Below are 144,179 nucleotides of genomic sequence, written 5' to 3' on the forward strand. Positions count from 1 at the left end.
CTAAACTTATGAAGCTGATACTGTAATTTAGTCCTTCAATTTTCTCCCAAGAATGCGTTTGAAGTTAGGAAGAAATTTGCACAGGAGGCAGCGTGTGGAGCAGAGAAAAGCGCAAGGTCTCTCGTAGAAAAGTATCTGTGTCATTCTGGCGCGAAGGAACAGGGGCGGTAACTGAAAGGGATTGTCCCTCTGTCTGGCTTACCCTCTGGGGACCGGGCCCTGTTAGCAGCGGAGCGGAGGGCACTGTCCGCTGGCGACTTGTACTTGCTCCAACGAGTTTGGGACACAACAGCTTGATCCTCTCCCTAGGGACGGCAGCGGCACCGAAAAACAGCCGCTTGTCAGCTTACTGCGCGATTTCCGTGGCGCGCGACTGCGAAGAAACAGCCTGCAGCACTCAGATTCCGCACCACAGTATCGAATCGACTGAGCAACTCTTCACTTAGTGACTGATAAAGGCTTTGGACTTTTTCATTTACCACTTTGAGACGCCCTGCTAAACCCGCAAGACAGGACGAGTAGTTTAAATTGCGGAAAGGGGCCAAAATAAGCGGCTGTCAGTTACACTCGAACATACAGCTTTATTTATTTGACCATATTTATTTAGCGTATGGCGCTACACACATGGTTTACACTTATTACATTATGAAATTAGATGATAAAATACACTACAAAATACATAAGTGAAGGATACATATTCAGATAAAATATAATACATAAACACAATAAAAAGTAACATCACAGTAGATATTTTGCGTTACACAAGTCTTCAAACTCTGACGTCCAAATTGGCGATCCATTCGAGGCAGGGCGGTGTGGCGTTGAAGAAGTCAGCCCGACTACTCTGGTAGGCTCTTAATTCACAGTTGGGCTTTTCCACAGCTGTCGTGGAAGTTCAAATCTCTTAGGTTTCTCTGATGGACAGATAAGTTCACGGTTGTCAGGGGAGGCACTATCACTCCAGCTCTCGTGCCATTTAGTATCCATGCTGAAGTTGGCAGCTGACAGTTGTTGGGCCAGTCTTAAAGGGGTATTTCTGGAGCGGAGTCGTATTCTTTCCAAAGTTGGGACATCTTCACGGATAGGAAGTAGGGGTTATTCATTACTTTTGTGTATTCCTTCATCATAGCTTCCTGTCTTAGCAGGGAGGGTGGAGCTATATGACTGGAAGCCAATATACTGGGGTAGTCCTTATGCATCCAGTTATGGTTCTCATAGCAGCATTGTGCTGGGTGTCCATATATTTGATCATATGTTACAAGCGATAAGAAATTAAAAAAAAACACACAGCATTAATTTTTGGAAATTAATAATCGGCTGAAAACATCATACAATCTCATGCCTTGAGGGCAAGATCACTTGAATTTAAAATCGGCTGAAAGCCAATAACGTAAGACTCAAATCAAAATAAGAAATTTAAAAGGCAGAACGCCTTATCTTAAATCAGTTCTTTCAATTAGGCTGCAGGCCCAAGCAATCTGACACCTTAAGAACAAAACAACCTTAATTTAAAAATCGGCCAGAAGCCATACAAATACGAGGGGCGTTTGAAAATTCCGTGCAAAAATAAAAACTGCTTACGTGTTTCGGGTAAAGCTCTTTTATTTTTCGACATATTCTCGTTTCAGACTTATACACTTCGTCCAACGCTGTTCTAATTTTTTGACCCTTTCCGAATAATAGGAATTGTCCAAGTCTGCAAAATAGCTATTTTTTGCTGCAATCACCTCCTCATTTGAATAAAATCTTGGTCCTGCCAGCCATTTCTTCAAATTGGGAAACAAATAATAGTCCGAGGGAGCCAAGTCTGGAGAATAGGGGGGGATGTGAAACGAGTTGGAATCCTGTTTCCATTAATTTTGCGACCACAACAGCTGAGGTGCGGGCTGGTGCATTACGTGATGGAAAAGGACTATTATGCGGTCCAGCTCGGTTTTCAAACGGTCCAATATCGATGAATAATATGCACCTGTAATAGTTTTACGCTTTTCCAGATAGTCGATGAGGATTATCCCTTGCGAATCCCAAAAGACAGTCGCCATAACCTTTCCGGCCGAAGGAACTGTCTTCGCCTTTTTTGATGCAAATTCTCCCATGGTAACCCATTGTTTAGAACGTTGTTTGGTCTCCGGAGTATAGTATTGTATCCATGTTTCATCCAAAGTGACGAAACGACGCTTAATGTCCTGTGGATTCTTCCTGAACAGCTGTAAACCATCCATGCAACACTTCACAACATTCCGTTTTTGGTCGTGAGCACTCGCGGAACCCATCTTGCGGATAGCTTTCTCGTGTCCAAATGTTTATGCAAAATATTATGTACCCGTTCATACGAGATGCCCACAGCACTAGAAATCTCACGCACCTTAACTCTTCTGTCATCCGTCACCGTATTACGGATTTTACCAATGATTTCTGGAATCGTAACCTCCACAGAGCGCCCAGAATGTTCAGCATCACCTGTGCCCATAGGGACACCCGAAAATTTTGAAACTACTTATAAACTGTTATAGTCGAAGGTGCAGAATCACCGTAATGTTTATCAAGCTTCTCTTTAGTCCCCTGAGGCGTTTTGCCTTTCCTGAAGTAATGTTTAATCACCATACGAAATTCGTTTTCTTCCGTTTTTTGACAATCACTCGACTTCCTTGATTCACAGGAATGCCAAACACAAAGAAATAGACGAATATGGCTGAAACTTGGTGTGCGTTCTTTCCAAAGATGCTACCAACTAAACATGACCTCAATACGCGCAGGTGGTTCCATCTCTCGAACTTTGCATGGGCTTTTCAAACTCCCGTCGTACAAACAGGAAGAACAAATGAGAAAAGGCAGTACACCCAACGGCGCTCAGAAGTTTCCGAACGTCGGCCCGGAATTCAAACACTAACGCTCGCTTAGGTGAGACAGGCAGTCGGCCCAACAATTCTCGATCTGATGACAACGCAACGGACAGACAGTCAACAGACCCACCGACCAGATAACTTCTGCTCCACCCGGCCAGCACCAACAGGGAGTTCAATGGAACAGCATAGAAGGTATTGGCACCCACAACCAAATATTATACATAGAGCTGTCAAACTACACACCATGTTGGACAGCGACAACACGATGAGAAAAATACACTTCCTGAGTTTATGTCAACGGCCAGGGCAGGTAACCGGAACGTTAACAGCCACAAGGCAGAAGATTCCGATGGTGCACTTCAATTCAAAATAACCAAGTACAGTTAAACTCCACTGGATGGTGGCTAAAATTTGCCAACTTGAAAACACACGTTGTTGCTCGCAGGAATGTCCCAACAGCCGACAACGAAATCCAAACGACACAATGTGTACAATCGTGACTTGCTGGTAGATTAATCCAAAACTTCGTGTCCATGATCGGTGAGCCATGGACCTCGTAGCAATGTGAACAGCACCACATACTCCGACCGCGCATGGACGCCACCATCGGCCGCGGCCGAACTACGCGCCATGGAGATTTCCTCGCTGCTCCACGTCAACTGACCAACTGCCCAGGCCTGGGAACGGTGGAAGGACCAAATATATGTCGGCCGATGAGACGACCAGCCGAACGACCAATAAACGGTCGTCCCGCTCCAACCTCCCTCCATTGGGCAGTTCATGTGGCGGTCGGCGAGCACTGGTTGTCCGCACCTCACGAGCGCTCCGTCCCCGACTTCACTGCTGATGTGTGCCGACTGCACTGCTGGTCCATCTCCAACTGACTGCCAGACACATGACGACCTGAAATACTATCGGTCACTCCAGAGATGGTGCGACAGTGCACTTATCGTTATGCGCTGCTGCTACTTCTCCTGCTCACAGACAAGTAAGGCAGGAAGTTAGTGACCCCAGTAAATGGAATAAGAAAACGAGGCAGCGGCACCATAATAGATGACAAACAATAAACGGCATGAACATGAGCCATGCATGGCTCACACTTCTGCTACAGTACCTAGTGACAGCTTGCTCGTTTTCTGCGTGCCTCTGATCCCAGATCCCATAGACGTAAGCTGCAAAATTTGTGCCGACTTGTGCGCCTGATCTTCGTTTATCTGACCTCGCAAGTAGTAAAGGTCACCTGTTCACCACGTCATACACTCGCTCATTAACCCAATCGAGCCCATTAATTAAATTTTAAGTCTCAACGTTTTCCAGCGTCTTTAGTAGCAACATTCTGTCCAAGGGCCGGCCATGGGCTTCTAGCTTCTCGTCTAAAATATTAATTAGTGAACTAATTATTTGAATGTGTATTTCTACTCTCTGTGAATCTAATTTCTAGGACCTCTTTTCAATGGAGCTAGCCAACTGAGCGACATCATCTCCAAGGGATCGAGGCTGCCGCTAGGAGGCTGCCTGTAAAGCGCAACTTGCCCGTGTCAGAGATACAGCGACAGGCGGCATCGCGCTTGTGGGCGGCGTTAGCGGGGAATACGTCCAGGCGTCTCGGAGCGAACCATAGCCATATTGTTCGGACATGGAGTAGACATAGAGAGACAGGAACTGTCGATGACATGCCTCGCTCATGCTGCCCAAGGGCTACTACTGCAGAGGATGACCGCTAACTGTCGATTATGGCTCTGAGCAACCCTGACAGCAGCGCCACCATGTTGAATAATGCTTTTCCTGCAGCCACAGCACTCGTGTTACGACTCAAACTGTGCGCAATATACTGCATGATGAGCAACTTCAGTACCGACGTCCATGGCGAGGTTCATCTTTGCAAACCACGACACCATGCAGTGCGGTACAGGTGGGCCCAACAACATGCCGAATGGATCGCTCACTATTGGAATCACGTTCTTTTAAAAGATGAATGTCACATGTGCCTTCAACCAGACAATAGTCGGAGACATGTTTGGAGGCAACCCGGTCAGGCTGAACGCCTTAGACACACTGTCAAACGAGTGCAGCAAGGTGGAGGTTTCCTCCTGTTTTGGGTAGCATTATGTGGGGCCGACATACGCCTCTGGCAGTCATGGAAAGTGCCGTAAAGGCTGTACGATACATGAATTCCATCCTCCGACCGATAGTACAACCACGTCATCAGCATATTGGCGAGGCATTCGTCTTCATGGACGACAATTCGCGCCCCCATTGTGCAGAGCTTGTGAATGCCTTTCTTCAGGATAACGACAGCGCTCTACTAGAGTGGCCAGCATGTTCTCCAGACATGAACCATATCGAACTTGCATGGGATGGATTGCAGAGGGCTGTTTATAGACGACGGGACCCACCTACCATGGACGACGTGACCCACCAACCACTCTGAGGAATCTACGCCGAATCGCCGTTGGCGAGTAGGACAATCTGGACCAACAGTGCCTTGATGAACTTCTGGATAGTATGCCACGACGAATACAGACACGCATCAATGCAAGAGGACGTGCTATTGGGTATTAGAGGTACCAGTGTGTACAGCAATCTGGACCACCACCTTTGAAGGTCTCGTTGTATGGTGGTACAACATGCAGTGTGTGGTTTTCACGTGCAATAAAAAGGGCGGAAACGTAATTTATGGTGATCTCTATTCCAATTTTCTGTACAGCTTCCGGAACTCTCGGAAACGAGGAGATGCAAAACATTTTTTTATGTGTGTATTATTATAAAATTTCTTTCATGTCTGTAATTATTTAGGTGATTTAATTGGCAGTTGAATTATTTGATATTTCGAAATAAAATTGGTATGAAAATTGTGGATAGAACAGCTGTCTGTTCGTTATCAAAAGGCCCCGAATTTGTCACCTGATTTCATATTCTTTAATGACTACTCGACTGATCCTTGTTTCAGGCCTGGCACTGCTGTCCACGCATTCTTAACTGCATGTGGCGTTCTTCGCATATATATAGCTCGTGCAGAAACCAGATCGTAGTTGTAAGGGTTGAGGGGTATGAACAGGAAGTAGCGTCTGAGAAACGATTGAGATAGGGTTGTAGCCCATCGTCGACGTATTCAGTCTGTACACTCCTCAAGCGTTAAACGAAACCAAAGAAAAATTGGAGCAGGAATTATAGTTTAGAGAAAGCAAATAAAATCCTTAAAGTTTGACATCATTTTGTACTTCTGTGAGACACAGTAGAGGACTTAGGAGACTTGTTGAACTGAGTGGGCAGGGTCTCGAAAGGAGGATATAAGATGAACATTAGCAAAAGTAAGACAAGGGTAATGAGATGTGGCCCAAATATGTCGGGCTATGCTGTGGGTATTAGATTAGGGTAGGAGACACCAAAGGTAGTAGATGTGTTCCGCTATTTGGCAGTAAAATAAGTAACGATGGCCGAACAGACGGGGTATAAAGTATAGACTGTCACAGGCAAGAAAAGCGTTTCCGAAGAAGACAAATTTGTTATTACCGAAAGCAGATTTATGTGTTAGGAAGTTCTTTCTGAAGGTAGTTCTCTGGAGCGTATATAAGTAAAACGTGAACGATAAACAGTTTAGACAAGAAGAGAATAGAAACTTTTGAAATGTGATGCTACAGAAGAAGGTTGGATATTAGATGCGTAGATGATTTAACTAATGACGAGGTCCTGAACAGAAATGGATCTACAGAAAGGAAATTTGTGGCACTACTTGACTAAAAGAAGGCATCGATTTACAGGATACATTCTGAGGCATCAACGGATCACCCGTTTATTTCTGGTGGAAGTGTGGAGGGATAAAAGATCCAGAGGGAGATAAAGAGAGGAATACAATTAACAGCTTCAAAAGGATGCAGTTTGCCGTTGTTGTTTGGAGATGAAGAGGCTTGCACATGATAGAGTAGCGTGGAGAGCTGCATCGAACAAGTCTTCGGCCTCAAGACGTCAAGAACAACAACAACAACAACAACAACACATACGATATTGTGACAGTAACTGCTTCGGTACGCACTACCAAATACAGTCAGATAGCTAATAGTGTATAATAACAAACTGGCCCACTCAATTACATAACTAATTAGCGCCTCACTCTTTATTAACCTGACTAGAAGTTGTAATAGTTTAGTTATGTGTGTGTTTTCTATTCCCCGTAAAGTATTACAGTAAATCGAAAAAGGGTGGCATGAAAAATTAACCCGTTGTTGACTGGTAGAAAACTGGAACAAGTGAGGAAATTTCTATAATTAATGAGTGTGTTTAAAAGTGTTTCATACTGCTGACTGACAAAGTAACTTTGAGCCACCTCATACCAGGGAACTGACTATCTGGAAAACTGGTGAAAAGTAAATGGAGGTCACGAAGAATGGTCACAATATATTACGGAGCAATATACACACTCAGGGGGCATCCTATACACCCAGAAGGTGTTATTTTGGAAACGGGCACATTTCATTGTTTTCGAGTCAGTCAGTTATTATATACATCTGGACTGATGACATTTTTGCACCAGTCTAGTGCAATATATGATTTATTTGTTCATATTTCGGAGCTTGACAACAGATAAGATTTCGACATACTGTGTCTGTAGGTGTGTACTAGAGCAGATCATATAAAATGATTAACTTTCTTCCTTTTATTATGTATTTCATGGAAAGTGTTAAGAGATGGGAAATATTTTTCTAGTGGATTTTTAACAAGGTGTCTTCAAATCGGTGGCTCAACCAAGCGTAATTATACAGACAGAACTAAATTTTATTCTGAACATTAGCATTTGGAATCAAGATACCTATTCTATTGGAAGAGACTTTGGGAGACACCATTAAGTTAATTCTTTGACTGCTACGTAGGTGCTCCCTTTATTCTATGCTCATAGTAACCGATGCCACCGCGCTGTTCAACTAATGATGCTACCTGTGCTGATGAGGGACGGTTGGGTTGATTTGGTGGTAGAGACCAGACAGTAAGGTCATCGGTCTCATTGGATTAGGGAAGGATGGGGAAGGAAGTTGGCCGTGCCTTTTCAAAGGAACCATCCTGGTATTTGCCTGAAGGGATTTAGGGAAATCATGGAAAAGCTACACTACTGGCCATTAAAATTGCTACATCACGAAGATGACGTGCTACAGACGCGAAATTTAACCGACAGGAAGAAGATGCTGTGATATGCAAATGATTAGCTTTTCAGAGCATTCACACAAGATTGGCACCGGTGGCGACACATACAACGTGCTGACATGAGGAAAGTTTCCAACCGATTTCTCATACACAAACTGAAGTTGACCGGCGTTGCCTGGTGAAACGTTGTTGTGATGCCTCGTGTAAGGAGGATAAATGCGTACCATCACGTTTCCGACTTCGATACAGGTCGGATTGCAGCCTCTCGCGATTGCGGTTTATCGTATCGCGACATTGCTGCTCGCGTTGGTCGACTGTTAGCAGAATATGGAATGCGTGGGTTGAGGAGGGTAATACGGAACGCCGTGCTGGATCCCAACGGCCGCTTATCACTAGCAGTCGAGATGACAGGCATCTTATCCGCATGGCTGTAACGGATCGTGCAGCCATGTCTCGATCCCTGAGTCAACAGATGGGGACGTTTGCAAGACAACAACCATCTGCACGAACAGTTCGACAACGTTTGCAGCAGCATGGACTATCAGCTCGGAGACCATGGCTGCGGCTACCCTTGACGCTGCGATGGTGTACTCAATGACGAGCCTGGGTGCACGAATGGCAAAACGTCATTTTATCGGATGAATCAAGGTTCTGTTTACAGCATCATGATGGTCGCGTCCGTGTTTGGCGCGGTGAACGCACATTGGAAGCGTGTATTCGTCACCCGGCGTGATGGTATGGGGTGCCATTTGTTACACGTCTCGGTCACCTCTTGTTCACATTGACGGCACTTTGAACAGTGGACGTTACATTTCAGATGTGTTACGACCCGTAGCTCTACCCTTCATTCAATCCCTGCGAAACCGTACATTTCAGCAGGATAATGCACGACCGCATGTTTCAGGACCTGTATGGGCCTTTCTGGATACAGAAAATGTTCGACTGCTGCCCTGGCCAGCACATTCTCCAGATCTCTCACCAACTGAAAACGTCTGGTCACAATACGCCAGTCACCACACTTGATGAACTGTAGTATCGTGTAGAAGCTGCACGGGCAGCTGTACCTGTACACGTCATCCAAGCTCTGTTTGACTCAATGCCCAGGCGTATCAAGGACGTTATTACGGCCAGAGGTGGTGGTTGTGGGTACTGATTTCTCAGGATATATGCACCCAAACTGCGTGAAAATGTAATCACATGTCAGTTCTAGTATAATATATTTGTCCAATGAATACCCGTTTATCATCTGCACTTCGTTTTGGTGTAGCAATTTTAATGGCCAGTAGTGTATATCAGAATGGCCGGACACAGGATTGAACCGTCGTCCTCCCAAATGCGAGTCCAGTGTGCTAACTACTGCGCCACCTCGCTCGGTGATGTTGGACGGTGTTCTGGCCAATACTAAGTACTTATCATCTGATTTTAGGGAAGCTGTTAGACGAAAAAAAATTAATTTTTTTACATCTTACAGTTTGATATCTTCACTCAGTAAAGAATGGAATTTATTTCCTTTATTCATCGTAGTTACTATACTGTGTCAAAATTAACTTAATCATTGCACGAAATTTTAAAGATTTTTCGGACGCAAAAGCTCTTTGCATAGACGTTGCATACGACTTATTTCAGCTCATATATCACTGTGTATGAAATGTGGGTGACACGTCGAAATTTTATTTAAAGTTGAGACAAGACTGATATCTCATTTCCTGTAGAATCCAGCTCGTACGTGGAAAACGGTCAGCTGTATTCCTTATTATTTGTGGAACTGAAGCATCAACTGCCCCTTTCAGCAATCGTGCTGTGTCCTGACTGGCAATGGTGGTAACACTGAAAAAATATTCCGCCATTGGCTGGGCAGTATTGCAGGTATGTTTGTAGACTTCGATTTTGCTTTATAATAAACCTCTCGAACCTCTCTCAGAAATCTTCCTGATGATCTCCCATACCACCGTATTTTTCGTGGAACGGTTTATGGTGTTCAGGAGCTGTTGTCACGATCCCTTCTTCCTATTTTCAATAATACGGCGACATTTCGGCTTCCGTACCCGAAAGGCTGCGAGTTTTTCGGCACCTGGACGTCCCTAAATCGGCGCAGAGCCGCACATCTGATCCTGACTGGAGAGCATCCTTCCTTTCTCCACCAAGCGACAGTCTGCCTTTTTAGGTGGCCTGAGGATTGTGGAACAGGTGACTCAGCGGAGTGGGGGGCCGTTATCGTAATATGATCCACCCATTCCTTGACGCTATCGCGGTGTTCGTTGACAATAAGTTGGCTGTAAAGCGTACAGTTTCCGTTGCTGAGCATCCAGTGTGGCACTGATCATTCTGACTGGTAAATCCAAATGGGAAAATAACTAGCTGACTGCGTTTGACCACCTCCCACTGTGCAGTGTGTGCATGGGCTGTAAATCAACAACAGTGAACGATCCTGTTACAGTGCTTAAGTGCCTACTGTGCTCTCTATTTAACAGATACGTTTACGATGACATTATGACCTCAGTGGAAAACTATTTGTCTAGAACCACGGGCAGTTAAAGGGCAAATATTGTCAATTTATGAAGCGCACGCACTCATATACACTCCTGGAAATGGAAAAAAGAACACATTGACACCGGTGTGTCAGATCCACCATACTTGCTCCGGACACTGCGAGAGGGCTGTACAAGCAATGATCACACGCACGGCACAGCGGACACACCAGGAACCGCGGTGTTGGCCGTCGAATGGCGCTAGCTGCGCAGCATTTGTGCACCGCCGCCGTCAGTGTCAGCCAGTTTGCCGTGGCATACGGAGCTCCATCGCAGTCTTTAACACTGGTAGCATGCCGCGACAGCGTGGACGTGAACCGTATGTGCAGTTGACGGACTTTGAGCGAGGGCGTATAGTGGGCATGCGGGAGGCCGGGTGGACGTACCGCCGAATTGCTCAACACGTGGGGCGTGAGGTCTCCACAGTACATCGATGTTGTCACCAGTGGTCGGCGGAAGGTGCACGTGCCCGTCGACCTGGGACCGGACCGCAGCGACGCACGGATGCACGCCAAGACCGTAGGATCCTACGCAGTGCCGTAGGGGACCGCACCGCCACTTCCCAGCAAATTAGGGACACTGTTGCTCCTGGGGTATCGGCGAGGACCATTCGCAACCGTCTTCATGAAGCTGGGCTACGGTCCCGAACACCGTTAGGCCGTCTTCCGCTCACGCCCCAACATCGTGCAGCCCGCCTCCAGTGGTGTCGCGACATGCGTGAATGGAGGGACGAATGGAGACGTGTCGTCTTCAGCGATGAGAGTCGCTTCTGCCTTGGTGCCAATGATGGTCGTTTGCGTGTTTGGCGCCCTGCAGGTGAGCGCCACAATCAGGACTGCATACGACCGACGCACACAGGGCCAACACCCGGCATCATGGTGTGGGGAGCGATCTCCTACACTGGCCGTACACCACTGGTGATCGTCGAGGGGACACTGAATAGTGCACGGTACATCCAAACCGTCATCGAACCCATCGTTCTACCATTCCTAGACCGGCAAGGGAACTTGCTGTTCCAACAGGACAATGCACGTCCGCATGTATCCCGTGCCACCCAACGTGATCTAGAAGGTGTAAGTCAACTACCCTGGCCAGCAAGATCTCCGGATCTGTCCCCCATTGAGCATGTTTGGGACTGGATGAAGCGTCGTCTCACGCGGTCTGCACGTCCAGCACGAACGCTGGTCCAACTGAGGCGCCAGGTGGAAATGGCATGGCAAGCCGTTCCACAGGACTACATCCAGCATCTCTACGATCGTCTCCATTGGAGAATAGCAGCCTGCATTGCTGCGAAAGGTGGATATACACTGTACTAGTGCCGACATTGTGCATGCTCTGTTGTCTGTGTCTATGTGCCTGTGGTTCTGTCAGTGTGATCATGTGATGTATCTGACCCCAGGAATGTGTCAATAAAGTTTCCCCTTCCTGGGACAATGAATTCACGGTGTTCTTATTTCAATTTCCAGGAGTGTAGCTACTGCTTGTAGGGTGTCAGTGACCGAGAGATGTCAGAAATGGAATAGAAACCCTTACTTTAACTATCTCTTTAAAGATCATCCTTTTTGTGAATGATGTATTCGCATACACTAGTGGTATCAGGTCGCTTAAAATGTATTTCTGGGAGACGTACACACATGTGTCCTGAACTCATTATTCCACCATAATACGGAAGCTATCCTAATAGTAAGCCTTTCCTCCGTCTTTTCCTCCGTCGTTGCTCGGAAATGGGGAGTTTCCAGCGCAGATGGAGGTGGTGGGCTAGTTTGAGAGTCTTACCCTCAGGCAAACATCAACCTCCATAACGACAGTATCACCGTGTCAGAGCCGTCAGACAGAACCAATGTCGCAAGGTGTAATTGTTCTGGACATAATGTATTTTGGTGAGTTTTTTTCGTCCATCGCTTGGATTTTGGGAATGGTGCTAAGACTGTTTTAACAACACTTTTTCTTGATTCCGCTGTTTGTGTGCCATGAAGGGTATTACGCTTCCCGACAGTAGATTCTGCTGCCATAATTATGTTATAAGCAAACTATCTGCTGTCCCAAGTACTTCCCCTTATCCAGGCAATGCTGGTGGTAGTGTCGCCAAGGCACAGATGCCAAGATGGGGAACCACATAAAGTGTGCCCCACAGCATACAGGGTGACAATTATTGAACTACATGAAAAATAAATGTAATTTAGTTGCAAACTACGGCGTTCACACACTTTATTCACCATGTAAATGTGGCTACAAGTATTCGGATTTAGGTTATGACATGTTCGATCGGAAGATCGTAGCCGTCGATGACTTCCTGAATGGATGTTTTCAGTTCAGCAATGGTTTTGGGGTTATTGCTGTACACCTTGTCTTTAATATCAGTCTCGGCCGGGAGAGCGGTGTGCTGACCACATGCCCCTCCATATTTGTATCCAGTGACCCTAAGGACTGAGGGTGACACGGCGGCCGGTCTGTACCGTTGGGCCTTCATGGCCTGTTCGGGAAGAGTATAGTTTTGTCCTTAATATAGCCCCACAAAAAGAAGTCGCATGCGTTCAGTTCCGGAGAATATGGCGGCCCATCGAGGCCCATGTCAGTGGCCTATGTGTACGCCAGAGCCAGAATTGGGTCCACAAAGTGGTTCTCCAGGACATCAAACATCTCCTGGTTCGATGGAGTCGAGTTCCGTCGTGTATGAACCACATATTGTCGAAATCAGGGTCACTGTGAGTAATAGGGATGAAATCATCTTCCAAAACCTTCATGTACCTTCCTGTAGCCACCGTGCCACCAAGAGATATCGCACCGATCATTCCGTGACTGGACATTGCACACCACACTGTCACCCGTTGAGGATGAAGAGACTTCTTAACATTGTTCAGCCACAGCGATCAGAAGAAAAGCGGATCTTCTTCACACCATTCAAATCGATCTTCCTTTGCAGACAGTCACGGACAGGTGATTCTGCTTGGTTGCACTCCTCTTGATTTGATTTTCGGCTCAAGTGTAGCAAATAACATTTTGTGGACCTAACTTCCCTAGTAAAATTCAATTAAAGATGAAGTCATATTTTTCTGACCTGATCAGGATCTTCTGGCAAGATATGGTTTTTCTGGCACTCATTTATTAACGTTTTTGATTCACGTTAAGAAGTTTTATTTCTTCATAGAAAACCTCTCACGGGTTTGGAGAACCTTCAGTTCACTTTCCTCACTTCTCTTGCACTTGCACCGTTGCTAGACTTGCTTTCATTTTTTTAGGTTAACACAAATGGAACATGGACCGGTAGATGGTGTATCAAACCCTGTCTTGAGATTTCTATTGAAGATATGCCTAAAATTGTTTGTTTCACCTTATTAGCAGATGATGCCTTCTCCTGGTATTATATTCAGACGCAATGAGAAATACTGACATTTGCTACCAGTGCAGCAATAAAGTATCACTGCAATTGACAAATTATTAAAGAAGTCAATGACACTGTTCTGTGCTTCTGCATATTTAACTGATCTCCTCCTCAACTCTCAAAACGAAGTTGGAAACAAACACCAACAACAATGTTTAGTTCCCTCTTAATATCGACATTTTAAGAGAAGTCAAATAATTTTTATACTGAGCCATAATGGCACTGGAATAAAAGAAGTATAATTATTTTGCTACTTTATATTGAAGTTGATTATAACCGTGCATGTTTCATGAAAGTTCCTCAAAATTCTTTCCACCCTCACGCGTTTCAACCCCAGTGCTCTGAGAAATGTGCTTTGGCATACTGGGACGATCCTATGTTGTTGTCACCAGGTGAAACTACTTTCGTTCAGCCACAACAATGGGTTATATGATTGCTCTGGGAGAAGACTCATCAAACTAGAACCCATGAAATATTAGTTCAGGGAATAAAAGATTTACTTATCTTTGACACACAAGTACTGCATATTTTACAACTGCCACTGACTAGCAACGCATAGCTTCATGCAACTTTTGCCGAAGTCCATTTCATCAGAAACTTTAACTACTCGTTGGTCCTAGACGATGATGTTGACTGCCGTAGCTGAGGTTTCGAACTGGAACAGAGCTGTTGCTAGCTCGACGATATGTTGACCTCAGCATGAGTGCGATACTATGCTCAGAAGGGCGACGTGGTCTTCAGGAGCACCTCCCATATGTCGTTATGCATTGCAGGAGTACGAGCTAATGTCATGGGCATCAATGCTCGTCACCACCTTTGGTGTGACAATGCGATCTCTGTACGATACCACAAGTAGTGTTTCGTTTCTGTTTTTCGATGCTTTCATCTGGCTGCCAACAAGTGCACATGTTGATACTTGAATATTTTACGATAAACCTTTTTGTCCTTGCTTATGTCTTCATAGATGGTTTTGCTGAACACACGAACATCGGTTTCCATCAAACATTAGAATTCAAAAGCTTTTGGTTTAGATTTCTGATAGCATTCTGGTGTTGAAAGTTGTTTCTTGCCGTACATGAAAACAAATCAAATTACACGAATCATATTATAGAACAAGAGAAAGATGATTACTAGGATTGTCAAGTGTATTGGTTATTATCCTACCTCTTTCTGAATGGCCCGTTTCATTTCATGTGGATGTCGAGGGTTTCTCGTCGCTTCGCCTGGACTACGTTGATTAACAGTTCCTGAACTCTCAACTTGGCTTTCAACACAATCAGTAGTCACTACTACAGCTCACAAAAGATTGACTGATGCTTGCTCCAAAAATATAGACGCAAGAACGCTAGAGTGATGTGACCTGGAGTGAAGTACTACGATTAGTTGCAGGTTTTGAAAGGAAAAAATGAAAAGTGTTCACTTCGCAGATTGGACATTCACCCCAGTATTCGAAGCCCTATATTACAGCACATGGTTGACTTACGCAAGGTTACTTTCCAGCATGTAGTAGAGCATTATGACGATAAGCGGATGGCATGCATAACTGAGTATGACCGAAGTGGTCACGTGGCAGGTTTTGAGACACACCATCTAATGTAATACACACACATACACACACAATATTCGTGATAAGTGCTATGCCATGTTAGCAGTATACCAAAATGACCTGATTATAAACACTAAATTAATAGGTATGTTTCTAACAATCTTAACAGCTGCATATTGTTATCATCTACGGTTTCTCGCATTGCTATGACATGATCAGGAAGCAGTCGTTTGAATGGGCTATGATCCTCTAGCTCAAATCAGTAAGCATAGACTTTCCGAATAACACAAACAGTGAAATTTTTTATGCTTTCTCAATAATTTTAGCAATGCTTTATTTTCAGGATAATCTGTTATGTGAGTTATCCGACTGTAACTACATCATTATCAGTTTTCTCCACCCAAATAATGTTATACTTTATACTGCACGTTTTAAAATCATTCTTCCTGTTTACGACGTCTCCCAAGCCGCTTCTTTTACGTAATCTTCATCCATGTTACTGGCATTTACCATTATTTCGTTACTATTTCCCCCTGCATAATAACCAACTTCATTTTGCAGTACTTATGGAAATTATTACTCTGTTTACCTTTTAAGCACATTTTTCCACAAGTTTCACATCTGTTTCTCCTTTATTGCCGTTTTTTTCATTCATGACATTTACATGTAACCTTACTCCACAATTATGAATTTCATTCCCTCCCAATTTATCGTCATATTGTGTGTGTGAATTCTTAAGGGACCAACCCGCTGAGGTTATCGGTCCCTGTATTGTCATATTCCTGTTGTTCAGATTGATTACCATTAATCTTTCCTAACGTTTCCTGTTCCGTATTTAATTCGTCATTTTCAATATCTATTTTCCAAGAAGTTAACAAATTTTTCATTCTATCAGTTCAAAGTTTATTTTGCCCATTTCAGTTTTAATTTCCTTTCCTAGTTTACCGCAAGATTGCTTCAAATGGTTCTGAGCACTATGGGACTTAACTTCTTGAGGTCATCAGTCCCCTAGAACTTAGAACTGCTTAAACCTAACTAACCTAAGGACATCACACACATCCATGCTCGAGGCAGGATTCGAACCTGCGACCGTAGCGGTCTCGTGGTTTCAGACTGTAGCGCCTAGAACCGCACCGCCACCCCGGCCGGCTCATCTGATCAGTTCGCTCATAAATTTTGTTTCCTAGATCTTCCCTAGTCGATCGTATGGTGAAAACTAGTGTGCCTGTATGATGATCTCTGGCTATCGTTTCACTTATGCTTATGTCAGTAGCTGCATAAACACATTGTTCAAATTTTAAACCTGTGATTTGATCATCAATTTTCCCACAATCACATGAACCGAGCCTTCATGATTGCTAGTAAATTATCATATTACACAACTTTTCTCTCATTTATTGGTTTTTATAACCGAAGATACATGTTATGACGATGACTTTAGGCGGCCATTTTTGAAAGATTACTTGGGTTCTACTCATGTCTAAGGATTTGTACTACTTGTAACGATAATGGCCTAAGGACAAAATCTAGTTTGTGAAGTAAAACCTGTTGTACAGTCAAATGGCGGTTATATCTTTCAGAAATGGAGAAGCATTAGTTAGATTCACTGGAAAATATGTTGTGATGCTTCGTGAACTTTAATTCATTGCGAATAGGAAATGTCGTACTTAAACATAGAGAGATACAAAAAATTACCAGAGGGTCCCGTGGAAATAAATCAAGTTTAATTATTTAACAGCAAATGAAAAGATCGTAAAGTTATTCCAGTACATGAAAGTGATGAGAGGAATGGATATAAACTCTGATCGTTACCAAGGAAGAGGGAAAGCATAAGGAGTGACAAAAAATTTCAGTTCGATTTCCGTATATTCCAAAATAGGTATGCCAAACAGGCAACATCGCCTTGGGTATGAAGACAATGCTCTCACCGACGCACTACGTGGAAGATGCCTCTCTTGTAAAATGCGTGACGCACTCTGGTAACTGACTACCGCACATCATCGTCCGAAAGGAAACATCAACTATTCCAGGCCTCTCTTAAGAGAGCTAAGGCGTGATGATCACATGGGGAGAAATCAAGAGAATAGGGTTGGCGCTCGAGTATCTTCTATTTGACCTGGGGTAAATTCTGCCTTATGTCTGTGATACAGGGACGAGCGTTATCATCAAGAAGTTCGCGCACCATTCCAGAACGGTGGTATCCGACAGACATGCTGCCCTATACACATTCTTCTTTCGCTGATGGATTCTACTGTGTCTGTCCATCGGCAGCCAAGAAGTAAATAACAACACATTGGTCCTCTTTGGACGTATTTGGTAATAACGTCATCATAGTTGACGTTTCCGCATTTGAAACACGCACATCGAAAGACACAAATGCCACACTAATCCCTCGCCTGCGCGTCGGTTCTTATAGTGTATTGACATCGGAGTCGCGCTACGTTGCGTATACACTATAGCATAGCCCCCAAACGGAAGCTTTTTTTATTTCCCTAGTCGGAACCCGGAAGTAACCAATGATGTGTGCAATATTCACCGCGTGCAAGTGCAGCGGACGTTAGAATGTTAAGTTTTTATTGTTTGACTTGCGTTTTCTTTAGTATTCTCAGCTGCAAAAATAAAACATCCTACGTAACTTTATAAGTGGACTTAATTTGTTGCCTACAGAATTGGTGACCGCAGAAAAAAAAAGAACAGCTCTCGCAACCATAACACTGCGCGACGGATACGCCATATGTGGAAGATGCTAACAAACTTCTATAAGCTAGAAACGAAGAGATACAATTGCTAAAGCAAGTGATTAAAATTTGGAGCTTGCAACGCCGACAGATGACAGAAAACGGATTCCATGAATTTACGAGTTCCGCTATAAGGGTTACAGTAAACGGGCAGCGGTGCATTAGTTACAAGCTACTGAACTCCCAGGATAAATTCCATGCGGTGACCGTAGCCACGCCATTATCGTACGTGTACACAAGCAGGATGACTCTGACAATGTCCGCATTATTCATGCAGTAGTCCAGCACCAGTCTAACGGCAGCATTAGCCTCATAGGGGGAAGTCGGCAGGGAGCCTGTAGTATGCAATAGTGATGGAATTTCTTTGTCGAATCGTCAATGTGAGGGTGGGAAGGTTACAGTAAATGCGCAATGGTGCATCGGATACAAGCTATTGGACTCCCAGAACTGGTTCCAAGCATTGATCGTTGCAACGCCAGGATAATATATGTGCACTAGCAGAATGACTCAAACACTGTCCTCGAGGCTCATGCAACAGCCGAGCACCCACCTAATGGCGAGACAACAACTAAGGCTATCATTAGTCGCTTGGAGGGATGTCAGCATGGAGCCTGCAGTATGTAATAACGAAGCAATTTCTGTATCGCATCGTCAGTGCGAGGGTTACAGTAAAGCGGTAGTGCCGCATCAATATAAGCTACGGACTCCCAGAATAGGTTCCATGCAGTGACCATTGCCGTGCCAAGATAATAGATGTACACTAGCTGAATGACTCCGATAATGTGCACTTCAATTTTATAGTAGCCAAGCACCAGCCTAATGGCGAGACAAGTCCTCAGTCTCTTGGAGGTAAGTCGGCAGGAAGCCTGTTTTATGCAATCGCGAAGCAATTTCTGTGTCATATCGTCAATGTGAGTTTGCGAGGGTTACGGTGAACGGGCAGCGCTGCATCAGTTACGAACTACTGGACACCCAGGAGAGGTTATAGGCGGTGACCGTACCCAAGTCGGTATCATACAAGTAGGCTGTGACAGTGACTCCGACAATTATCTCGATATTTATGCAATAGCCCAGCACCCACCTAACTGCGAGAAAAAACGAGAGGGCGGCATTAGCCTCTTGGAGAGAACTGAGCATGAATGTTGTAATATGCAGTCAGGAATCAATATCTGTGTCGCATCGTCAATGTGATGGTGCGAGTGTTACAGTAAACAGGCAGTGGTGCATCGCATACGAGCTGCTCGACTTTCAGGATAGGTTCCATGCAGTTACCGTAACTACGCCAGGATCATAGATGTATACATTCAGAATTACCTCGAGAATGTCCTTGAGGCTTATGCAGTAGCCCAGCATCTGTCTAATGGCGAGAAAAAACCTGAGAGCAGCATCTGTCCCTCGACATGCAGCCCGTAGTGCGTAATCGCGAAGCAATTTCTGTCATGCACCGTCAATGTGATGGTGCAAGGGGTAGAGTAAATAGGCAGCAGTTCATTGGATACAACCTGCTGGACTTCCAGGATAGGTTCCATACGGTGACCAAAGCCGTGCCTCTATCACAGAGGTACCCTAGCAGAATGACTCCGTCAGTGTCTTCGAGGCTTATGCAATAGCCCAGCACCCGCCTAGCGGCGAGAAAATTCTTAAAGGCAACATTAGTCTCTTGGAGGGACGTCTACATGGAGAATGTAGTATTCAATCGCGAAGCCATTTCTATGTCGCATCATCAATGTGGGGGTGCGAGGGTTACAGTAAATGGGCATCGATGCACCCGTTACAAGCTATTGGACTAACAGGAGAGATTTCTTGTGATGACCGTCTCCGCGCCAGGATCATAGATGTACACTACCAGAATGACTCCGACAATGTCTTCACGGCTTACGGAATAGCACAGCATCCTCGTGAGGACGGCATTATTCTCTTGGAGAATTTTCGGCAGGGAGCCTGTACTATACAATCGCGAAGCAATTTCTGTGTAGCATCGCCAATGTGATGGTTCGAAGGTCACAGTAAACGGGCAGCGGTGGATCTGTTACAAGTTCCTGGACTCCGAGGACAGTTTCCTTGTGGTGACCATAGCAGTGCCAGTAACATAGATGAACACTAGCAGAATAACTCCAACAACGTTCTCATGTGTTATGCAATAGCCCAGCACCCATGTAAAGGCGAGACAACTCCTGAGGGTGGCATTAGTCTAGTCGACACAGGTCGGCAGGAGTTCTGTTGTATGCAATCTCGCAGCAGTTTCTGTTTTGCATCGTCAATTTGTTGGTGCGACGGGTACAGTAAACGGGCAGCATTGCATCAAATAATAGCTACTACACTCCTAAGATAGGTTACATGCGTCAACTGTAGCTGTGCCTGTAACATAGACGCTTACTAGCAGAATAACTCTGGCAATGTCCACGAGCCTTATGCAGTAGCCCAGCACTCGCCTAACAGCGACGCAACTCTTGAGACTGGCCTTAGCCTCTTGGAGAGAATATACTAGCTACTGGAACGTTGTCGCGCTAGGATCAAAAATGTACTCCAGCAGGAAGTCTCAATATCGTCACAATATCCTCAAGGCTTATGAAATGGTCCAGCTCCCGCCATATGGAGAGACAAATCGTGAGAGTGGCATTAGTCTCTTGGAGAGAAGTCCGCATGGGGCTTGTAGTATGCAATCGCAATCAGTTTCTGTGTCGCATCGTCAATGGGATTGTGCGAGGGGGTACAGAAAATGTCAGCGGTGCAACGGATACAAGCTACTGGACTCCCAGGACACTTTCTTTGTGGGGACCATAGCAGTGCCAGTGTCATAGATGAACACTAGCAGAATGACTCCAACAATGTTCTAGAGGCTTATGCAATAGTCCCGCAGCCGTCAAATGGCGAAAAAACTCCTCAGGACGGCGTAAGTCTGTTCTACATCTACGTCTACGTGGATACTCTGCAAATCACATTTAAGTGCCTGTCAGAGGGTTCATCGAACCACTTTCACAATTCTCTACTATTCCAGTCTCGTATAGCGCACGAAAAGAATGAACACAGATATCTTTCCGTACGAGCTCTAATTTCCCTTATTTTATCGTGGTGATCGTTCCTCCCCATGTAAGTCGGTGTCAACAAAATATTTTCGCTTTCGGAGGAGAAAGTTGTTGATTGGAATTTCGTGAGAAGATTCCGTCGCAACGAAAAACGCCTTTGTTTTAATGATGTCCGGCCCAAATCCTGTATCATATCTGTGACACCCTCTCAAATATTTCGCGATAATACAAAACGTGTTGCCTTTCATTTAACATTACAATATACTCCGTCAGTCCTATCTTGTAAGGATCCCACACCTTGCAGCAGTATTCTAAACGAGAAGGACAAGCGTAGTGTAGGCACTCTCCTTAGTAGGTCTGTTACATTTTCTAAGTGTCCTGGCAATAAAACGCACCCTTCGGTTAGCCTTCCCTACAACATTTTCTATGTGGTCCTTCCAATTTAAGTTGTTCGTAATTGTAATACCCAGGTATTTAGTTGAATTTACGGATTTTCGTTTAGACTGATTTATCGTGTAAACGAAGTTTAACGAGTTCCTTTTAGAAACATGTGGATGACCTCACACTTTTCGTTATTGAGAGTCAACTGTCACTTTTCGCACCATTCAGATATCCTTTCTAAATCGTTTTCAGTATGTTTTCATCTTCAGATGACTTAATTAGTCGATAAACGTCAGCATCATCTGCAAACAGCTGAAGACGGCTGCCCAGGTTGTCTCCCAAATCGTTTGTATAGATAAGGAACAGCAAAGGGCCTATAGCACTACCCTGGGGAACGCCAGGAATCAGTTCTTATTTACTCGATGACTTCCCATCTATTACTAAGAACTGCGACCTCTCTGACAGAAAATCACAAATCCAGTCACATAACAGAGACGATATTCCAAAAGCACGCAGTTTCACTACGAGCCGCTTGTTTGGTACAGTGTCAAAAGCCTTCCGGAAATCTAGAAATACGGAATCAATCTGAAATCCCTTGCCAATAGCACTCATCACTTCAAGTGAATAAATAGCTAGTTGTGTTTCACAGGAACGATGCCTTCTTAACCAATTTGACTGTGTGTCAATAGACCGTTTTTTCGAGGTAATTCATAATGTGCGAACACGATATATGTTCCAAAATCCTGCTGCATATCGACGTTAACGATATGGGCCTGTAATTTAGTGGATTACTTCTATTACCTTTCTTGAATATTTGTGTGAGCTGTGCAACTTTCCAGTCTTTGGGTACGGATCTTTCGTGGAGCGAACGGTTGTATATGATTGTGAAATATAGAGCTAATGCATCAGCCTACTCAGAAAGCAACCTACTTGATATACAGTCTGGACCATAAGACTTGCTTTTATTAAGTGATTTAAGTTGCTTCGCTACTCCTAGGATATTCTACGTTGCTCATGTTGGCAGCTGTTCTCGATTCGAATTCTGGACCATTTACTTCGTCTCCTTTTGTGAAGCTATTTCAGAAAGTTATATTTAGTAAATCTGCTTTGGCAGCACTGTCTTCGATAGTATCTCCATTGCTATCGCGCAGAGAAGGCATTGATTGTTTCTTGATGCTAACATACTTCACATACGACCAGAATCTCTTTCGATTTTCTGCCAGGTTTCGAGGCAAAGTTTATTTGTGGAAACTGTTATAAGCATCTCGCATTGAAGTCCACGCTAAATTTCGAGCTTCTGTAAAAGATCGCCAATCTTGTGGATTTTGCGTCTATTTAAAATTGCCATGTTTGTTTCGTTGTTTCTGCAACAGTGTTCTAACACGTTTTGTGTACCTAGGAGGATCAGCTCCGTTATTTGTTAATTTATTTGGTATAAATCTCTCAATTGCTGCCAATACTATTTCTTTGAATTTAGGCCACATCTGGTCTACACTTATATTATTAATTTGGAATGAGTGGAGATTGTCTCTCAGGAAGGCATCAAGTGAATTTTTATCTGCTTTTTTGAATAGGTATACTTTTCGTTTATTTTTTGAGGATTTGGGGATTACAATATTCAATCTCGCTACGATAACCCTGTGTTCACTAATCCCTGAATAGGTTTTGATGCTCGTTATTAACTGAGGATTATTTGTTGCTAAGAGGTCAAGGTTGTTTTCACAAACACTTACTATTCGCGTGGGCTCATGAACTAACAGCTCGAAGTAATTTTCAGACAATGCCTTTAGCACAATTTCGGATGATATTTTATGCGTACCTCCGGAATTAAACATGTATTTCCACCAACATATCGAGGGTAAATTTAAGTCACCACCAACTATTATCGTATCAGTCGGGTATTTGTTTTAAATCAAACTCAAGTTTTCTTTGAACGTTTCAGTAACTGTATCATCTGTATTGGGAGACCACTAAAAGGATCCAATTATTATTTTAATCCGGATGCCAACAATGACCTCTGCCCATACTAACTCACAGGAAGTACCTAGTTCAATTTCGCGACAAGTTAAACTACTTCTAACGGCAACAAACACGCCGCCGCCAACGGTGTTTAGCCTATTCTTTCGGAACACCGTTAGGTTCTTAGCAAAAATTTCGGATGAGCTTATATACGACTTTATCCAGCGTTCAGTGCCTATAGCATTTTGAGCATCAGAGCTACCTATAAGCGTTTGGAGCTCTGGTACTTTCATGACACAGCTACCACAGTTTACAATTGTTATACCAATGGTTGTTGTATCTACGTTCTTCCTGTGTTCAGCCTGCACCCTTTGTGACTGAAGCCCTTCTTGTGATCTCCCGAGATCCTCTAACCTAAAAAACCGCCCAGTCCACGCCACACAGCCCCTGCTACCCGTGTAGCCGCCTCCTGCGTATTGTGGACACCTGACCTTTTCAGCGGAACCCGAAAACCACCCTTTGGCGCACGTCGAGGAATTTGCAGCTTACACGGTCCTTGAACCGTCTGAGCCTCTGATTCAGACCGTCCACTCGGCTCTTTACAGGAGGTCCGCAATCGGTCCTGTCGACTATGCTGCAAATGGTCAGCTCTGCTTTCGTCTTGCAAGCAAGGCTGGCAGCCTTTTCCACTTCTGTTAGCCGCTCGAAACCAGAGAGAATCTCTTCTGACAAAAAGTGACACACATCATTGGTACCGACGTGAGAAACCACCTGCCGTTGGCTGCACCCTGTGATCTTCATGGCATCTGGGAGGACTCTTTCCACATCTGGAATGACTGCACCCGGAATGCACACGGAGTGCACATTGGTTTTCTTACCCTTCTTGTCAACCAAGTGTCTAAGGGGCCCCATTAAGCGCCTAACGTTGTAGCTCCCAACTACCAATAATCCCACCCTCTGAGATTGCCCAGATCTTGCAGGCTGAGTGGTTTCCTCTGAAACAGGACAGGTGACAGCATCTGGCTCAGCGACAGTGTCAGCCACAGACAGAACCTGGAAACTAATTGTCAGACAAACCGGGGAGGCCTTACGTGCTGCCGCCTGGAAAGTCTTTCGCCCCACTCGACCACAGGTGAGTGGTCAGCCTCAGTGCGAGCAGTAACTTGGTTGGCCACCGGTGAGGACCGATCGGAGGACTTGGACGTGCTGGACGTCCGTTGGATCCACACGCCGGCCCACAACAGTGGTGCCCATGCACTGCAGCCTCACGCTGTGTAAACGAAGCCATCACAGCCTGAAGCTGAGAGCGAAGTGTCACCAACTCGGCTCGCATACGCACAGAACAATCGCAGTCCCTGTGCATACTAAAGACTGTGGAAAACTAAACTATGCAGATAAACGGACTATCGATTCGGGCTACGGAAATCTACTGTAGACCCTGACGAAAACGCACGAACAGTGTCTAGTAAATCACATATATTAAAAACCCTAACTACCGGAGCACTCAGGTGAAATGAAATAATTCGCCCCTGATTAGGAACTCGTACTATTTCACAAAATCGGTTTACTTTCCGATGCAAACGAAAACGCGAGAACAGTGGCTATTAGATATTAAATTTACACGCAGAAACTCAAGAAACTAAACTATTAAAGCACACAGATGATATAAAAAATTCGCTCCGGGTTAGAAACTCTGAAATGTCACAAAAGCGGTTACTTCCCTGTTGCTGTGTCTGTCGCGGTCGGTTACTACTGCCTGACAGTTGGAGATCAGTCAGCATGGGGCAATCGCGACGCAATTTCTGTGTCGCATCATCAGTGTCAGGATGTGAGGGTTACAGTAAATAGGCAATGGTGCATCAGACACAAAGTACTGGACTTCCAGGAGTGGTCTCCTGAGGTGACCGTAGCTTAAGGCTCGAGGACACTTCAGAACCTTATGCAATATCCCAGCTCCTGCCTAATGGCGAGATATCTCCTGAATTTGGCATTATTCTCTTGGAAAACAGTTGACCTGGAGCCTGCAGTATGCAAACAGGAAGCGATGTCTGTGTCGCATCCTCATTGTGAGAGTGCGAGGGTTATAGTAAACGGGCAGCAGTGCGTCGGTTACTAGCAACCGGACTCATAGGAGAAGTTAGATGTGGTGAACGTAGCCATGCCAGGATCATAGATGGACATGTCCTTGACGCTTATGCAGTAGCCCAGCAATCGCATAATATCGTGACAACTCCTGCCGGTGGCATTAGTCTCTTGGAGAGAAGTCGGCATGGAGCCTGTACTATGTAATAGTGAAGCAATTTCTGTGCCGCATCGTCAGTGTGATGGTTCGAGGGGTACAGTAAAAGTGTAGCCGAGCATCGAATACAAAGTACTGGACTACAGTGTTAGGTTCCATGCGGCAACGGTAGCCGAGCTGGTAATATACTCGTTCATTAATCGAATGATTCTGATAACGTCCTCATGCCTCATGAAATGGCCCTGCACCCGTCCAGTAGAGAGACAACTCTTGAGGGCGGCATTAGCCTCTTAGAGGTAAGACGGCATGAAGACTGTAGTATAAGTTCGCGATGCAACACCTGTGTCGCATCGTCAATGTGAGGGAGTGTGGATTACAGTCAATGGGCAGTGGTGCATCGGATACAAGCTAATGGATTCCCAGATGAGGTTCTATGTGGTGAATGAAGCCGCGCCAGTATCATAGATGTACGCAAGCGGAATGACTCCCACAATGTTTTCGAAGCTTTTGCAATAGCACAGCAACTGCCTAATGGTAAAACTTTTTATGGCGGCATTTGTCTTTCCGAGAGAAGTCGGCATGGAGCCTGTAGTATTCAATTCTGATGCAATTTCTGTCCGCATGGTCATTGTGAGGGTGCTGGGCTTACAGAAAATGGGCCGTGATGCGGCGGATTCAAGCTTCTCGACACTCAGGAGGGGTTCCATGCGATGGATGAATACGCGCCAGTACCATTAATGTTCATTAGCAGAATGACTACAAAGTTCTAGAGGCTTATGCAATGCCAAATATCGAGACAACTCCTGAGGGTGGCATTACTCTCTTCGAGAGATGTCGCCAGGTGCCGGTATTATGCAATCGTGAAGCTATTTCTGTGTCGCGTCCTCAACTGGAGAGTGCGAGGGCTGCTGTAAATGGGCAGCGCTGCACCACTTACAAGCTATTACACTCCCAGGCGAAGTTCCTTTCGATGACCGCAACCGCGCCAGGATCATAGACGTACACTACCAGACTGTGCCCGACAATGTCCTCGAGGCTTATGCAGTAGCCCAGGACTCACCAAATATCGAGACAGCTTCTGAGAGCGGCTTTAGTCCCTTGAAGATAAGTCGGGATGCAGCCAGTAGTATGCAGTCGCGTAGCAATTTCTGTGTCTCACTGTCAACGTGATAGTGCGAGGGTTAAAGTAAACAGGCAGCGGTCTGTCGGTTACTAGTTATTGGACAGATAGTAGAGATTCCATGCAGTGACCTAGCCAAGCCAGTATCATAAGTGTGCATTGGTAGAATGACGCCGACATTGTCCTCGAGGCTTATGCAGTAGCCCAGCACCTTCCTAATGGCGAGACAACTCCTGAGGGTAGCATTACTCTCTCGGATTGAGGTCGGCAGGAAGTCTGTTGTATGCAATCACGAAGCAGTTTCTCTTTCACATCGTCAGTGTGATGGTGCGAGGGTTACAGTAACCGAGCAGTGGTGCATTGGATATAAGCTACTGCACCTGCAGGATAGGTTCCATGTTGTAACCATAGCAGAGCTGGTAATGTAGATGTTCACTAGCCGAATGACTCCGACAATGTCCTCGAGTGATACGCTATAGCCCAGCACCCGCCTAATAGCGAGACAATACTTGAGAACGGCGTTAGCCTCTTGGAGGGAAGTTGGCATGGAGCCTGTAGTATTCAGTCGCAATGCAACTTCTGTGTCGCATCATCATGAGGGGGAGCGAGGATTACAGGAAACGTTCCATGGTACATCGGACACAGTCTACTGGACTCGCAGGAGAGGTTCCATACTGTGACTGTAGAAGCGCCAGTACCATAGATGTACCCTAGCAGAATTGATGGAGTCATTCTCCTAGTGTCCATCTATGGTACTGGCGCGTATTCATCCACTATATGGAACCACTAGTGAGAGTCGAGTAGCCTGTATCTGACGCATAACTGCCCATTTACTGTAACCCTCGTACTGTCACACTGACGATTGACACAGAAATTGCTTTACTATTGCATATTATAAGCTCCTTGTCGACTTCTCTGGAAGAAAGTAATGCTGACCTCAGGAATTGTCTCCCAATTAGGTGGGTGCTGGGCTATTGCATAAGCTTCGAAAACATTGTCAGAGTCATTCTTCTTATCTACATCTATGACACAGGCGCGGCTTCGTTCACCACAAGGAACCTCTCCTGGGAGTCCAGTAGCTTGTATCCGATGCACCACTGCCCATTGCTGTAACCCTCGCTCCCTGACATTGACGATGCGACACAGAAGTTGCATCGCGACTGAATACTACAATTCCATGTCGACTTTTATCCAAGAGGTCAATGCCTCTCTCAAGAGTTTTCTCGCTACTAGGCGACTGCTGGGCCATTCCATAATGCGTGAGGATATTGTCAGATGCATTCGCCTTGTGTGCATCTAAGATACTGGCGCGATTATGGTCATCGCAAGGAAACTCTCCTGGGAGTCCAGTAGCTTGTAACCGGTCCACCGCTGCTCGTTTACTGTAATCCTCGCACCATTTCATTGGTATTGAATAACACACTCTCCATGCTGACATCTCTCGAAGAGAGTAATGTCGAGAAAACTCTTATGAGCGGCATTAGTTCTTGGGGAGAAGTCGGCATGGAGCCTGTAGTATGGAGTCGAGAAGCAATTTCTGTCTCTCTTCGTCAATGTGATGTTGTGAGGGGTACAACAAACGGGCAGTAGCCCGTCGGATATGTTGTGGATTGGCAGGAGAGCCAACCCACGGAGTTTTGAGGAAGCCGAAAGGCACGCGTTTAAGGTCACGCAGGCTGGCGTGAGGTCTGGAACAGGACAAGGGATTTAGACTTCAGAAAAAAGGAGGTAACTGGTTGAATGCTTAACTTTAATCCATTAATGTTGAATGTAGCTCTTGTCTGTACATTATTTACAATATCAATAGTAACTGATAATGGCGCCTTGCTAGGTCGTAGCAAATGACGTAGCTTAAGGCTATGCTAACTATCGTCTCGGCAAATGAGAGCGTATTTTGTCAGTGAACCATCGCTAGCAAAGTCGGCTGTACAACTGGGGTGAGTGCTAGGAAGTCTCTCTAGACCTGCCGTGTGGCGGCGCTCGGTCTGCAATCACTGACAGTGGCGACACGCGGGTCCGACGTATACTAACGGACCGCGGCCGATTTAAAGACTACCACCTAGCAAGTGTGGTGTCTGGCGGTGACACCACAGGATACATGCTACTAGAGTCCCATGCGGTGATAGTAGCCGTGTCAGTATCATAGATGTTCACTGGGACAATGACTCCGACAATGTCCTCTACTCGTGTGGAACAGCCCAGCACCCACCTAAAGGCGAGACGTAAGTGGTATTAGTCTCTTTCATGGAAGTTGGCAGGGAGCCTGTAGTATGCAATCACGAAGCAATTTCTGTGTCGCATCGTCAGTGTGAGGATGCAGGCGTTACAGCAAATGGCCAGTTGGCCTCGGATACAAGCTACTGGTCTCCGAGGAGAGGTGAATGAAGGCGCACGAGTGTTACAGATATACACTAGTAGAATGGCCGCGACAATGATCTCGAGGCTCATTCAATAGCCCACCACCCGCCTAACTGAAAGACTACTCCTGATGGTGGCATTACTCTCTTTGAGAGAAGTCGGCAGGGAACCTGTAGTATGCAATCGCGAAGTAGTACCTATGTCGGATCGTCAATGTGTGGTTGCGAGGGTTAGAGAAAAAGATCATCGATTACCAGACATATGGTTTACTGTAGTGTAGAGTACCTCCGAGCAACAACGCAAAACCGAAGACCGAGAAAATTTCAGTCTCAGAATTAGGATCCTGGATTGAAGGGAAACAGTGATAGTGTCCGACGTGGTCCTACATGCGCCCCTCCGACAAATGTACATCACACTTAAAACGTCGTTAATCGCCCGCTGCATGAAATTACTTGCGCAGTTACTTTGCCAGGTGACGTACCAGGAGGAACGTTGAGACCGATGTCCATCTGAGTTTTGGAGGCATTTATGCGCTATAATCGACGCAAGCGTAATATCAGATGAACTATTAGTACACGTCTGGCGCCAACAGCTCCCACATCAAGCTCAGCTGACGTTGATAATGTACGAAGGACTGTATGTTGACAAGCTACTGAAACTAGCTGACAGAGCTTTTGCTACCTGCAGTCGGCGGTTGTAACGTCCGTAGCAACATAGTAAGTCACCTCTGCTACCGAAGCCGATGGTAATTCAAAGGAGAGGTTAGAAGAATCGAAATTAACTCGTGCAGCCACAAGTTGCAGGAAAGAACCAGGTGTCGCTGGGAGGATCAGACAGCTGTAAGCCATGATGGAAAAGATGGGTACATAGCTACATAACTCTGAATCGCGAACTTCCACCAGTAGCGATACGCAGTCACACTCCAAACAGGATCAGGGTCACATTGCCGAGTTTTTCTGATACCTCAGGCGATTCGGTGTACGAATTGCGAGATGCACAAAATCTTGTGGACTCGCAAGTGGCGAGGGCAGCCCGGTATAGGTTCCTACCGCGAACTGTGGTACTCAGGAACGGCAAATTAAACGAATCTACATCTACATCTACGTGATTACTCCCCTATTCACAATAAAGTACCTGGCAGAGGGTTCAATGAACTACCTTCAAACTTCCTCTCAACTGTTCCACTCTCGACCGGCACGCGGGAAAATCGAGAACTTTAATTTTTCTGAACAATGATTTCTCTCATTTTATCGTAATGAACATTTTCCCTACGTAGGTGGATTCCAACAGAATGTTTTCGCAATCGTAGGAGAAAACATGATCGGAATTTCACGAAAAGATCCCGTCGCATCAAAAAACGCCTTTGTTTTAATGATTGCCACTGCAATTCATGTATCATGTTTGTTGCACTATCTCCCCTATTTCGCGATAATACAAAACGACCTGACCTTCTTTGAACTTTTTCGATGTCATCCGTCAGTTCCATCTGATGTGGATCCAACACCACACAGCAATACTCCAGAAGAGGGCGGGCAAACGTGGTGTAAGAAGTCTCTTTAATAGACCTGTTGCATCTTCCAAGCGTTCTACCAATGAATCGCAGTCTTTGGTTTGGTCTACCCTTAACACTATCTATGTGATCGTTCCAATTTAGGTTATTTGCAATTGTAATCCCTAGGTATTTATTTCAATTTACTGCTTTCTGGCTTGAGTGACTTATCGAGTAATCGAAATTTAACGAATTTCTTTTAGTACTCATGTGAATAACTTCACACTATTCTTTATTCAGGTTCAACTGGCACTGTTCGCATCATACAGATATCGTATCTAAATCGTTTTGCAAATCGGTTTGGTCATCTGATGACTTAACAAGATGGTAAATGACAGCATCATCTGCAAACAAACTAAGAGGGCAACTCTTTTTGTCGTTAATATAGATCAGGAACAATAGAGGGTCTATGACACTTCCTTGGCGAACCCCGGATGTTACTTCTGTTTTACTCAATGACTTTCCGTCTTTATCTACGAACTGTGGCCTTTCTGACAGGAAATCATGAAACCATCGCACAAGTGAGGCGATTTTCCATAGGCACGCAGATGGTTAGAAGACGCTTGTGAGAAACGGTGTCGAAAGCCTACTGGAAATCTAAAAATACGTACTAAATTTGACGTCCTCTGTCGCTAGCACACATTACTTTATGAGTATAAAGAGTGAGTTGTGTTTCACAAGAATAACCAACCAGGTGACTGTCATAGGCAGCAACACGCACAAGGTCAAGCCCACGGAAGCATGTTTCACACTATTCCTTCATGCCATTCTGTGTCATATTGGATGAATAAGCTAACATCGTACAGCACCAACTTCCTGATAGACACAGGTTTGGAAGTGAATACCCCGTCGGGCTCTAACTTGTCTACGAACGACTCGAACGAGCCTTTGAAATACACTCCTGGAAATTGAAATAAGAACACCGTGAATTCATTGTCCCAGGAAGGGGAAACTTTATTGACACATTCCTGGGGTCAGATACATCACATGATCACACTGACAGAACCACAGGCACATAGACACAGGCAACAGAGCATGTACAATGTCGGCACTAGTACAGTGTATATCCACCTTTCGCAGCAATACAGGCTGCTATTCTCCCATGGAGACGATCGTAGAGATGCTGGATGTAGTCCTGTGGAACGGCTTGCCATGCCATTTCCACCTGGCGCCTCAGTTGGACCAGCGTTCGTGCTGGACGTGCAGACCGCGTGAGACGACGCTTCATCCAGTCCCAAACATGCTCAATGGGGACAGATCCGAAGATCTTGCTGGCCAGGGTAGTTGACTTACACCTTCTAGAGCACGTTGGGTGGCACGGGATACATGCGGACGTGCATTGTCCTGTTGGAACAGCAAGTTCCCTTGCCGGTCTAGGAATGGTAGAACGATGGGTTCGATGACGGTTTGGATGTACCGTGCTCTATTCAGTGTCCCCTCGACGATCACCAGTGGTGTACGGCCAGTGTAGGAGATCGCTCCCCACACCATGATGCCGGGTGTTGGCCCTGTGTGCCTCGGTCGTATGCAGTCCTGATTGTGGCGCTCACCTGCACGGCGCCAAACATGCATACGACCATCATTGGCACCAAGGCAGAAGCGACTCTCATCGCTGAAGACGACACGTCTCCATTCGTCCCTCCATTCACGCCTGTCGCGACACCACTGGAGGCGAGCTGCACGATGTTGGGGCGTGAGCGGAAGACGGCCTAACGGTGTGCGGGACCGTAGCCCAGCTTCATGGAGACGGTTGCGAATGGTCCTCGCCGATACCCCAGGAGCAACAGTGTCCCTAATTTGCTGGGAAGTGGCGGTGCGGTCCCCTACGGCACTGCGTAGGATCCTACGGTCTTGGCGTGCATCCGTGCGTCGCTGCGGTCCGGTCCCAGGTCGACGGGCACGTGCACCTTCCGCCGACCACTGGCGACAACATCGATGTACTGTGGAGACCTCACGCCCCACGTGTTGAGCAATTCGGCGGTACGTCCACCCGGCCTCCCGCATGCCCACTATACGCCCTCGCTCAAAGTCCGTCAACTGCACATACGGTTCACGTCCACGCTGTCGCGGCATGCTACTAGTGTTAAAGACTGCGATGGAGCTCAGTATGCCACGGCAAACTGGCTGACACTGACGGCGGCGGTGCACAAATGCTGCGCAGCTAGCGCCATTCGACGGCCAACACCGCGGGTCCTGGTGTGTCCGCTGTGCCGTGCGTGTGATCATTGCTTGTACAGCCCTCTCGCAGTGTCCGGAGCAAGTATGGTGGGTCTGACACACCGGTGTCAATGTGTTCTTTTTTCCATTTCCAGGAGTGTAGCTAGTATTTAACAATTCAAGCACGAATACGTACGTTTATGAAGACTTCATGATTGATATCGGTTTGTCTACCCCTTACAAGTGGAACTTTCTAGTGGCAGACATTTGACAGCCTATGTTAGGCGTAGATTTCTTGTCTCATTTTCGCTCACCATGGACGTGGAAAATAACTGCCTCACTACCGTATCACCTAGGGATATGGTAAAACGTCCATGGTGCTGTGGAGCAGACGTAATAGCAATAATCAGTAGCTGAGGTATACAGATTCCGCAGCAAGAAGCCATCAAGTCTCCAGTAGTGAAGCACAATACAGTGCACTATATACGCACCACACCAGGCCCTCCAGTATCAAGACGTGTCCACAGATTAGCTCCAGAGCGACTAGCGGAGGCGGAACCGATTTTTGAGGAGATACTGGAGTAATTAGATCAGATAGCCCTTGGACATCCCTTCTTCATCTAGAACGTAATAAAGATGTCGCATGACGTCCCTCTGGCGACAACCGCCGATTGAAAATGAGAACTATCCCCTATAAGTATCCCATACTAAACATTCATGTGTTAACCTTCACTCTATCCAGTGTCAAAATGTTCTCAGTACTGGATTGTCGTAAAGCATACAGCCAGCTACCGGTGGCTCTCCAGATAAGGTGACAAAGACAGCGATGTTCCAGAGGTTACTTTTCTGTTACACATACCTGGGTGAGCATTTATATTATCAGAGGATCCGCAGTCACATGATAAACATGTTCAAGAGGTGCGACAGATGCAGGATACCTACGGAGTAGTTTTAAATGAACACACGTACACCTTGTGCAAAAGTAAAGTATCTTTTCTAGGCTATACAGTCTGAGCAGACGGTATACAGCCATTACCGGAGAAGACTGACCACGCTGAGCAACCCGCCCAAACCTAGGTATGGTAAACTTTTACCGTCTTCATTTGACAATTACACTGCAACACAGGCACCGCTTACGAACACGTTGGCTGGCGAGAATGCCAAAGGAAAGCGAAAGTTGCCATGGACACCAGAAATGAGTGAGTCTTTTAGCGACTTACAAAGGAGCTTCGAGGCGGCAGTGTCACTTGTACATCCCATATCTGTAGCACGGTTGAGTATTGGCGCCAGCCAGGGCTCAACTGGAGCAGCCTTGTTGGCGATATACGAAAGTGTCAGACATTTTCTCTCGCATGTTGAAGATGGCCAGTAACTATTTTAATCTAACTATAGCATCATCTTTCAGCAACATCAGCGATAAGTTGCTTACAACCCATATAATACTTAACCCTAAATTGACAAGAACAGCACATGAAAAGCAAACTGAAACCGCAACAATATGGAAAATAAAGTTATTAGAGTTACAAGATCCTAACATCGGAAATTTATACATATCAATGACGTATAAGATTGTATATAATGAAGAAACGTATGACTACAAATATCGAGTTAGAATTGCAGAAACCAACTCATCTTACTGTGGAAAGAAGTACCAGGCGATTATAATTATACTTTCGTTATTTGAGAGGAACCCCATGCTACACGAGAGGGCCTCAGTGAGAAACTAGTTATCGCAGAACAGTGAAACTTTGTGGAAACGTTAGCAAGGACACGTGAAAGAGAAATAACTAATAACAACTGAAAGAAATACATCTTAATTTCCACATGAGAGGGGTAACGTTTATTAATTACGTACCATACTTACGTTTCCAATTACAAACGTTGCTCAATGTGATGACCACCTGTATCCAAGAGAGCAGCGCTTCAGACTGCTCTTCTGCTGCCTGAAACATCTCAGTTAGGATTTTCCCTCCCTCGATATGCTCATCTTTACCCTCCAATACATGTTAGTGTCCCGTTGATAAACGCTGTCGCCGGCCGGGGTGGCCAAGCGGTTAAAGGCGCTACAGTCTGGAACCGCGCGGCCGCTACGGTCGCAGGTTCGAATCCTGCCTCGGGCATGGATGTGTGTGATGTCCTTAGGTTAGTTAGGTTTAAGTAGTTCTAAGTTCTAGGGGACTGATGACCTTAGAAATTAAGTCCCATAGTGCTCAGAGCCATTTGAACCATTTGATTTTAAACGCTGTTCTTCAGGTAACCCCACAGCCAGAAATCACCAGAGTTCAAATTTAGTGATCTAGGACGTCACACAGATGGGAACGATCGGTCAGTGATTCGGTTTTCTCCAAACGTGTAACGAGCCTACGATGCGTCGTTAATCGCGAAGCGCTGTAGCACTATTTCTGCTGCTTTGATAAAACAACTTTACGGCTAAATCCACACTCACCTTGTCCAGACCCATGTTGACGGTCTGCAGTTGTAATCCAGACTGATGCTTGTTTTTCGACCCTACGTCGCTGTCCCAGCAGCAGCGCTTAACGGTAAATCACGAGACTAACGCTACTGACAAAGCAAATCCTGCAGCACACAGTCAGAACATTATTCCTATAAAGTTGGCTACCCATGCGACAAATAGTTTTCCGTCTACACTAGCTGAAGCAGGGAAAGATTAACTATAGCCACGCCGTAAATACAAAGCAAAAAGTGGACATCAGTGAATTTTAAAATTTCCCCGCCGAATGGAATGTTCACATTTCGCGCTAGCAGCCGGTCGTTGTTTAATACATTCCACAATATTTCATCTAGGCACCTGCCAGTCATCTTCATGTAACACATCGAAGACTGAAGCAGACCTTCTCTGTTTCGCAATATGTGGCACACTGTGACTATTCCGCGAATGCGTCAGAACCAAGTTGACGGATTGATCACACTTATCGGAGGCAGCGCCTTCACCGGTGGAACTGTGGAACTCAGTTGTCGTTGGCGCACTCTGCTGTCTTTGATTAGAGCAAATTATAGATATGACGCGGTTTCATGCACTGCACTGTAAGCCGCTATCAGGGCTCATCTGCTATTCCACGAGGCGCATTCACATGGATTCTTTGATAGTGGACTCCCGAAAAGATGTTGCTGTGGACAGAATCATGTCCGAAGACTGCTACTCTATCCTGTGCGAGGCTTTTCATGTTTGAGCAACTACTGCAGCCTCCATCATTCTGAATCTGCTTGCTGTATTCATCCCTTTGTCTCCCTCTACGATTTTTACCCTCCACATTTCCCTCTAGTACTAAATTGGTGATCCCTTGATGTCTCAGAATGTATCAACCGATCTCTTCTTTTGGTCCAATTGTGCCACTAATTCCATGACTCCCCATTTCTACTCAGTACTTCCTTATTAATTGCGTGGTGGATCTATCCTGTCTTCACTGTTCTCATATAGCAGCACGTTCCGAAAGTTTCTGTTCTTTTTTCATCTAAAATTTTTATCGTCCATGTTTCACTTCCACTCGTGGCTACACTCCAGAATAATATCTTCAGAACGGACTTCCTGACACTTAATTCTGCCTTCGATGTTAACAAATTTTTCTTCTTCAGGAATGCATTTCTCACCATTACCAGAATATATTTTGTATCCTCTCTACTTCAGCAACCATCAATTATTTTGCTGTTCAAACAGCAAAACTCATCTACCACGTCAAGTGTCTCGTTTCCTTATCTAATTCCCTTAGCATCACCTGATTTAAGTCGACTGTATTCCATTGTGATTGTTTTGCTTTTGTTGACGTTCATGCTATATCCTCCTTTCAAGAGACTGTTCATTCCGTTCAACTGCTCTTCCAAGCCCTTTGCTTTTTCTGACAGAATTACAATGTCATTGATAAACTTCCTAGTTTTTATTTCTTCTCCCTGAACTTTAATTCCTACTCCAAGTTTTTCTTCGTTTCCTACACTGCTTGTTCAAGTACATATGGAATTACATCGGGGATAGGCTACAACAGTCTTACTCCCTTTTAACAACTGCCTCGCTTTCATGCCTATCGACTCTTATAACTGCCATCTGGTTTCTCTACAAGTTGTAAATAGACTTTCGCTTCTTGAGTTTTACCCCTGCTACCTTCAGAATTTCAAAGAGAGTATACCAGTCAACATTTTGAAAAGCTTTCTCTAAGTACACAAATGCTATAAATGGAGGGATGCCTATCCTTGACCTATAGTCTAAGTCGTAAGGTAAGTATTGCCTCACGTGTTCCTACATTTGTCCGAAATCCAAACTAATCTTCCCGAGGCCTGCTTCTGCCAGTTTTTCCATTCTTCTGTAAAAAATTAGTGTTAGTATCTTGTAACCGTGACTTATTAAACATATAGTTCAGCAATTTTCACACCTGTCAGCACCTGACTTCTTTGGACTTGGACTAGTTATATTGCTATTGAATTACGAAGCTATTTCGCCTGCCTCATACATGTTGCACACCGGATAGAAGAGTTTTGACGTGGGCAGCTCTCCCAATTCTATCAGTAGTTCTGACGGTACAGCGTCTACCCCTGGGGCCTTTTTTCGGGTTAGATCTTTCAGAGCTCTGTCAAATTCTTCTCGCAGTATCGTATCTCTCATCTCATCTTGATCTGTTCCAACTTCCTTTTCTGTAATAGTACTTTCATTTTCATTTTCCTCGTATAGACCCTCTACATACACCTTCCACCTTTCAGCATTCCCTTCCTTGCTTAGGACTGGTGTACATCTGAGCTCTTGATATTCATACAGCTGCTTTTGTTTCCCCCAAAGGAACATTTTAACTTTCCTGTAGGCGCTAGATATCTTTTCCCTAGCGAAATATGCTTCTAAATCTTTACATTTGTCCTCAAGCCAGTCCAGCTTAGCAGTTTTGCGCTTCCTGACAATCACATTTTTTAAAGGTGTGTATTCCTTTTCTCCTGCTTCATTTGTTGCATTTTTGAATTTTCTGCTTTCTTCAGTCAAATTCAACATCTCTTGTGTTATCCAAGAATTTCCACTGGACCTTGTCTGATCCTCTGCTACCTGATCCTCTGCTACCTTCAATATTTCATCTCTTAAAGTCTCCTGCATCTCCTACGGAATTCCTTTCCCCCGTTGTAGTCAACCGCTGTATAATGCTCCCTCTGGAGCTCTCAGCAACCTCTTGTTCTTTCAACTTATCAAGATCTCATTCTCTTTATGTCTTAACTTTTTCAATTTTTTTTCATTTTTAATTTACAGTTCACGATCAGTGAATTGTGGTCAGAGTAAATATCTGCCCTGGGAAATGTCGTACAATTTAAAATCTGATTTCTGAATCTCTGTCTAACCATTGTAAAGGGATACTGAATCCAATATCTTCCTGTGTTTCCAGGTCTCTTCTATGTACACAGCGTTCTTATATGATTCTTAAACCAAGACGATTAAATTATGCTCTGTGCTAAATTCTACCAAGTGGATTCCACTTTCATTCCTTTACCCCAGTCTGTATCCACCTACTATTCTTCCTTTCCTTCGTTTTTTCACAGTCGAGTTACGACCGTGCATCACTATTAAATTTTCGTCTCCTTTAATTACCTAAGTAATTTCTTTTATCTCATCACAGATTTCTTCATCTCTTCATCATCTTCAGAGCTACTTGGCATGTTAACTTGTAGGTGTGGGCTTCATGACTACCTTGACTATGATAATGTGTTCACTATGTTGTTCGTAGTAGCTTACCCGCATTCTTATTTTCTTATATGTTATTAAACCCACTCGTGCAATGACCCTATTTGATAGTGAATTTATAACATTTACTCATCTGAGCAGAAGTCCTGTTCGTCCTGCCACCATTCTTCACTAATTCCTACTATATCTAACTTCAACTTATCCATTTCCATTTATATATTTTCTAATCTACCTGCCCGATTAACGGATCATTATTTTATCATATTTCATTGAATGCCTAGTGGAAAAATAGTGCTCGTCAATAGAGGACTTGCTTGGTTGCGAAAGGAGATTTCAACGTTGATGTTCAAAGTACGTGTGGTCCGTCTTGTGTAAACCATACCATATTGACAAAGTATTTTAATGTACAGAAAATTTTGGTTGAGAATTACGAATTGTTAAATAGTAAAGGAGACGACTCACCGGAAGGCAGAAGCTAAACATTTTGCCAGCGTGTTCTCCTCTCTATCCGCTTCCTGACTCATGGTTTTAACTGACAGTGGCCTGCTAATCAGCCAGGCGGAATACCTATTTTTTCTTAACACAGTCTTTGAGGTGAATTACGTAGATCTGAGACAGTGGCTGGTTGTCTGTGGGCACGCATTGGCGTCTGATAGCTTCCAAGATGTGTTCCATTAGAGTCACATCAGGTGACATAGTGGCAAAGATATCAACTTGATGCTCACCCTCATGGTTCTCAAACTACTGTGACACGCTTGTAGCCATGTAACACTGACTGTTGTCTTGCTGGCAGAAGCTGTCGCCGTAGAGAAGACACCAAGCATAAAGGAACGCAGGTGATCTACAATGATCTTCACGCAGTTCGCAGCTGTCGCGGTGCCTTTGAGTACTTCCATAGCTGCCACAGAAGCACATGTGACTGTCGTTCATAGCGTTATACTGCCCCCACCGTCCTTTCTCCGTGGTGCGGAGCATATTTCGCGCAGCCGACACAAGGATGCCGGCTTACCTGGACGCTACCATCGACTTTGTGTAAGAATAAACGTGACTGATCCGACCAGATGACACATTTCCACTAATCTTTGATCCAATCTCGATTGTCGTGTATTCGCGCAGTTATAATTGGCAGTGTCGTTGGGTAGGCACAGGGACACGTAGGGGTCATCTAGTCGGGGGGCTATGTTCAAAAATGGGCGCTGTCCCGCGTTCTCCAAAAGATTTGTGCCTGCCCGAACAGGCATCTACGGAAGATGGTCGCCTATCGTACTTCACAGAGCAGACTGCCTGCGACGGCACGTTCCGTGATGAGTGATGTCGCTTACCCGTGGTCTCGCCGTCCTTCAACTACGTTCTATGTATGCTGATGTCGGTAGAATGTGAACCGCAAATCGATTACGCCGTTTCCTAGATGTCGAACCATAACAATGTGGCGAATCGTCTCTGCTGCAGTTATACGAGTATGCTTCCTTACCGCCACCCCCCCCTGCTCCCTCCCTGTGATAAGCAGTGGTCATACTGCTTTGGCTTATATGGTTTCCAGAGGAATACGAAACCATAAATGACAGATAAAAATCTTTGCACTAGTATTGAAAACGGGAATTCTGCATTTGTAGGCACCAAACTGTTGCTTGATTTTATTTCTATCACAAAATAAATTTAGATTTTCACGTTAAAATATGTATCAAATACGTCTCCAAGCCGCTGCCCTATGTGCTATTTCTCTCGTTGGATGGGATAGAAAAATATTTTGTTACAAATTTCGTTAAACCGCAGATTCCTTGTTTTTCTGTCGGTGACTAGAGAAGAACTACATACTAGATTAAAAATTTTGTACTTAATACTTTTTAATTAAATTTATGTCCTCCACGATAGCTGAGTGGCAGTCGGCTTTTGGCGGCCGTGGTGTGCGGATCTCCGGCGTGTGCTGTGCGCTGCGGTCTGCTGCGCTCCGCTCGTCTAGTCAAGCGCCTGTTGCAGTAGTTAGCTGCGTTATTTGAGACTCTTGATGGATTCATATTCGAACGAGAGATGGATCAGCCTAATAGAAGAGACACATTGAAATTTGTTTTTGACCAGCTAGGGCAGAGACCGAATTCGTTCGAAATTGAGACATGGCTAGAGGAAGTTGTGAAAATTTTGTTTGAGGATATTATAGGTATTCACCTATCAATTGTGAGTAGCATTGTGTATGTCAAACTTAATAACACGGAATTGTGTGACAAAATTGTTGAATCTAGTGGCGGAACTTTTAAGTTCAAACATCACGATGGCAATGATAGTGAAGTTCGTGTTACGCATGGTCGCATTGGATTAAGGACTGTCCGTATCTATGAGCTACCATTTGAAATCACCGCTGAGCAGATCAATTCGGTGATAGCTCCTAATGGGAGAATAATTAGCAATTTTGCAGAAAAGTGGTCTCCTGCTCACAAGTTCCCCGTCTTGAATGGTATCAGGCAACTGTGTGTTGATTTACCCAAGCACATACCCTCGTATATAAATGTCTGTGGTTATCGGGCTACAGTAATATATGATGGGCAGCCAAGAACCTGCGCGTCTTGCGGCGGTACAGGCCATGTCCGCTCGCAGTGTACGCAACGCCGAGTGGCCCAGCTACCTGCGGGCGAAGCAGTGAGACCCCCAGCCATGTCAACGTTGCCTTTAACTTACGCAGAGGCAGCCGCTGGACAGCTCCACACGCGTCACGCTCCTGACGCTACTCAGGATGATGCTGCTCGCGAGAATGAAGTGATAATGGAAGTAAGTGACTCGACGGTGACAACACAAGCAAAGAGTCAAGAAAAAGAACCAAATATCTCTGTTCAAAGAGAGCAAACTCCTGAACCGGTTACAGTCCTTCAGAATGAGCAGTCTCCAGAAAACCACAAGGAAACCAACCCTGGACCGAGCGCAAGAAACCCAAGAGGTAATGGAAAACGATGAAAGCTCCCCAAGAGTCAGTCCTCCAAGGAAACATAAAAAGAGGAGACTAGCTCATAAGGGCGCTGAACAACTGGCACCGCCTTTGCGAGAAAAAGCAAAGCAGATTAGCAACAAACCGCATGAAGAACAACATAGTAATCCGGTTCTGCTTATGCAGGCACCTGACCCGTTGCAAGCCAAATCAAATACACCATGCCCCATGTCAACGGACCATTCGTCACATGAGAGATTGAAGCTGCTAGCAAATTTCGATACAGACAAGGTTTTCCCTGAGACCAGAAATGCAGAAAAAGAGACATCGAAAACTAATCAACAGAAAAACTGGCTTGATGAATCGGAGGAAATGAACCAAGGTGAGGAATTGAACGAAACTGGAGGAACGTGACAGACTCCTGTCCCACGAGATCAACTGAACACGATGGATACATCATTGCCGGAACATATATGTGAGAAAGGATTTTCGTCCGAGAGCACTTCGTATGACGAATATTGACTTCGGTAATGAATAGGACAATATGAACGCAGCACAAGCCTACAAAATCGCCACGTTGAACATTAATAAGCTACGCTCCTCCCTGCATTTACAACATCTGCAAGACTTTCTATACGCAGCTGACGTTGATGTACTACTCTTTCAGGAAGTAACAGATATTAAATTACAAAAGATACGTGGGTACAACGCCATAATGAACCCCGGTATCGACGCAGAGCTGGGAACGGCCATTCTCACGAAAGAAGGCATCCGTGTCACACAAATAGCAAAACTTGAAAACAGTAGAGGAATTGCAGTGACTGTTAATAACGTCCGCATCCACCGTCAGCCAACAATAACAGGCGTGCTAGAGCGGATTTTTTAAAAAGGGGAAATGTTGATCTATTCGATACACGTCAAGATTATATAATCCCAGTCGGCGATTTTAATTATGTACTTAGCCCGAAAGACCAGACACGGAATTTCAACAAGTCCTTAGAACTGGAAAGAATAGTCCACCAATTGCAGTTAACCGATACCTGGGAACATACCCATGGCGCACGGCCCGGTTTCACATATTTTGCCAGTCACTCAGCAAGCACGCTAGACAGAATTTACGTCTCGTCCAACCTTAAGAACCATGTACTACAGTCTGAGGTCTGGCTCACTATGTTTTGTGACCACGCCGCGTACATCACCACAGTAAATTTGGAAAAACAAGAGGCTTACCGAACGAGGGGCATATGGAAACTCAACATTACACATCTACAAGATGAAGATTGTCGCGTGGCGTTTACTAATGTCTGGAAAGAATGCGAGAAACGATTCCCGCTATACAATTCTGCCATAGCTTGGTGGTTACAATGTGCTAATCCTAATATAAGAAGAATGCTGATCGATTACTCACGACAGAAAAGCTTCTGGATTAAAAAGACGACTGAGTATTATTTTAGCTGCCTTAGAGACCTGTATACCCTGGACACACGCTTAATGGAGAACTTTAGCCGGATTCAGAAAATTAAAGCAAAACTTTTAGCACTGAATCGGCGACAGTCAGAAGGTTTTAAAGTCAGAGCGAGAATACAAAACATTGTAGAAGGGGAAGAAACAGCTATGTACCATCTAACACGTGAGAATAAGAGAGGAAACAGAAAAATACTGACAGAAGTTAAGTTACCTGATGGGACCAGTCACACAAAACAGAAAGAAATTCAAAACGCTGTTCATAAATATATCTCAGATATGATGTCCAACAAACCTACCGTCGACGAGGCGCGGCGAGATCTTGTGAGAAAGGTATCAGGACGAATTAACACAGAGCAAGTAGAAAATCTCACCCCTGAAATAGAAGAGAACGAATTGAAAGACGCAATAGCACAGAGTCCTAAAAATAAGTCTCCAGGACCTGATGGTATCCCCGTGGAATTCTACCAAGTGTTCTGGCCACAAATGAAAAGCAGGTTGCTATGCATGTACAACGAACTCATGAATGGAAATGTTGACGTTCCCAAAGAATTTCCTGAAGGGATCATAGTTCTAATTCCTAAAAACTCACTTAGCAAAACAATTGAAAACCTTCTCCCAGTAACATTACTCAATAGTGATTACAAAATTATGGCCCGCGTATTAGCAAGAAGAATAAAAATGGTTATTAACTCTGTAACTGGCACGTACCAAACATGTGTAGGCAAAGACAGAAACATCTATCAGAATATATGAGAATATAGGGATATAATATCAACCGCAAATGTATGCCGAATAAAATGTGCGTTAGTGTCATTACACTTCGAGAAGGCGTTTGACAGAGTAGATCATAAGTATCTCCTTGCAATGATGGAAGTAATGGGATTCCCACCACGATTCGTGAGGATTATTCACCAATTTTTGAAAAACAGTGTAGCACGAATAATGATAAACGGCCAACTAAGTAAAGACATTGAGTTGATTGGATCCGTACGACAAGGTTGCCCAATGTCAATGGCCCTTTTCGCAATAGCAATAGAACCTCTCCTCGCGACACTCACGAATCACCTGCAAGGATTACGTATAAACAGCAAGAAAATAGTGTGCAACGCCTACGCAGATGATGTGGGCGTCCTGGTTATAAATAAAAAGCAAATGGCGAAAGCTCTTCAGATTGTATATACATATGAACTTGCTTCTGGCGCCAAACTAAATAAAAGAAAGTCAGGCATCATGAACGTAGGCAGAGGAATACGCATGCAAAATCGGGGAAGACTGACGGAAGTATCCACATTGAAATGTTTGGGTATTGAATTTAAGAGCAACATCCAACACACCATTGCCATCAAATATAAAAAAAAAAACTACTTGCAAGCATACGTGCGTCTGTACAAGGAAACAGTATGAGGAAACTGGACGAGATACAGAAAACCACTCTAGTAAATGTGTATATAACATCCAAACTTAACTATGTTGTACAAGCTTTCCCGATGCATTAGAAACAGCCAGAAGAATTTTCTCCGTGATAGGAAGCTTTGTAAGCCAAGGCAACATTTTCAAAGTGAAGTTCAGTACACTAACACTCCCAACAAGGAAAGGAGGTTTAACCACGTTGATGTCAGTTACAGGTCACAAGCGTTATATGTGGGTCGAATGTACAAGCAATGGAAACAGTTGTCGAGCAGCTTAACGGCCCACTTGTTGAATGAAATTGCTCATGCAAGCGTGCAGCCGCCAATAGATGTGCGGCATATACCAGTTGGTCTCTGTCACCTAAAAACTTTTCCCGTTGAGTACAGTTATATCTCATCGAGGCTCTCAGAAAAGCAGTTGACGAAAGTAAAGGACATCTATACATATTTGATGGAAGCTAAGGAAGAAAATATTATTGAAAGAAAATTTCCCAACAGCGACTGGTCTGTAGTTTGGAAAAATATGCACGATCGGAACTTACCTTCTAAGGTAAAAGCTACTTGGTACAATGCAGTCAACAGGAAAATATCAACTAATTCCAAATTGCATGCTATACATCTCACAAATTCGCCCTTGTGCGCGTCATGCAATCTCCTTGACACTGAAGAACACCGATTCGTGTGTGAAAGAGTAAGAGACATATGTAATACAGTTAAGCAGAAATTAGCGACCGTTAACAGAACATCTCCAACCGTCTTCACCGCCGCAGATTTTCTGACTCCAGACGCAGTGCCATATCCTGATATGAAAAGAAATGCTGTTAACTGGCTAAAAGGGCACACGCTGCACTGTATCTTGAAAGCAGAAAATAAAAGCAAAGAAGATTACTGGGTGTATCTAACGACTCAGCACCATCATCTCACGCGGACGAAAGACTACAAAAAAAAAAAAATACGCATGCTTCCTAAATAGAATCATGGAATAAAATTATACAGAGAACAATAACAGATTAAGATCGGTACGGAATTCAGAGATGTCAGCCTTGCACGATTACAGATAACTGGAACCGGAACGTCTTCGATCCTTTCACGAGACACTACAGAGAAAGAAATCAAGTCCGTGACAAGACGCACCGGACTACATCCTCATGAAGAATTAGGCATCAAATTTTGTGTATTTTTTTTTAATCATCTTATGCCATACGCAGAGAAGTTCTAAAAAACGTTTTTCAAGAGGGTACAAGTTTTTCATGTTTTCCGTATGGAGATGAGAGACTTCCCGTTTCAGTATATTTTAATATATTTGTATTTCCATTGTAAAGAGGAAGATTCTTTTCCTTTAATTAATATTAAGAAGAAATATTATTCTCGTTGATGTTAGCAAAGGTAATTTAGGCATCCGGCTTACAGAAAAAAATTGGAAGCCGAGAAAAAAGTGGCCGAGCACTCGCAAAAAAGCAAGAAAAATTTGAATTTGGCCTAAAAAACATAAAAGAAGTACATAAAATAAAAAAGTAAAGAAAGTTGGTAGAAGAATGGACTCATAATAATAATAACAACAAAAACGACGAAAGGCTAGAAGCTAGCCGAAGAAGGCAAAAGAAGGTGAGCGTTTGGAAGGGCTGTGAGGGGAGAAGGGAGGCCCTAAAAAAAAAAAAAAAGTGGTCAGCGTGATGGATTGCTGTTCTGTGGGACCGGGTTCGATTCCCGGCTGGGTCGGGGATTTTTTCCCCTCAGGGACGAGGTGTTGTGCTGTCTTCATCACCATTTCGTACCCATCCGGCGCCCAATGTGGCGTCGAAGTAATAAGACCTGCATAAAGGAGGCTGGACCTGCCCCGTAAGGGGCCTCTCAGCTTATGACGCCAAATGCTCATTTCCATTTTTCAGTTATAATACACGTGATATTATCTTGGAGCGCCAGAGTACATTAACAAATATATAATCGCACGCACACGTGAGGGGCGTTCAGTAAATAATGCAATAGATTTTTTTGTAAAAGCAGGTTGGTTTTATTCAGAATAACAATTCATCATATTATTCCCCACTCTTCTGACTAGAACAACCTATTTTTCAACATAATTTCCGCTGAATGCTGCGGCTTTATGGCCAGCTTACTGGAAGGGCCTTTATGCCCGCATATTTCCACTCTACTGGTCGACGTCGGAGCCAAGGCCTTGGTGCATCAAAAAATGACTTTGAGCACTATGGGACTTAACATCTGAGGTCATCAGTCCCCTAGAACTTAGAACTACTTAAACCTAACCAACCTAAGGACATCACACACATCCATGCCCGAGGCAGGATTCGAACCTGCGACCGCAGCGGTAGCGCGGTTCCAGACTGTAGCGCTTAGAACCGCTCGGCCACCTAGGCCGGCCAGCTCTATAAATAACCTCCTGAACACCTATATACAGCTTCCAGTGGAGTGCATCCTTCACTGGGTCAAGAAGATGGAAATTTGTTGCTGTTTATGGTCTTACGTTAGGTGGCGAGGAACCCAGCGGGCACACACCTTTGAGTACCCCAATTGGTGGACGTGCGTGTCAGCACTACCAACAGAGACGTCCAGTTGTGCAGGGAGGTGTTTGATTGTGATCCGCCAATCAGCTAGAATGAGAGTGTTCGCAAGTTCCAATACTGCAGGAGATACAACTGTGTGCGGCAGGTGGGCATGCGCGAGGGACAGGTTCGCGCGGCATTATTGTGGTGATGACAGTCCCCTCGCCCAATGACTCACGGTGCTTCTGTTCACAACCACGTTTCCGTAGATATCCTGCAAGCGCCTGTACATATCTGCGATGCTCTGGCCTTCCGCCAAAAGAAACCGAATGACAGCTCTCAGCCTGGAACGCACCTCCAACACAAACGCCATTTTGAAGACTACATATAGCGCCGCCACCTGTCGTGACGTAATGGAGGGTATAGGGGCTGAAGGGGGAATATTCCAGGATGTCGCACAACAAAATCCGCATTTTGTTAGACGAAATTTGACGAGAGAAAACGTGTAGCGTTACTTATTTAATGACCCTTGCGTAAATGCAACACAAATTTGGAAAAGGGACCTCTGTAGGTATCTATATCCTTCCAGTGGACCCAAAGACTGACTTGGTTTCATCTCGTAGAGAAACAGAAAAAAAAGTCTTGATGCTTCACCGGTGCTGACGAATGGTTTGTGGTCCAATGGCCATCGATAGTGACAGCGAATTTGCAGATACGGTCGTTGCTGGGATATTCCTGTGCTTGTCATCGTAACGGCAGCCGAACCAGTGTGGTTTTCCAATGAGAGAAGGATCCACCTTTGAATGGAGTATCCGGAGCTCTTTTCATTTGTCCCATTGAATGAGAAATCCTACCACTATCAACGTCACCGCTTTATCGCTCATACTGACTGTGCTTCGCTCTGCGCCTGACGAAATATCATTTTTGACCGTCAGAGCCGACCCGTGGAATTACACATGGATATTTCGACCACATTTTACGCAGATGGATTACTTAATGTTCGTGTGCAATGGTCATTCACGGCTTCTGCATCAACTGCGGGTTTTCTTGACGCTGAAAACTGTCTGTGAAGCCAACAGATACTGATTGGGATTTATGAAATGTTGTCCACTTGTGACGCAAAATGCAGTCAAAAAAATATGAAAGAGCTTTTACATGTCGACTGACACAAGGATAGTAAGTGTAAAATTCGGAAGTTAATCCTTTCACATAATGCGCCAAATCGTTTACCATACACGAATGTTCCACAGACTGTGTAAGGTGTCAGGCAAATGCAACACCTTTCATGAAAACCCTGAAATGATAAGCAAATCCAGTAGTATGTCACATAGCTCCGAATAAATCGTGACATTAAACTAACCAAAGTAATACGACTAACACAAGAATGCCTAATTGCATGACATACCTTCCCACCGTGAGCCAGACGCAGTTCAGAGGGGGGAAACGAGAACAGAAGCCGAGAGCAGAACCGTGTTAAGCTGGATGGCCCTACGATAAGGGACGGACACCCACGTTGCCAGCTAACCGCTAGGACCACCCCAGCCGCAAGTTTTAACATGAGACTTTTCACGTCTCTGTTACGTCAGGACCACCCCCCAGCCCTTGTTAAAAGATAGAGCCCTCCAGAAGAACAGTATAGATCTTACGATAACACTAAAAGGACCACACCAGCTGCAAGTTCTAGCGTGAGACTTTTTCACATCTCTGTTACGTTGCAAACTTTAAAAACATTGCCCCACCACGAAAAGTATAACTTTCTCATTGGACAGACAGAATTTTTGTAGGCAGACCTTAAGGTCAACATTGAGCCCCTGATTGGTCAGATGAAAACACAGCCAGATAGTTTTTTTAATCCAACTTCGGTAAATTGTAGTAAGGAGATGTTAGGAGAGAGTTGCTTCCGAGACAGCGAGGTGAGCGGAGCTGTGCTGCCCGCCGCCCCCTGACGAACACCGACAAGGTAATGAACGCATGCGATGCCGCATAACAGCGCATAAAGCTTCACTCAGAACTGCAGAAGTCTCATCTGTTACACCCCCTTGTTGCGTAATACTAGTGTCGATCGTCAATTAAAGCTCATGGTGTTCACATTTGCCACTTGAAGTAAAAATCTGAAACGCGATGATTTTTCTGTTATATAGTTATTGAGAAGCCACATCAGCCACTGTAATTTACGACAAGTTAGATAAGTAATTAAAGATAATGGAGGGTCACTGTAGACCATTTCGACAGTTTTCTCTTTTGTGGAACTTAATTTAAACCTAGATTATAGATGTGATATGGCATAGGTCATCCTTCGATCCATTGTAGAACTTGGAAACCCATTCAGGGAATATTCGTTCACATTTTTGTTGAACGCAGTTGGTTTCTACCATCCTGTATTAAAACATTTCCTTTTATCAATAGTGCAATTTATAAACAATGTTTTGTGAGTAGAATAAAATTTCCAATGGTAAACTTAACTGCTTTTTCAACGTTATTTTACCAGCTAACTAAAAATAGGAAAGCCTTGAATCCCTTCCACTAAATTTAGTTAGTATTAAGATTCTTTTACAGGGAGTGCAGTGGAGCTGACGCTGAAATTATTAAGTATTTGGTTATATCATCGCTAGTCTCACTGAACTCTTCTGAACTCTACATGTCATGTGTGGTCTGACGTCTCCTTACCAGCAACAGGTCCCAGGTTCAAACTAGTCAATTCCCTAAAAAACACACTCAGAGCGTCGTTGCGCGAAAGTGGTAGGGAGACACGATATAGAACAACAGACACCATGCAGAATGATAGAAAATGGCGACCCTGCCAGGATGGTAAAATACCATGATCGAAGGTCGACCACATGCCTAACTAGGTCAGAAAAATATCCTGTTAAAAAATTTTCGTAATAAAAAACATTTTTTTTTGAAAGGCATAAATAGTTGAAAACAGTAGCTGCAGCGATAGATAGTGAGACATTCTAGCAGAGACAATAGCATAATTAAGTTATGAATTTTAAAAAATTGTTAGAATTAAGTTTTCTCCTCAATGCAAGCGCACAGGTGGCGTATACATCGTTGACAAGTTGGTTCTGACCCAACAAGTAAGTGAATGGATTGTCAGTCTTGGGTATAATAAGTGTCCAGTCGTGTGAACAAAAAGTTTATGAAACGTGTGAGATCGTATGAGCGCATGTTGACTCGAAGTAGGGCACGTGAATTGCTTTTAAAACAGAAAATAAGGGATTCGGAAAGATTAGCAATGGCAAATCGAGACCTTGACCGAATTGAGGTAGAGACCCAGCATGAAAATGGACAGAGAATAGAGGACAGTACAACAGACGATGCAGTGACACGAGAAATAGGACATATAACGCACCATAACGAGGATAATGTACGTCAAGGCATAGAAAACGTAAGTCAGCATACGACAGAGGAGCAGGAAAGTAGACAGACAGTCGATGAGGATTCTAACTTGCGTCTTGAATACGTAGAACCCATAGTACAAGTAATCAGAGCTCCCTCACCACAGAGTACAAGGAATACGAGCAGAAACGTGTCACAGCACAGTTCAATGCAATCGGTTGCAAACCAACGCTTGGGCGAAAACACAGTACGTAGGACGTCGGAAGAAAACGCAATAGCACCCACCAATCTGGCAGAATTATTACAACAAATTACGGAAACCATGACAAGGCAAAATAAAGACATAGCGAACCAAATTCAAATTCAGAATGCAGAAACCACGAGACAAATGCGTGCGATTAAAGAACAAAACAAAATAATTCAGTTACACCTAAGTCATATTGAAGACGAGGCAAAAGAATCTCGAGAAGTGATAGGAAATTTAATAACAGGTCACAATCAATTGAGAACAGACATTGACAAGATACAAGCGGACGTACAAACATTGCGTAATGACATTCAGGACGAGATCAAAACATTTCGTAACAACACCCAGGAAGAAGTCAAGAAACTAGAGAAACAGATAAACGAAATTACTAGACAAGCAGCAGGTACAGCGCGTGAAATTGTTGAAAACAGTGTGTTACACAAACGTATCACAAAAGCATTGCTGAAAAGATATGATAACCGCATAGTCAAAATAGAAGCGCAAACGAAGCGACAATTTCAGAAATTGCGAACAGAGTTGTTGCAAACCATTGAAGAGCGTAGTGATCAGGATCGAACAAGCACAGAGTCTGCAACCACATCCGTATCTGTAACAGCACCGGAAAAACAAGCAATTAACGAAGATATTACGCATTTGCGATTCCAATCACAGGCGGAAAGTAACATACGTGAAATCAGACAGCCTGCACAGCAACAAACACGTTTCGAAATTCTTGATGAACAAACGTCATCACAAACACATGCGGAGCCACAAATGTATGTTTCAAGACCGTTTGAATCGTGCAATGAAGCAGCAAGGTTAGCCAGACAAGATACCGAACCAATACCTGACAATGGAAAGCCAGGTCGCGAAGAGTACAGTGCAATGCATTCAGTTACACGTTCACAACCGATGGAAGAAAATTATTGCGTACCACTCCAACGATACTACGCAAGGGTTGGCAAAAGTTACAGTGGACAATATCCAATGGATCTACCACAACCGGAAAGAACGACGGGAGAAATGATCAGAAATAAAAGTGGCGAAGAGTCGCGAATTTCATATGGAACTATGACGAAGTACGACAACGATCATTTCCTCACAGTCAGAAAATTTCAACGCTTTCGAGATGGAAACTCATTACATCCACGAACTTTTATTGATCAATTCCGAAGTCAGGAACAGTCGTAGAAACCATGCAGAATGTTGCAGCGACATGCCGATCGTACGAAGATTTCAGAGAGAAGTTTCTCTCAAGATATTGGTCCAGCGAAGCACAGAACAGAGTGTAGTACGAAATATTACACAACCCATATTTTGAAAATTCAGGAGAGAAGAGTCCCGTGAAATGTTTCGAATTAATGGCAAAGAAAAATCAATGCTTAGATGTACCATACAGTGACTGAGAGTTGATTAAATTATGCGCGATGAAGCTACCATTGAAATACCAGCAATCATTACTAGGTCGCGGAGGCAATGACGTCGAAGCATTTAAAGGTATTCTAAGGGAACTAGAATTCATATTTTCGGAAGATGATGCAAGAAAAAGACGATGCACACGTGAAAACGAAAGCAAAAAGCAGTGGAATCCACAAGACACAGTACGAAGAAACAATAATTACGAACCACATGATAACCTCGCAACAAGAAACGACAATAGATTTCAACAAAGAACCGGTTATGGATTTAGAAGAGAATATGGCAATAACTATAATTCACCCAGGAACGGCAACAATTATTACAGAGGGAATAACGACAACCGGAACGGGTACTAGGAGAACCAATAGACCGTCAAATTATCAACAAAGAAACCACTATCGATAAGCTGAACAAGAAAAGAGAATACAGATAGAAGAGGTGGAGGTAAGACCACCAAACCCCGATAAACGTTCGAATTGACAGCTAAGCGCCCATGCCAAAGAGAATGACGCACCGACCCAGGACAATTGCAGCACCTTGAACAGAGAAGTAAAAATCTTATCACGAGAAGAGAAGAAGGAAGAAACAAATCCGCAGGGACCAGATGAAAACGAAGACAAGAAAATAGCAATATCGTGTTGGGACGAAATTAATTGGGAGAATACTGACGAGGAAGATGAATTACCAGAGGCATGCACAACGAATGTAGGAGGAACGGACGAAGTAATGAGTATTGCAGAGCTATTTGAGATGGAAACCAGGTAAAGCGAATTCATTGAGGATAATGCGCAGTCGACAGAAGTTGAAAATAAGTTACGAGTGGGCACACAACCCAACGTATATAATGAAGGAAGTTATGAAGCGATAATTAGAGCATTTAGATGCGATTATGTCGAAGTAGCGACGAAGAAGGAGAAGATAGACGAGGATGAGGAAAAAGTAGAGGATGTTGAAGAAAGCGTAAATGAAGGAAGAAATAGAGAAGAGGAAATAAAAGAGAGAGAAGTAGCAGTCGAAGCTTATCCTACAGAAAGTTCGAATTCACAAGGGAAATTCCTAAAAAGACTCATGTATGATTCAGTGGAGGATTCGTTGATGCAAGAAGAAGAAGAACAGAACCAACCCTTTCAAATTCAACCAATTGTGAAGGCCATGGTAAAGCATATCACAGTCAATATTGTAAATGATAGCGGAAGTGAACTGACTGTGATCTCAGAAAATTTATTGATACAGTGTAATGCCAATGAGGAATTGCCAGTTCTGAAAACATGTAAGAGTAAAGTAAGAGGTCCTATTAGAAACAATGCTGTGGAAGTTACGAGACAAAAAAGGTTAACTCTTTCGTGTCAAGGTCAAAAGATCGAAGCCAACTTCGTGATTATACCTAAACTAACTGTAGATTTGATTATAGGTGCAGGTTTTTTAAATGAGAGACGAGCGATAATAGATATGGGGAAAGGTAGCGTAACATTCGGGAATGTCCCACTTCACTTTGAGCAGAAGCTAAAATTAGAAGAAATACCAGTTATAAACAAACAATTAAGAATGACGCGGGATAAAGAGGATGAAGAATTAGAATGGTATGCACAAAAGGGGGATTCGCCTCAACTCATGTTAGAAGTCCATAAAGAAATCGACGAAAAATTGCAAGAAGTTCAAGGTATTTCGGAACACAGTAAAAGAGAATTAGAGGGTATTTTACGAGATAAGGCAGAGGTATTTTTACCTAAGACTGGCAGTGTTAAACACTTTCAGTACAAGTTTGAAGTTAAACAGCTCAAACCATTTAGAGTGCCCCCCTATACAATCCCATTAAGCTACAGGAATAAAATATTCCAGGAGATATCTAAAATGTTAGATGACGATATTATTGAACCAGCTACATCCACATATAACAGTCCGCTCCATATTGTACAAAAACGAGGTGGGAGCATCAGGTTAGTGCTTGATTCCATACAGATCAACACAATCATAATCACCGAGACAGATCGCCCAGAAAAATTAGAGGAATTGATACAAAACTTCCACAGTGCGAAGATATTTTCATCAATTGATTTACGGAGTAGTTTCGGGCAAATAGAATTGGCCCCAGAATGTAGAATATTTACAGCATTTATCGTATTCGATAGATGTTTCCAGTTGAAACGATTGCCATTTGGTTTAAACATATCATCATCAGCGTTTATTAGGGGATTTAATACTATACTCAGTCCGGAAATTTTACAAAAATTACTTGTTATGTTGAGGATGTGATTATAGCAGAACCCTCTTGGGAACATCACAACGACACATTAAACCAGTTTTTACAGATCATGAAAGAGCATGGGGTCACAGTAAATATAACAAAATCCAAATTTGGAAGGCGAGAGGTCAAATATCTAGGACACATAATTTCCGAGAAAGGGGTAATGCCCGACCCAGAAAAACTAACGGCAATCAAAGAATTCTGTACTCCATATAATAAGAAAACTCTCAGAGGATTTCTAGGTCTCACCGGATTCTATAAACAATTTATTTGGATCGACTCTCTCGCAACACCACGCCTATGTGCATTGTCTGGAAAAAACACGCCATGGGTATGGGATCAACAAGCCAATGAAGAATTTTTAAAAGTGAAAAACGCACTAACAACAGCACTGATTTTAGCACATCCTGATCTAACACAAAATTTTTTTATGGCCACTGATAGCGCGAAAACAGGTTTAGGAGTTGTTTTATTCCAAGAATACGAACAGGCAGGGCTAAGATCATATAGAGCAATTGCAATTTGCCAGTCGGGTACTCACAAAAAGCGAGAAAATCTATTCAGTCACAGAGCTGGAAGCATTGGCCATTGTATGGGGCTTCCAACGTTTTCAATATTTCCTATTCGGAAGAAAAACAAAAGTATACACTGACCACAAAGCATTAGAATTTCTGTTATCTGCCAAACTAACTCATGGGAGGTTAGCCAGATGGATGTTAATACTACAAGAATTTAACTTCACTATTACACACATACCAGGACCAGCGAATGTATTAGCAGATGCTTTATCACGATGTCCACAGGGTGCATCCAATAACGTAGGTTTGGAAGCAGCAGAAGGCCAGTTTACAATGTGCTATATGAAACAAGTACCTTTCGAAAACTACATTACGACAGCATTGAAAAACATAGGCAAAGAACAGGACAAGGATCCCGAAATACTAGGAATCAAACACAAGTGGAGAAGTAAGGGTTTTCCAGACATTCGACAGCACTAACTCGTAAAAAAACAATGTTTTATTTTTTAGACGAAATGTTGCAACGAATGAACGGTTAATTTATATCCCAGATGAACTAATTAATTAGTACATATGGTATACACATTTAAGTAATGGCCACTTTGGACCAAAGAAATGCTTTTTAAAAATAAAACAAACAAGCCATTTTCCTAATATGGAAAGACAAATTAGAACAGTATTAGTCAAATGCAAAAAATGTATGAGGGCTAAACACGTCACTTTCCATACCAAACCACCTATGTTTCCAATAATCCCTAAAAGATTAAAACAAATAGCTGCAACAGATTTGATGCCCCCCCCCCCCCCCACGCACAAAAAATGGATATATTTTCATATTTGTCGTTTTGGAACTTACTTCTAAATATGTTACCTTGACACCATTACAATGGGCAACAGGTCTTACTATAAGTAAAGCATTTAGACAAGATTTTCTCAGACAAGTGGGTCGAATGGAACGAATAATTTCGGATAATGACCCACAATACAAATGTAAGTACAAACCTAGCGTAAATCCAGCAGAACGATCTATGAAGGACATAGGCATTTTATGCCGATTATATGCAGGCAAAAGACACAACACTTGGGATATATACCTTAAAGATTTTTAAGAAATAATAAATGAAATGCCACATAGCACTACACTACTACCTCCAGTTACTGTACTTAAAAATATTGAACCCCCAAACATAACTAGAGAAAATGTTAGATTTCCTGTTGTACCACGTAGACAGCACAAACAAGTCATAGCAACAGCACTCTCCAACATCAGAAAGAAAAGAAAGAGGAGATAGAACAGCAATTAAAAGAACATTCTCAGTAGGCCAGAAAGTATTTGTGGAAACACACCATCTCTCCAGCAAACAGAAAGACAAAATACATAAGTTTTACGCTGCATACAAAGGACCTGTCATAATTAGCCGAATTGCTCATGATAATGCTGTGGAACTAATGAACCCAAAAACAGGCAAAACCTTAGGACTTCACCATGTGAGCCATATCAAAAAGTTTGAAGATTAATTTTATTACTGGTAAATAATCAGCACAATATTTCAAGATTATGTTGCAGATAAGATCGTCAGGAGAAAGAAGAACGCAGAGAGAGGAAGGTGGGAAAAAGAAAGTAGTTTCAATAAAAACAAAAACAAAAATAACACCAATAGTACCATAGATTAAGGTGAAGGGATAAAGCATAGATAGTCTAACAGCATGAAATACTAAAATGCTATACACCACGACACTACACAAAAATAAAAAACGAATTTGAGGATTCTTGTACACGTTAAGACTCAAAATATCTTAGAATTGTAACATGGAAAGGGCGCCGAAATTTGTAAAGCTTTTAAGAAGGCATAGAACAATGTAGGTCCTAGACATATGTTAGATGATTATAAGTAAAACTTTTTGTAAGAACCATTGTAAAATCTCCAGCAAGGACGTGACGCAATGACCCACAAGTTGAAACGCGAGAAGTATCAAGAAAGGAAAGGACGTAATTAGCAAGACACGATTCCTACAAGGCAGAAGCATCGAGAGAAGGGAAAGGACAGCGAGACCGACAGAAGGCCCTTGTAGCTTAAGTGGGCAGTAAATAAATCTGCTGCCAAGCTGAACCACAGGGTGGCGGAACCCTGCTGGGACAGAACACGGAACCACACAGTGGCGGAATCCTGCAGAGACACAACAGGACACTGAACGCCAGAAGGGTCTCCGAATGCCCCAACTCAGTGGAGCGAGCAAAAAACGGCCCGACGAGAAGACCGCTTGGGCAAGCCACCACTGGCAAAAAAAAATAAAAAAATGTGTAAAAGTCACACTACTGCTATTAAACAGCACGCTGGTGCACGAAACTGAAGAAAACTTCCACAAAGTTAAAATGACATGCCCAAACAATTTAGCAAACTGTTACTAAGAGGAGAACTTCAAAGCGACTACTTATCAATAAATATTTCCATATGCTGCCCAGAGAAGAACCAAGAAGCAAGTAAGAAGCAGAGAAAAAGCAGGAAGAACAGAAGTTGAAGATTTGCATGATTGAGACCAAGAAAGAAGATGGGTGAAGAATAGACGACATACCTTCGCAAATCCCTATCCTATTGTAAACTAGTCGTCTGTGAGGTATTACAACGAAAAACGAACGCTTTCAGCGACACATAACGATGGCTTTCACGCATACAAAGCCAGTAAACCACGAGATTCAGCACTCACAGCTCCATTACATTATGGGACCTCCACAACAGCAACGCACACTTGCAAAGCCAACAAGGAACGACGAACAAAGCTGTATATCAAATACTTGCCCACATCCATCTCGCTCAAGTCCATCACCTTCGTGCAAAAAGCATTCGCCAACCTCATGCTTAAACATTCATAGGATTGTGTGAATGTGTGAAATCAAATTATGTGATGTAGGAATTGTGCAAAAGAAACGTGTGAAAAACTAAATAAGTTAAGCACACCAGACAGCTAATGAACTGCAAAATAACAGTCATTGACTATGGACTTAAGTAAAAAATAGACTATCGATAAAAATAAGTCATTAGTTCTGAAATGGACAGTATATAAAGAATGAAAGTAAGGCATAATAAACACTAAAACTATATGCCACTTATTTTCTCCTCATAAAAATAAAAGAATAACTATATTTTTCTTATTTTCTCCTTATAAAAACAAAGAATAAAAAATTATCTTGTTGAATGTTTTCCCTTCTTTTTTAACATTTATACCATTTGTTAGGATATCTCAATACTTATGTATGTATATTTCTTTGTCAAAGCAATTCTTGGAAATAATGCTTATTTGTTAGTGTAACAATGTTGAAATGAGTGTCTAGAAACAAAAACATTTTACTTGTACATGATATTTAGAAAATGTGTTAGGAATAGATTTTATTTAATTACTACATTTATAAAAACGATATTTCTAAGAAAATCGATGTGAAAGACTCATTGCTTTCATTAACACACTTCTTGAAAAACAGACTTCACAATTAAATAAAGAAAGAAAATAATTAAAAAATAATAATTACAATAGAATAAAAATATTCTTCCTTAGTCAATATAAACATATTTTTGATAATAATGTGGAAGAATATAAAAATATAAATTAGTAATACAAACTATCATAGAACAGAATAACGTGGCTGAACAGTAGGCAACAAAATTTAGATAACGGAATAATTTTTGACTGGCTTAGACAACGATTCAATCATTGCCTAACTTCATGCAAAAATTAAGTTCGAAGGGTGGTGATATGTAAGGTGTCAGGCAAATCCAACACCTTCCATGAAAACCCTGACATGATAAGCAAATCCAGTAGTATGTCACATAGCTCCGAATAAATCGTGACATTAAATTAACCAAAGTAATACGTGTAACGAGTGAGCAAATGGAATACCACAGACTAACACAAGAATGCCTAAATGCATGTCATACCTTCCCACCGTGAGACAGACGCAGTTCTGAGGGGAGAAATGACAACAAAAGCCGAGAGCAGAACCGTGTTAAGCTGGAAGGCCCTACGATAAGGGACGGACACCCACGTCGCCAGCTAACTGCTAGGACCACCCCAGCCGCAAGTTTTAGCGTGAGTCTTTTTCGCGTCTCTGTTACGTCAAGACCACCCCCCAGCCCATGTTAAAAGCTAGAGCCCTCCAGAAGAACAGTATAGATCTTATGATAACACAAAAAGGGCTACCCCAGCCGCAAGTTTTAGCGTGAGACTGTTTCACGTCCTTGTTACATCAGGACCACCGCCCCTCCCCCCCCCCCCCCCAGCCCATGTTAAAAGATAGAGCCCTCCAGAAGAACAGTATAGATCTTACGATAACACTAAAAGGACCACACCAGCTGCAAGTTTTAGCATGAGACTTTTTCGCGTCTCTGTTACGTTGCAAACTTTAAAAACATTGCCCCACCACGAAAAGTATAACGTTTCTCATTGGATAGACAGAATTTTTGTAGGCGGACCTTAAGGTCAACATTGAGACCCTGATTGGTCAGATGAAAACACAGCCGGATAGTTTTTTTAAACCAACTTTGGTAAATTGCCACAGACTGAAAGGAAGACTGAATGAATTTATACGAGAGGAACGTAGCCAATGAGACGCACGAATATTTATCAACGTTAGTGGTGTACTGAAACTGGCCTTTGATATGAAACATACAAGCTGCACATTATTCTGAGCAAGCAGTAAAGGACACCAAAGAGAAATTTGGAATGGGAATTAAAATTCAGGAAGAATAAATACAAACTTTAAGGTTTACGGTAACATTGCAGTGTATCAAAGACGGAAAAGTGTAACTTCCATCCCGCTGTATTTCATTGATTCGTAGTTAAACGGTGTTTTTATTCATTAAAGAATTCTCATGTACTTGTAGAAGTAATTTTCGTGATTCCGCAAAACCTCTCGTTTAGCCAACTGTAGCATTATCTGACTGATCACCGTGAGGTAACACCGTGGCAATTACCATCTTCTCTTTACAAAATGTAACACCAGACATTCAGATAATGGAGCGCTGGCTACATCTGGTTTGTAATTCGCTCTGCCTCCAATAACAATGAGCACGCTGCTGCAACGTACATCAAAGGAAGGCGGGAAGAAGCCGCTCTTGTGTACCGTGCCAACTCCCTTTATTGCCTTCTTCGAAGTATTATTGGCAGTTCAGCTACGAGGCGTTTCTCAGCTATTGTGTAATGGAATCGCCCGTCACAGTCCTCTTAAAACGTAATCAACAATACCTAAACGCAGCGCTTTCTGGAGCATTGTTTGATTTCGGCTAATTCTACATGCCGTACCATGTGAACTCCGCTAGGTCTCAACATAAACGATGTATCTGCACACTTTTAACTGTGTATATGAATGGTTTTAGGGGTGTTTTATTTAAATATAATACGCTTAACATACAAATACAGCAAGGTATTTTTGGCAATTGTTTGTAAATAGCTCCAAAATCTCTCTGATAGCAGCCAACTTGTTATTCTCTCTGCGAACACCCCTGTCAAGAATACTGTCAAACGTCAGACATCTCAAGCGCAACCTGAACCGGTTTTCATTTAAGCATAAGTAGTATATTTCAAGTCCTTTGTCCTTTGAGCTATCCCACAAGTTTGCTAAACTCTTTCTAGAACGTCTCAGAGATCCGCACAGATGTTATAAACAGTGAAAGCTCTGAGCTGTGTAACACCTATTTCTCCAGCAGTCCTTTCTCTAGAAAAGTTACCACGAACTTCATTGATGTAAATATTAGTACATATTGCAGTAATAGGTATTATATTTGTAACCAAAAATAGGTTCGTAATATCTATTTCTGTCTTTGTTACACGACTTTTATTGTTCCGTCCAGGTAAATGCTTAATAATCTAACAAGATTTTCTTCTAAATTTCGTAGGACATTTACTTTTCATCCACTTAGCTATTCCATATTTTCTTAAAAGAAATATTTCTCCAATTACTTCTTCCTGTGAGTCATATTCATCTTTTTCTAACAGTTCTTATTCTGTTCCTCAATCATGACCATTTTCACGTACACGAATTCGTCCTCAGCAATATCACTGTCACGATCTTCATAACTCAGCTCATGGAACCACTTCAGCCAAACATCAGGATCCCTATTAAGCGCTGTCCTAAGTTCTTTACCTTTCACATTTATTCCAGAAACTAAAACAATAGAGAATATTTACTTTTCGTTGGTAAGTATTCTAGGTGAAAACCAAATTAACTGTAATTAGTTTCGTTGCACCTGAAATTACACACGTGAAACTTGGATTGCACCTAGGAAAGCAGTAAAGTAACATATACTTACTTTAGCAGTAGTGCTGGCTCGGATGACCGGTGTCCAAGAGGCTACAATGCAACCCTGAGTAACTGAAAGCCAATGACGGCTGAAGTTAACATTGGAGAGTTAACAGAAAAGTACCGAAACTGCCGCGAACTCAGTGCAGCCCAGTGAGACAAAATAGAGCAGGATAATCATATGTATGACGAGTGTCATCGGCGCGAGAGACGGAGAGTTGAAATTTGTTCTCTGCTTTATGACATTCAAGCAAGATTAGCCAAAGGCTTTTAATGACTGGTAATTATTGTCTGTAACCAACAGTAGTCGCTTTTCTGATTATTTTCTACTTCAGACTCTTCAGATTCAGTATCACTTTAATATCATTGGCATATGGATGAAAACATACTTTCTAAACATTTTACTGCTCTATTTCCTAACTTGCTCATCATTTTGTTGGGAACAAATCAAATTTAATCGTCAAAGGATACAATTTAAGAACGCCAACTTAAAAAAAAATGTTTCACATTTATGACCATTTTAGTAATACAATACGATTTACTTTAAAGATAATTGTGACTCATGTGTTCCATTGACGTATAAAAGTACCCTAAAAACTGAACCGTACTCCGTCAGAACAGGCCCCGGAAGACCTTAACGGTACTGACCGACCACCTTGTCTCCTCAGCCTATAGACGTCACTGGATGCGGATGGGGAGGGGCATGTGGTCAGCAAACGGCTCTCCCGGCCGTTGTTAGTTTTCGTGACCGCAGAGGCTACTTCTCACTCAAGTAGCTTCCCAATTTGCCTCACAAGGGCTGAGCACACCCCACTTGCCAATAGCGCTCGGCAGACAGGACAGTCACCCATGCAAGTGCCAGCCAAGCCCGACAACGCTTAACTTTGGTCGTATGACGGGAAGGCCGTTGGCATAATAGTTATCCGCCTATTAGAAACATATATATTGAGTGGATAACCATCAGTATTCCGGGGTATGACAATTTTTTTTTTTTTTGTGTTGCCTAAAACATTTAGTTCTTTTGGCATGACACGTCTCAAAACTGACCAAGTAATTGATGCCAAAAATGATAATTTTACAGTCTTGCCACCGTCCCCCCCCCTCCCCATGACAAAGTTTCTACAGACGCCCATTCTACATCATACTATCAGCGATAGTGGTTACCTTTACAGAACGACTTTTAGGACTTTCAAGATCTGTTGAAACGAAAAGAAGTTATAATATGAGCATCGCCAAAATTAAATCAACGGCGATCGAGTCTAGTGAAGTTAAAACACGTGAAGCTGAGGGATTTAGATTCGGAAACGGGACACTAAAAGCGGTAGATGAGTTTGCTTTTTAGACAGCAAGTTAACAGTTCATTGCCGAATTAGTGACGATTTGAAAGGTCTGTTTGCATCAGAAAGTGAGTTACGTCTGAAAATGGGAGATATTTTATCGTTTAATAGGAATTAAAGAGATTAAACGTATGTTTTGAAAATATTTGCTGCGTTATAGGATTACACTGAGGCGTCTCTAGTCATGGGATACCTCCTAATATTGTCTCGGACCCCCTTGTGCCAAATGTAGGGCAGCAACTCGACATGGCATGGACTCAAAAGGTCCTTGAATGTACCCTGCAGAAATATTGAGCCATTATGCCTCTATAGCAGTCAATAATTGCGAAAGTATCGCCGCTTCAGGATGTTGTGCACGGACTGCCTTCTCGATTATCTCCCACAAATGTTACGTGGGATTCATGTTGGGCGATCTGGGTGGCTTAGTCACCCACTCGAATTGTTCAGTATGTTGTACAAACCAGGCATGATCAATTGTGATCCAGTGACATGACATCGTTATTTGGGAACATGGAGTACATGCAGTGGCGGATTTAAATATTTTGTCCCGTAGTCACACCATTTGTATGTCCCCCCCCCCCCCTCCCCCCAAAATACATGTTTTAAATAATAACTGTTACGCGATCACTTCAAAATTGCCGTTTTGCGTGGGAGCGCTGTGAGCTGTTGCCGTATTCTGCTATTCGTTGTTCTGAAGGACGCTTCAGCGCTGGGGTCTTACTGAATTATAATGTGATACGGTTCCTGAACTGCTCTTAGTGTACGGCAGCAGAGAAAACAAACTTAAAACTATGTTGTGTTAAAATATTCTTCTGTCGAAGGACAACAGAAACGAACAGAAGGAAAGTATCTTTTATGGCCTAAAAATTCAGCAAAACGTGCAGGAGACAACGGATTTTTGTTATACATTCACTTTTAATATGTTCTTTTATACGAAACTGTGGTTGAAAATGAAAATAAAAAAGTTGTGTTACGATCTAAAAATTGAAGCGAACGTGCCATACATTAGAAATTAATATGTACTTTTACAGAGATGCGTTGACACAAAGGAAGTAGGTTACAGTACCCATGTTCGCCTAGCTTGAATACTGCTCAGCAGTGTGGGATCCGTACGAGATAGGGTTGATAGAAGAGATAGAGAAAATCCAACGGAGAGCAGCGCGCTTCACTACAGGATCATTTAGTAATCGCGAAAGCGTTACGGAGATGATAGATAAACTACAATGGAAGACTCTGCGGGAGAGACGCTCAGTAGCTCGGTACGGGCTTTTGTTGAAGTTTCGAGAACATTCCTTCACCGAGGAGTCACGCAGTATATTGCACCCTCCTACGTATATCTCGCGAAGAGACCGTGAGGATAAAATCAGAGAGATTAGAGCCCACACAGAGGCATACCGACAATCCTTCTTTCCACGAACAATACAAGACTGGAATAGAAGGGAGAACCGATAGAGGTACTCAAGGTACCCTCCGCCACACACCGTCAGGTGGCTTGCGGAGTATGGATGTAGATGTAGATGTAAAATTAAAATTAAACTGTCGTTTTACGATCTAATAATTTCAGTGTGGAGCAGATAAAAAAAACACATTCGGCATTAATACGTGAATCTATAGAAAGCGTAAGAAATGAAAATGAAATAGAGATTTCGGTGCGCGAACTAATAACTGAATACAGATGAACAAACACAGAACTGGATTTGCTATTACATAATTTTACAGACTACTGTGGAAAAATCAAATTCGTTTTATAATCTAATAGTTACGAGTAAAGCATTAGGGTCTGTGTAGCTAGATGTTGTATAATAAGTGTACACAGTACCTTGAATTCACATAAGTGCTGAACAGTTTTGTACTGCAGCTACTACTCTCACCATAGCTCTTTCTACCGGTATTAGCAAAGCTTTTACGTTTTTATCGACAGCACTGAACTACGTTATTTGTTAACAATTTTTCATCTGAGATTACTCTCCGATAACTATACTTCCGCGATAACTATACATTTCAGCCGGCCTCTGTGGCCGAGCTGTTCTAGGCGCTTCAGTCTGGAACAGCACTGCTGCTACGGTCGCAGGTTCGAATCCTGCCTCGGGCATGGATGTGTGTGATGTCTAGGGGACTTATGACCTCAGATGTTAAGTCCCATAGCGCGTAGAGCCATTTCTTTTATACGTTTCAGCAGACGCCAAGAATACGCATCAGTTGTAATGTACTACAGTTTCAGTATGACTTGACTGTACAGCGCCGAACGGCCTGTGTCATTTGGGTGCCTTCGGTCACGTTTGCACGTAAACGAGATTAGTTACATGTTCTGCCATCGGCAATTGTAAAATAAACAGGTAATACGTACTTTGTAAATCCAATGACTGTGCTCTAGTTATAATAAAAAGCACATTACAATCTTAAATTTTTAAAACTAATATAAATAAAGAAACAAACTCACCCGTCAGCAATGTTTGCGTTTCGCTATGACGGCGTTCCGCGACATGTACACATTCACTAGGAAAGAAAGGCTCTAAATCTTTGTCAGCTGACGCTTGAAGTTTTGCTGCATGTTCAGCAATATCATCAGGTGAACTGTGCTTATGGTTACTGAAAACTGTGAAGGACTCCAATGGCGTTCTATAGCTTTCCTCGCTCCTCACTAATTCAGCATACAAGTTTAGAGTACTGGGAGAGAGGATTCGAATCTAAATTTTTCCGTTCCAGTCAGAAAACTTTCTTCAGAGTCCGATTCTTCGTCATCATGAAGTTTGAGTTTTCGTGATCTTGTATAGGTGCATTCAGACTCTATATCAGTCACAATCTCCATGGATTTATTTTCATAATAATCGAACATACCACGAATAGATTCAATAAGTCATACAAGTAATTCATATAATTCATGCACTATTTTAGTATCAATATTTACATTTTGCAGTTTCAAATTTACACAGTTAAATCTCCGGAGGTGTCCTTCCAAACCGTCATCATGAATAATGTTTCTAGTCTCCTGAGTTGATTCAATAAACGTGAAGCCTCATTTCGGACAAGTGATTTTTCAAACGTATTGTTGGCTATATGTGTCACGGCACTGATAACGCCCTCCCAGTTTTCATACAGACTTACACACGCTTCCTCTCTTGCTGACCAAAATGGTTTTGTTAAACTTTTTACGCTTTTGCTTCCTGGTTTCATGAAAGAAAGAAGTTTACTCCAGCACTGTGTAGAAGGAGTTGCATGCCCTGCCCATTTTCTGCACATACTAGATCAAACGCTGCCAGAGTCTTCACTGTCGACATTGAAATAATCGTCAAGAAAATATTTAATTACATTTCGATGTACACGGTACCGATAGAGAAGCTGAAAGAGTTGATGTCAATCGTCAGATTCTTCTATCTCAGTATCTCACTCTGTAAGAGGACGGTTGTTAATGCCCACAGCTGAGAGAATTCTTAAGCTTTGGATTCCATTAAAATAATCTTTTGACCCCGAGGACACCCCACCTACACTAATTCAGATTTTGTCAGTAGTCCAATTAGTGAAATTTACATCACGTTTCTGCAGTCGGAAATAAATATATTAATCGACACTCAAAGATGTCTGAATGGAAGGAAGACTGCCAGTTTTATTGGAATGCAAACAAAGATGAATTTCAGCAAATTAAGGAATGAGAACCCTAACTAAGACACAATTAACTTGATTTCGCAGTTTGAGGAACAGACAATGGCTTTCTGTCCCTTAGCATTTTATTAATTGGAGAAATGGGCTATTTCTTTTAATGAATATCAAGTATTTGATTGGATGACGCTATCTGAAATCGCAGATTGGGTGATGACTAAAAACATTATATGTACCCGACTAAAAATGGTGTGAAGATTTCAGGTGATAATTGTTTTCAGGAATTTATATTTATCTGAAGAGCGTTTTGAAACTAAACGTGATTCGGAAGAATGGACGTCTAAACACATCGTGGAAGAAAATTGGATTTACTTTCTTCAGGGAACCGAATATACTGAAAGCAAATGCCAGCTGCTAAAATTATGTGAGTTTTTGTTTCCTATTCCCGCACACAAGGCCATTGTGGAAACAACATTGCCGCTGATGTTGGCCCAGTGTACTGATGAAAGAAATCGACTACTGCCAGGGACCGTGAAATTAATCTTGTAGTATCAGTTTAACAACAAGCTGATTTGCATGGAGATTCATAGATACGTAAAAGAGAAAAAAGACGTGTTGAAAAAGGTGAAACCTTCCGAAAAATATCGTGTATTAACTATTTTACGGCAAAAAATTCCATACAATTGTGTTCTAAATAAAAAGTTCTTATATTAAATTAACTTTTTTATTCGTTTCTATACTTCCATCTAAGAGTGTCCCGACGAGGACCCAGCTGGATATGGTACCCCTAATCGAGAAGGTCGATGAGATTTATATAAAAATTTACTTTGTTTTCACGGCAACCGCTCTGAGTAAAACTACCCTCATTTCTCTGCTGATATGGTAACAAGTACTTTCTCTACTGATAGTGTAGCAAGTACTGCGATATTACTAAGAGGAACATTTGACTATCAATTTAGTATCGTATTTGAAAATCGCTTTTGTCGTCTAGAAATTGCCAACAAAGTTTATTTATTCATCCAGGGACCATTTCAGAATTGTACTTGCCTTATCTTCATAATACGACAAGAAATAGCTCAAAACCTACATAAACACAATATATATAGGTTGTTTCACAAATACACTGACCAACTTCGGGGGGGGGGGGGGTAGTAGAAAGTGTCTTGAGGACAGGAACGTGTGTCCGGAAACGTCATCGAGTGACACTACAGAGATCCGAAGTTGCAAGAGCCAGCATATATATGCATATGCAAGATGATCCCGTAATGATGTTAGAAACTTTCAGGGATGTCGCAGAAGGATAACTACACCAATTTGAGTTAAATCATTCTGATACCTCTCACAGTGGAATAAATGTACCGGTACTATTGCTTGCTAAGACTGTATGGTAGACAACTTTCAGAGATAGTAGTATGGACCAAGAAAAGAAAAAAATGTCCACTAACATTGCCTCTAAAATGCATACCTGAGGAACTATCAGCGTTTCTTCAATAGAGGAGATGTGTTCCACAATAGTGAAGCATTTCAGAGCTCACGTTTACTAGACTTTTTCTTATTTTGGTGCATACTATCACGTCTGAAAGCTGTCTGCCCTAAGATCTTACAAACAACGGTCCCGGTACATGTATTCTACTGTCAGAGGTATCAGAACGCCTTTCCTTATAACTTCCGACTAGTTCGTTTCCGGACCACGGACCCTTGACTCAAGCTGATACATTTATCTTTCTTTATCATCCCTCAAAGTTTATACCATCATGAGGGAATCACGCTGTATATGTATACAGATACAGGCGCCGGTTCCTATGACTTCGATGCTGTGTAGCGTCATTGTATGACGTTTCCGGACTCGAGTTCCTATTCTCAATTCGTTCCTCAATTTGCCTTCTTAGTCCCTTCGAAATTTGTAGGTGTGGTTCTGAAACACACTGCATAACCATATTGTATGAAGACGTGAATGGTAATTGGCCAGGACTTGATGAACAAACCATTACGGCAGTTGTCCGAAATGATTTCGGAAAACCACGAAAAACCTAAATCAGGAAGGCTGGGCAGAGCCAACTCCACCCTCCCGAATATGAGGTCTCTCTGATAACAACTGCACTGATTGGTCCCTACTGTAAATTGATTTTTGACATAAGCACAGTTCCGCAGTTCTGCTGTGTCATCGCTGCATGTATCAGGACACCAGATACATGGTGGCTCCAGAAACATGGGCTTTCTGCTGTGCCCCTTGTACTAACTCCAATCCGTTCGGAAACCTGGCTCCAGGACCTCGAACATATTACTATTACCCATACAGGCCTTCATATTCCCACCTCAATCCACCAGAAAAACTAAGTCAGTATCACTCCGTGAACTCAGGAAATGACAAGATATTACTATTATGCAGTACACTTCTTGGCAAATGTCTTGCAAGGACAGTACAGTGCTGTAATTGTGACAAGGTATTGTACTTATTCCCTTCACGTATTAACTACTAGTTTGCATCCTTAAAGTAAACTTTGGCTGGTGATGTGCATTATTTACGAAGAACATACCTGCCTTCTTAAACGAGTACATTTTACCAATCGTCTTCATCTCCTTGGAAATTTATTACACAATTTTATTCCTGATTTTGTCCATTATAAATGTATTTTTAAGGCCTACGATTGTTAAAACATTGGATTTGCTTACAAACAACATTTCTGCTTCCAGTCACGACTTTTTTTATTCATATTTTACACGAAGTGTTTCGGGAAATGATTCCCAACGCCAAGTGTGTTTCCTTTTTGTACTATGTCATTTTACGGTATGTTTTCGATGTGTGAGGTTCTCTTTGTTTTGTTAATTTTAGAGTAATACATAAAAAGCGCAATTTTTAGCTAGTTATCGATTTTTATATGTAGTTAGTGGCGAAATTTGGAAGAAATTGTACTTACAGTTTTCTTATGGCCCATTTGTGCAGAGTATCACACATGTTAAACATCACACACAAGGTTGAGTGCACAGTATATATCGAGAACAACTTACACAAACGAACAGTTACAAAGATGTCTTTAGATGTAGTTGACGGAGACAATGTTACAGGTCTTCTCTACAGACGGTACACATCTTAAGAATATAGATTATAATTTTTTCTTGTATCTGTTGGACAATGTTGTTAATTTCTATGAGTTACTATTTTTATTTAAGAATATTGTCGAAGTATCATAAGAACTTCAGCGATTCACTTTCAAGTCTTTCCTTTAACATTTTTTCTTCATATTTTCTATGACTTCCCCCATGAACCATGGACCTTGCCGTTGGTGGGGAGGCTTGCGTGCCTCAGCGATACAGATGGCCGTACCGTAGGTGCAACCACAACGGAGGGGTATCTGTTGAGAGGCCAGACAAACATGTGGTTCCTGAAGAGGGGCAGCAGCCTTTTCAGTAGTTGCAGGGGCAACAGTCTGGATGATTGACTGATCTGGCCTTGTAACATTAACCAAAACGGCCTTGCTGTGCTGGTACTGCGAACGGCCGTAATTTTTCCCGAGGACATGCAGCTTTACTGTATGATTAAATGATGATGGCGTCCTCTTGGGTAAAATATTCCGGTGGTAAAATAGTCCCCCATTCGGATCTCCTGGTGGGGACTACTCAAGGACGTCGTTATCAGGAGAAAGAAAACTGGCATTCTACGGATCGGAGCGTGGAATGTCTGATTCCTTAATCGGGCAGGTAAGTTAGAAAATTTATAAAGGGAAATGGATAGGTTAAAGTTAGATATAGTGGGAATTAGTGAAGTTCGGTGGCAGGAGGAACAAGACTTTTGGTCAGGTGATTACAGGGTTATAAATACAAAATCAAATAGGGGTAATGCAGGAGTAGGTTTAATAATGAATAAAAAAATAGGAGTGCGGGTTAGCTACTACAAACAGCATAGTGAACGCATTATTGTGGCCAAGATAGACACAAAGCCCATGCGTACTACAGTAGTACAAGTTTATATGCCAATAGCTCTGCAGATGATGAAGAAATTGATGAAATGTATGACGAGATAAAATAAATTATTCAGATAGTGAAGGGAGACGAAAATTTAATAGTCATGGGTGACTGGAATTCGTCAGTAGGAAAAGGAGAGAAGGAAACATAGTAGGTGAATATGGATTGGGGGGAAGAAATGAAAGAGGAAGCCGCCTTGTAGAATTTTGCACAGAGCATAACTTAATCATAGCTAGCACTTGGTTCAAGAATCATAAAAGAAGGTTGTATACCTGGAAGAATCCTGGAGATACTAATAGGTATCAGATAGATTATATAATCGTAAGACAGAGATTTAGGAACCAGGTTTTAAATTGTAAGACATTTCCAGGGGCAGATGTGGATTCTGTCCACAATCTATTGGTTATCAACTGCAGATTGAAACTGAAGAAACTGCAAAAAGGTGGGAATTTAAGGAGATGGGACCTGGATAAACTGAAAGAACCAGAGGTTGTAGAGAGTTTCAGGGAGAGCATAAGGGAACAATGGTCAGGAATGGGGGAAAGAAATACAGTAGAAGAAGAATGGGTAGCTCTGAGGGATGAAGTAGTGAAGGCAGCAGAGGATCAAGTAGGTAAAAAGTTAATAGAAATCCTTGGGTAACAGAAGAAATATTGAATTTAATTGATGAAAGGAGAAAATATAAAAATGCAGTAAATGAAGGAGGCAAAAGGGAATACAAACGTCTCAAAAATGAGATCGACAGAAAGTGCAAAATGGCTAAGCAGGGATGGCTAGAGGACAAATGTAAGGATGTAGAGGCTTGTCTCACTAGGGGTAAGATAGATACTGCCTACAGGAAAATTAAAGAGACCTTTGGAGAGAAGAGAACCACTTGTATGAATATCAAGAGCTCAGATGGCAACCCAATTCTAAGCAAAGAAGGGAAGGCAGAAAGGTGGAAGGAGTATATAGATGGTTTATACAAGGGCGATGTACTTGAGGACAATATTATGGAAATGGAAGAGGATGTAGATGAAGATGAAATGGGAGATAAGATACTGCGTGAAGAGTTTGACAGAGCACTGAAAGACCTGAGTCGAAACAAGGCTCCGGGAGTAGACAACATTCCATTAGAAATACTGATGGCTTTGGGAGAGCCAGTCATGACAAAACTCTACCATCTGGTGAGCAAATAATTCCGATACCAAAGAAAGCAGGTGTTGACAGATGTGAAAATTACCGAACTATCAGTTTAATTTGTCACAGCTGCAGAATACTAACGCGAATTCTTTACAGACGAATGGAAAAACTGGTAGAAGCGGACCTCGGGGAAGTTCAGTTTGGATTCCGTAGAAATGTTGGAACACGTAAGGCAATACTAACCTTACGACTTATCTTAGAAGAAAGATTAAGAAAAGGCAAACCTACGTTTCTAGCATTTGTAGACTTAGAGAAAGCTTTTGACAACGTTAACTGGAATACTCTCTTTCAAATTCTGAAGGTGGCAGGGGTAAAATACAGGGAGCGAAAGGCTATTTACAATTTGTACAGAAACCAGATGGCAGTTATAAGAGTCGAGGGACATGAAAGGGAAGCAGTGGTTGGGAAAGGAGTGAAACAGGGTTGTAGCCTCTCCCCGATGTTATTCAATCTGTATATTGAGCAAGCAGTAAAGGAAACAAAAGAAAAATTCGGAGTAGGTATTAAAATTCATGGAGAAGAAGTAAAAACTTTGAGGTTCGCCGATGACATTGTAATTCTGTCAGAGACAGCAAAGGACTTGGAAGAGCAGTTGAACGGAATGGACAGTGTCTTGAAAGGAGGATATAAGATGAACATCAACAAAAGCAAAACGAGGATAATGCAATGTAGTCAAATTAAATCGGGTGATGCTGAGGGGATTAGATTAGGAAATGAGACACTTAAAGTAGTAAAGGAGTTTTGCTATTTAGGGAGTAAAATAACTGATGATGGTCGAAGTAGAGACGATATAAAATGTAGACTGGCAATGGCAAGGAAAGCGTTTCTGAAGAAGAGAAATTTGTTAACATCGAGTATAGATTTAAGTGTCAGGAAGTCGTGTCTGAAAGTATTTGTATGGAGTGTAGCCATGTATGGAAGTGAAACATGGACGATAACCAGTTTGGACAAGAAGAGAATAGAAGCTTTCGACATGTGGTGCTACAGAAGAATGCTGAAGATAAGGTGGGTAGATCACGTAACTAATGAGGAGGTATTGAATAGGATTGGGGAGAAGAGAAGTTTGTGGCACAACTTGACTAGAAGAAGGGATCGGTTGGTAGGACATGTTTTGAGGCATCAAGGGATCACAAATTTAGCATTGGAGGGCAGCGTGGAGGGTAAAAATCGTAGAGGTAGACCAAGAGATGAATACACTAAGCAGATTCAGAAGGATGTAGGTTGCAGTAGGTACTGGGAGATGAAGAAGCTTGCACAGGATAGAGTAGCATGGAGAGCTGCATCAAACCAGTCTCAGGACTGAAGACCACAACAACAACACATTTTCTATTACGTGAATATATCTCCAGTTGTTCTAACAAGTCCATTTTATGCCACCTATTTAGTCAAAGGATTATTTCTACATTTTCAAATGGGTGATCTGTATTATGTATATGTGTAACTGTTGTCAATTTGTGTCTTTTGTGTGTGTAGGCTTTGTCCTCTGTGTACGTGGTGCTCGTTAAAGCCTACATACGCAATTAAGTAAAAATTGTACGTTTTTTATGTACTACCGTGTAGTCAACAAAGCAAAGCAGAGCCTCACACTTCAAAAACGTTATGCAAAAATGGCATAGTACAAAGAGAAAACCCACTTGCAAATTGGAATCATTTCAAGGAACACGTCGTGTAACAAATGAATAAAGAATTGTGACTGGTAGCCGAAACGTTATCCATAAACAAACCCATTAGTTCAATTCCCTGACAGAAAAAGCTGTTTTCAGGTTTTTGTTTGTTTTTTTCTTGGTAAATGTAAGTCCAAACTTGCTCTGGTTACCTGATTACGTATAGAACTATTAGTGCGATCCCTGACGTGCACAGTAGATCGGTAGAGGGACTCACTTGGTGGAGGATATCTAGTTTTTTAAAAAGTTCTTTGCGATATGCCCGACTACTACTTCTAGTTATTTTATTACTGTCCTTTACTGTAGTTTAAATATTGTGTCCATGTTTTTTGTGTTCGATCCCCAGAAAACAATTCCATAGGTAAGAACTGAGTGTATTTGCATAAGTATAGTAGGTCACCGCAAGCTATTGGCTGTTACAGATTGATGACTGAACTCAAAACGTGCTGATGACATTCTTTTTGCCGGTATCTATGAGTGCTCATTTCTTTTAACTGACGCTTAAAATTCGTCCGTGAGCCCAGTGTCTAAGGATAATGCGATAGAATTGTGTTTCCTATTTATTCTGAAGTACAAACTGTTTGTTTTCTTTACGTTCAGAGTTAATTCATTGCACACTGCACAATCATAAACACCCTCGTCTGTTCCATTTGTTCCCTCTAACGAGTGCTTGTGTTCTGTCGGTAACTATAATGTTCCTTTCATGAAAAAAGAGAACTTATACTATGTGGAAAAATATTGTTATCCATGAAGAACGAAACTGGACCCAATGCACTGCACTGAGTAACATGATTTTTTATATGTTCCTTGAATGCCATTTGTCTTACTAAAAATATGTCATTAGCAGATACACTGAAGAGCCAAAGAAATTGGTACACCTGCCTAATATCGTGTAGGGCCCCGCGAGCACGCAGAGATGCCGCAATACGACGTGACATGGACTCGACTAATGTCTGAAACGTGCTGGAGGGAACTGACACCATGATTGCTGCATGGCTGACCATGAATCCATTAGAGGAGGAACAGGCGGAGAACTCTTCTGCACAGCACGTTGCAAGGAATCTCAGATATACTGAATAATGTTAATGTCTGGGGAGTTTGATGGACAGCGGAAATGTTTAAAATCAGAAAGGTGTTCCTGTAGCCACTCTGTAGCAATTATGGAAGTGTTAAGTGTCGTATTGTCCTGCTATCGGAATGCAAAATGGACATGAATGGATGCAAGTGATCAGACAGGATTCTTAAGGGCACCACACCCTGCGTATCCAACCCATGTTAATTTAAGCAAGTATTTGACCCATTTCTGAAAAAACTATTTGATGCAGGACCTTAATATTTTTACTGTATGTTACATGATACTAACAGAATCAAATGCGCTAAAATCTACTTTATCCATTTTATAGTTTTTAAGAAATATTTTTTTAAATTTATTAACAAAAAATATTAAGTTTTTTCCGCAGAAAATATATTTTGTGAACTTCCTAATGCGGGAATATTAATGAATATTAATGAATGTAGTACGAGAGGTGGTTTTTTATGTTATGCAGAGTCTCTGAAAATTTCATTCCTTTATGTACGATAGTTTTTTTTGTAATGAGGCACATGTACTGAAAATTTTAGTTTGCGGGAATTTGACTTTAAAGAAAAAACTTTTGAAATTTGTTACTTACAGTTAATTAAAACTGTCCTGCTGCATTTGATGGCCCTTCTTTGGCCTCTAGCAGGTCTTCAAGCTTCTTTTTCACCTTCCTACATGTTTGTCTTGCTTTGTTGGCTATACTAGATGCAGACCTGTTTGCACCAGTTATCATCATTTTATCGTAATATTGCAGCCCAGTGATCATATTTTCACCAGGATTAATTCCCAGCTTTTTCAGTACCCAACACTTTCCGATATTACCAAAACTGAATGTAATAACAGCAACATGAACTCCTAGTTTCATTGTATGCATGCCCACAAATACAGTTTTAGGGAGGCGGTTCGAAAATAGACCGTTGAAACATTCATTTGGGTTCTGTGTCTGCCCATGCAGACATTTCCATAGAAGGTGTTATATCCTAGCCAGTAATGCCAACCGAGCCCGCTGCCAAAAAGGTTGGCAGCATCAAAGTCCGGACGCCGTCCGCATAAGCAGCGCCAGCGATACAGGAAATCGCCGCAAGTCTGCGCGCGCCACCGCTGGCTTCTGGCTTCTTAAGCGCTGGAGTCGCGAGCGCTAGGACAGTTCTGGATTCGCCGCTCAGTTGTAGACTCGCCACCGAATTGTGTACCTGCTAGTCAGTTGTGTGTTCATCGCAGCAGAGTTGTTGTTTGTCGTCAGCCGACGCTGACCAAGCCGCTCCGACTCGAACTAGACAGATTTCTGTAGACCATGTTCACCACTGTGTTCTGTATCGTCGTTAATAAAGATAAGTACCGACTTTCATTTAATCCGAGTGTTTGGGTTTTCATCTTTCTGTTCACTGTTCCAGCGGACCGGTCGGCCCGCTATTAAAAGTGTGGCGGTGACTTCGTAGGCCGTTTCTACAGCGAAGTGTTGTCGCTACGAAGGCCGTCACAAAACTGGCGACGAGGACTTCTGAACTCGTGTGCAGGGCTGGTTCAACTTGTTTCTTGAGATAGAATTTTGGGGGCTGGTTTAATTTGTGTTCACTATGTCTGCCGACTTACAACAGTTGATCTTGTTACAGAGTCAGCAAATACAAAGTCTGGTGGAAGCAATCGCCAAACAAGCGGCTAATCGACCACCACACAAGGAACAAGCACAGGCAGCACCGCCTTTTCGTGCTTTTGAGGCATCACGAGAAGAATGGCAAGAATATTTCGCGCAGTTGCAGGCGCACATGTCAGTCTACAAAATCACAGGTAATGAGGGGCAGCTTTATTTAATTTCCACTGCAGGCGTGGAAGTCTATAGACTACTTTGTAAGTTGTTCCCGGAATCCAAGCCAGAAGCTTTAGACTATGACGTTGTTGTTAACAAGCTTGCTGAGTATTTCGAGTCGCGAGTTCATGTGGCAGCAGCCAGATTCAAGTTCTTCAGATTAAAGAAACTGCCACATCAATCTAATAAACAGTGGTTAACAGATTTACGGGGCCTCACCCGTCAGTGCCGATTTAATTGTGTGTGTGGAGCTTCCTACAGTGATGTCATGTTACGAGACGCTATTACTCAAAACATAGCAGATTCTCGTATTCGTGCTGCTATCTTAAAGTTGCCTGACCCGTCATTAGAGACTGTGATGAACATTATTGAAGCCCAAGATACTTTTGACTATGCTGAGTGTGAGTTAGATCAGCCGTGTATTTCTCAAATTGCCTGTGCTAAGCAAGTTATGTCACGCCCGCGGCCCCACCGGCAGAGTCAGACTGTAAACACTAGCCGGCCGCGTCATGTTAAACACATTCGTCAGCCGCGTGTGCAAAATGATAGAGTTAAGTCTTGCCCTAAGTGTGTTCTTGCTCATCCTCGTGAACGTTGCCCGTTAAGAAACGCGGTTTGTCACTTTTGTCAAAGGAAAGGACACATCCAGACTGTTTGTTTGCGTAAACGCAAGAACAATTCTAGTGCTGCCCAGCCTATGGATATTCATGTTCTTCAAAGCCAGCCCGCCCAGAAGGTCGCGTTTAAAGACTCTTCCACGGTTCGTGTGGGTAATAAACTTGTTCGCAATAAGCCACCCACCCAGCCCTCTGCTATGCGACCCGAGCGTAATTCAAACGCTGTAAAAAGTAATGTACAGACTGCAAGTGAAGCGGGAGTTGTTGTTCCACCCGCCCAACCCCCGAGTTGTCGTAAGCAGCGAACACGCGCTAAACGCGCTGATTTTGTGTCTTCCGCCTCCGCTGCACCGATCCAGAGACGGCCGGCCGAAGTGGCCGTGCGGTTCTAGGCGCTGCAGTCTGGAACCGCGGGACCGCTACGGTCGCGGGTTCGAATCCTGCCTCGGGCATGGATGTGTGTGATGTCCTTAGGTTAGTTAGGTTTAACTAGTTCTAAGTTCTAGGGGACTAATGACCTGAGAAGTTGAGTCCCATAGTGCTCAGAGCCATTTGAACCATTTGATCCAGAGACAGTGTAATAAACTATTTGTGAAGCTACGCATCCAGGATAAGACCTTCAATTTTCAATTAGACACTGGTGCGTCTATGACTCTCATAAATAGTGCTACGTATGCGGCTATCGGCCGCCCTAAACTTTCAGCGGCAAAACATTCTTTGGCTACTTATAGTGGCGAACACATTCCTGTGTTAGGTGTATGTAGCGTGCCAGCCACATTCCGGGGCAACACAAAAACAGTTTCATTCACAGTGCTCCGCGCTACAGACAGTGTAAACATTTTCGGATTAGACTGTTTTGACTTGTTTGGCCTGTCTATCCAAGACAATGTGTTGCAACTTAATTCTGTTGTTGTTCCTCAAGACAGCATAACCGATTTGTGTAACCGATACAGTGACATATTTAAAGACGAACTCGGTTGTGCTGCGAACTTTGCCGCTCATATTACGTTAAAAGATAATGCTCAGCCTCGATTTTTTGTGCTCGTCCAGTGCCTCACGCCCTCTGGGCACCTGTAGAAGATGAACTTCGTCGTTGGCAAAACGACGGTGTTATTCAACCCGTTTCAGCGAGCCAGTGGGCTTCTCCCTTAGTTATTATAAAGAAACCGTCTGGCAAGTTACGTTTGTGTGCTGATTTTAAGTCGACAGTTAATCCTCAGACTGTCATTGATTCTTTTCCTTTACCTAGACCGGACGAGCTGATGGATAAGTTAGGGGAAGCTCGTTTCTTTTCCAAAATTGATCTCCGTGAAGCATATTTGCAATTGCCCCTCGACGAGCAATCACAACAGTATTTTGTCATAAACACATCGTTGGGGTTGTTCCGTTTTCTGCGTTTGCCTTTTGGTTGTGCGTCAGCTCCAGCTGTTTTTCAGCGTTTTTTGTCACAACTTCTGGCTAATGTGCCATCGTGTTGCAATTATTTAGACGATATTGTTGTGTCCGGTCTGACGCCTGCTGAACATTTCCGTAATTTGGAGTGTTTGTTTACAGTGTTGTCTCAGGCAGGCCTACGTTGCAACATCGATAAATGTTCATTTTTCCTTACGGAGTTGGAGTATCTGGGACATGTTATTAATGCTCAAGGCATTCATCCCTCCCAGTCACATTTAGCAGCTATTCGTGATTTGCCCGCCCCTCGCAATCTGCATGAATTGCAAGCAGTTCTTGGCAAATTGACATATTATATTAGGTTTATACCTAATGCATCACAGATTGCTGCACCGTTGCATCGTCTCCGCCGTAAGGATGTTCCGTTTGTGTGGTCAGCTGATTGCCAATCAGCCTTTCAGCATCTTAAAGAGGCTTTATTGAATGATCGTTGTCTGGTCCATTACGACCCTAACAAGCCTCTGGTGTTAGCTTGTGATGCCTCTTCTTTCGGCCTCGGTGCTGTGTTGTCTCACCGAGTCGGTAACACCGAACGTCCTATTGCGTTCGCATCTAAATTGTTAAACAAAGCTCAGAGTAATTATAGCCAATTGGACAAGGAAGCGTTGGCTATTGTGTTCGGTGTCACAAAATTCCATCACTACCTCTATGGTAGACCATTCTATTTAGTCACAGATCACAAGCCCCTGACGTCGCTGTTTCATCCGTCTAAACCAGTTCCTCAGCGGACAGCTCAGAGACTACAACGTTGGGCTCTTTTGTTATCACAATACCAGTATGAGATACTGTATCGCCCTACAGCTCAGCATGCAAACGCTGACGCGCTTTCTAGATTGCCGATTGCTGCGGATGATGTCTTCGATTCCTCTGACGACTCTTGCCATCAGATTGACGCCGATGAGCATCAATCCCTCATGGATTTTCCGATTGATTATCGTCAGGTGGCACGTGAGACAGCTACGGATCCTCATCTGAGTTTACTATTACGTTTTGTTCAACGTGGTTGGCCGTCCAAGGCAAAGGACATATCGGATCCTGTGGTTCGTCGCTATTATCCGCAACGTCATCTGTTGTCTGTTTCGCACGGAGTTTTGCTGTTACGCACCGAGAATGACCAGCTTCGTGTAGTGGTTCCCCAACTGCTCCAATCCAAGGTCCTCAACTTGTTGCATCAAGGTCATTGGGGAGTGGTCCGCACCAAGCAGCTTGCCCGCCGTCATTGTACATGGATCGGTATTGATAAGCAGATTACGCAGATGTCTACAGATTGTTCGACGTGTGCCGAACACCAAGCTGCTCCGCCTCAACGCTATTTTGAGTGGGCACGCCCTGCCGGTCCCTGGCAGCGAGTACATATTGATTTCGCTGGTCCATATTGGAATTCTCGTTGGCTCATCGTGATAGATGCATTTAGTAATTTTCCGTTTGTTGTGCCCATGCAGTCTACAACGTCTGCACAAACTATACAGGCGTTGACTTCAATTTTTTATATTGAGGGTCTTCCAGAAGTTTTAGTGTCTGACAATGGTCCACAATTTACCTCTGCTGAATTTGAAAGTTTTTGTTCTGCCAATGGCATTCGCCATGTTCTTACTCCGCCGTTCCACCCTCAATCGAATGGCGCAGCGGAACGTTTTGTACGCACATTCAAGGATCATATGGACCGCCTTCGTGCTACGCACTCTCGTCAGCAGGCCCTCATCACGTTCCTGTCGTCGTACCGGACCACGCCACGTGACGGCCCTTCGCCTGCGGAGCTTCTCCACGGCCGTCGTCATCGCACCCTACTACGGTTGTTGCACCCCCCGGATCGACCCGCCGCTTCTGAGCATCGCACGCGTTTTCAGCGCAACGACGCCGTTTTTTTCAGAGTTTATCACGGTCGCCGTCGTTGGGAACGTGGTACCGTGATAAGTGTCCAGGGTCGCGGTTTTTATACTATTCAAGGTGGTACTGGGGTGCACAGGAGGCATCAGAACCAGTTGCGCCGCGCTGGCCGCCCGGATTCTGCCGCTCGTTCTTTGTCCACAGATTTGGTCCGCGGCGGGTTCCAGCCGCGCCTTCCGACTTCGCTGCCGCCCCCAGGGCAGCAGCAGCAGCCGTCGCCGCTACCACGCCGACAGCCCGTCCCGTTGATGCCTCCCGCGCAGCTTCATACGGGAGGGCCCCGGGTGGTCGCTCCGGCGCCTGCGGTCCCTCTTCAGTCGCCACCGCCTTCGGAGCTGATGGACGTCGACCCCTCAGCCGGGCCGCCTTCCCACGCGGTGGCTGTGCAGCCTGTACTGCAGCCGCTTTCCTTGGGCACCCCCAAGGAGTCTGACACCGCAGCGCCTTGTCCGGCGCCCACTCAGCAGCTGTCGACGCAGCGTCAGGAGACGCTGCCTCTCTTCGTGGGTCCCGACGCCCCGTCGCGTCCGGTACCAGAAGCTGCGCCCGTGGTCACAGGCGTGCACCCTGACCTCGGTTTTCAGTCGGTGTTTCCCGAGGCCCCGCGCAGCCAATGCTGGGGTGCGGACCGGGGACTGCCACTGACAACAGTCTCCGCCCCGGTCTCTTCTGCTACGTCTGCGACCAGACCCCTCCCCCGCCGTCGACGCTCGCCACGTCATTATTCAACGACGGTGCGGCGATTTGGGGGGGAGGAGTGTTATATCCTAGCCAGTAATGCCAACCGAGCCCGCTGCCAAAAAGGTTGGCAGCATCTAAGTCCGGACGCCGTCCGCATAAGCAGCGCCAGCGATACAGGAAATCGCCACAAGTCTGCGCGCGCCACCGCTGGCTTCTGGCTTCTTAAGCGCTGGAGTCGCGAGCGCTAGGACAGTTCTGGATTCGCCGCTCAGTTGTAGACTCGCCACCGAATTGTGTACCTGCTAGTCAGTTGTGTGTTCATCGCAGCAGAGTTGTTGTTTGTCGTCAGCCGACGCTGACCAAGCCGCTCCGACTCGAACTAGACAGATTTCTGTAGACCATGTTCACCACTGTGTTCTGTATCGTCGTTAATAAAGATAAGTACCGACTTTCATTTAATCCGAGTGTTTGGGTTTTCATCTTTCTGTTCACTGTTCCAGCGGACCGGTCGGCCCGCTATTAAAAGTGTGGCGGTGACTTCGTAGGCCGTTTCTACAGCGAAGTGTTGTCGCTACGAAGGCCATCACAAAAGAAGGTCAGGATGAGACAAGTCTCTGAAAATAGGTTTAATTGCTGTAATAACAGCAGCAGGAAGAGAATGTTGGTGAGAGTAAGATTCTCCAGTTGCCTGAGCCCTATTGTATTTGCACCACGAATTTTCTCCTGATGGACACAATCCATGGCATGGCTTATCATCAGTAGAGGACTTACGGAGGAATATGGCGCAAACATCTCTCTTCGTGGCCTCCAGAATTTCTTTATTTCTCCTAACTGCCTGCCCATAGTATCCTTGCAAGTTTTCTATAGCAACTACTCGCAATCACACTTGAACAAAACTTACCGCGTGGATAACCAGCACACTCAGGAGTAAAAAAAACCCTAACGTGCAATGTAGGGGATATAAAGATCTAAAATATATGCATAAAAGTGGGTGACAGAAAAGTGGGCGTGACACATAAACACACGTGGTAGGAAAATGCTCTTTAAATGCTCGAAACAAAAATTGTTCAGCAAAATCCTTTTCTGAGTACTTCAATAAAACCTTAATTTATCGAAATATGATGAAAACCGAAAATCGATTTTTTTCGACCAGAACCACGGTGTGGTCCCCTTATGTGTGTGCCACCGGTTAGAATCGTATCTGGACGTATCAGGGGTCCCATTTCACTCCTCCCCACACCACTACAGAGCCTCCATCAGCTTGAATAGTCCTTTTCTGACACTCAGGGTCCATGGCTTATTGAGGTTGTGTCCATCCGCTCGATACAATTTGAAACGAGACTCGTCCGACCAGGCAACTTGTTTCCAGCCTTCAACAGCTCAATGTCGGTGTTGACGTACCCAGGCGAGGGGTAAAGCTTTCTGTCGTGCAGTCAGCAAGGGTACGCGAGTGGTCCTTCGGCTCCGGAAGGTCATGATGTGTCGTTGAATGGTTTGCATGCTGACACTTGTTGATGGCCCAGCATTGAAATCTACAGCAATTTACAGAAGGGTTGCTCCTCTCTCACGGTGAAGGATTCTCTTCAGTCGTCGTTGTTCCCATTCTTGCAGGATCTTTTTCCGGCCGCAGCGACGTCGGAGATATGGTGTTTTTTCGGATTCCAGATATTCACGGTACACTCGTGAAACGGTCAACGAGAAAATCCCGTCTTCATCGCTACATCGGAGATACTGTGGCCCATCGCTCGTGCGCCGACTATAACATCACGTCCAAACTCACTCACATCTTGATAATCTGCTATTGTAGCAGCAACGACTGTTTTTTCGGATTCCAGATATGCACGGTACACTCGTGAAACGGTCAACGAGAAAATCCCGTCTTCATCGCTACATCGGAGACACTGTGGCCCATCGCTCGTGTGCCGACTATAACATCACGTCCAAACTCACTTACATCTTGACAACCTGCTATTGTAGCAGCAACGACTGATCTAACAACTGCGCCAGAAACTTGTCTCATGTAGGTGTTGCCTACCGCAGCGCCATATTCTGCCTAATTACATATCTCTGTATGTGAATACGCATGCCTACACCAGTTCCTTTGGAGCTTCAGTGTATATGGTTCCAAGTACGAGTGGGGCCACTCGTTTGCTATTCCAGTTGTACTTAATGTTTCTAGTTTATGTAGGAATATCTTATGGTCAACAGCATCAAAAGGGACGGATAAGTCCAGGAAAATGCTTGCAACACAGTCATCCTTGTCAAGATCTTCAAGTACACTTACGTGAAATCTTTCACTTCGGAAATCAAATTGTGCTTTGTCAAAAATGTTTTATTCATTCATGTAACTCATCAGTCTGTGTTTCATGATTGATTCTGTTATTTACAAAAAAGGCGGATGTTGCCTTTCTTTAAAGAGAACACAACTTGTCCATGCTATATCTGTCGTGGAAAAATACCTAAATTCGGACTACTTTATAATGTTTGTTAATGGATCTTGTATGCTCTCTGTGCACGCCTTCAAAACAGAAATTGGAAAATCTAATATCATTGACTTCTTATACTTTAATTTATGTATTTCCTTCTGGACTTCAAGATCTGTTATAGGAAAAAACATCACTGTGCTTGTTTAAGTCATTGTGATGCTACGTATTTTTTAGGGAGATTTTTGTTACTTCTTCACAATGTGAAAGAAACAATCATTCACAACATATGCGATTTCTGGGGTTTTTTTAGTTCTCTACCACACTTTTTATTTCTTTGTCATACTTGTGTCTACTTTCTCCAGTTTCTTGTCTGATGACCTCTCACATTACATTGCTTCTGTTTTATGCATTGTATATTATCTTGTCATTGCATAATTTTCTTACAGCAAAAGTATCTTTCCGCCCATTTTTTTTATTTCTGCGATAATGAACTAGGAACTGTGAGAAGAATGTTTTTCAGCTGCCTGGCCATATTTATACGTTTGTGAAATCACTTGGGTAGGTGTCTGTGCTGCCCATTATTTCACAAGCCACGATCCCTTATCTAATGGCATCATCGTCAAGGAGAGAAAAATCACGCCACCATTTCAGTAAAGTCACTTTGTTAGTAAATTTAAAAATAACGACGAAACAGGCAATTCAGTTTGTAGCCACCATTTGCGAAAGGATTTAAACAATTTCAATTTTATTTTCGCACCATGAAGAGAACTTCTGTAGCCTAGAATCTCACTGACTGGGATCGAACTCTCTTCAGTGATGATTTACGCTTCTAACTGAGCCCGATGGCCAGTGAAGATGTGATTGGAGTCGCCCCAGACAACCAGGAGTGATGGTTTGGGATGCCGCTTCATTTCGTAACTGGACCTATATGGTTGTCATCCACGATACCCTTAAAGCCCTGTGCTACGTCTACGATATTCTACGCCCACTTTTGTTGCCCTTCACGGCATGTCTTCCTGGGCTTAAGTTTGCTCTCTCGCCGGAGTTTCGATTCCTCCCTTGGGCATGGCTGTGTGTTGTTCTTAGCGGAGGTTATAACTCTAGGGACCGATGACCTCAGCAGTTTGGTCTCTTAGGAATTCACACACATTTGAACAATTTGAGCTTACGTTTCAGCAAGATAATGCTCGCCCGCAGACTGTGAGTGTCTCTACTGCTTGTTTTCGTGTTTGCCAAACCATACCTTGGCCAGCAAGGTCGCCGTATCTTTCCCCAGTTGAGAACGTTTGGAGCATTATGGTTAGCGTCCTGCAAAGCGTCAAATGGACAGCATTTGACACGATATTCCTCAGGAGAACATCCAGCAACTCTATCAGTCAATGCCAAGCCGAATAAGTGTTTGTGTAAGGCCCAGACACATATCAATGCGCCATATTCCTCCGTAAGTCCTCTACTGATGATAAGCCATGCCATGGATTGTGTCCATCAGGAGAAAATTCGTGGTGCAAATACAATAGGGCTCAGGCAACTGGAGAATCTTACTCTCACCAACATTCTCTTCCTGCTTCTGTTATTACAGCAATTAAACCTATTTTCAGAGACTTGTCTCCTCCTGACCTTCTATGGAAATGTCTGCATGGGCAGACACAGAACCCAAATGAATGTTTCAACGGTCTATTTTCGAACCGCCTCCCTAAAACTGTATTTGTGGGCATGCATACAATGAAACTAGGAGTTCATGTTGCTGTTATTACATTCAGTTGTGGTAATATTGGAAAGTGTTGGGTACTGAAAAAGCTGGGAATTACTCCTGGTGAAAATATGATCACTGGGCTGCAATATTGCGATAAAATGCGTTGACTTGTTCAATTTGTGAAACAAATTTTTCTGAAATTGTTATCATTCATTTTGCCTGTACATCACATCTACCGATTTCCGTCCCATTCGGATAATTCCTTCGCGGTCCTCCGATTTTTTTTATCTTAAAATGACTGTAGAACGTCAATGGAAGTCATCTGCGCAACGGCTATCAAAGCTGATTGTCACAGGTTCTACCACTGACAGGCAAAAAGCCATCCACTAGACGCAACACGGTTGTCGACGAATTGTGAACGTAGTGAAAACTGGTCTGTTCTGCAACGCAAGTTAAATGCACGTCACTTAGCATATGCAAATTCCTGCACTTATTAAAGCCTCTTTTACATGCATAGCGCCACGTTTACATTAATGGAAAACAGTTCGTTATTCCGCTGCACGCCAAGCATGTTAATGTGTCCCACTGTACCAGCGAACCTATTTTAGATCTGCACGTTCAGTGGTAATGTCCACACTAGATACTTAGTGTTCAGCGCTCAAGGATGACATCGTGTAATGTTCTTCTTCTGTGGTTCTACAGTTCATTGTTAACCGTGACCTCTTCAGCAACTCTCCGCCATTCATCAAGAACCAGCGCTCGAGCTTTTCCTCCCGTACAGCCCTTTTACTGCAGGTCCTCAGTGACTCCCATCAATCCCAGTGGTCATCGATGGAACGTCTGCTATCTTTGAGCACCTTGATTTCCGTATCATTCATCTGTACCAGGGGTCGCGCTCACCCTAATCTAGCTTTTTTCACTGGTCTTCTAATAGACGAATCTTTATGTACAGTGTACATCTCATGATAGAACCTACTTCCTCTCTCATACTTTGGGCCACTTTTTTCTCAAAGGCATCTAGCATTACAATGTCTTTTGAAGTTAAATATACAGTTTCCAAGGCGTATGTTATTATAAATGTTTTATAAATCATTAATTTGGTGATGAGAGTTAAAATCCTTGAGGAAAATATAATTTTTAATGGAAAATAGGCTCTGCTGACTGCTGTTAATCTCAGTTTAATTTCATTTGACTGAGTGACGGTCGATTCCAGTTGTTTACATCTATCAAAACGTAATTGCCCAATGTTACTGAGGATGGTACTTTCTCCTTGTACGCTTTCCAAGCAGCCATATATTCTGATTTATAAAAGATTAGCAACAATGGCAGTGCTTTGCAATTGCTAAATATGTGTGGGAATTCGGTATATCTCCTAAGCTCTTTCTCACCCTCTCTGTCCATCTCCTCCTCCTCTGTGTCAGCCACTTCTCCCCTTCCCTCCCTCTCTCTCACCTTGTGCCTTATTTATTGTTATTGCCAACGAAACCTTGATTGAGAACTGATGTCATTTAAAATTAAGGGATAAATCAATTAGTATTATCGGTATAAGGGGCGTAAGAGACCTCTCGTGCTGCTATGTATACATATATAACAAAAATTATATCACAACTTGTTTAATGTATACAAGAATTAATGCACAACTATGTGCTGTTTCTTTTCTTTCTCTTTCAACAGGGAAGTCATACTTATGGCTTATCGGCTAATGATTCGAATAGGATTACGGAATCCAAGTCATGCAGAACTTCATAAATATATTACGTTTAGTAGAGTGTCGTGTAAGGATTTGAAGTGAATAAGTACAGAACTTTTCGCGATTTTCATTAAAAACATTTCTCCTTCATATAGCACGTATATATTTGCATACAGTATATATATTTTTTTAAAAAGTAACTTCTATGCGTCGGACCGTTCGTTAGAGTGACGTAAAAACTTGAAGCCGCGTGGGATTAGCCGAGCGGTCTAGGCGCTGCAGTCGTGGTCTGTGCGGCTGGTCCCGGCGGAGGTTCGAGTCCTCCCTCGGGCATGGGTGTGTGTGTTTGTCCTTAGGATAGTTTAGGTTAAGTAGTGCGTAAGCTTAGGGACTGATGACCTTAGCAGTTAAGTCCCATAAGATTTCACCCACATTTGAACACACAAAAACTTGAAAGAAGTCGCTCAATAACGGTTCGACCTTTTGGTGACTACTTTAAACAAAGACTTATCTTTATACAGGGTGTTCGGAAATCGCATTATAAGCTACTAGGACTGGTAGAAGGGAGTGAGCAGATAATACTTTGAATTTGAATGCATGTCCGGAAACGTGCTGTTCCCGTGCTACAACCATTTGAAACCATGTTGGTAACGCGGGGCCACTTTTACAAGTAATTCATTAGGTTTTGTTTTACAGTTCCATTCATTAACAGCCAAAAATATTCCTAGTGTACACATTGACGGGTTCTCTTCAAAGTGATGCAATACGGCCTCTTATAATTTGGATGTGCGTGAAGCGTCTCCTTGAACGACCACTGTCACGCCTGCTGACTGTGAAGGTAGCCTTTCTCGAGGGTATACGATGGAGTCGGACGTTGTGCAGAACGACCTTGATAAAGGCGACGAGCACCACTTCCATTACTGTCAGCTTCGCCATTCGGAAGAGTGGTCTATACCACTTTCAATATCATTCTCTCAAGCCTGAAAAATTTTCCTTATGTTCCTTGTCCAGTGAAAGCACAGTAGGGTCTCTCTCTCTATAATAATCTGCAAACACCACTCACAAAATGAACTATAAATACAGATAGCTGCCACCGGTCACTTATGAAATATTTTTTCATGACCTAGATTGAAGATATATCAGACTCATCTTCAGATGACCTTTCTAGACTCTGAGAAGATCATCTGCAGAAACCTGCACGGTTTTGGGAAACAGCGATCATGCAAGGTACAACTAGCCCTCTTTGTGCACGGTATATAACACGCTGTAGATACCAGCTCCCAGGCTGATGCCATATTTCTCGACTTTCGAAAGGTGTTAGACTCAGTTCCGCACTGTCACTTGCTGCAAGAAATGCGCGCTTACGGTCTATTTGATGACATATGAGGTTGGAAAGAAAATTTTCTAACAAAGAGCAGTTTGTCGCCCTGAATGGGGAGACAAGCGTAACATCAGATGTGCCCCAGGGCAGCGTGACAGGTCCGCTGCTCTTTACGCTTTACGTAAACGATCTCGTTGGTGGTATTAACAGCGGCATTAGACAGTTTGCCGATGAGGCTGTACTCTACAGCAAAGCATTATCACACGAAAGTTGTGAACAAATCAATGAGGATTTGCAGAAAATAAATTCGTGGTGTAATGACTGGCAGTTTTATCTCAACCTACTGCGTATAACAAATCGAAAATCTCCGTTAATGTACGAGTACAAAATAAATGCCCAATCTTTGGAAGCGGTAAAATCCGTCGAGTATCTGGGTGTGACTGTTCGAAACGATCTCAAATGGAACGATCAGATTACACAAGTAACGGGTAAGGCGAACTCTAGATCGCGGTTTATTGGTAGAATCCTGAAGCGATGCAGTCCTTCAACAAAGGAAATTGCTTACAATAGTTCGTCCAGTCTTAAAGTATTGTTCGTCTGTATGGGACCCTTACCAGCTGCGTCTGATTCAAGAGATTGCGAGGTCCAAAGAAGATTGGCAAGATTCTTGACTGGTACATTTAGCCATCGCGAGAGCGTTACAAATATCATAGAAAGTATGAAGTGGGACACACTTGCAGATAGACGACGCGATAAACGTAAGGGGCTGCTCACTAAATTCCAAAATCCGATCCTCACCGAGAATGTAGAGCATATATTATTACCACCAACTTTCATATCGCGCAATGATCACCATTCAAAGATAAGGGCAATTAGAGCTCGTACTGAGGCGTTGAGACAGTTGTTATTCCTTCTGCGATACGCGAGTGGAATAGAGGGGGGGGGGGGGGGCGAATATGACTTTGGAGCGCGAATAGTGCCCTCCGCCTGGTGTGTAGAGGAGTAGATATGTAGATGTAGCTAAGGCTTACAGAAGATTACGTCTTCGTATCTGTAGCGTGATGATGGGGGAAGAAGGTTGCTCAACCGAGACTAGAAGACATGAAACACTTTAAGATAGTGCCTTGTGTACTGTTCACCGGAGAGCTGTCTAAATATTGTACTACTTATGTAATTTATTTATCGTAGCCGAAACAGGAAATTACAATATTATTTAAACAATACTATCCTAAACTGTAGGATGTTGCTCTCGGAATGTGATTTAAAGAATAGGACTTCTGAGAAAAATAAACACACTACACGCAATTTTCGAAACATCTAGAATTTGTAGAAAATAATAATCTGGTTTCGTAATAAATTTTTTAAAAAATAAATTTTACCACCCTTATTACCTATGTTCCTGTGCTCGAAGATATATACATGTCTGAATTTACGGAAATATTCCATATTTCAGTTATTTCATCACGATTTGCAGGCATTAACACATAACGTTTTCATTACATTCTGCACCAGTGCACTCTTTCAATGAATCCATTTTTTGTATTTCATGTATCTCACCTTTTACTCCATTCGATCTTCCTTCCACAACTCGCAATATTATGCCTCTTTCCCGCATTTCTGTTGCCGTACTGTACTACAAAATAATTATTTAATAATTATCTTAGGATAAGGAACGCATTAGAAAATTACTCACATCTTTTCTGAACATCATATTACTCCAGTAACGCTAAACGTTCGTTTAAACCTCACTACACGTGCAAGTTCCTTAAACTGTACCGGTACAATGTCAGAAACTTGTAGCGATTATATTGTAGGTATCCTTGCCATAGTCTCTTTGCCAGTTTCCTACATGCGAATCGCAACGTATAGAGATACGTCACTATCTGAAAAGCAAGGTTATTTCAGGCATATGCACCAATAAATAAAACATTGCTTTACTACTTACCTTATAACAGTAGTGCTCTTCGCCATGTTCAAAAGAAGAAAGATGAAAACTACAACAAAATCACCACCATATTCAGAAGATCTGTTCATCATCATACAGTATTCGTAGCTGACAATATGATTATTAGAAACACATAGTCCACGCTGACCTCTCTAAATGCCGAGTATCAGAAGAGGTACGAATTTTTTAGTACTGGTACAAATTATGAGTCGGTGTAATACAGGCAACTCCCATGGCAGCTACTATTGTCCTTGTCTATCAGCCACGGGTAAGTACCACACCGTATTATTCACTATATATTATTATTATTACTTTGTTAACACTTAGTGTCAACAGAAATCGTGCAGCATCCAGAACGTGAAGCACGAGTAATGAGTACTACAGAGATATTCGCTTGAAGATAAAATTTCCACTTACAAGGGAACCTCCCAATCTCACCCCCCTCAGATTTAGTTATAAGTTGGCACAGTGGATAGGCCTTGAAAAACTGAACACAGATCAATCGAGAAAACAGGAAGAAGTTGTGCGGAACTATGAAAAAAAAAGCAAAATATACAAACTGAGTAGTCCATGTGCAACATAGGCAACTACAAGTAAAAAGCAGGCTCGTGGGTGCCGTGGTCCCGTGGTTAGCGTGAGCAACTGCGGAACGAGAGGTCCTTCGTTCAAGCCTTCTCTTGGGTGAAAAGATTAACTTTTTAATTTTCAGTTTATGTGACAAACGCTTATGTTTTCATCATGTGACAAACGCTTATGTTTTCATCACTTTTTTGGGAGTGATTATCACATCCACAAGAAAACCTAAATCGGGCAAGGTAGAAGAATCTTTTTACCCATTCGCCAAGTGTACAAGGTGAGTCGACAACATATTCCTGTCATATGACGCACATGCCGTGGCCAGTGTCGTATAGAATATATCAGACGTGTTTTCCTGTGGAGGAATCGGTTGACCTATGACCTTGCGATCAAATGTTTTCGGTTCCCATTGGAGAGCCACGTCCTTCCGTCTACTAATCGCACAGTTTTGCGGTGCAGTCGCAAAACACAGACACTAAACTTATTACAGTGAACAGAGACGTCAATGAACGAACGGACAGATCATAACTTAGCGAAAATAAAGAAATAAAAATTTTCATCCGAGGGTAGACTTAAACCAAAGACCTCTCATTCCGCAGCTGCGCGCGCTAAGCACGAGACCACGGCGCTCCGGATCTCGCAGTACCCTTGATGTTGCTTATCATGCAGATGGACTACTCAGTTTGTATATTTTGCTTATTTTTTCATAGTTCCACACAATTTCTTCCTGTTTTCTTGATTGATCTGTGTTTAGTTTTTCAAGGCCTATCGAATGTGCCAACCTATAACTAAATCTGAGTGGGGTGGGGTGGGGAGGTTCCCTTGTTGGAAGGAGTTCCTTGTGTTTCGTGCAGTGTGAAAAATAACGTGGGGTCAGAATACCGCTAGTTTAGAAACTAAAAAGTTCTGTCTTTGAGCGACGTTAATACTGTCGATTCCGCCCATAGACCGCAACAAATAAAAAAACAACGCAAAAGGCGCTCCAGCAAGGTCTGTCCTGTCTTCATGTCACAATATCAGGACACAGCATCATGTTAACACGAAAATGTATACATCTGCATATCTCATTTTTAACATGAACCTGAAATGGCTTGGAAACCAATTGATAAAAATAAAGAGGTATTTCAAAAGTGATTGTCACAGCAACCTGTATTTATTTTTCATTTAATGTACATATGGCTCTACACTATCCAAAATCTATATTGTTGTTGTTGTAGTCTTCAGTCCAAAGACTGATTTGATGCAGCTGTCCATGTTACTCTATCCTGTGCAAGCATCTACATCTCCAAATATCTCCTGCAACCTACATTCTTCCGAATCTGCTTATTGTATTCATCTCTTGGCCTCCCTCTACGATTTTTACCCACCACGCTCCCTTCCAATACTAAATTGGTGAGCCCTTAATGCCTCAGATCGTGTCTGCCCAAACGATCCCTACTTGTAGTCAAGTTGTGCGGCAAATTCCTCTTCTCCCCAATTCTGTTTAGTACCTCCTCATTTGTTGCGTGATCTGCCCATCTAATCTTCAGCATTCTTCTGTAGCACCTCATTTCAAAACCTTCTACTCTCTTCTTGTCTAAACTGTTTCTCGTCCATGTTTCATGTCCGTACATGGCTACACTCCATGCAAATACTTTCAAAAAATACTTATATATATTAACAAATATCTCCTCTTAAGCTACGCTTTCGATGCCATTGCCAGTCTACATTTTATGTCCTCTGTACTTCGACCGTCGCCAGTTATAATGCTTCCCAAACAGCAAAACTCATTTACTACTTTAAGTGTTTCGCTTCCTAGTCTCATTCCCACAGCATCACCGGATTTAACTGACTGCATTACATTATTCTCGGTTTGCTTTTGCTGATGTTCATCTTACATCCTCCTTTCAAGTCACTGCCAAGTCCGTTCAACTGTTCGCCATGTCCTTTGCTGTCTCTGACAGAATTAGAATGTCATCGGCAAACCTCAAGGGTTTTATTTCTTCTCCCTGGATTTTAATTCCTATTCCAGATTTACAGCTTGTTCAATATACAGATTGAATAACGTCGTGGATAGGCTACAGCCCTGTCTCACTCATTTCTCAGCCACTGCTTCCCGTTCATGCCCCTCGACTCTTATAACTGCCATTTTGTTTCTGTACCAATTGTAAATAGCCAACCGCTCCCTGTATTTTATCACTACCACCTTTAGAATTTGAAAGAGTGTATTCCAGTCAACATTGTCGAAAGCTTTCTCTTAGTCAACAAATGCTATAAACGTAGATTTACCTTTCATTAACCAGTCTTCTAAGAGCAGTTGTAGGGTCAGTATTGCGTGGCATGTTCCTACACTTCTACGGAGTCCAAACTGATCTTCCCCAAGGTTGTCTTCTACCATTTTTCCCATTCGTCTGTACAAAAACGGTGTTAGTATTTTGCGGCCGTTAATTATTAAACTGATAGTTCGGTAATTTTCACGCCTGTCAGCATCTGCTTCCTTTGGATCTGGAGTTATTATATTCTTCCTGAAGTGTGAGGATATTTCACATGTCTCTTACATCTTGCTCACCAGATGGAAGGGTTTTGTCATGGTTTTCTCTCCGAAGGCTATCAGTAGTTCTAATGGAATGTTGTCTTCTCCTGGGACCTTTTTCATTTAGATCTTTCAGTGCTCTGTCAAATTTTTCACGCATTATCTCCAATTTCATTTTCAGCCACGTCCTCTTCCATTCCCATAATAGTTCCCTCAAGTACATCGCCCTTGTACAGACCCTCTATACACTCCTTCCACCTTTCTTTGCTTAGGACTATTTTCCCATCTGGGTTCATAACATTTCCCTCAAGTACATCGCCCTTGTACAGACCCTCTATATACTCCTTCCACCTTTCTTTGCTTAGGACTGTTTTCCCATCTAGGTTCTTGATAGTCTCTATTCTCCAGAGGTCTCTTTGATTTTCGAGTAGGCGCCATCTATCTTGCCCCAGTGATATATGCTTCTACAACCTAACATTTGCCCACTAGCCATTCCCGCTTAGCCATTTTGGACTTCCTGTTGGTCTCATTTTCGTCTGTCTCATTTTCTGCATTTTTATATTTCCTCCTTTTATCAATTGATTTAAATATCTCTTGTGTTACCCAAGGGTTTCTAAAAGCCCTTGTCTCTTTACCTACTTGATCCGCTGCTGGCTTCACTATTTCATCTCTCAATGCTGCCCATTCTTCTTCTACTGTATTTCTTTCCCTTCTTCTTGTCAATTGTTTCCCAATGCTATCTCTGAAACTCTCTACAACCTCTGGTTCTTTCAGTTTAGTCAGTTCTCATCTCCATATATTCCTACGTTTTTGGAGTTTCTTCAAAATTAATCTAAAGTTCATAACTAAAGAATTGTGGTCAGTCCATATCTACCTCTCGAAATATCTCACAATTTAAAACCTGGTTCCTAAATCTGTCTTACCATTATATAACCAATCTGAAACCTTTCGGTGTCTTCAGGTCACTTCAACAACCTTCTTTCAAGATTCTCAAACCAAGCCGCTCGGGGTTAGCGCACGGTCAAGGCACCTTGTCACGGTCTGCATGGTTCCTCCTGTCAGAGGTTCTAGTCCTCCCTCGGGCATGGGTGTCTGTTGTCCTTAGCGTAGGTTAGTTAAGTTAGTTTAAGTAATGTGTAAGCTTAAGGACTGATGACCTCAATTTATTAAACCAAGTATTAGCCTTGATTAAGTTATGGTCTGTGTAAAATTCGACAAGGCGGCTTCCTCTTTGATTGCTTACCCTCCCCCCCCCCCCCCCCCCCAGTCAGTATTCACCTACTGCCAAATATCAGTCCCCCATGACGATTAAATTTTCATCTCCCTTAACTATCTGAATAATTTCTTTTACCTCATCATACTTTTCACCAACCTCTTCATAATGAGTAAGCTTACCCATTTGTTAACTTCTCAAAATTTTAACATGGCAAGCATACGTTATAACATGGCAAATATTAAATTACAATTTGATTTATAAGAAGTACAGTATCACACAAAAAATTGGGTGTTTCGTCTAGTATCACCGCGCCATGTACTATCTGCTGTCAAAGGCATAATAAGCACTGGAAGAGGGAATTGCCTTGTATACATGTGCCACACTAGCAGCGAAGTCTTAGCGGCAAATATCAGCCATATCATTATCAGCCTGATACGTGGCTGCTGCGTCTTTTCGTCATGTGAGGACAATATTCCGTTGCCTCACTTGCATCATGGCTGCTACAACATTATGATGGTTTAACTGCAGCTGAATTCTGGTACACGATGCATTTATATGGTGACACTAATGAGAAAAGCCAACTGATTTTTATCTCCCTAAAAAGGATTTATCCGTGTGTCAACCAATGCAGTTTTATGGCATGTATCCCCAATCCTCCCCCCCCCCCCATCCCCCTCCCCCGGCGGGAGACATGGGACATGGGACACAGCGATTCTCTGTCCTATACCTGGCCAGGGGCCTACTTTCAGCACCGAACAAATTTATGATCCTGTGGGCCTTCTAAGAATCGTCCATATCACAAGCTAGCTAAAGAAGTTCCCAATTCTGCAGAAAATAACAGATCCCCCCCCTCACCATAATAGGAAAGGAGAAGAAGATGTGATTAGCTGTGGAATCATTGGTAGTAGTGAATATGGTCTGTAGTTATCATATAGTGTTAAAGAATCGGCTATAACGCATATATATGTATTACACATAGGAATTACAGAAATGAGTGTACGTATGCATGAATGTTCCAGGTCTCCTCCTTAATCACTGGGCCTATTCAACCAAACTTGGTACACATATAATTTAATTTCTGCAAATAATCACTGTGAAAGATTTAAACTACTCAACTATTAAACGGATGAGGGCGGGGGTGAAAAAGTATTGTTGCCCACAACGCTAGAATACCCATAATTAAGTTATCCAGTATTTGCGAATGAAAGCACTTAGAGATCTTTACGAAACTTTTACTCACTGACAAACCTCACAAAATGATGAAAGGGAAAAGTTGATCGCTTGATAAATTTTCGCTGTTCATGAGGTGGAACTGACACACGAAGCATGTCGTTTTAATTTATTACTGGTTTTAGTGCTTACTGTATTCGTGACACATTTTGCAGAAAATATTGAAATGTACCAATGAATATATCGGAAAAATTACACCATTGTACGACAGTTCAGGAGATACAACATTATAAACACTGAATGGGTAACAAACTACTGCATCATTCAGGATGTTTCAATTTATTACTTAGATTCTACGAATTTTAATCGCAACACATCCACATATGCCACATAGAAAAATATATAATGAAACAGAATATCATAAATAATGGTATGCGTGGGAAAATGGTGCATCATACACGACTTTTTAATTTCTTACTTCTTTACTCTTAACTCTATTCGCAACACATTACTCAGACGGTATTCCCACATCCTACTAAACGTATATACAAAAATATTTCACTGTATGAGACACAATTCAGTAGGTATCACGTCATAAGCGCTGAGATGTGTGGGAAACTGCTGCATCTTGCATGACGCTTTAATTAATGACTTCTTTGCTAGCAACTCTATTCACAACACATATCGCCGACAATAGACATATATACCATGTGTAAGTAGGCTGTTTATGTTTTCTTATTGGCAACGTTACGTAGCGCTCTGTATGAAAATCACTGGCTGTGCTGTGTGCAGTCTGTGGCTAGTTTGCATTGTTGTCTCTCATTGTAGTATTGGGCAGCGGCAGCTGGATGTGAACAGCGCGTAGCGTTGCGCAGTTGGAGGTGAGCCGCCAGCAGTGGTGGATGTGGGGAGAGAAATGGCGGAGTTTTGATATTTGTAAGAATGGATGTTATGAACTCCTATATATATTATGACTTTTGATGACTATTAAGGTAAATACATTGTTTGTTCTCTATCAAAATCTTTCATTTGCTAACTATGCCTATCAGTAGTTAGTGACTTCTGTAGTTTGAATCTTTTATTTAGCTGGCAGTAGTGGCGCTCGCTGTATTGCAGTAGTTCGATTAACGAAGATTTTTGTGAGGTAAGTGATTTGTGAAAGGTATAGGTTAATGTTAGCCAGGGCCATTCTTTTGTAGGGATTATTGAAAGTCAGATTGCATTGCGCTAAAAAATATTGTGTGTCAGTTTAAGCACAGTCGTGTATAATTGTTAAAAAGGGGACGTTTCACATGGAATGTACCTACGAAATTATATCATAGTTGAGGAAATTAACATTAAGCTGTGTGAAAATGGTTCTGCAGGGCGAGATTTACTAGTCATACAGGTGAAATAGGAGGTGGAGGTTGACAAAGGAAAGAGAAGGAGATGGTTAGAGACAGGGAAGGAAGAGACAGGCAGAGATGTGGGAGATGAACTGACAGAGCGGGAGGAGGAGACTGATAAAGAGAGGGGGAAACAAAGGTGTTGTGGCGTAACAAGACAGCCACGCCACTCGGAAGTAGCCGAAAGGCACGCGTTAACTCACGCAGGGTAGTAGATAGGTCTGAAACAGGATACGTAATGAATGCTATAAAGAAAAGTACGTAGCTCCTGGAATACTTAACTTTAATCCATCCTTGTGGTACATCGCTCTTGACGATACAAGTGAGACTCTTTAGATACAAGCTATGTAATGCTAATGGCGCCTTGCTAGGTCGTAGCCATTGACTTAGCTGAAGGCTATTCTAACAATCTGCTCTGCAAATGAGCGAGGCTTCGTCAGTGTGCATCGCTAGCTACGTCGTCCGTACAACTAGGCGAGTGCTAGTCAGTCTCTCGAGACCTGCCGTGTGGTGGCGCTCGGTCTGCGATCACTGACAGTGGCGACACGCGGGTCCGACATGTACTAATGGACCGCGGCCGATTTAAAGCTACCACTTAGCAAGTGTGGTGTCTGGCGGTGACACCACAAAAGGAATGAGTGGTGGGGGTGGAGATGGGCAGAGGGGGAAGGAGTAAATAGTGAGGGGAAAAATAAATTGACAGAGAAACGGGGGAGATGGAGGTGGAGAGATGGAGGTAACTAGAAGTGGTGGTGGAGGAGGTGGATGGCGAGAGGGTGTGTTGGACAGAGAGAGCTCTGGTGGGGTAATGGACGGAGGCAGAAGGGGGGATAGAGACAGAAAGGTGTAGAGATGGATAAAGAGAGAGTGGACAGGTAGAGAGAGTGAGGAGATGGAGATGGTTAGGGAGAGGGGGAAGGAGAAGATGAACAGAGTCAGGGGCCAAGAGTAGATGGATACAAGGGGAAGGAGGAGATGGGGAGAAAGAGAAGGGTGGAAGAGATGGACTAATAGAAGATTGGAATATACGAGGGTTATTTGGAAAATAAGGAACGATCGGTAGCGAAAAGGAAACCACAGTGAAAATCGATCAAGTTTTGCACTGGTGTGTTGGGTAGTGTCTCTAGTATGCCCGTCGATCGCATTACGTCGTTCGTTTTAGTTCTGAGCACACAGGGAGCACATAAAGATACCCAGAACAATAATGTCTACCGCCAAGGGCCTGGTGATAAATTTCGCCTGAAGCTATGCAGCCTACATTACATAACTGTCGGGCGTTTTCTTCTTCAAGACAATTTTCAGCCACTTTCTGCAGGGGCAATGAAGATACTCCTACATTGTTTTCAATTGGAAATGTTTGATTACCCACAATACAGCCCATAATTGTCTCCCTCTGAGTTTCATCTCTGCTCACATGAACCGCTGGCTATGAAGACAACATTTTGCCACAGATGACGAGCTGTAGGCCAGCGTAGAGAACTGGCGAAAAGCACTGGCGGCTGCCTTCTATAACGAGGGTATTGGAAAGTTGGTACAAAGCAACGACAAACGTCTAAATCGGATCGGCGACTATGGAGATAAGTAGCTGGAAGTTGTAGCTAACTGTTGCAAATAAAACAGTTTTGATTTTCGCTGTGGTTTCATTTTCTCGCGACCTATCGTTCCTTACTTTCCGAATAGCCCTCATATATATACTAAGACAAGGCCATGTTTTTCTGCTATTTACAGTATAAAATACGTTGTGTGATAGTTTGTGGATAAACTGCTACGTTACACGTGGCATTAAAAATAAAAATAGTTACTCAAGATACAACTACAAAGCAAATACTGAAGGATGTACCGCGTTTAATTCCGGGTAATTCCAAGGGGCTTAGAATCCTTCTGGTCACTGGAAAAGGGCTGTCACTGGAAAAGAACACGGGTATAGCATTGTTGCCTACGGTCAGCGTCACCGTGGGCCGAGCTATGAGCTGCTTGGAGTGATGAGCGGTCTCGGACTGACGAGCACAGGAACTAAACGCGTCTTGGACTGACAATCGGGCTAGCTTGAAGGATATTTCGCGCCTAGGTCGGCGAGCAGTGGGGCCCGGTAGATTTTCAATCCACTGGCTGCAAGGGACGGTCTGCTGGTGTTGTGTTGGGTGTAGTGACTGCTTGTTCCTGATGCCATGCGTGCCGTAAGCAAGGGAGACCGTGCAGTCCGGTGTTTCGCTGTGGAACAGCTGGAGGGTGGCGCTGTGGCGGTGGACAGCGAGGGAGGAAGAAACGAGAGGAGCAGAGAAAGCAGTCACGGTAGTTGCGCAGCACGGACGGAGCTGAGAGTTGTGTGGCAGCAGAAGAGGCAACTTTGTGTAGAGGGCGGCTGTGATCTAGAGGCTAGAGCCTATTTGTTATCAACACGCCGACGTCGGTTCCTGAGGCCAGCAGGCAGACAGTGCCAGATGGCGTAGTTCTTGTGAAGACTGGAGTGGCCCTACACAATTCTACCAGTGGTGTGGTCCCCGCTAGGTCGCACTATGCGAGAGAGGAGGAGGGAGAAAGAGAGATGGCCCACTGGTGTTCGATGAGAACTTCAGTAGTGAGTCTGAGCTGTGCTTCTCTCAAACGTTGTCGCAGGGAGCGTATCATCGAGTGATGCTCTGGGTGTGGCTATGGCATGAGCAGTGTGTGTGCTAGTTAGAGTAGTGCTATCTGGAAATCAAGGGGTGTTTTGTGTAAAACTAGTCGCCCTCGAGTGTTATTATATCATTGTCGGCCGTGGCTGGCTCATGTTATGCGTTGGATTAAACCTTGGTTGCTATTCTGTGTTTAGTCTCTCGCGGCTATCGCGATTATGCTGTTATCCTCTCTCTCCGCGAGTGGCAGCAGCAGTGTGTATCGATTTTCGTACTTTGTACTATATTTGACCTGGCCCTTATAGTTTCCGGCTGTGCTGCGTGCGAGCAGTTGGTCGATTGGCGTGGAGCAGCGAGGAAATGTCCGCGGCGCGTAGTTCGGCCGAGGCCACTGCCGGCGTCCATGAGCTGTCGTTGTGTGGGGTTCTGTTCCCATTGCAACGAGGTCCGCAGCTCACCGATCCTGTACATGAAAGTTGAGTTTTGACTTAATCTACCAGCAAGTCACGACTGGTCACATTGTGTCGTTTAGATTTCGTTGTCGGCTGTTGGGATATTCCCGCGAGCAACAACGTGTGTTTCCAAGTTGGCAAATTTTAGCCACCCTCCGGCGGAGTTTAACTGTACTTGGTTATTTTGAATTGAAGTGCACCAGCGGAATCTTCTGCCCTGTGGCCGTTAACATTCCGGTTACCTGCCCTGGCCGTTGACGTAAATTCAGGCAGTGTACTTTCCTCATCGAGTTGTCGCTGTCCAGCACAGTGTGTAGTTTGACAGCGCAATATATAATTGGTTGTGGGGGCCAATACCATCTCCGTTGTTCCATTGAACTCCCTATTGTGTGCTGGTCGGGTGGAGCGGAAGTTATCTTGTCGGTGGGTCCGTTGACTGTCTGTCGGTTGGGTTGTCGTCGAATCGACAATGGGTGGGCCGAGTGGCTGTCTCACCTTAGCGAGCGTTAGTGTTTGAATTCCAGGCCGACGCTCGGAAACTTCTGAGTGCCGTTGGGTGTAATGCCTTTTCTTTTATGTTCTTGTTTGTACGTATTTGCATGACTTCTAGCCGATTTTTAAATTAAGGTTGTTTTACCCTTAAAGCGTAAGATTGTCTGGACCTTCAGCCTAATTATAGAACTGTTTTAAGCTAAGGCCACTGGCCTTTTTAAAAATTTAATTTTGGTTGAGTCTTAAGTGATGAGCCTTCAGTCGATGTTGGATTAAAGTTGTTTTGCTCTTAAGGTCAGATTGTTTCGGCCTTCAGACTAATTAAAGAACTGTTTTAAGATAAGGCCTTTGCCTTTAAAAATTTAATTTTGGTTTGAGTCTTAAGAGATGGTCCTTCAGCCGTTTCTTTCAAATTAAAGTTGTTTTGCTGTTAAGGTAAGAGATTGTTTGGACCTTCAGCCTGATTGAAAGAACTGATTTAAGATAAGGCCTTCTGCGTTTTAAATTTCTGATTTTGGTTTAGTCTTACATTATTGGCCTTCAGCCGATTTTAAATTAAAGTGGGCTTGCCCTTAAGGCATGAGGTTGTATGGCGCATTCAGCCGGTAGTTAAGTTTCAAATATTAACTCTGTGTTCTTCTTTTCTTAAATTTCTTGGCTCTTGTAATAATAAAGAAAGTTGTATGTTCGAGTGTAACTGACAGTCGCTTATTTTGACCCCTTTCCACAATTGAAACTACCTGTCCTGTCCTGCGGGTTTAGCAGCTTATGTTAGGTGCTTTGATTACTTGAACACTGACAGAAAGAAATCGCGACACCAAGAAGGAGTTGTGTGTCATACACGAAAGTTGCTAGGCGAGTTTGTACATGTGAAAAATGATGTCTCTTCAAATTTCGCGCCAGTCGCATAATAGTGGCGCTGGTACTATGAGGATGCCAATCAGGTTTCCTTTAAATATACGCTCTAGCGTTAGCTGTATTTCAGAACGGTTGAGATGTGTTGGTGTTAGTCAAGAATGCTTTTAAGGTGGCAAGGACATAATTATCATCACCTCACTGAGCTTGAACCAGGTCGTATAATAGACCTAAGAGAAACTGGATTTTCCTCCTTCGATACTGCGCTGGCCACTGTGGCCGAGCGGTTCTAGGCTCTTCAGTGCGGAACCGCGCTGCTGCTACGGTCGCAGGTTCGAATCCTGCCTCGGGTATGGATGTCTGTGATGTCCTTAGGTTAGTTAGGTTTAAATAGTTCTATGTCTAGGGGACTGATGACCTCAGATGGTAAGTCCCATAGTGCTTAGAGCCATTTGAACCATTTTTTCTTCGATATTGCAGAAAGACTTGGCAGGAAAGCAGCCAATTTAAATGGTTCCTGGCATCTGTGGTCACAGGAACGTACAGTCGTAAGAAGACTGGCTCCGGACGGCCACAGGCACTGCCGTGAGGAACGGCCATCGTGCTCCACGAGGGACTCTGGCGCATCGTACTGCATCTGCACCTGCAATATGAGCAGCAGTTGGCAACGCAATGAAACAACGAACTGTTACAAATCGGTTACTTCAAGGTGAGCTCCGAACCAGACGCTCTATAGCGAACATTCCACTGACCACAAACGACAGCCATTTGCAACTTCAGTGGCCCCAAGCGAGAGCTACTTGAAGGATGGGGTGGAAGTCAGTTGTCTTTTCTGATGAAAGCTGGTTCTGACTCCGTTCCAGTGATGGCCGTGTGTTGGTTGTGCGAGGCCAGTTGAGGACCTGCAGCCAACCTGTCTGCATTCTAGGCACAATGGACCTACATCTGGGCTTATGGTCTTCGGTGTGATTTTGTACCACATCAGGAGAACTCTCTTGGTTATCCCACACACCTGGACTGCCAATTTGTACTTCAATCTGGTGATTCGCCTTTTTGTGTTGCCATTTATGAACAGCGTACCAGGGAATGTTATCCAACAGGATAACGCTCGCCCACATACCGCAGTTGTAACCCAGCAAGCTCTACAGTATTTCGACATGTTGCCTTGGCCTGCTTGATCACAAGGTCTGTCTGGAATTGAACATACATGGGGCATCATTGACTACAAGTCCAGTGCCATCTACAAAGAGCAGTAACCGTGTAAGTGGGCAGCTTCTGTGCTGGCCGCGCTGTGTAGCGCTTTGCATTGGATCTCTGACTGCGCTTTCTTTGTAAGAGACTCTGTGGCTGGTTGGACTCGTTGTTGGAAGTTAATCGCTAGTAGTGTTGGCCAGTTGGAAATTAGTCGCCAGCACTGATGCAAGTACTGTTGGGCGATTGGAGGTGAACAGCCAGCAGTGATGGTTGTTAAATGTGAGAACTTAGCATTGATGGAGGGTAGAGGTCTGAAATGTTATCGTAGGCTAACGATCTGGAAGTATCCGACTTGGAGATTGAAAATTATTCATGATTATATATCTTTGTACTGGATGTCACTGACGATTTATATTCGTGTCTCAACTGGATGTCACATTATTAAGGTCAAAAATACATTATCTGGTTGGCAACAGAATCTTTCCTTTGCTAACCACATACCTATTAGCAGTTAGTGGCTTTAGTAGTTAGAATCTTTTATTTAGCTGGTAGTATTGACGCTCGCTGTATTGCAGTAGTTCGCGTAATGAAGATTTTTGTGAGGTAAGTGCTTAATGAAATGTATAGGTTATTTTCGGAATTGTTTCTTTTTCAGGACCATTCTTTTGTATTAATTATTTGAAGTGAGGCTATCTTTTATTTTGAGAATTCAGATTGCGTTGCGCTAGGATATTGTGGGTCTCAGTCATGCAGCTATTGAAGTACAGACTCACACATGTAAATTAAGAAGTTTCAACCGTCCTTGTACTGACCGATCAAGTGCAACAGACATGGAAATCTATCCCACAAATTGACATCCGGCACCTGTAGGACACAACACATGAACGTTTGATCGGTTCCATTCAACATTCTGGCGGTTACACCGTTTGTTGATGTACCATCATTTCATATTTGCAATGGCATATCTCGCGCTTTCATTAGTCTGTGATCTTGCAATGTTAGTCACTCAAATGTGTAACCTAGAATAGTGTATTCCGAAATTTCATTACTCTACATTATTTATTTTTTGGTGTTGCGATATTTTTTCTGTCAGTGTATATAGTCTGTGATCTAGTTATCTGCAGTTATTGACCCCTTCTGTCATTTTCATATTCCAGCTTCGTGTACACTACTTCAAATTATTACTTTTATTAAATTAAATTTGCACTGCACAATTAATTCAAGCTTTTGTGGAGTTCTATGTACTTGTTACTTCAATTTAGAAATAGTATTTCTGATTTTTGGGCATACAGCCCTTTTTAATTATTGTTCCTTACAGCTGTATATCAGTTAGTAATTACAGGTTCGCTGATTTATTCAGCGTGTTCGTTTCATTGCGAAGGAACGTTCAATGTGTTTATTAAGTTCTCTTCACGAGAGCATTTAGGGCACGATAAATGGTTCAAATGGCTCTGAGCACTATGGGACTTAACATCTATGGTCATCAGTCCCCTAGAACTTAGAACTACTTAAACCTAACTAACCTAAGGACAGCACACAACACCCAGCCATCACGAGGCAGAGAAAATCCCTGACCCCGCCGGGAATCGAACCCGGGAACCCGGGCGTGGGAAGCGAGAACGCTACCGCACGACCACGAGATGCGGGCTAGGGTACGATATCTAGTCTCTTTTGTAAAGTAATATTTGGTTTACTATTTTGTGAAGAGATGCTGGCGGTATTTGAGCTGAAATAATTTTCTGTGTTATTTGTTTTGAGGCGCTCTGGTTTATGGTTGTGTCATAAATAAATTTATATAATGTCTATAAGTGTTTAAGGAGCCCCAAAACCTCCGACACACCTACCACTTCCTCCCTTTCTTATGCCACATTGAGTAGCAAAGCAATCACAGCAATCCGAAAGCAAAGTCACAAGAGAAAACCCGAATCCTGATGGTGTAACTCAATTCTGTAAGTGATACTCCTCAATGTAGAGTTTTAGATCGGAAAAAATGGTTCTAGGTCAGAGAAGACCTTAAAAAGTAAGCACTTCGGGGTAAAATGTTACACAGCAGTGGGAGATGATGTGAACATTTAAAGAAGAAACTGATGTTCGTCATGATGGAGAAAGAGATGAAGAAGAGCAAGTAAAAATAATTTTCTTATAACCTTAGTCCAAGGGCAGATAACGCGGAAAAAATTCAGAGAAAGAAACTACTTCAGCTTCAGTTCGTTACTGGTATGTTCAGATGATTTATTTACACTTTTCGTATATTTGTCGTGGATTAAACACAAATAACAGAACGATCGGCCTTGCAGAGAAAAATGTTGGCTAACCTGGAGCGTTTACCCTGCTCTGTTTCCAAAGTAAATAAGGTTCGAATTCAAAAGGACACCTCACGTGCACTGTGCAGCACATGAATATTCAGCTGCCGCGCAAACGAAAACGAGCGCAAAAAGAAATCGAAGTGCGAGATATGTATTTGCATACGTTAATACCACTGTCAGACACCACCGCGCATAGGTCGTTAACAGTGTTCTGAACAGAAAACGCGAAATTCGGCACTGGTCAACGAAAAACATACTGCGGTTAACTTAGGTAACAAAGGAATTCGTGATTTTTCACCCGCGCTAATTGTTGTGTAAGATTGTCATGAGTCCGACAGAAACGTAAGGCGACGTTAAAAAATGTTTGTTCTCTCATAGGGTACCTGTTACAACGTCTAAGAGATTTCCGTGAGAATGTCCTTCAATTATGAACATTTTGGAGTTAAGACTGCACATCATAACGTGAGTGAGACGAGAAGCATTTTTACACTATGCATGTGTATGTACGTCCGACGTAAGAGCACTCCTATAATGATAAATTAGATGGGACATAGGTAAGTACATTCAAAACTTTTGTGGAAAGAAACAGGTCTTCCAGTTTTGAACACAACTTGTTTTCAGTTGGGTGAAAATTACTTGAGTTTTGGATTACTCATTAGAACTAGTTATACTGGTTGCCATATTTTACTGTCTCTTCTTTTATTAATCCGACTTATTTTCTTTCGACCTTTTTTATGCAGTATCCTTTCTCCTTCCGTATTGGCTTCCACGAGACTTTCTTTGTTTCTTTTCAGTGTCAATAAATTTTATCAACACAAATATACATTAAGATATTTTATTTTATTCTGAAAGTAATCAGTTTCGGCAATTGATTTTACTATCTTCAGGCCCCATGCTCTTTTATCCAAATAAACGAACTTATCGTACAGCGCGATAAAGCACTTGATATTGTGAATTCCAATCGTTATACAAATGCTTCATACGAAGACGTGACAGCAACTCGTCTTCGTATGAAGCATTTGGATAACGATTGGAGTTCACGATATCCAGTGTTTTATGGTGCTATACGATAAATTCGTTTATTTGGATTAAAGCGTATGGGGCCTGAAGATGGCAAAATGAATTGCCGAAACTGGTTGCTTTCAGAATAAATTAAAATATCTTCAGGTATACGGCTGTTAGTGAAGTTTATTGACATTGAAAAGTACTTACCAGCCGATGTCCCCTAGCGACGATGGACCAACAGAGAGTTTCTGGCGGAAGTAAAGCTGTGAGGACGGGGCGTGAGTCGTGCTTGGGTAGCTCAGATGGTAGAGCACTTGCCCGCGAAAGGCAAACGTCCCGAGTTCGAGTCTCGGTGCCGCACACAGTTTTAATTTGCCAGGAAGTTTCATATCAGCGCACACTCCTGTGCAGAGTGAAAATCTCATTCTGGAGATTTCCTTTGATTCTTGTCGTCAAATTAGCTAGCGACCGTTCCTTCATTTTATGTTAGGGTAAAACAGGTTTAAATAGCCATGATTTTTTTCTAATGCTAATGCCAAATTCTAATACACAAAGCTCTAGAAAATTTCTAGATATTGCTCTATATATTCTTAAAACACAAAATAAGGCTTCGTTCACGAACTCAGGAGGAATTTCAAACGAAATACGAATTGTTTTTGCATTATGTAACATTCGACCATTTTAGGACTGTACCGTGATTAGATGGCTAGACACGCAAGAAATAGACGATCAGCTGACAAAACATTTTAAAAACAAAGAGAAGTCGTATTGAAATGGTATCGAATAATCTTAATAGGTTTTCATTGAAGTGCTTGTTACAAGTACGTTGTGTAAGAGAGAATAATTTCAGATTTCCGCACAGATAGATCAGAATGTGTAGATAATAAAAATTGTAACCAGTGTGGACGTACTTTTCCTTTTTCAAAATTAAATTCATGATTTATGTGAAGCATTACGGCAAAATTATCAGCTAAATTTCCTAGGCTGCCCATTGTGAAAAGAAACGTGGGCTTGCAATTCTTTTATTTTATTTATTTATTTTTTTTTTTTTGTATGGCAGACTAGTCGTTTCTCATTGTCTAAGCCCAAACAGGAACCTGGACCCAATCACAAAAGGTTTTTATTTTTCGCTATAGGGTTTTGCTTAGACTATTAGACGCTACAGAACCTTTTATGACAATAACCATCATTTTTTACTTTAGTAATAGCAATTAGAAGTTCCTCTTCTGTCTATCTGCCTCTAGTAGATGCAATGTTGGGAATGTACTTCGTTGGCGTTTGTATAAAAAAGGAGTTCCCGTTAAAACGTTAAAACTAAAAAAACAAACAAAGTTTTAGGGGTGGCGAACTATGACGAAGATGGTATGACCATCTCTCACGATCGGTAGGGGCAGTTTGCCATATAGCGTCATCAAATATGGTAAACGCAAAGAGATCCATACATAATATTGTGTGTATTAAATACTAAAATCACGAAAAATACCTATTTTTTGTTGAAATAAAGAGTCAAGAGAAGCATCTAAGTGTCACTTGGCTACAAAGACTCACTATCAAGCGACTGGTAGCGCTTAAAGAGGTAGCTGGAGAACTAGAGCGGTATGACCATCTATCCCTGTTTCAACTTTTAATTCACCAGAGATATATAAGCAATATTATGGAATTTCATTCGAAGCAAAATTAAAGATTTTTTTAAATCTCACAGTTTACATTTTGTAAGTACATACAGGCTTCCACAATTTGTTGCACGGGGAAATCGAGCTTTTTAAGTCAAGTTTTAAAGTAGCTATAACCAAAAAGGTACGCTTTTTCTAGTGTATTTATGTACCTATCTATCAAAAGTATCACATGTCCTACAAATCGAAGTACAGTATTCCTTAAAGTGAAATCCCTAAGTCTCTATCTTTTAATTCTAGCGCGTCCGATCCGGTATCCTAAATTGCTGTGAATTAGCTTTCAGAGTAGCCAATGTTAACGATGCCCCGTCCAATTGCAAACCACCACGGTTGCCATAGTACAATTCCCACTGATAAGGTCGTACTTTAAACTTAGGTTCTCTTGACTTCATTTTAATATTTACAACTTACTTTTTATAGAACTTGAGAATGAAGTCTGTGTCTTTTTGTTCCTTTTGAGTACTGCACTCGACTGAATTGTGTAGCCTTGAGAAATCTGTATTCCCAATAATCAACAGTATTAAAACGAGAAATGCATATGCAATTACAGAAGACTAATTAAATATTTGAAGATAAGAGTCATTCCGATAATTATGAAACGTATAAATGTCTGTTCGCTCATGATAGTAAGTGATTTTCTTCAATTAAAAAAGAAAAAAAGGAAGAACACAGGAGGTAAAACATTTTTTATTCTGTAGCGAAGTACAGACAGTGCATCTCGTTTTTGATAAGTGGACAGTAATTGGAACAGACACAGTAAACAGTGGTACGAATCACTATTTCTGAAGCTTCAAGGCTCGATTTATCTCTTCAAGTTGGACTACGACACACTATGTGATCAAAAGTATCCGGACAAGTGGCTGAAAAAGAAAAATATCGTGGCGCCCTCCATCGGTAAAGTTGGAATTCAATATGGTGTTGGCCCACCCTTAGCCTTGATGATAGCTTCCACTTTCCCAGGCATACATTCAATCAGGTGCTGGAAGGTTCCTTGGGGAATGGCAGCCCATTCTTCATGGAGTGCTGCACTCAGGAGAGGTATCAATGTCGGTCGGTGAGGCCTGGCACGCAGTCAGTGTTTTAAGGCATCCCAAAGGCGTTCTGTAGGATTCAGGTGAGGACTCTGTGCAGGCCAGTCCATTACAGGGATGTTATTGTCGTGTAACCACTCCTCCACAGTCCGTGTATTATGAACAGGTGCTCGATCGTGTTGAAAGATGCAATCGCCATCCCTGAACTGCTCTTCACCAGTGGGAACCAAGAAGGTGATTAAAACAACAATATAGGCCTGTGCTGTGATAGTGCCACGCAAAACAAGGGGTGCAAGCCAACTCCATAAAAAACACGACCACATCGTAACAACACCGCCTCCGAATTTTACTGTTGGCACTACACACGCTGGTAAATTACGTTCACCGGGCCTTCGTCATACCCACACCCTGCCATCGGTTAGCCACACTGTGTACCGTGATTCGTCACTCCCCACAACATTTTTCCACTGTTCCATCGTCCAATTTTTACGCTCCTTACACCAATCGAGGCTTCGTTTGGAATTTACCGGCGTGATGCGTGGCTTATGAGCAGCCGCTCGACCATGAAATCCAAGTCTTCACACCTCCCGCCTAACTGTCATAATACTTGCAGTGGATCCTGATGCAGTCTGGAATTCCTGTATGATGGTGTGTATAGATGTCTGCCTATTACACATTACGATCCTCTTCAACTGTCGGCGGTTTCTATCAGTCAACAGAAGAAGTCGGCCTATACGCTTTTGTGCTGTATGTGTCCCTTCACGTTTCCACTTCACTATCACATCGGAAACAGTGGACCTAGGGATGTTTAGGAGTATGGAAATCTCGCGTACAGACATTTGACACAAGTGCCAGCCAATCCCTTGACCACGTTCGAGGTCCGTTAGTTCGGCGGAGCGCCCCATTCTGCTCTCTCACGATGTCTAATGATTACTTGGCAGTAGGTGGCAGCATAATGCACCTAATAAGAAAAACGTATGTTTTTGTAGATGTTCGGGTACTTTGGATCACATAGTGTACGTAGATATCCAGTGCAAGAGCAGATCCACAATAACTTGTCACAAATTTTCAACAGCACGCAGGTTTTTATGAGGTTTCTCGCTGTCTTCTTGTACAGGTGAATTCTTTGACCAACTGGAGATCCAGCACGGGACCTTACGTTTGGTACTTGAGCACCCATAAACGTGCATCACCAAAGATACAAAACGGAATGAATGGATTGCAGTAACCAGTCGCTGAGATGTGTTGCTTTAGTGAGACAATTCAGCCGCTGAATTGACTAATCCATTTTCACGTAATATTAGGCACGATGTTCTGTTTAGCGCACCGACACATACGAAATACGTCGATTGTTAGACGTAAGAATACATATTACTAACCAAAGAATGATTGCTCCTTTATCAAAAAGTTTAAAGAACCAAATCTGTTACAGTCTGCCTTCGTTGTTCACTACGAGTAAGAGCTGTAACGATTAATTAAGGCATAGTGAGGCTCGTACAGAGGCATACAGGTAATTTTCATCGCGCTCTATTTGTGGGGGGAATGGGAAAGAAATATCCTGCTGTGACATGCAGGTATCCTCCATCAGACAATTGTTTATGACCTGGAAAAGCATTCGCGAGGAAAACGGTTCAAATCCCTGGCCCCACATCCTGATACTGGTTTCCCATGATTTCCTTAAACTGCTCCAGGAAAATGCCGGCATGGTTCCCTTGAAGGGGAACGGCCGATTTCCTTCTCCTTCCTTGAAATATTCGGAGCTTGTGTTCTGTCTCTAATAACCTCGATTTTGACAGGACGTTAATCCCCAATCTTTCTTCCTTGCTCTTGATTGTAGTGATACATTGCAAATAAACGTCATTCGGTAAACAGTAGACGAAAAGACTATTTGTACTTCCTTAAACATTGCACAGTTTGGTGTGTACTATTCAGCACGTTTCAATAGGCTTGCACCAGAATTGAAGAAAATTGACTGATAAACTTCTAGTCTTCTAAGTTGAAAGGTTCTTTTGAGGCACACTTCTATTCTGTCCGGCAATACCCGGCAGTAGTTGAGAGCACTTCTCTGTATCGTAATTTGTTCGTGTACTCTTTTTCGTGATTTATTGTTTGTTTATTTTAATTATAAATTTTCCAATTAACATGCTGTAAACTACATTGGGAAACCCGAAGCTGGACGGTAACGCTAACGTTAAAATGGACACAGTTCAATTAAAATGGCACAGAAAAAGGTCAAACAAATTCTACGTGACATTTAATAATATATAAACTGATGGCAAAAACCAATCGCATTATCAAGTTTTGTATCCCGCCTGGAAGGCGGCGCGTGGGTCTGCTTCTGTGATCTGGAAAATAGGCCGAATGAAGAAAGCGAGTAGGAGCAGGTGAGGTAAAGCACTTCGGTTCTGCGTTTAAAGATGTTTACTACAGTAAAAAAAAAAAGTTAATAAATGGTTACATAACTTTGCGATGATGAGCACGTTGGTGTGAAGCCGTATTCCCGTCGTAAGTAGTACAACGTCACAATAGCGAGCCAACACATTCTAAAGTGGAAGCGACGTATCCAGGCCGTCCGCTCTTGATAAAATGGGCAGAAAGCAGAGCGGCGCTCGTTTAGCTGCACAGTGTCGGCTAGAGGGCGTCGTGTTCGGCGTAGTTCGTTCGCCCTCGTAGTGCCAACCTAAGAGCGTGCACCTACGCTGTGGCATCGTAACTATCTATACCACACCAAGAAGGATTCGTGTGGCAAAAACGAAAGTTGGTAGACATGTTTGTACATCTGAAAGATGATGTCGCTTCAAATTTCGCGTCACTTTCGTAAGAGTGTGCTAGTAGCTCCACCATGAGGATGGAAATCAGCTTTAAATATACGCTGTAATGGTTTTGAGCGTTAGTTACGTTTGAGATTGGACGCGGTGAGTTGATGTCAATCAAGAATCCTTTTAAGACGACAAAGATACCATTGTCAGTACCTCACTAAGTTGGAACGAGGTCTTGTGTTAGGGCTACGGGAAGCTGGATGTGCCTTCTGCGATACTGCAGAAATATTTGGCAGAAATGTAGTCACTGGACCTGACTTCTAGCAACGGTGGTCACTGGTCACGAGAATGTACTGTAGCAAGAAGACAAGGCTCCCGATGGCCACGTGACGCTACCGGGAGGGAAAACCACAGTGTTCAGTGTATGGCTCTGGCGCATAGCACTGCAACTGTAAGCAGCAATTTGGGCAGTAATCGGCATCACAGTGACGCAAGGAACCGTTACAAATCGGTTACTTCAAGGACAGCTCCGAGCCAGACGCCCTGTAGAGTGCATTCCATTGAACCCAAAGTAGCTCCATTTGCGACATCAGTGGTGTCAAGCGAGAGGAAAGCGGGACGAAAGGGTGGAGGTGTGTTGTGTTTTCTGATAGAAGCTGATTCCGGCTCGATACCAGTGATAATCGAGTGCTGGTTAGAAGGAGACCAGATGACAGCCTGCAACAAACCTGTCTGCCTGCTAGCCACACTGGACATACGCCTTAGTTTACCGTCTGGAGTGTGACATCGTATGACAACTGGAGTACTCTTGTGGTTATCCCTCTCACCCTGACTTCAAATCTGTACGTCAATCTGGTGATCCGAACTGTTGTGCTGCCATTCATGAACAGCGTTCCATGGGGTGTCTTCTAACAGATAACGCTGCCCCATATACCGTTGTTGTCAAATATGCTCTATAGAGTGTCGACATGTTGCCTCGGCCTGCTCGATCACCAGAACTGTCTCCAATCGAGCACATATGGAACTTCGTCGGACGACAACTCCGGCGTGTATCCAAAAGTGGGATTAGCCATTCCACAAGCTGCCATCTTGCACCTGTACAACAGGATACAAGCACGTTTGCATTCTTGTATTCAACATTCTGGTGGTTACACTAGTTAGTAATGTACCAGGATTTCACATATGCGATCGATTACCTAGCACTTACAATAATCTGTGATCTTACAATGTTACTAGTTTAAATATGTTACCCAGACAAATGTATTCCCGAAATGTCATTACTGTACATTAATTATTTTTTGATGTTACGATGATTGTGTCCGGGCATGCCGTCATTCAGGCGAATGGCCCCTTGGAACATGCACTGCTTGTAAGGTACCCCTTATTTGTGGGCCGGCCGGAGTGACCGAGCGGTTCTATGCGCTACAGTCTGGAACCGCACGACCGCTACGGTCGCAGGTTCGAATCCTGCTTCTGGCATGGATGTGTGTGATGTCCTTAGGTTAGTTAGGTTTAAGTAGTTCTAAGTTCTAGGGGACTGATGACCTCAGCAGTTAAGTCCCATAGTGCTCAGAGCCATTTTAACCATTTTTGAACCTTATTTGTGGATAAGAGCGCATTTTACTTTATTTCCAGTTTTGCTACTTCACATACGTGAATGTATCACCGCTGCAGTATGTACGGAGTAAGGAGTGAGCTATATGTTCCCACACTGGCAAGCAGAGACAGATGGCCATCTTCCGCTTTCAGAGCCAGTGGTATGAGGTGCCGATACAGAAATATTTGCCGCGCTGTATTAGCCGAGCGGTCTGAGGCGCTGCAGTCATGGACTGTGCGGCTAGTCCCGGCGGAGGTTCGGGTCCTCCCTCGGGCATGGGTGTGTGTGTTTGTCCTTAGGATAATTTAGGTTAAGTAATGTGTAAGCTTAGGGACTGATGACCTTAGCAGTTAAGTCCCATATGATTTCACACACATTTGAACATTTTGAACAGAAATCTTTCGTGACGTCAGTAAATAGATACATAGAGAAAGTACATTTATTCTGGTGTGAATCAAACAATTGTCTTTAATAAATATTTGCTAACAAAAATTGCCATTTGCACACAGACATTATGAGGACTCTACGGATCATAAATACTATGAATCTCTTTCTGTACCATCATCCACTGTCTCACCGGCTAAACTAAGACATTTCTGGAGGTATAGTAATTGCTTTTTTTTTTTTCGCACGCATCACGCACGGAGGCTGGTAGAGGCATTATACGCTAAGGGGTATTCTGGGATTCTGTAGGTTCTGTGGAAGTAACCGGAGGCACCAAGAGTGTTCTGGAGTACACAAGGATTACTGCAGACCGCCTACATCCGTTCATATTTGAAGCCTTTCCCGAAGACGACGGCGACTTCCGGCAGCGTATCTGTTCATGAAATAAGGCCAGAATCTAGACACAGTTCTTTCAGGAGCATAGTGGCGAGTTCTTGGCGATTTCTTGGCCACCAGATCCGCCCTATCTGAACCAGACGACAAACATCTGGGACCCTATTTGGCACCAGTTACGCGCCAACAAACCACCGGCCTGTAATTCCGAGAGTTGCCTGACATGTACTTCGACATGGGTACCTCACACATCCTAAAACATACCGAGGACTTATCGAATCCATTTCACGCACAAGCGCTGCTGTAACGCGCTCCAAAAGTAGATCGAGATGCTGTTAAACATGTGGTCATCATGCTTTGGGTCATCAGCATACGTAGCGCTCTTGACCACTTTTCCAACAAAGGAAGGTCGCTGAGAGTTTCGCGGTGGATTTGCTCGCGTGATGGAAAAAGATCATCACATCGCAAATGTGTTAAACTGGCAAGGAAATTTTGTGTTTTTGAAAATTAGATGATGGGAATCACAATTTTCGCCGAGACCGTGTAACACGGTCTCTCTCACTAAACACAAGTGCCCTGAAGTGTTTATTTGTTTCTTAAAACAAAGTAAAAATTTTAAGGAAAGTTATTCGATAGCAGGCTACAAAGAGAAAACACGATACAATAATGGAGGAGAGCAGGGAATCGTGCGGTTAAAGGCGCTGCAGTCTGGAACCGCAAGACCGCTACGGTCGCAGGTTCGAATCCTGCCTCGGGCATGGATGTTTGTGATGTCCTTAGGTTAGGTAGGTTTAACTAGTTCTAAGTTCTAGGGGACTAATGACCTCAGCAGTTGAGTCCCATAGTGCTCAGAGCCATTTGAACCATTTTTGAGAGCAGGGAACAAATATGTAAAGGCTATTCAGATTAATAAATGAGATGCAAATTTGTGCGTAAAAATAGCAGGTAATTTCAAGGTTCTGCTAAAAAAAATGCTCTGATTTCCACTTTCCTTAGAAAACTCGTTGTTCTTTAGCCAATGTCCATTACTACTATCACTTGGATGCAAATTAATATACTTTGTTTCACAGTAACTTATGGAGCACTAGATGACTGCAAAAATTAATAAAAATAACGTAAATAAACTTATTTGTAAAAAAAAATTGATGTGTTCTTCTGTCTCATTTGTACATTTTTAAATACATCTGGATCATCTTCAAATTTAAGTAGATGCGTCGGCAACCAGTCTTGTCTGTGCCAGACACTCATGTCAGAGTACTGTGAATACTTAGACCTGAAGATGATCTAGAGATATCGAAATATGTCATGTTATTAAAAATGAAGGAAAGGAGAGTGAAGAATAAATGAATTCTTTTACAAATAAGTTTATTTACAAATACGTTTAAAACTGGTGCAACCACGGCTAAAATAGTTACACGTGACTGATTGACAATTCATACAGCAAACAGTTTCTTAATACAGGTGTTGAAGTTATTAAATATAAAACTGAATGAAAAGTTCAATAGTCCGCTGTATATGTATTTGTTCAAGTCAATTATTGACCCACACAACACGTTTCGCAACTTTTAAGTTGCATCTTGTGGTATATATAACTGCTGTGTCGTATGGTATGGAGAGTAGATACAGAATGCCACAGAGGAGCTGTTGGCATGGCTAGGCAAAGTTCTCAGCCCCTCCTCAATTGGTAAAAAGTCATCATCAATTGATAAAAATCCCATGATCTATGATGAACGCCATATCTGTGTTAAAATACGGAACTGTCATCATTTTGTAAATTAAAATGTGCTCATGTTGCCCAATGTCAAGCAACAGACAATGACCCTCACAGATGTGATCCAGGAAAGTGCTGGGCCCAAAAGCCGACACACTCCAATGTGTTTGTCACCAATATAGCAGTTGACAACATAACACGCGAGAGCCCCGTGTGTTGACAAAGCGTGTGCAGTGGCTGCCATACTGGTACTCTGCTGCCTGACATACGCCGACAAGGACATACTTTAATCATAAAAGTGACGACAGTTCGTGAATTTAAAACAGGCATGACATTCATCGTAGATGATAGGTTTTTTTATTGATTGCTGGCGGTTTTTTACCGACTTAGGAGGGCTGAGAACTTTGCCTAGCCACGCCGGCATTTACTCTGCGGACATCTGTAACTATTCCCCACATAGCATTTACATACATCGGAAGATGCAACTTAAAAGTTGCGAAGCTGGTTGTGTGAGTCTACAATCGACTTGAATAAACAGAGCTACAGCGGATAATTGGATTTTTCATTGAGTTTTATATTTAATAATTTTAATACCTGTATTAAGAACTGTTTACTGAATGAATTGTCATTCAGTCATTTATAAGATTGCTGACTTTACCTTGATTAATTTTTGCTGTAGTATAGTTTTCGGCCGGCCGGTGTGGCCGTGCGGTTCTAGGCGCTTCAGTCCGGAACCGCGTGACCGCTACGGTCGCGGGTTCGAATCCTGCTTCGGGCATGGATGTGTGTGATGTCCTTAGGTTAGTTAGGTTTAGGTAGTTCTAAGTTCTAGGGGACTGATGACCTCAGATGTTAAGTCCCATAGTGCTCAGAGCCATTTGAACCATTTGCACCACAAAATCAAATACTCTTACCTATGGTCCTATTGCATTGAATGCGACATAGTTGCCGGCCGCGGTGGTCTCGCGGTTCTAGGCGCGCAGTCCGGAACCGTGCGACTGCAACGGTCGCAGGTTCGAATCCTGCCTCGGGCATGGATGTGTGTGCTGCCCTTAGGTTGGTTAGGTTTAAGTAGTTCTAAGTTCTAGGGGACTAATGACCACAGCAGTTGGGTCCCATAGTGCTCAGAGCCATTTTGCGACATAGTTTTGGAGAAAAACAAAATGGACTCTGTCAAAACTAATGCAGGGAGTGACCGAAGTTCTGCTGTATCATTTTAGAAGTCCAATGTGATCCACAGTGTTTACAGATGTCAATGAGCTGATCAGGAAATTATTTCTGCATTAGTTCATTTATAATTTACTAATGCGTTCCGTTATCATGCAAAGAAATGGCATGGGATATAGTAGAAATCCACAAATTAGGTGCTAAATCTATATGTTTCGTAAAAGTCAATAAAATCAAACCTCGTACAAAATACAGACGCCTCTTGGAAACTGTTAGATCAGTCATGCCACTACCGACGATAGAAATTAGTAGTCTGATATTAACATGTGCAAAGGGCCTACTTATCTTTGGTGTCGAACGAAAACGACGTTCCACATCAGTGTTAGTACCTCACGGCAGAACCACAAATAAGGTTCAAATGGCTCTGAGCGCTATGGGACTTAACATCTGTGGTCATCAGTCCCCTAGAACTTAGAACTACCTAAACCTAACTAACCTAAGGACATCACACACATCCATGCCCGAAGCAGGATTCGAACCTGCAACCGTAGCGGTCGCGCGGTTCCGGGCTGAGCGCCTAGAACCGCTAGACCACCGCGGCCGGCCACAAATAAGGACCAATAATAAAATACCAACAGCTGTTTTTTTTTGTTTTATTTGTTAGGTAACCAGTTTCAGCATCACAGTATGCCTTCTTCAGGCCTATCAGTAAACGTTATAAAAGAGCAATAAACACAAAGTAAAAAGCCAGAAAATATTATCTGAGTAAAGCAAATGTTGCATATTAATTTACATATAAAAGAAAACATCCTTAATTAATATCTATACGTTACAACTTAATATGTACTATCAGGAATTAACCATTATTCATGCATAATGTGAAAACATCAGTAACCTAATGGAAGTAATCATAAAACAAAAGTGTCAAAGTAATGCAACCATCAGTCCAGTATACCATTGTCTATAAATATGGATGGGTATTCGTGACAAGACTCTACTGGTTTTTGTCAAAAAGTAAAGGAAGCGGGCAAAGAGACCGACACATCATATGTAAAGTAAGACAACAGGAGCCCACCCGGGTAGCCACCCGATCTAACGCGCTGCTTCGAATCCGCCCGGCAGATTAGTGTCGAGGTCCGGTGTGCCGACCACCCTTTGGATTGTTTTAAGGCGGTTTTCCATGTACCTCGGCGAATGCGGGCTGGTTCCCCTACTTCCGCCTCATTTACACTATGTCGGCGATTTCTGCGCTAACACTGTCTCCACATAGACGCACACCATCATTACTCTATCACGAAAAGATTTGGGGATACACTCATCTGGCGTGAGACGTTCCTATGGGAGGTGGGAGAGGGTGGGGGTGGGGAGCACTGGAGGCCGAATCGTACACAATAACCCTGGGTTTGGACATTTCATTTTCATCCTTAGAACAGTTTTACATCAACTTTGTAGTAGGTTCCTGGTCTCAGATTACTACGATACAGCACCTCCCGAGGCTTTTTATATTTTCACCTAGTTACAATCGCATGTCTACAGACTCAGCATTGATTCTTATATGGGATCTTGTTTACATTTTACAGTCATCCTTCTATCGTGTTCTTTTGGTTCCTGCTTATAGAGTATTGTCTAATAATCATTGAGTACACATATGTTTTTTCCGTAGCTCTGATTCCTCTTTTTAATCTGTCGTCCTTTTTGTATACTTACTATACAGATTACCATAACTTATAGTGAACCCCTTTACTGTACGTGATGCAATGATCGTGTTATCTTAATTCACATGTGATGTGTCCGTCCCTTTTCACGCTTCTTTTACTTTTTGACAAAGACCATTAGAGTCTTGTCACGAATACCCATACATATTTGCAGACAACGGTATACAGGACTGATGGTTGCATTATTTTGAAACTTCTGTTTTATGATTATTTCCATTAGGTTACTGATGTTTTCACATTATGCATGAATATTGGTTAATGGAATGAGATTTTCACTCTGCAGCGGAGTGTGCGCTGATTTGAAACTTCCTGACAGATTAAAACTGTGTGCCGGGCTGGGACTCGAACTCGGGACCGGCACACAGTTTTAATCTGCCAGGAAGTTTTAATGTTGGTTAATTCCTGATACTACATAATACGTTGTAATATGTAGATTTCAATTAAGACTGTTTTCTTTTACTTATACATATTAATATGTAACACTTGCTTTATTTAGATTATACTTTCTAGCTTTTTACTATGTATCTGTTGCTCTTTTGTAGCGTTTAATGTATAGGCCTGAAGATGGCATAATGTAGTGCCGAAACTGATTGCCTAAGAAATAAAACCAAAATAATGGCTTTTGGTATTTTGTTATTGGAAATCGACCAGCCGAAGTCCCGCACTCCGGACATAGGATGGAGTTACACTTATTACACAAATGAGGACAGTCACTGCCTAACGCAGCAACGGATGGGAGACCTCTGCGTGGACACGCCCTCAAGAAGTTGCATACGTCACCGCTGCCTTAAGTTTGCTTACGTCAGAGCGCAGCGCTCTTCGATCCTATCTGTACTCACCGTCTACGACGACAGAATCGTCCTGGACCAGATCTGGCTGCGACCTAACACAACCATTAGTCAGAACTGTGGAACAACGTTTATAGTTAACGGAACGCTGCTGTGTAACAACCTAACAGTTTCTGTCGGAGTTGCAGGTGGTCCTGTAGGGCGTCAGGCACAGGTCAACAAAATTATGACTTACGTTGTCTCTTCTGAGGCTAAATCCCTCTCTCATAATATCATACACGATCTCGGTTCCGTTGATAATCTGCAAGGGATACCTGACAACACTTTTCACAATTACAGACACCATCACCATTAGCACCTGCCTCACAGTTTCTAACAATTGCACAGTGTTATGTCCTCACGTAAATAAATGGTTCGTTCGACGTATCGAACAGAATTTAATATCTGACCAAAAATAATTAAAATAAATAACCTGAGTAGTAAAGATAATTCCGTTCAATCCACGAACGTCAAGTCGACATCGAGGTCATTGGAGCTGCTGCACAAGTTCAGATTCTCGGATGACGAAAGGATGGGGAAGGAAAGCGGCTGTTTCCGTTTCAGGGGAACCATCCTGGACTTTGTCTGAAGCGATGTTACCAGTTCACGGAAAACCTAACTCTGGACGCCCGGACGGGGATTTGAACCGTCGTCCGCCCGAATGCGCGTCCAGCGAAGTATCAACTGCGGTGCTGCACTCGGTACTTCCCGCTACGATTGCAACCCAACTCTCTAACAAGCCACGTGAAGTGTCTGTCATTAATTCTGGCCCGAGGTAAAGAAAATCAATGCTACCACATGAAGCCATGCTGCAATCAACAAATGAGACGTGGAGACATTGTCTCCCTGTGAAAGTCACGTCTTACCTCTAGACCACGACGCAATATACAACGAAGTTGTAGGATTTAACGAATTTGCACAGCATTGTGGGATGCACCAGGCCAATTACCCATAAATGTTACACGCTGCTGAACTGATTGCGATTATTAGATTAGATTAGATTTACTTTCATTCCAATTGATCCGTAGTGAGGAGGTCCTCCAGGATGTAGAACATGTCAGAAGAACAACAATACATGACAAATATTTACAACTAAAACAAATAAGCTAATGTACCATTCCACAGGTCCCAAGTGGAATGATCGTCATTTTTAATGAACACTAAGAGTCATTTTACAAATACTAATGCACTGAATTTAAAATAAAAAAAGTTTTTAAAATAAAAAAGTTTTTAAAATAAAAAAGGGCGAGAAAAATTTTAGGGACCAATGTGAGGAATACCAGCTTTGAAAGAAGGGTAATTTACTTATAGAATGATTTGGGTGATGTAACAAGGTAAGTACTTCATGATTTGACTCCTATGAGTTTTGGTATGAGGATATTAAGAACATTGGCGGAAGGCAAAAACAGACCTGCAGAGAAATCGCACCCAGAGATTTCCTTTAGTGAATCTGAGTTCTCTATGAGTCATGGGCTGGAATGTAGTGAGGACTGACGCTTCTAACAAGGTTTTGTAACATTTCAATAAGTCAATTGCATCGTGGTCTAGAGATAAGGCGTAGCTTTCACAGGGAGACAATGTCTCCATGTCTCATTTGTTGATTGCAGCATGACTTCATGTGGTAGCTTTGATTTTCTTTACCTCGGGCTAGAATCAAGGGAAAGTTGGTGGAGGGGGGGGGGGGGAGGGGGGAGAGGAACTGATGGAGAAGGTTTGTTTACTACTGCAGCCTGTGTTGATCTAATAAATGTCGCTTAATGTTGTACCTGCTTGACTGGGTGCTGATGGTGGCCATTTTGGAAATATTTAAACACAAGAATAGTTTAATGCAATGATGAAGGTTGTGTTAGGTGCATATGCAGTCTGTAGTAAGAAGGAGAGGATATGTGATGGAGTTTTTGCTTGTAGAGAAACGCACATACAGAAACGACGCGGTTTTTACAAGCTGTGATAGGCAGGTATAGCCCGCAGTAATTGACCTCAGAGTAGTAAGGAACAATTGTTTAGGAGTAACTAATTAAGACTGCTGATAGACGGTGAATACTTATGACTCGCAATAACTTAGTGACATTGGCTTTATGGGCCGTAGGCACGGTCTAAGATACGTTTCTGCGTCTAATGGTTCACCCCTTGATGCAGGAGACTCCTTCAGAGCAACAAAGAGGCAGTTCATCGTCAAATATAAAAGTCTTTATCTACTCGAAACTGTAATTTCCTAAAAAAGTTTACTTTGGCTCATCAACAAGATCCGAACAACCTCTGAGGATAACTCCTGCTGTAGGTGATGAAATATTAGGCATTGCAGCGTATCGCCGGCCGCGGTGGCCAAGCGGTTCTAGGCGCTTCAGTCCGGAACCGGCCGACTGCTACGGTCGCAGGTTCGAATCTTGCCTCGGGCATGTATGTCTGTGATGTCCTTAGGTTAGTTAGGTTTAAGTAGTTCTAAGTTCTAGGGGACTGATGACCTCAGATGTTAAGTCCCATAGTGCTCAGAGCCTTTTGAACTATTTTTTGCAGCGTATCTTAGACGTCGGCTTGCTGCGCATAATAAAACCCATGCCATCGAGGAATTAGGGCAAACCGTCGTGTAACGAGCAAGACCATTGTTGTCACTCTAAGTCTCTTCCATGCCGTCGAGGATACAAGAGCGACCTGAGGTGTGACGAGGGAGACCATTGCACTGAAGAGCCGACGAGTGAAGGAGAAAAATGAGATCGGCTCCCAGTATCCCCTTGGACTTTAAAGAACGCATTATCAGAGTATACCTTCGAAACAGACTGAATGGTCGATTCTAGACTTTGGTTTATTATGCTGTAAGACTTTCGCTGGTACAGGACGTGCTTGTATAGCAGTAGTATGCGTGTGAAACTGCAAATGGTCAAAAGCTGTTTAGTAACAAAATTCAAAGTAGGTTCATCGTGATCAAATCCCCATAGTGTATCTAATCCGTCTTCAAGAAGACACTGAGGCTGAAAGCAGCTGCAAGCCTTGATAATTTATGAACTTTTTCCTGTTGCTGATGAGTTCGCCTAAGGCCGTTTTTCCGCAATAAGGGCCTTAGGTAATCCGTATATCCTGGATGAAAAGATGTCTCTGAAATGATGTTTAAAAGTAGGTTGTAGAACTGACTATGATTAACAAACCAAGTGTGTCTCAGGGACTTACAGGGGATACTATAAACTTACGTCGAGTATAGAATAGCTACAACGTGTTGTAGTTTCTGTTTAATAACAAGTCTTTTCAGCAGTTAGATGGTGTGTCATGGGAAGTTATTTGTCTCCACTAGTAACTAAATATTTAAAGGAGGATTTCTCAGGAGTGATATGTTGACTATACATTTGTAAGATCGCCATTTAAAATGTTGGACACATTCTCAAAAATGCACTCTTGTCGCTTTGGAATGCTCTAGAGCACAGTTGGGCTAGCTATGCCAAACTGCAAAGAGAGTGGTGTGTCTTCTGCATGAGGGCTGAGACCCGACCTGTCGTGGGTTTGCTCGGTACTTCTTGGGAAGTACTCAGTATAGCGCGAAGCTATTGTAGATGGTATGTTGGATGGGGATGGGCGGTCAGAATGCGCCATATTAAAAGTCGTCCGAGTTTCCCAAGTAATTTATTATTTCCAGCTACAGTGCCCCTGTTCCTCTCGGTCTGCATAACTGGGTCCTGCAATGCTGAGGACACCACTTCGCTGTCTGCGAAACAGCTTGGCGCGGAATGGCTGCCTCAGCAACCCATGCAACGCACAGTTGTGTGTCGGCCTTGCACCGCCTTGGAGTTCTGGCGACGTCAGGCAGCGTTTGCAGTCGACTCAGTGGACTCCTTCTTGCCTCAGCACCGCTTGCAGAGAGCTACAAGGTGCGTGCAGTGTGCTCCCTCATTGGTGTGGCTAAGATCGCAGCGACAACAAGTGCCCACGATCCAACATCTGAATCTGTGGCCCTCTCATCGGGATGCCTCCAGTGTGTGTGTGCCTGCAGTAGCGAACCAGGCGTGACCCACAGCTGGCTGTCTCTGGACCTCGCATTGGCCTCAGAGGGTCGAACCATCGACCTGCTGTGGACTGGAACACTGGTGTCCCCTCTGCTGCTGTGTGTAGCCAATGTTGTGACACGCCCTGCCTTCCAGGAGAGCTGTCATACTTGAATGCCTTGTTAGTAAACCGGCGCCTATTTATACGTGGCTGTGCACCTCTGTTTTGCTAATGCACAGCTCCGAGTCATGTACTCATAACACCTGGGTTTGGCCAGTGGGTCCCTTCTGCCTGTAACTTGCGCCATGCAAACCGCTGCGATTTCTCTTTTCAGCGGGTCTATGGCACTGTGGCCTCCACTCTACTTCGCAACTGCTGGTAGCGTAACTTACTGTCAACAGGCCCACATCTTGCCGTAACTTGTGCGCACCAAAATATTGCACTGAAGCTAACCTTTCCCCATCTTAAACGGTGGTGCCACTACAGTATATTTATCACTGCAGTGAGGCATTTTGCGGTTGGCACAACTTTCCTCAGTTGGGCAGAATTGCTCTGTCAGCACCGTTTCCCCTTCACTATTTCTTTGTGGAATAAAAAAACACATAGGTCCAGAGCGTGCTTCCACAAAAAGAGGTAGTCTAACGATTTGTCGTCACAAACCTTCAAAAATTAATGGGAATTACAGATAAGGAGAATAAGAATTTTCAGTATTTGTTATGTGCAGTCGCGTAATCGACGGGTGTCATAAATTTGCTAGTTAAGGACATAACAACACAATGCAGAAAGCATTTAAAGACTCAGTGGATGGTGAGAGAGTAAAAAATTGAAATCATTGACAAATGCAATTCATTGCTATGTATGTCAAGATGCATTTGGCGATAAATTTGCAGGCATGGAGCACATGATGAAACAGACGATACAATTAGTAGATTTTCTGAAGTAGTGTGCTTTATTGCGCTGTCAGTTGCACCATTTTCCGATGGAACTGAAAGAAGAGTATGGAAACTGCATATACTGCTGCAAAGTACGTTCGTTACGTTTAGGGCCAAGAACAGTTTTTCGATTTCATACCCCGTTTTTGTCAACTTCATGAATGAAAAAGGAGAGGAGGAACGAAACATCCGTGAGAAACAAATTATTTCTAATTTGTTGTGGGTGCATTTAAAAAGAAAATCGCAGTGAAAGGAAATTGAAGCGTAGAAGGGAAAAAAATCTGGCAAACACAATCCAGTTCCCGCAGTTCATTGGCGTTAAATAAAATGCGATGTTTGAAGAATTTACTGTGGCCATGAAAGGGTATGAGGATAGTTTTCGAAATGTTTTGAAGACACTGCCAGTCTTACATCTGTGTTGGAGAGTTTTTCGAGACCATTTCCCATTTCAGTTGAAAGCGCCCATGAGCATGTGCGAACATAACTGATTGAATTACAGTGTAATTTAGTTTCTGCTTTGAAGACATATCCTTTTACGTTCAAACTGTCCAGGAAGTCTGAATTGTTTTTCTCAGGTGGAATTTCTGCGTCTCCTTGATGAAGTTGTAAAAGCCCTACAATATTTCAATCAACATGGGTGTGTGAAAGACCTATTTTCGATTATGTAAGTCAGTCAGGAAAGTCTGTGAAATTGTCAGCGTCTGCCGACATGCTGACAGTTTGTACAAGGTAAAGAATATGTCCTCAGTGCACCAAAATTAATTAAAAAGTACTGAATATTTGTTCTGTTTGCGATCTGTATTGTTGAGAAATATGAAATCAAGTCGTATGCAGTGTGACTGTTTTGCCATCTGAATGCCTTACCTTTGCAGCTACCCGCTGTTCTCCGTCTCACCCATCTTCACACTCAGATAGCAAGGCAAGGTGGTGGGAGAAGAGTGCAGTAAAGCGAGAGAGCAGTGGCTCACGAGCGGGTGCACAGCTTGTGAGCCGAACTCGTGGACGTCCCTGCTGAAGATGGTGTAGAACTGGTACTGGCTACCTCATGGCTCGTTCTGTTCCAGTATGGATTAGATGGATTGACGTGGAGATGAGACAGAGTCACTGAAAGAATTAGGTATCGCATATTGACATGTCCACGACCACACAGTGAATCAAGTTGCCCAATTTGGTGGTGTGTCAACTCGGACTGCCCAACGTGTTCACAGAGAGTGATATATCCTGGGACTCGAGCAGCCGACGGTAGATGTAAGCTATATGGAAAAATACTGTCGAAATACGCAAATATGGCATGGAAGAGATATTCCTGGCTTAAACTGGACATGTTCAATAGGTTTCAGATGTGTAATTAGTGAAACTGTCGACTTTTCGGGGACTGAATTTGTGAAGATGAAGCAGAGTGTTGTCTGACATGTGTGTACTCGTTCATTAATACTTGCAAACCACATCAAAACAGCGACAGCTCTCTGTACACGTATCTGCCTCACACAGAATTGGTAACTGACAATACGTGGGAACGTATGAAGCCTGGCTAGAATATTTGTAAAAAATAGCGGTAACTGCCTTTGTAACTGATCAAAGACGAGCAGAGAGGGCAGTTGGTATATGTGCGGTACGTACGAACTGCCGATGTTTCGAATATCGTGGATAACGTTTGGGCGGCTGGTCTCCGTCTTGGAGAACACTCGGAGAAACACCGGCGCCGCGGAGGGTGTTACTACATACGCATTACATTTGGGATAAATGTGAATTTTCAGAATCAGCGAACCAACACTGTCGGTGTAGGTCGAACAAGCAGTGTATGAACATTGATCATAAAAAGACCTCAGGAAGTAGGAATTATAGAATGGTGTCAATTTCTGTCATTGAAACTTATTGTCTTGATAAATGTATATAGAAAAGGAAGGTGACACTTAAGTGCTGCTGCACGGTCTTAGAAGAAAAGTCTGTCTGCATTTCACAAGACCCAAGCACGGGGCAACTCTTTTGCGGAAGGTGGAAGACAGACGACATAGCTGGGGCCTACCTTCATGTTGAGGCAATTAGGAACGGTCTGACAATGGATGGAAGCGTTACTTTGCCAGAAATTGCAGAGGGAGAGAAATTCTCCGCTAATTGCTAGCTTTAAATGGAACGGGAGAAGTGAACAAAGGCTCCCTGATTACAATTAGGAGGAATGGGTTGAGGACACGGAAGCAATATGCAGGACGAGCACTTTCTCCTTTCCTGTTAACAACTTAGAAACGTTATTAAAATATATTGCTAATAGACCATAAGCAATGTTGAACAAGGCTGGTTTTAAAGCCATAGTACGTCACTAGAAATTCTTCTATTGCAAATGGTGTCCCTTGCCCTGCTCCGCTCTTTGAACTGAATTATCCAGCCAGTTACAGGAAGACTACAGTTTAACGTTGGTTCCGAGCCAAGATGCAGTTTTCATAAAGACAAATCGAGTAATAAGGGACACAAAAAACCAAGACTTCTCTGTTAATAATCTGACACTTACGTCCTTAGCCACATAGGCACCCTAAGTAATACAGAGTTGAAAATGCTCTTATGGTGATGGATAAAACCTACTTCGGGAAATCTAACTATGTATACTGACTTTATAGAAACAGTATTAGTCACAATACGTACGAAATGCACAGTACTCTGTCACGTTTTTTTTTTTTTCTATATTCCAAATAATTCGTCGCAGTGGCGCATAAGGAACGGTAGGCTAGAAGAATCCCAAGTGACACAAGGGACTTAGCATCCCAACTGTGATTTCATAAAATTGTAGCCTTGTCTTCACTCTTACTATGTCGAACGGTGACTTGCAGCCTTAAAACTACAGGTAAGTGTGAACTACGGTAGCGGAGTTAAATGAATTTCAAAAATTGGAGGCATCTAAGGTGATACATCTCAAAAACAAAGAAAGATTTTATCGGTGAAAGTTAAAAATCATGAATATTGACCGTAGCATCGACAAAGTTTACAAGTGGAGGACAACAGTTTGTTGAACCTAACTCTCGTTTATCATTCACAGTAAACTAGTATGATGATCCGGTAATACAAAATGATTTAGATGGCACAGTGGCGATGATAATGAGCTGCATATCTTTCGATGCAATCAGAACTTAGGTTCTGAGCTGCATGAATGTGTGTGAACTATGACTCGAGGGGTAACTATAGTATAGTAAAACTTGTAATAAATTTCTGTCACCCGTTGTTGTCTGTGATAGCAAGTGAACGTTAATGCTTTCAGAACAAGACTGGCACACTAGATAACAAACTTCAGCCATAGGACAGGTCGTTGCTAGTGTTGGGGGCCAGTTATGACTGAATGTATTGCACATTAACAAAATGGAAAAAAAAATGTGTCGTGACAGACGAGAGATAACATAAAAATGGAATGTCACAAAAACATTTGCATCAAATGCATTTGCAGTTGCGAATACGAGAAACCATCAGCTCTATAAATGAATGACGACAATGAAAATTTGTGCCTTGCCGGGACTCAAACTCAGATTTCCCACTTCACGCGAGTGGTCGCCTTAGCCGCTTTTTTATATATGTATATAGGAGGAAGCTTGTTTGCATGATGTTTACAGCAGGGTCTGGGGAATGCTGGAGAGTGGTGTGGTACCGAACCAAGTTCTTTGTTAGTGGTTGGAAAGAACTGGAGGGGAAGGGAGCCCTGCCAAGGGGAGGTATGCTTCGGCTGTCAGTGCGCGGCTCACGACCAAACCCAATCTACCATATGCCATCGTTCCTGTATCACAACCTGTGCACGTACACACAGTATGAAATTCAGGTAAAGGGCAAGACTTCCTTATTGAACGTCGCTGCTTGGAATCGGCTTATAAATACGATATTGCAGCGCCTGTGTTGTTAAGAAGAACGATGCAATGTCGTTTTGGACTTGCATGCGTGTTCGAAGGAACATTGCATCGTTTTTCTTAACAATACAGTCACGGCAAGTGAATATAGAGTTACAGATTCGTACCATACAAGAAAAGAGCGACACATTAACGAACAACATACGCAAACAGGCAACGTTTAGGAAGATTAAGGAAAAAAGTGAAATAGACAGCGAAGTTTCTAGCATGACAGAACGACACTACCTGAAACTCGAAATATATGTATAGCATAGATTTTTAAATTAATTTCAGAAACACATCATAAGAACAATTGTTATTAACAAAATCGCCACATTTACATTTATCAAGGAAATACGTAGTACAGTAGTTAAGAAAGCATAACAAGGAACACTAGAAAAACTTATATGTGTGAACAGTAGATTAGAAATAGTGATAAAGTTTTGTAAATAATGTGAAAAAAAGTGAATGGATAATTTTTAATGAGAACATACGATATGAATTGTCAACCCCAGTTCAGGATAATTCAAGGGTTAATTTAGTTCATGATCTGAACATGAGGAAGCTGTTAGAAGCCGTGAAAATTTTAACACACACACAAAGTGACGACATTAATGGTACGGACAACGAACTTTTAAAGTGTTGTAATTTGTTGCTATTCCTAAGGGTTGGGTTGGGTTGGGTTGTTTGGGCTAGGAGATCGGACAGCGAGGTCATCGGTCTCATCGGATTAGGGAAGCATGGGGAAGGAAGTTGGCCGTGCCCTTTCAAAGAAAACATCCCGGCATTTGCCTGGAGCGATGTAGGGAAATCGCGGAAATCCTAAATCAGGATGGCCGGACGCGGGATTGAACCGTCGTCCTATTCCTAGGGATGTTACAATTACGTAAGACGCGTCTGAATGTAGGTGGTGCCAAAAGAAAACCAATAAAGACGGTTAATCGAATTGTTCAGAAACGGAGGGAGGAAAATTATGGAAACAACGCGGAAAGGAGTCTCCTTGTCTTTTCATACCATTTATGTTCTAAGTCTGAATGAATGTATCCTAAGTCTCACTTCAAAAAGTGAACAGATTCATTGCATGCAATGTTTTTATTAAGACAAATAACTGAAAATACGAGAGAGTGTCGAAAGAATGTCAATTAGCATTCATAAAATTTATAAATGCTTTCGAAAATGGTAACACATAGAACCCTATGAAGCTCATGAGTAAAAAGGAATTATCCAATACCTTTGATACAAGTTCTGAATTTCAGAATGGATTTTCAATCTATAGTGTAGTGTGCGATGGTAAATTAAAACTGTGCTCCAGACTATGACGATTGCCTTTCGCAAGCAAGTGCTGTACCTACTCAGCTATCCAAGCACCACTCACGACCCGCCCCTACAGATATGAAATGGAGTACTGTTTTGCCCACGAACGACATAGTCCCATTGCGGCTCATAGTTTTAATCTGCCTGGAAGTTCCAAGTTCTGAGTAGAAACGTATGCTGACTGAGTATCTATGTGCGAACGACCGACTCTCAACGAATGGTAGCTAGCTGAAAATACATTAACATTCATATTATGAGTGGGTCGAAAGAAGTATGATTACTTCAATGAAACTTGTTATTACATACATTTATGTTTGTTATTCAGAAGCCATTAACGCTTTCAGCATGCCATTAGAATATAATTACAAATCGCAGCATATTTAAGCCATTGCTTGTAACAATATATGGGTCTCAAATCAAGTTCATGCACAAACACCAAGACAGTAGCTGCAACAAAAATTTTCGGACAGGAATTTGTACTAACACCGCTATCATTGACAACTCCACATTTTTGTCATCTGCGACCCACAAAGTCATCAAAAGAAGAGATCGTCATCAAGACAACATAAGAAGCGATCTATACCATGTATCTCACCGAGCGAGGTGGCGCAGTGGTTAGACACTGGACTCGCATTCGGGAGGACGACGGTTCAATCCCGCGTCCGGCCATCCTGATTTGGGTTTTCCGTGATTTCCCTAAATCACTCCAGGCAAATGCCTGGATGGTTCCTCTGAAAGGGCACGGCCGACTTCCTTCCCCACCCTTCCCTAATCCGATGAGACCGATGACCACGCTGTCTGGTCTCCTTCCCCAAACAACCACCCAACCTACACCACGTACCTACAGGAATTGAGATAGAATCGTGGGCAGAAGGCCAGTTCACCTAGATAACCTGTGAGGTGCCGACCAATCCGAGTGTGGCTATCCTCCCCTCCCCCAAACCTCACCATGCTATCTAATTTTGACGTTCATAGGCTACGAGGCTTTTGCCTCACGCTTTATCAGCTAAGTGACGTACCATCCTTAGTACTGTTCCCTGGAAGTTACGCACTTGCAGAGGTAGGGCTGCGGTGGCAGTATGGAAGATGGTACATGTGTGCATATGCGCGCTCTTTATTCTAGTAGATCGAACGCTGCAACCCGGTGCCACCACCTTAATCTTCTAGTTCGATCTCTGAACCCCAAATCTGCTAAAATGGTAGTTTGATCTCTGGCCTGCTCTGCCTCCTTCTCTCTTGTAGTTTAATCCTTGAATCTTTGCTCCATCAACTTTGTTCTCATAATTTTATCTATGTACACAATGACTTGACACTGTATAAACTGGCAAGTGGCTATCGTCTAGCGTTTGAGACTCACGGTGGCTTTCTTTACTTGTTAAGAGTCTTACCTGTAATGTAGGGACAGCATCTGTTATAGCAAAATAATAATGCTCAAGGAATGGTGGGAACAATAAACAAAGTAGGCTTTTTGGAAGTTTATCAGTAATACTTCACCTCATATAGATAAGAAGTGGGGCACGCCATGCTTCAGCTAGTTTACAAGGTCACCCAACTACTCACTTTCAACTAGGCTGCTTTACAAAGCCATCCGACTAATCACTTCCTACTTCTTTTGGAAATCACCGTCCAGAAAGGTCGTGAGACTTTTTTAGGGTCTTTGGCAGGGTAATCGATAAGAAGGAAACTATTCCGATGCAAAATCTTTACTACTTCAGTCACATACATTTGCACGGATATAACAACTCTTTCTTTACGTCTTTTTGGCGTAGTTTTAATAACATCAACCTTAGCTTTTCACAGATAATGTGAACCTGCATCCAAATCATTTAATCTTTCTTCAGCAAATAATTTGATAAAAACAAACAAGATACGTCTTCGCACTCTAATACTTATTCACGTTTTTTCTAAAAACTATTTATTGTATCCCCTCAGTGATTAACTCTCTCTTCTAGCCGAAAGAATTTTGGAATTTTTATATCTGCCTTTTATTATCTGCACAGTAATGTTGTTATTCCACGTCTACTTGTGCGTAAGATGGCAACTCTTCCTCATATTCTAGCGGAGTTTGCGTATAGAATTTTAAGCTAACCATTTTAGCGACGAATGGGCACTAGATATAGTTCCGCCATCAGTTTTAAACTTGGAAAATGCTTTTTCTGTTGCTGAATCCTTAATATTGGCACCACCAATGGTTTTTAATAAGATCCAAAAGGAAACAGCAGTTTATAAACAGCTTTTATCGTGTATCTTATAATGTGCGAAATATCCTTGGTTCCACTGTGTTCTGCGAGTGTTCCAACGTACACCCACTTGCTATTCGTATTTACAGTAATAAATCCTTTTTCAACTTCTGCTTCTTTCATTTGCAGTTTTCTTTTTCGTTCATATAACACGTCAACTGAAGGTGTAACTTATTTAACAGTATAATATTATTCGTGGCAACCACTCCTAATTCTGGATTATCTCCATTTCGCAGTATTGTGCAGAAAAATGTCCTGGATTCAGAAAAATGGGTTACTGCAGCATTAATATAACACATTTGTGTAATATTTACCTCGTCTTTTTTGGAGTCTTTGTTAACAGTTTCCAAATAAAATATCAGCACCAGTTGCACATTTTTTTATTTTAAAACCCACTACTGATTTTAGCTCTCAATATCATTATTATTTGTACAAATCAGACATCTTGAAATAACACAGAGCATCTCAGTATGTCTGACATATATCACTCAGCTGGGCAATCAGCTGGCAGTCAGTTGAGCACAAAGTAGGGAGACGGGCGTGAGCTCGTGAGTGAGTGTGTGTGTGTGTTTGTGCGTTTGGTTCTCACGTTTTTCCTACAGCTAGAAAAAGGATGTACATTCCGAAAGCTAACTAAGCTCCCTAACTTTTGTTTATATGACTATCGACGAAGCACCGCTTCGCCTTCGGTGACTCGTTTCCTTTACTCCTAAATAATTCGTAATTTTCAACCAGAACTTGGAGTATCTTATTCAAGCGAGTCTAAATTTACCAAACTAAAACAAGGAGTATGAAGTGACGTCAAAAGAAACATCCATTCCGAAAGAGTTACATGAGCATATATGTCCTAAAAGTAAGGGAAACATTTATATAATGTGCAGATTGGCAATAGGAAGAAAAACTTTGTTGAAAAAGAGCAATAAAAATAATGTAAATGTAAATATTATAAAGTATTTTTCTGAAGCTTTTTTCTGGAGCCTATCCTTGTGCGAATGTAAAACAACGACGGAACACAATTCAGTCACAAATAGAATAGATAGTTTTGGTAGATGATAACAGAGACGAATAATAAAGTTTGGATGGAAAATCGGATAACTAATGAAAGGGTGCTTAATGGAATTGGAAAGAAAACAAATTTATGTCCCCGTTTCCGCTAAAAGCCACAGGTTGATAGCGTATATCCTGAGACATCAAGGGATCATCAGTTTGCTAACGGAGGGAAATGTGGAGGGGAAAAACTATAGAGGGAGACAAAGGCTTCATAGCAGCACACAGATTCAAACGGATGTGGGTTGCAGTAATTTTGCAGATGTGAAGAGGCTATCAGAGACAGACACGTTGACAGCTTCACCCTGAAGACAGCAACAATGATTTTAGTTTCTAAGAGTAGCACACTATTCCTAAAAACATACGTGCAATTTAATTCAAGGCACGGAAAATTATTTCATTTCTACAAATGCTGAACATCCATGAGGCATGCAAAATTAAGAAGGCTCTCTTTAAACATGCTCATATATGAAATTAACTGTGTAACTCAAATTACTAGAAAAGTGTATAATTTCTTATTCAAATTGAAGAAATCGTTATATTAATTGAAAAGGTGTAACGCTTTACTGTAGAGGCCAAGACCTAAAATTTTAAAAGAACGACGTAATTTAAGTAACATATAAGAGTTTTGAAAGACATTATATAATGTAGGAATTTAATGAACACGCAGTCTAATCGAGACAGTCACATGAATTAATAAAGATGTACAAGCTCACTCATCGTCTCGAACATACCGACACATCTAGAGAGTCACATTTAGCAAACTGAAAAGCTTTAAGTATCAAATCCCTGGTGCATTTTGCATATTCCACCAACGGTAGACAACACTTGCTGCACCCTGGTTGACTTAAAAGCGTTACGTATCAGTCCACCTAATTTTCAACGTTCTTCTTCACTCTCAACCGCTTCAGTTCCCTTCTCTTCCGATTTCCGCACAGTACTTGATTCACTACCATAAACTTATGTGCTCCAAACCTGTATTCTTATAAATTTCTTCCATAGGTTAGATTCGATGTTTAATACTAATAGACTTCCCTTGGTCAGGAATGTCTCCTTGACAGTGCTAGCCTGCGTTTCATGTCCTCGTTGCTTCGTCCGTCATGGGTTATTTTGTTTCCCAGGTAACAGAAATCCTTAACATCGACTACTGTGTCACTACGAATTTTGATGTTAAGTTAATCACTGTTCTCATTTCTCCCACATGTCATTACTTGCGTCTTTTTCAGGTTTAATCCCGGTCCATATACTGTACTCATTAGATTATTCATTCGACTGAAAAGAGTCTTTACCTCTTCTTCACTTTCACTGAGGACAGGAACATCAAAGATGATTCTTATTAATGACAGCCTTTCACCCTGAATATTAATCCGTCTCTTGAACATTTCTTCTAATTGCATCAATGCTTCTTCATTAAACTGATTGAACAGTAGGGGTGAAAGACAACATCTTGGTCTTACATCCCATCTAATGCGAGCCCTACGTTCTTCGTCTCCCATTCTTACTCTCACTTCACAGTTCTTATAAATACTGTACATTATCCGTCTTCTCCTGTAGCTTACTCGCGTTTTTCTCATAATTTTCAACATACTGCATTCTACATTGTCGAACGCATTTTACCAGGTACACAAATCCATTGAAAGTGTCTGGTGTTGCTTCCGCCTTGCTTCCATTACCTAGTGCAACTTCAGGACCGCCTCTGGTGACCGTATCTTTTTGAAAGCCAAACTGATTGTCATTTAACAGATCCTCAGTTTTTTATTCCATCCTTCTGTACATTATTCTTGTCAGCAACTCGGTTGCATGAGCTGTTAGCTGATCGTGCGATAGTTCTTGTACTTACATACCATCAGCATTTTCGGAATTGTGTGGATGACATTTTTCAGAAACTCTGATTTCTCCCAACTCAGAGATTGTACACACCAACTTGAACAGTCATTTGGCTGCCACTTAATCGTAAAGATTACCGAAATTCCGAAGAAATGTTTTCTACCCCTTCTGCCTCATTTAATCGCAGGTCTTCCGAACTGAAATGTTAGCTGATGGCCCAAGATAAAGGAGCAAATAATCCGGCAAGGAAAGGTGTAGGCAATTGATCACAAGCCATTTGTTACTTCACAAAAATTCAACGGTATTTTATTGCACAGAAAGATCTTATAATTTATCTCCCTGACAAACAGATTTCCACTGAATTCTGTTATTCCGTCTTACCACCGTAAATATAGAGCACAATTCATACATACATTTAAAAAAAACTATTCAATCTACATTTACAGGTAAAACAAACAATATAGATTCAGCATAAACAAATAAAATATAAATTTTGCTTATAACAGTGGCCAAGGCTAACTCACAATTCTAAAAACACGTTTCACCAATCAGGGAAGGCTACATGATAAAAACAGGTTTCTTCTGAACAAATGGGTTCAGTATAAATAAATAAAAAAATTAATTTTTTGTAACCCTGGTCAAAGTGAATGACATAATTCTGAAAACATGTTTGTTAACTCAGGGAAGGTTCTTTGGCATATTCAAGATAATGGGGTGGAAAAATAATAAAATGCCACTAAACAATTAGGCATTACATCAATATTAAACTTTTGTTGTTGTGGTCTTCAGTCCAGAGACTGGTATGATGCAGCTCTCCATGCTACTCTATCCTGTGCGAGCTTCTTCACCTCCCAGTACTTACTGCAACTTACATCTTTCTGAATATGCTTAGTGTATTCATCTCTTGGTCTCCCTCTACGATTTTTACCCTCCACACTGGCCTCCAGTACTAAACAGGTGATCCGTTGATGCCTCAGAACATGTCCTACCAACAGATCTCTTCTTCTAGTCAATTGTGCCACAAATTTCTCTCCCCCCCCCCAATTCTATTCAGTACCTCCTCATTAGTTCTGTGAGCTACTCATCTAATCTTCAGCATTATATTGTAGCACTACGTTTCGAAAGCTTCTGTTCTCTTCTTTTCTAAACTATTTATCGTCCATGTTTCACTTCCATACATGGCTACGCTCCACACACTCTCTGAAAAGACTTCCTGACACTTAAACCTATACTCGATGTTCACAAATTTCTCTTCTTCAGAAACACTTTCCTTGCCATTGCCAGTTTACGTTTTATATCCCCTCTACTTCGACCATTATCAGTTATTTTCCTCCTTAAATAGCAAAATGCATCTACTATTTGAAGTGTCTCATTTCCTAATCTAATTCCATCAGCATCACCCGATTTTATTCTAATATATTCCATTATCCTCGTTTTGCTATTGATGATGTTCATCTTACATCCTCCTTCGAAGAGAGTGTCCATAACGTTAAACTCCTCTTCCAGGTCCTTTGCTGTCTCTGACAGAATTACAGTGTCATCGGCAAACTCAAAGTTTTTATTTCTTCTCCGTGGATTTTAATTCCTACCGCGAATTTTTCTTTTGTTTCCTTTACTGCTTGCTCAACATACATATTGAATGACATCGGGGATAGGCTACAACTTTGTCTCACTCCCTTCCCAACCAATGCTTCCCTTTCATATCCCTCGACCCTTACAACTGCCATCTGGTTTCTGTATACATTGTAAAGAGCCTTGCGCTTCCTGTATTTGACCCCTGCCACCTTCAGAATTTGAAAGAGAGTATTCCAGTCAACATTGTCAAAAGCTTTCTCTAAGTCTACAAATGCTAAAAACGTAGGTTTGCCTTTCCTTAATCTATTTTCTAAGATAAGTCGTAGCGTCAGTATTGCCTCACGTGTTCCAACATTTCTACGGAATCTAAACTGATCTTCCCTGACGTCGGCTTCTACCAGTTTTTCCATTCGTCTGTAAAGAATTCGTGTTAGTATTTTGCAACCGTGACATATTATACTGATAGTTCGGTAATTTTCACATCTGTCAACACCTGCTTTCTTTGGGATTGGAGTTATTACATTCTTCTTGAAGTCAGAGAGTATTTCGCCTATCTCATACATCTTGCTCACAAGATGGTAGAGTTTTGTCAGGGCTGGCTCTCTCAAGGCTATCAGTAGTTCTAAGGCTATCGGTAGTTCTAATGGAATGTTGTCAACTCCGGGGCCTAATTTCGACTTAGGTCTTTCAGTGCTCTGTCAAACTCTCCACGCAGTATAATATCTCCCATTTCATCTTCATCTACGTTCTCTTCCATTTCCATAATATTCTCCTCAAGTTCATTGCCCTTGTATAGAACATCTATATACTCCTTCCACCTTTCTGCTTTCCTTTTTTGCTTAGAACTAGTTTTGCATTTGAGCTCTTGATATTCATACAAGTGGTTCTCTTTTGTCCAAAGGTCTCTTTGGCAGTATATATCTTACCCCTAGTGATATATGCCTCTGCATCCTTATATTTGTCCTCTAGCCATCCTTGCTGAGCTATTTTGGACTTCCATTCGATCTCATTTTTTAGACATTTGTATTCCTTTTTGCCTGCTTCATTTACTGCATTTTTATATTTTCTCCTTTCATCAATTAAATTCAATATTTCTTCTGTTACCCAAGGATTTCTACTAGTCCTCGTTTTTTTACCTACTTGATCCTTCTCTGCCTTTATTGTTTCATCTCTTAAAGCTACCCATTCTTCATTTACTGTATTTCTTCCCCCCTTTCTTGTCAATCGTTCCCTAATGCTCTTTCTGAAACTCTCTACAACCTATGGTTCTTTCAGTTTATCAAGGTCCCTTCTCCTTGAATTCCCACCTTTTTGCACTTTCTTCAGTTTTAATCAACATATCATAACCAGTAGATTGTGGTCAGAGTCCTCAACTGCTCCTGGAAATGTCTTACGTTTTAAAACCTGGTTCCTAAATCTCTGTCTAACCATTATGTAGTCTGTGTGAAATCTTTCAGTGTCTGCAGGCCACTTGGATGTATACAACCTTCTTTCATGATTCTTCAACCAAGTGTCAGCTATGATTAAGTTATGGTCTGCGCAAAATTCTACCAGGCAGCTTCCTCTTTCATATTCACATACTACGTTTCCTTCTCTTCCTTTTCCTGCTATCGAATTCCAGTCACCCATGACTATTAAATTTTCGTCTCCCTTCACTATCTGAATAATTTCTTTTATTTATCTCATCATACATTTCATCAATCTCCTCGTCATCTGCGGAGGTAGTTGGCATATAAACTTGTACTACTCTGGTAGGCGTGGGCTTCGTGTCTATATTGTCTACAATAATAAGTTCACTATGCTGTTCATAATAGCTTACCCGAACTCATATTTTTTTTTCATTATTAAACCTACTCCTGCATTACCCCTGTCTGATTTTGTATTCATAACCGTGAATTCATCTGACCAGAAGTCTTGTTCCTTCTGCCAACGAACTTAACTAATTCCCAATAAATCTAACTTTAACCTATCCATTTCTCTTTTTAAATTTTGTAACGTACTTGCCAATTAAGGGATCTGACATTTCACACTCCGATACGGAGAACGACAGTTTTCTTTCTCCTGATAATGACGTCCTCCTGAGTATTCCCGGCCCGGAGATCCGAATGAGGGACTATTTTACCTCCGGAATATTTCATCCAAGAGGACGCCATCAACATTTAACCATACAGTAAGGCTGCATGCCCTCGGGAAAAATTACGGCTGTAGTTTCCCCTTGCTGTCAGCCGTTGGTAGCACCAGCACAGCAAGGCCGTTTTGGTTATTGTTACAAAGCCAGATCAGTCAATCATCCAGACTGTTGCCCCTGCAACTATTGAAAAGGCTGCTGCCCCTCTTCAGGAACCATGCGTTTGTCTGGCCTCTCAACAGATAACCCTCCTTTGTGGTTGCACCTACGGTACGGCTATATGTGTCGCTGAGGCACGCAAGCCTGCCCACCAACGGCAAGGTCCATGCTTCATGGGGGGATATTAAAACTATTACGTTAAAAACCAAACTTCAGACAGGGAAACCACGGAAGAGGCATGTACGGCAGGCAAGGTCTTAGTAAGATGTAAGGATAACGGGCACTACTGGGTAAATTAACATCCAACTGCTGCGGGACGGAAACTCATAAACGATGCTGTAGAAGACCAGGAGGCCGTAACGTCTAAGAGGCTACGGTGAGGCGGGAAGCGGCGCGCCGCCTCCTCGCACGTACACAGCCGACGCGGACAGGCTGCGCCCTGTGGATCGGCAGATAACAAATAAAATCCCGGAGCAGCGCCTCCAATCGCTACGAACAGCCCGGAAGGCCGAGAGAAAACAAGAAGACATATAAATCACGCATAATAATCATGGAACATATGAAAATTCTTAGAACAGGACAAAAGCTCAACGTGAGAGTGGCCCCAAATCCCGACCAAACCTTACGTATTACAATAAGAATATTATGACAAGAATTACTGAGGATTAACCGGTTAATCGTACGATAAAATATAGCACTTTATTCTAATAATCAGACACAACTCTCAGACACATTAAGTTTTGTGGCTTGGAGGGTAACAGGGAAATCTTGAGGGCTAACACTCACACAACTACAACTATAATCATATTTTAAACAATAAATATTAATCCCTGAAAGGACAAAAATCACTTCTGAGTTATGGAACCCAATTACGCAATAGAGATGAGATTCACTGGGCCGCTACCGTTTTCTTACCACAGCTGTAGGCAATTTTATAGTCTCTACATCTGTCTGAGAAGCAACATTTCCATTACAAATCAGACTCAATTTCGACCTCAGTTGTCACTAACACACCTGGCGGCCTAGAACATATGACAGTTGATGTCGTGCGGAGATGACAAACAAGCAGACATTGAACAAGTTGTAATTGAAAGAAGTTTTAAAACACACAATTGTGGTACTGAAATAATATCAGAGACTCCAAAATGGGATATTCAGTTCTTGAAACAGAGTGATGGAGAACCAAAGACAATCCAGCGTAGTAGGAGCAACTTCAGCACGGCAGCACATGCGGTAATCTAGTAACGAGTATCTTTCTCACTCTGGCAGCACAGACGGCATTAGAAAAATAAACAGCACTCCAACACTCATATCAACAACTATGCCTCCTTACACGGGGTAGATCGTATGCGTCGGCATTAGGCTCAAGAACCGCCGACGAACACAACTTTAGCAACGACCAGCTGCTTCGACAATCGCGCGCTCGTTAGTTTCGTGCACGGCCGGCCGTATGTCACATGTGCGTCTTATCCCTCTCTTGCTCCGACTGCGACCGACTGAGTGCTAATGTGGTCAACGAGCAGCCCAAGGAACTACAACCAAAGACTCTACTAAAGGGTGACGAAGCGCCACCTAGCGACTATACAGAGGCGGAGCGTGCCAGCAGGCAAGGATGTAAAAACACAGAATTAGCAAATACGATTCACCAACTTCTTTCAAAATCTGACTAATACTGAGTCCCCTGTGTCCTCATGTCGACTCCCACTTCATCATCAGTCATGCCATCAGACAAATCCTCCCCCTCACCTTCGATGTTATCTTTCCACCTATCCGCACCCTCCTCTGCGTAGAACTGTGGAATTCTCATTGCACTCTTAATGTTGTCGCCCTTGCTTTCACTTTCACCAAGTGTTGTTTTGACTTTTCTGTTTAGATCGGCCGACCATTTGTTTTTCGCTTTCTTCACACTTTTCCTGCACTCATTTTGCCTTGGCTTCTCTGCACTTCCCATTTGTTTTATTCCTGAGTGACTTTGTAATGTTCTTTAAAACGGTGTACCGTTCTTTAAAAAATTATTTGTTTGTTTGCCAATAAATGTGAAATGCGTAATGTCTGTGTTGTGCAAATTTACTGCGTGGTGAGTGGTTGAGCAAATGGTGTGCTTAATCAGTTTCACTTTAGTCCAAAAAAATTAACTCAGTCTGGAAAACCAGTAAGCATTGCCCAAAATGAAATCAATTCCACTGAGTTTTACTCAGTCTCGTAAGCACCGAGTTCTATGGCCCTGTACAATAAACTGACAAAATTACATGTGCAAACAAGCAAAGAAATAAATTTTCCTTAGCGCTATAGTCACAACTGCTGTAATCTTGGTATTCTGTTCACTCCACAGTAGGCATGCAAAATATTCAACCATGGCTCAGCGAAGTGCAATGCCGGCCGTTAAATAGCTTCACACAAATAATTTCAGTAGATAAATTGATAAATAAATAACCTTGCAAACCTTCCGTGATAATTTTGGATATTGGCTCAGCACTGTGCAATGCTGCCCTCATTGAAACTGTTACAAAGATTAATACTTTTCTGACTCTGGCACATTAATATTTTTCTGATTCTGGTTGAAAAATGATTTGTGTTAGAAAAATGTTCATTAGACATAACGAAACACGGCATGGAAGAGGGTGAGCTACTGATAAGGAGATATGCTAAGACGGAATGCTTCAGTTTGAAAATTGTGTTGAAAGTAAAGTTTCACCTTCACAAAATCTGATACGAAACAATTTATACTAACTACAAAATCAGTTAATTTCTCAACTGTTCTACAGTTCTCACTTACTGTCGTAATTAGAAACACTTGGCCTGATATCATCTAACAAAATAGATTCTTAAATTTAACTTATCTTTATCAGGATTACAAAACACACGAGATATTGCAAATCGGATATACCTAATCAACTTTAAATCTGATGGAAAATGCGAATTTCCTACATTCAAGGGTCAGTATTGCAAAACTGAACCAAACTGACACATCGCATTCCTGCACACTTAAATCTAAATATACAAAATTTGATTACCTTACAAAATTTGTTCCTGTTGCTTTTCCTTTGAGCTGCAGCATAAATTCATTACTCTTCTATAATTGCCATGGACAGTGATTAGTATTTGTTAGCGATCAGTATCACTTCAATTCCTGATAATCTTATAGCCTCACAAATTATTAATACACACTTTACACCTTTATAGAAATAACTACGAGCTAGTATTTACTGGCTCTGTGTGAGCATAAGCAATATCATTCATCACTTCACTTTATGAAAACTTTATTATGTTGCATTCGTAGACCAACAACTAAATTCTCACAGCTAGTCACTAGCTTTAATTCTTACATCATACCTATGACAGAGTGCAATGGCTACAGTTACTGCACTCCGCATGCTCTTACTTACAAACAATTCTGCAACTCAGGCAACGTCTTTGGTTCAGCGATATCAAAGATACAACCTCTTCTACATATGACAACAGTTTCAGGTCATTTTCCATGAATTATGTTACAAAATCGGTCTCCATATACAAGCAGATCCCTCATATAACCCTCCAGTGGGATTTGTTAAATTTGCCATACGGTTTGGTTGTGCACTGGACACTAAATGTGGAGCAGTGGGGCATTTCTCAAGAAATGGAGCAGCAGTCTAAATAAACGAGATATAATGGTTTAAGCAAGCAACGCAAGACAAAATTATTGGGAATGCATAATCCTACATAGTGACCTTCAATGGCATATATACCTATCTAATGCCTGTAGCAGTGGTTAGACATATTAGAAAAATAGTGAGGTGGCTGTATGTTTATTTTACATAGTATACATCCTGACAAAATACAGTGTAATCCTAAAGGTCACAGAAAGAAATATGTTATCATATGACCAAGTATAACAGTACAAATCATTGAGCTCTTGCACCAACTGGTGCTCTGGTGCATAAGTAGTAAATTTAAACTCTGGTCATGTCATATACAAAATGTTCTAAATTCATGTTGCTAGAAGATACATAAGAGGAGATTGCACCCCAGTTGTCAAGAAAATAATGGGAAAATTGTTAAGGAAAATTAGGTGCATTGCCGAAGCTTATTACTACGTAGAAGTGGCTGTATTATAATGTACAATTCTTTGTAGTCTCATATCTGAGCGTTAGCTGTAGTAGGTTGGTCAAGCGCCCAAGAATAGCTAAACACGTTATCATAGTCTCATTCCAGCACAAAATTACTGTTGATACCTGGCATCATATTTACCACAACCGAAAGTTGATTAATCTCACTACATCTGTGGTGTCACCGCTAGACACCACACTTGCTAGGTGGTAACTTAAATCGGCCGCGGTCCTGTAGTACATGTCGGACCCGCGTGTCGCCACTGTGTAATCGCAATCCTAGCGCCACCACATGGCAGGTCACAATACACGGACTAGACCTCGCCCCAGTTGTACGGACGACATAGCTTGCGACCAGACCTACCAAGTCTTCCTCTCATTTGCCGAGAGACTGATAGAATAGCCTTCAGCTTATTCCATAGCTACTACCTAGCAAGGCGCCGTGTGTATCAGTGCTTATAGCTTACTACTATTCAAGAGATGTATTCCAACAAGAGAATAAAGTTAAGTATATTATTCCAGCTACGTACTTTTCTTCTTATTCATTAATAAGTCTCATGTTCCAGTACTTCACGCCCGTCTGCGTTAGTTTAGCGTGCACTTTCAGCCACTTCGATCTACAAGGTGTTGGCCCCGCTGCCGACACATCACATGGCGACGAGAGAAAGTGTTTTTTCTGCTTTGGACTGATTTGTTCTTTTTCCCTTTTTGTGCTCTGATTTGCTTGTGTCATGGCTTCGCCACAATCTCCAGATGTACTGTCCGAATTTTTTCGCTTGCAGAATCAGCAGACGCAGGCGTTATTGGAAGCCCTTGGACAGCTCGTCCAGGGTCAACGTGCGCTGCAAACCGATGCGGCAGCCGCCGCTTCATCGCTACCGCAGCCACACAACGCTGTCGCACCGCCATTTAGGCCCTTTGAGGCCGAGTGCGAAACCTGGACTGAGTGGGCCAGCCAGTTCCAGTTTCATCTCGCCGCATACAGAATTCAAGGTAACGAGCGGCAGCCGTTTTTGCTTTCTTGTGTCGGTGTGTCTACCTACCGTGTGATAGTGAAATTGTTTCCCCGACGCGACGTAGCACCTCTGACCTACGAGGAAATTTTGTCGGCTTTAGATGCCTATTTCAAAGAAACAGTAAATGTAGTTGCAAAACGGTATACGTTCTTTCGTACAAAACGTACGGCCGGTCAGACTAATAGGGAGTGGGTTGCAACTTTGCAAGGCCTTACTAGGGAGTGCGCCTTTGAATGTGAATGTGGCCTCCCATATTCAGATACTATGGTGCGTGATGCAATAGCACAGAACGTTTCTGATGTTCGCATACGGGAACAGATTTTGAAACTCGTAAATCCCTCCCTTCAACAAGTGATAGACATATTGGATAGGCAAGACACACTTGACTTTGCTCAGGACTCATTTGAAACTTCGCCAGCAGTGTGTCACATTAATCAGCCCGCCGGGCCCGCTGCACGGGACGCTAAGCGGCCCTCGCGCCCGTCGCAGCCTCGCTCGCAAACACGTGCGCCGCGTAAGCAAGCAACTGCAGTGAAATCATGCCCGCGGTGTGCAACTAGACATTCGCGTGAAAATTGCCCGTCGCGCCAAGCTATTTGCTTTTACTGTCAAAGGAAGGGACATGTTCAAAGTGTTTGCCAGAAAAAGCTTAGATCAGACAATCGCAATAATTCCAGGCCTTTTGCTTCGCGCCGGAATCGAACCCAGGAGAATCAGGCTCGTGGACCTTCGCCCATGGACATTAATGTAGTTCATTCCCACCCGTCCAGTGACACTTTAGCTAACAGTGACTGTGTTAGTCCCACCCAAAGTGTGTGTCGACGTCGCAGGAAATCCCGTAAAGTCGCAAGTGCTTCTGTACCTGTATCAGTTCAAATTGCACGTGACAGTCGCTCTTGTCGTCAGCAGGACAATAAACTTTTTGTGGACTTAGACTTTGACGGCAAAGTGATACCATTCCAGCTCGATACCGGAGCTGCAGTTTCATTGCTTAATCACGACACGTACAAACAACTGGGCCAACCGCCATTGCGTGCCGCAAATGTTAAGTTACATAGTTACTCAGGACAGCATATACCTGTGTTAGGACAGTGCAGCCTTCTTGCAACATACAAGGGACAAACAAAACTTGTATCATTTTACGTTCTTCGTTCTTCTAGTGCAGTGAACTTGTTTGGTTTAGATTTGTTTCAATTGTTTAATTTGTCTATAGTAAATCAGGTCCTATCAGTGAATCAGACTGTGCCTTCCGCCAGTGTTTCTAGTCTTTGTGAAGAATTTGCAGACATTTTTGCACCGGGCCTTGGTTGCGCTAAGAACTATGCAGCACATTTGGAATTGAAAGACAACGCGCAACCGAAATTTTTCAGAGCGCGCAATGTTCCCCACGCATTGCGTGATGAGGTCGCCAGAACATTACACGATTTAGAATCTCAAGGTGTAATTGAACGTGTGCAGGCTTCTCTCTGGGCCTCACCCTTAGTAATTTTGCCAAAACCTTCCGGTAAACTGAGACTTTGTGTGGACTTCAAGGCAACTGTGAATCCACAACTTGTGACTGCTACTTTTCCTTTGCCCCGCCTGGAAGATCTTTTTGACAAACTGTGCCCGGGAAAATATTTTTCAAAATTGGACCTAGCAGATGCGTACTTGCAGATACCTGTGGAC

At 42.7% G+C, this 144,179-nt stretch overlaps 1 protein-coding gene across 1 annotated transcript; it reads left to right on the plus strand.

Annotated features, from left to right (window-relative positions):
* The first annotated feature begins 41,276 nt into the window (after positions 1–41,276).
* Positions 41,277–108,985, plus strand: LOC126235506 (uncharacterized). The gene is made up of 4 exons (XM_049944224.1): positions 41,277–41,390; positions 41,731–41,926; positions 79,710–80,186; positions 108,921–108,985. The coding sequence occupies exons 1-4, from the start codon at positions 41,277–41,279 to the stop codon at positions 108,983–108,985; spliced, it is 852 nt and encodes a 283-aa protein (XP_049800181.1).
* The last annotated feature ends 35,194 nt before the right edge of the window (positions 108,986–144,179 follow it).

The sequence above is a fragment of the Schistocerca nitens genome, chromosome 2 (assembly GCF_023898315.1).
Source record: "Schistocerca nitens isolate TAMUIC-IGC-003100 chromosome 2, iqSchNite1.1, whole genome shotgun sequence".
NCBI classification, from domain to species: domain Eukaryota; kingdom Metazoa; phylum Arthropoda; class Insecta; order Orthoptera; family Acrididae; genus Schistocerca; species Schistocerca nitens.

Bases quoted from the DNA above. Each gene is read 5' to 3' on its own strand.
- LOC126235506 (XM_049944224.1), top strand. From the start codon at position 41,277: ATGTCAACGTTGCCTTTAACTTACGCAGAGGCAGCCGCTGGACAGCTC. The intron at 41,391-41,730 runs GTAAGTGACTCG...CTGCTTATGCAG, and splicing joins AGAATGAAGTGATAATGGAA to GCACCTGACCCGTTGCAAGC. The intron at 41,927-79,709 runs GTGAGGAATTGA...CTTTGTCCACAG, and splicing joins ATCGGAGGAAATGAACCAAG to ATTTGGTCCGCGGCGGGTTC.